This window comes from Leptosomus discolor, chromosome 2 (genome assembly GCF_034619465.1).
Source record: "Leptosomus discolor isolate bLepDis1 chromosome 2, bLepDis1.hap2, whole genome shotgun sequence".
Classification (NCBI taxonomy): domain Eukaryota; kingdom Metazoa; phylum Chordata; class Aves; order Leptosomiformes; family Leptosomidae; genus Leptosomus; species Leptosomus discolor.
In genome coordinates this window covers 72,836,439-72,958,334 of record NC_141392.1, presented here as the reverse complement: position 1 = coordinate 72,958,334, position 121,896 = coordinate 72,836,439, and the positions used below count along the sequence as shown (strand labels likewise).

The following is a 121,896-nucleotide window of genomic DNA, read 5'->3' as shown; positions in this document are numbered from 1 at the left end:
CTCCTACCTCTCTGCTCTTTCCTTTCCTGGAGCTAAAAGGTAAAAAAAGTGCAAGTGATGATCCACACTATTTAAAATAAACTCCTGCCATAGATTCTTAGCCCTCATTTCCATGCCTTCTCTTGTCTACATTTAGGCTGTACCCAGGGCTAAACTATAACAGTCGCTCTATCATCCAACAACCCCTTGCCAGCCAGGGAGGAAAATCAGAAAAAAAGGAGAGCAGACCCACAGGCAGAAGTGAAACAAATTTAATGAAACACCACCAATACCAACAGAGAGATGCAGCTATACTCAGCCAAATAAATATCCAGTCATCACAACTGACCAGAGAGCAGTCCTTGGGAAAAACCAGAAGAGGAGCAGGATGAACCTCAGCAGGAACCCCATAGGAGTTCTCTCTCTTCAGCAAACCTTCCCCCTTTACAATGGCCACGACATTATGGTACAGGCTATACCTGTAGCTAACTCAGGTCAGCTGCCCTGGCTGGCTTGAAACTGCTAATGGCCTGCCTGGCATGGCTGGCCTAGGATTCTGTGCCAGCCAAACCAGCGCACTCTTCAGAAAATATTAAACTCGAAATATTCTGAGCCCACATAGTCTCTTGAAACAAAATAAAGGCCCCTGAAGGCTATTTTAAAATCACATTATTTATTTAGGTGCAATAGTACCTCATAAACACATCTCTTAACAGCTACCTTTGGTTTCAGATTATCTAAGTCAAAGTACACGTTTAAAGGTAAAAAAGTGATAAACTCTTGGAATTCATCTGTGCAGCTGGAAAGCATTATATTTTGGTAAACTGTGATAGCGCTACGTATCAGCCACGGCCTCACCTATCATCTGACAAGCATTAAATTGCCAGCCTCCACAACAGGGCAAGAGTGACAAAGAAATTGCCAGCCTCCACAACAGGGCAAGAGTGACAAAGAACTGAATTTTCTCCCTGGTTCCTCTGTGTGCAAAGGTATCTATGTACGTAGCACATGGAATGGGTGATCGATACATACAATACCTTCTGTTTTAAAGCATTTGAAAATGCTGTTTGATTTAAAGGCGCCTAAAAATACTGTGGACTGCATGAACCAGCTGGTGTGATTATATGGTCAGAGCCCAGTGCAGCTCTTGAGACAGCCAAGGCAGATGAAGGATTGTCTCTAGAAGACACTACTCTTACTTTATGTTCCTCCCAGTGCTGACCCAAAGGTTGAGCCCTTGTAAAAGACTGAAAAATATGCTAGTTCTTTAGGCATAAGTTGAATGCAAGACTCAACAGAGGACACAATTTTTCCATAAATCCTCTGACTCCTTCCTTGCAGAAACTGATGTGCTGGTAAGAGAACACGTGAAAACAGAACAACACTATTTATAAAATCCTCCCAGAGGAAGAGAGAAAATAAAACAATCTTTGCTTTTCTTGGAAAGCTCAGCTCCCCTTTGTTGTGGCCTTGTGAGAGGAGTCCATATGCTTTGGGATGGCAGCTGCTGTTAACAACCCTCCCTGCCTCTCTCTCACCTCCTGGGAAGATGCCATCACATGCCAGAGGCCGGGCTCTTGCAACAAGTTGCTTTATAGCACTGGGATGACTCTGGAGGGCAGAGGCACAGGCACTATGAGCCTTTGCTAGCAAGACACAGTGTATATAAGTAGAGCAAATCATGACAAGCTGGGAGCAGCTTGACCCCCCTCACAGGTGCTGTCCTCCATGGTGGGAGAGATGGGACCTCGATGAACAGTCCTTCCTTCCATGAAGGGGCTGCTGCAGTGTGTCATTCAATCTACACAGTAACTCATTCTACCATCTACAGACACGTATTAGGCCTTATCAGAACAGTTACATTTGGCAAGACAATGAAATTAATGCTAGTTTCAGGTCACTTTGTCCCAGTTCCACCTCAAAGTGCTCCTATCAGCAGCGGTCTCATTTCAACAAGCTAGTAATATACTTAGAGGTCCTACGTATCAGCCAAAGATTCACCACAGCTGCAGTTATGAGCAAAACAAAAGTTGGAAAGTGTATACTGAACACAGGTAAGCGATGAAGTCATCTGTGCTTCTGGCTATGCTATTGCATAGGATTACATTGGCCTAAGCAAGCTGATGGGAAGGCCTCTGGCAGCGTTATGGCTGGTTCTGCTTTTAGCTGTGAAATGAACGTGGCAGGGACTAACAATACTTTTTCAGTGCCTCAGGGGGACCAGAGGGATTACCCTCTGTCAAGGGTATATGCTTCTTCAGGAGTGCCATGGGGGAAGGCAGATACAGTTTCTTCACCTAAGCAGTTAACCAATATTCAGAGTCTTGCAAATATAGCCAAAGAGGATCCCATTGTTTCTCCGAGGCAACTATTTGCAAAGAAGATAAATTCAGCTTCTGTGAATCCGGTAGAGACAACATCCCCGAGCAGTTAGTACAGTTAGAATTGAGCCCAAACACATTCACTCTGTCTCTCAGGGCAAACTCAGACTAAGTCCTGGGTCTCATTACGGTTATTTTAATGTTTTATTACCCCACTGCTTTCCTTCCAGTGGTGCCCAGCTAACATTTGAAAGTCACCCCACCACCCTGCCCCAGCTGCAATTCCCCAAAAAGGCTATTGTTTGTTACACCATTATTACCTTGGTTGGTCAGACTTTTACATGGCATTTCTAGGGTCAAGCTGAAACAACTGAGACAACAAGAACTTGACCTTAGTAAATCTGTGATTAGCCTTGTGTTGCTGAGGCAGTCCCAGCATGATTGTTCAAACAAACCCACAACAAACCAAACCAAACCCAAAAAAATTTATTGGGATCTTGGCATAAGGTCACGCTTACACAAGGAATCAAATACCTCAAATGGCTGGTTGCTGTCCAGGTGGTGCCAGTAACCACCATCACAAGAGCCCTACAGAAGATCCATCTTCAGCTGGATCAAGCGAGACTCCCACTCTTCTGCTCACTTATCATCTAGCTGCCCTATGGTGATTACATCAGAATCAACCAGCATGTACAAGCCAGTACTAAGAGATACTACAAATTCGGCATATTACAGCATTTCACTGAAACACCGGCGTAGTCCCAACTAATTCCTGCTCCTTAGGCTTACACATCTGGTCACAGGTCACACTGGTAAAGAACACGCTGGGTCTGGAATTAGCAGAGCCTTAGACAGGAACAGACTCAAGCCCAGTGACAGGGGAGGGAACAGTGCAGAGGAGACTGAAGTGTACCTGTGGGAGGTTAAACGATTGCATGGCTGCAAAACTTCACACGGTGCAAGAACATGTGCGACAGGCTAGGGCTAATGCGGGAGCTGGTGGTCCCCCAGTTCCCAGAAACTCTGTCCCTCCAGCATCCTAAATATTTAACTCTTTCACAAGTTATAGGCCACTTCTACATACCTACTGAAACCAATACATTTGCATAATTAAAATTTGTTACTTTCAGGCATGTTTCAGAAAAATTACTGATTTATGGGTTGTAATATCGTTACATGTTCACATGTTTCGCTACTTCAGAAAAGTATTAGTTCTTATTGCCAGAGCACATTAAACATGAAACAGGTTAACGGCAAGACTCCTACACCTACATCTCCATGTCAACATGTAAGGCAGTCTGAATGAAAGCAAAGTATCTAAACTCTACTTACAGTAAAGGGATGCTATGACGTGATCCAGTTGCTTAAGCAAAGGCATCTAGTGCTATTTGCAACAACCTGGACTATCCCTCCCAGCCTCCAGCTGCCCTGCTGGAGGGGCACGACTCTACAACAGTCAGTCAGAGCAGCATGTCTGAGACACAGCAGAGTGCCTCGAACACCCAAGGTACTTGTTTCAGCAGATAACTCGTCTCCTCAACGGCACTAGTCCTGCACAACAGCCACTAGTCAACAGTCAGTTCAAATGTCCTTTTGAGATGCCTCCAAGACCTAGGGGATATACATTATAACACATACACCAAACCAGAAATTAAAAAAAAGATGAAATAAAGATGAAATAAATACTTAAAAAAAAAAATTTATTTATTCATGATACAAAAGAAATTTTCTTCCTATACCCCAATGGATTGTCTCGTGCAGCCCCTAAAGCACACACACCCCACTTTGGACACCACTGTCTCAGACCTCACAGCCAAAGCTAATACTGATCCACCTCGTAAGCACATGTGTTCATGTTTACAAGTGACACATCTAGAGAAGCCAGCAAACTGAACAGAAGTTCAGCAGTAAACTAATCCTTGGTGGAACAGACTGTATTGTGAAATCACTGAACTGTCTCTGTACTTTACAAGTAGTTGCAGGAGAACTTGCCGAGGCATAACAGATATTTGGTGATCGTATTTGGTAAGAAACAGAGCGTTAGCCACAGAGGCAGCATAAATACATTTACAGATGTAAACCATGACCGGGCACTCTGATAAAGTAGTTCCATAGTATCTTTATCCACTGCTGATTGACAGTTAACCACCGTGCATAGCTTGCTACAGGATGGTAGGGGTTGCTTCGTAATTTAAGCAACTAAGAAAATACCAAATTTTCTAGTAAGACAAGGACTGTAATACTTCAGAGTTACAGATTCATCAAGAGGGCAGAGTTTTGTTTGGAGATCAAAAGTACAGGTTTACTCCAGTGTTGTGCTTCTCCAGAGCCCCCAAGCCTTTATGGGGACATAATTTAAGTCTAGTAATTGTTGTCAGGGCCACAGTTCAGAAGTTTAATGTTTTGCATCCAGTAAATTCCAGAAAGAGGTAATAAATGCATCCTTTAAGGAATCTTCTCTGATGTTAAGACCTGAGAAGCATGGCAGCGAGCCTAAAAAAAGGTGGGAGAGGGGAAAGACTAGTTTAATGAATGAAAATATCACTCTAAAAGAGCATTTTCCAAATTTGTAGTTTACTAAGTTTAATGAGTATAAGGGGTTATATTTAATCTGAATTAAATGGGAGCTTTCAAGACAAAATTGTAAACACCTGATCTTTTTAAACACAAATCAAATCTTGGAAAAGAGGGAAAAAAACCACCAAACAAAACCCCGCACACATCCCATACAACATTCTTTTTATCATGTCCTGAATTTAAAGCTTTCGCCAGTAGGAGGAAGCGAGGATGGCTGTGTTTCACTGTTATTTCTGGCATTTTCAGGGCCAGAAAACACTTAAGACAATACCTCATTTCAATATACAGATGTTAAATACAGTTGAGCAGGTGACTCAGTCACCAGTTATTTCATAGTTTAAATAAAAACCTTTCCTGAAGCTTGAACATGCTGAACAGTACTGATAGAAGACACCACTGAATTGGAACATGGGTCCTCAGAATCAATTTGTTAGCGTAGGAAAGAGAAAGCTTAAGAAACAAAAATTACATCTGACATTCAGCTGAAAATGGTAAAAAGGTCTTAAAAAAAGTTACAATGCCTGAAGTGTAGCACGTGGACAGGCTTTATAAAAATGCCAACAGCTCAAACAGAGCTGTGTTTTGAATATACAAAGTTCTAAGTACTTTCAGAAAGCAGAATGCACTAGTTCTGGTGTTGAAGTTGAGGAGGTTTTGGATGGTTAGTCCTCGGGATCTGTGCACCTTGTTCTTCAACTACTGAAGGCTGATAAACACCACACAGCTTTACAAAGTTGCAATAAAAACACCTCAACATAATTTTGGACTATGAATGCTTTGTAAGTATCTTATATATAAGCCCACAATAAGTTATTTAGGAGAAAATATTGTAACAAAATGAAAAAAGCGCTTAATTTACATGTGCAAACAGCTGCAAGCTTCATAAAAGATTTCAAATTTGTCAGTTACATCAAGGTGGCATGCATTTACATGCAAAACTTCATTTGGTCTTGATATCCTGTGATTACTCCATTCCAGAGAATAAGAAGAAAAGGAGTGAGGAAAGTGAACGGATGAAAAAAAATTCACCACGCAACCATACACGTATTTGAATACTAAAGGAGATGCAGATTCTCTTAAGACTTCTCAGACAGAAGCTATTTTCTGAAATACTTACAGCTTTCTCTTCCAAGGACAGTACACCATCTACAGCCACTATTTGGTATTGCTTTTCTTTTAAGCTACCCACAAATTTCCGAAGTAGTTTGAGACCAGTACCATCACTGTTTTGTTTTAGCAGTTTCTGCATTTCTTGGGAAGGACATCCCGGGTCAAACAGTAGCAAACATAAGGTTTTATTCTTCTTCTCTTCTATGCCAACAACAGTACGACTATGACCTAATTTCAAAACAGAGTTTCAGTACTTTAAAAAACCCATAAATCCCATTCCTCGTAGCACACTACTTAGTTTCAAGTAATATCTTCCTTGATCTGAAAACGAGTAAGGTAGTTGTAAGTAAAGAACAGATGTCACAAAGTTGAGATCCCAGTCACACCCAGCTCTTCCACTCAAAAATACAAACTCTAATGTTGCTCTCACTAAATAAAAAAAAGTAACAGGAAATAAAGCCATGCCTTCAATTAAATGAAGATGGAATGTAAAATGCTGCTCTGAATTGCAGCACACAAAGAAAGCCACAGAATAGAAAGAAATCAGCATATTGTGATACTGACCTTGATGTTGCAAGTAGATAGGCGGTTTGGAAGTACACACTACCTTTGCACCACCTTCATTATCTGTAGAATAGTAACGCAAAACCCACTCGAATAAACGAGGGTGCGTACCCATAGGGCCAGTTGGTTTGTGAAAGTCAATGATTTGACACCTACAGAATGAAAACAACAATAAAATTTCAAGCAGGTTGTTTGTTAAAATGACTTTTTCACCCCTTGGTCTTTTCCTCCTGCACTAAGAATGTTTTGTAAATGCAGCAATTCCAAGCATCAAGTGGTTGTTACTTTTTTTTTTTTTTTTAAATATAGGAGTAGGGGACACAATTACAAAGCAATGCTGTTCAAAACTGGACAATTTATTCTGTAACAAAGAAATACTTTACTCTGTTCAGTCTAACAAGAGCTTATAAAGCTTGCAAAAATGAAAGTGTCTGGTCTTTTATGTAAGTGATACATATATACCAGAGAATCCAATCAACAGCTAGCTTTCAGAATTATGCAAGTGAATAGCTGAAATACAGATTCTTCTTGAGAAGAAACTTCTAGAGAAATTAAGTTTTTAATCAATGTTTCACTTTATGTATATGTGGCATAATTCTTCACTGAGTCTCAATGATCTAAGTAGTTGTTCAATTTATGTGCCTGCATTAGCAGTTACCCAGCTTTATGCTGCGCTAAATCATATCTGTTTATAGGTTGGTTAAATTTAAAGCCACTAAGGTGGCTTTGTCATCACACTGTTGGCAATTCTGACTTTTAAAGGTATAGCACTTAAAATCAGTACTTAAAAACAACAACAACAAAGGACAGTATTTACTTTATCCTGAGACTGGTTAACAGTGAATAAATTTCACATGCTCCTATCCATGCTTTGGAACCTTGTAATCTGTTGTTGAAGTGAGATGCCCCATGAGGATCAAAGCCTTCTCTCCAGGCACCTTCAATCATGGACTGAATCTTTGGTATACTTGGAATTAGCGTAGTGTCTGAAACAGAAAAGCTTTTGAATTGTGGTTACAGTTACTGAAATAGTCTATTAATTAAAAATATTCAGCTTCTTTTATAGGAGGCAGTTGATGATACAAAGATGTACCAAAAAAACGCCTAAAGCTAAAACTTCAACCACATCATGCCTCGCCAGTATTCACCCCTCCGATTCTTTCCACAGTAAGCTGCAGTGGTGTAACAAGCATTTAATAGGTATCATTGGCCTAGTAAGCCTGGCTGTGTAAATGAAAAGGTAAAACATCAGTCAGTAGGTTGTCAACCAAGGAACGTGAAACAAACAGGCAGCGTTTCGTTTAATACCTCCCAAGCAGTCATCATACAAGGTGTTTTGCAACAGTGAGGAAAGGAGCATTTGGAAATTCCTGTAACCGCAACCCCAGCCTCTGTCACCCAAAGACGAGTGGAAGTGATCTACTCCTGCTGAAAGCCACACATGCCTCACATCTTTGTTTTCGTTCCGGTAATACTTGCACAATGCTTCAATGACTCCTAGAAGAAGACCAAATATAAAGTCTATCTGTAAAACGATCTACAAAGTTTGCCAGAAAAAGATTCTTTCCCCAGCTTGGAACACATACAGATTAAGACAATTTATTTTAAAACTTCTAAGAGATCCTACCTTACATCTAGAACCCAAATCACAAAGCCAGTGGACACTGCACCTATCTCATTTCAATGGTCTTTGATGAATTTATGTACTGTGAAGTTTTCATAATTCAAGCTGTTTTTTTCACTGGTGCTACACAATGAATATTTTAAACTGAATAGCTTGGACTACACTACAAACTGTGATATGAAACAGGAAAAGTAACGTCACCAATAAAGCACTCCTATGCCACTGCCACCTGCAGTACAACATTCCCTTAAAAACATGGAAATACTTGTGCATACCATGTAAACCTTTTATTCCCCACAGATTATTTTTCCTAGAGAAAATAAGACAAGAAAAGGAATGTCACAGAATTTGGTAATTACTGAAGATGTTTTTAAAAAAATCCACTTGCAGGATATTCCAAATCTTGCTTTGTTACACAAAAGAACGTACTCGGGAATGCTGACTGCTCCAATCTGTATATGTAAATTCTCGAAGGCCCTCTCTTGCCATGCTGTTGTGAATACAATCATTCCACAGCCATCACAGATTATTTTACGAATTCCTCTCTGAAGTCTAAATCATTACCAAGCATGAAAACTTTAAATGCGTTACTTCCACTCAATACATTTTACAGAAGAAATTTCATTTTACCTGTCAAGAACCAAGCAGGTATTTTGTAAGCTAGGACCACTAGCAATAAGCCAAAAGACCTTTGAATGGTGGTCTTGGCAAGTAAAGACAAGGAAGGCTTTTGAAAGGGACATAGCAATAGCACTGTATTTTCGTATCAATTATAAAACACTTCAAAGAAGATGTATCAAGTAGACGCTTACTCCTCCCAGTCCTCTCTTGGACTTTGTGATCAGATGAACACTGTGCTGGGACCTGCTTACGCGATACTACAACTAACTGAAACGCAGGATAAAAAGCTACTGTAAATTTTAACAGCTACACTAGGTTAGGAGCCAATGAGTACTAAGCAGTAAACAAGCATACACTCAAGGACAACCAACTTGTAATAAGACATTTGCATCTTTTGACATATATTGTATTTGGGCCCTTAACTAGACAAATTGGTTCCAAGGTTAGATAGGAAAAAAAAAAAAGGTCTTCAAGGTCTTCAGGTTAGAATAAAGACCAGAAACAAACGAAGCTTTCATTTCCTTATTAGTTTGGGACTAAAATGGTACAGATTCATCTAGAAAATAATGACTAGAATCAGGATGCCACAAATATTAAACATCCAACGATACACTTTGTTAAAGACAGGTTTGGTCAACCTAGGTCTAAAAAGTACAGTCTTAGTTGTATGTCATTTCAGCATTTTTACCTGAGGTCTTTGTTTTCCCATCATCTATACCAAAAGCCAAACATTCCATCATGTCAGCTTTTCTCTTGTGATATTCAAAAGGCAGCATCCTTCCTCTATCAACTTCCCTTTCCATATTCTTTAGGAACTGCTGCTTGTAGCCTCCAGAATTATCCAAGCCATACTGTCTCTGTTAGGGATGGAATGAGCATGATTGAAATCACATTTTTTTAGAACTCACATTTCGAGAAGTGGCATGTACAATCAGCAACTTAGGAAAATAGTGAACAGAGAGGAAGTTTTACGGTATTTTAGAGCTGAAGGCCAAGCTTCACTCCTCAGTAGGAATGTGGCACTAGGAAAGCCACACCTGGAAGAACAGGCACATCCCTCTGCTCCCTCTTGGGCAGACAGCTATTGGCACAGAGGCAGTCAATGGCCAGGAGGCAGTGAGAGTGGGAAATGAGCTGTCAGGGGTGTCAGCAGGGAGGGAGAGGGAAGCAAAACCCAGCCAGGGAGCAGTCACTGGAGCAGGTGATAGTATCCAGGAAGAGGACAGCCAGGATGCTCAGGGCCTCAGGCACTCTGCCAGGGGATATGCTCCAGGCTGCATGGCAGAGCACTAGAGCTGGGTGCAGCACAGCAGGAGGCAGCGCCAGGCCCCAGGTGACAGCAGTATGTCACACACAGGGAGCACCTGGCCCCAGCCTGAGCCAGCACCACTCAAAGCAGTAAAGCCAAGCAGCCCAAGGCAGGTGTGCCCAGCACCCACGCCAGGACGGGGGTTGCTGAGAGCCTGCGTTTGCCTGCAACCCACTCCTGCACCATCACCTCAGCACAGCCTGTCTGACTGCACAGGTCTGACCTGGTGTGGCCGTTCCAGGTCATTGTGGTTCCAAGATACTCTTGTGCTTCTAATGGCACAACTGTTCTAAATTTTACCATTTAGAAATATTACCGTACCTGCAACTTCTTAAATTCTTCCCTCTCTCGCTTCTTCTCTTCTGATCTCTGCCGTTCATCTTCTTCAGTTTGGAGCTGTTGAGCCAGTTCTAGATCTCCTACATTTCCACCTACCCAGAATAACGTTCCAAAGAGAGAGGACTTGATCAGGAGGTTAACAGTGCTTTGATGGATCATTTATTTAATTTGTAAAGACTCTTTTCTAAGCAGACATATATAAACACAACTGGGCACTAATTTTAGGAGATGCATCTGACATTATTTTGAGCTATTGGCAATGAACACTAAACAGGACTGACTGCATTCAGTTTACCAAGACTCAGACTCCTGACTTGGACAAAGTTTATGCAGTTACAGGAGCAATTACGTGGCAAATAACGCATGTACCTCTACTACTACGAAAACAGCTTTTGTTTACCATGTTTCACTTCATTGTTAGCGAGAAGTCCCAGTTTCTTGAATACCACACACTTACGAGCTTCTAGGATCCCTGCCAGCAGTCTCATAACAAAGTGACAAAAACAAATTCAGGATCACAGAACTGGATAGGGAATCTCCAGGATTTTATTAGCCATGCTAATAAATAAAATTAATTTTGATAGCTTTACTTTATTGCTATGACTAATGAATCAGCACAAGCACTTGCAGAAAAGAATTGAGAAAAAACCTGAAAGTTTTCATAAGCTATAGATTTTCAGCTTATCACACTGGAATGGGCCACTCCAAACTCCATGTCTGCAAGCCTCCTATAGAGCTAGAAAAAAAGTACATAATACGGCTGTCTTTAACATTTTTCACTCCAAGTTTTAGTTTTGGCCAATATACAGTGTATTTACTGAACAAGCATACATAGATAAATACTTCTTTTAGCATGTGTAATTAAGTAGAGCACTTGCACAAGTGACAGGACTTGCTGTTAACTATGTTAACTTCATTATGTCCAGTTCTCTTTTTAAATAAGCAAGTATTTAAATTTTGTTTGAGATTCTATACTGCAACATGCAAATACTCGTAAATGCTTTCAAGTATTACCCTGCCTGTATCCTTTCACATACCTTCCGAAAACCTATGTTCCTCTAAGTGTAAATCCACATGTTCTTCAAGAATCTGAATGCTTGTACAGGTGAGGCTGCACATTGGACATTCATACAGTTGTTCACCATTTCCTACGTCTGAAAAAGAAATGCAGTTTCTTCGTCAATACAATTCCTGGGGTTTGTGAGAATCACCCTCCCAATCAATATATGGTCTAAGATAAACACACAGGAATGAATTTTGTGTTGCCATTGAAACTCTGCAGTGAAAGGCAGCAAATTCTAAAGAGTTGGTACTCTCTTAACCATTGAAGAATTAGTATCTAAATAGCTGACAATTTTAAGCCCTGTTCTCCTTTCTGTTAATCAACTTTTGCCCCATTTAACTTACAGATCACAATTTGCTACAATATTTGTATTAAGAAATGTAGTCTGAAATAACAAACCATTAATGAAAAGACCTGTCCTGCTAATCAGAAAACACTTGCTTACAAAACTTGAATATTCATGTGATAACACAGCAGTTGGTAGGCAGAAAGAATAAAGTAAAACATGCTGTCATTCTTACTTTTTTGGTCTTCCTGCATCTCCTCAAATAAACATTCTTTCTGCAGTTTTAGGATTATTATTGAAGAGTACCACATAGAATAGGTAAGGTTCAAAAGGACTTCTGGAGATCATCCAAGTCCCCCAAAGTAGGGTCAAATTAATCAGGTTAAATTACACAGGACCTTTTCCAGTCAGTTTTCGAATAACTCCAAGGATGGACACTCCACAAGCTCCCCAGACAACTTATTCCAGTGTTGGACCACTCCCACAGAAAAAAAAAAAGTGTTCCTGTGTTTAAATGGCATTTCCTGTATTTCAAATTGTGCTGGCTGCCTGTTGTCCTGTCACTGGGCACCACAGAGAAGAGCCTGACTCCAACTTTACTGCCCTCCTTTTGTGTCCCTAGATTTTACTTACACCTTCCTAGGTTCACAAAACACAGGAATTCATACGCTATATTGCTGCTTCTGGAAAGCATTTTCCCAAGCTAAAACTTCTGACTACTTGGAGGGAAACCTGATGGTGTAATAATCTAAATTCACCAGCAACATTTCACATAACACTGCAAACATATGGCTTCCTGAAACACATTATGTACATAAAAACCCAAAACACCCTTAACACAACTATTTTTAAAATAGAAATTGGCATGCAGGCAAGTTATTTATTCAAGTTCTGCATTATTTGCACCCATAGAAGATATTATTAAATGCTAAAATCTGTTTTGTTGTTCTGGGTTTTTTTGTTTGTTTGTTTGTTTTAAGAAAAATGTGTTTTTAATAAGACCATGCAATGTGGTTGACTATACTGCCACATTCTGTATCCTCATCATGATTTGTTTTTCTTGTCAGTATGCATGGCTTGTTACATCAAGAATGCTGCTCTTCTAAGTGAATTACCTACAAGCCGAGATGCCATTACTAAGTTTCTGAAATAGCTACCAGCAACTTCAAACAGTTAGAATAAAATTCTGACCATGCTTAAAATAAAATACAGTATTCAAATAAATAACTACTTTCCTTACTCCAGCTTTAACACCTAAAATATCCTTGGGGTCTCCAAATCAACATTTAGTACTTCAGGATACTTCAGTGCTGGATCATTCCTCAGTCCCTACTCCGAACTGAAAGCTACCTTTCCCCAATGCGTACTGCAACTACTCTATGGGAACCTGTAGAGCACTGACAAGACTTCAAGAGGCAAACCTCAAACCTTTGCAATCAAACATGTCAAATACGTAAAAATCACATAGCAGCTTTATGGCTTGCCTTCATTAATATGGAGAGTGTATTTTGGACATTCAAAACATTGCAGGCCTGTCTGCATCAGTGGTTTTAGTTCTGCTCTGAAGCAGTTTTTTCAAGTGACACCCCTATCGTCTTCACTCACTGTCGCTTCCTAAGGGACCTCTCTCTACCGTCTTCAGTCACTACCCCTTGTTTGTACCCACAAGCGCTCCCGGAGCGCTCTAGTTGCACACGTATATGTGTTTAGCCTGTACCCAGGCCTAAACCATAACAGTCACTCCATCACCTTACAACTCCTCACAGCCAGGGAAAGGAATCAGGGAAAAAGGAGAGCAGACCCATGGGTGGAAGTTAGAATAGATTTTAATGAGGTAACACCAATGCCACAGAGATATACAGTTATACTCAGCCAAACAAATAATAGCCAGTCCTCAGGAGCAGGGAGAAGCCAGAGAAGCAGGAGGAACCCCAGCAGCAACCTCACAGGAGCTCACCTCAGCAAACCTTCCCCCTTTATAATGACCACGACATCATGGTACGGGCTACACCTGTAGCTAACTCAGGTCAGCTGCCCTGGCTGGCTTGAAGCTGCTAACGGCCTGCCCGGCATGGCTGGGCTGTGATGCTGTCCCAGCCAAACCAGGACAACCTGCCAGGAGGGAAACACAGCCAAGAGGCGCTCCGGCAGCGGCCCCAGCACGCTGCAGTCACCCCCGGGCGGTCCGTCCCCGGCACGCCAGCAAAGCGCCGCAGGGCGGTTCTCCGCTCCCCGCCCGGGGGACCACGGCCAGCCCCCCCCCACGTTCCGCGGGGCCCCGGCGAGCCGCCGCCGCTCACCTGTGCCCGGGGCGCCCAGCAGGTGCCCGTGCCGCGCCCTGACGTGCGCCTCCAGCTCCCGCCCCGCCACCTCCCCGCAGAAGGGGCACTCGGGCAGCCCTTCGGCGGGTTCGGGGCGGCGGGCGCCCGGCGGCCCCGGCTCCGGGTGGGCCGCCTCGATGTGCCGGCAGAGCTCGTCACAGGCGGGGGGGGTGGCGGCACCGCAGAGCGGGCAGCGGGGCTGGCGGCCCAGGTGGGTGGGCCGCAGGTGCCGCCGCCCCGCCGCCTCCGAAGCCAGCGCCTGCCCGCAGACGTCGCACACCAGCATCGCGCCGCCGCCCGCCTCCCCCGTCAAGCGGAACGGCCGCGCCGCCGCCCGACACCAACGGTCCCTCTTACGTCACGTCCTGCCCGCGCCCGCTGCCTGCTGGGAAGTGTCGTTTCCTTGCCCGGGGCGGGTGCCTGCGCGCGCAGGGCCTGCTGGGCCCGCCCCCCGACCAGTGCGGCGCGCGGCGGGGCGGCGTCCGCCATCTTGAATTGCGATCGGCTGCCGGCGCCGAGCTCCGGAGCGGAGCGGAGCGGGGGGTTTCTCGCGGGGAGGGCGGCGGGCGCCGGGTGTCTGCGCTTCGATGGGTAAGAGCAGAACAGCGCTGGGAGCCGGCGGGCAGCGGCAGGAGGGGCTGTGCCTCCCGCCGGGGCGGGGCGGGGTGCGGTGCGGTGCCGCTCGCTGTAAGGCTCCCCGGCGCAGGCCGGTCTCCTTCCCGCTCGGGGGCGGCTGGTAACGGCGGGGCGTTGCCGCGCACAGCAGCTCGGTCCCCGCCGGGCGGGACGGCCGGTGCTGGGACGGGGTCTTCCCGCGCTTTCTCGGTCAGAGGGCTGCCGCCTCCCTGCCCCGCTGCTGATGGAGAGGGCTTCGCCAGCCCCGCTTCAGGGGGCGTGGGTGAAGGGCTTCGCTACCTGCGCTTTGTGGCCGGGGTGGGGGTCTTCTCGGCCGAGCAGCCGGCAAGGGGACTTGCGGTCTGACCCGGCCCGGCGCCAGGGTCTCGGCCGGTGCGGAGCCTCCGGGCGGCGTCCGGCCTCCCGTGGCGCTGGCGGTCGGGGAAGGGGCGGTGGTACAGCGAGGCGCGGTGTTTAGGGAGCTTTGAGTCGGCAGTGAGCGAACAGACCTATTGGTAGGATGGGTCTTAGTCTAGGCACAACAGGTGGGCGAGACGCAGGATGCGGTGGGTGGAGGAATTTAGTGTTAAAACGTAGATTAAAACTAGTTTTGCAGAGCCGAAGCGCAGACTTCCGTGGATCTAGATGCAGAAGTCGTGAAGCCTGAGTATGGATAGATCAGGGACTGCCAGTTTTTTTTTGCCCTACCATGTTTGTACCAAAGCCCTTGTGGGGGCAGCGAAGCTATAAATTCAGAAGCTTTTCTGTTTGAAAACAGTTTTGATGAGAGCTTCCTCCCTAGTGAGCTTCGGTAACTTTTTATAGAGCTGGTGACCTAAGCTGAGTTACTCTGAATGCACGCTTTTCTTGTTTGGTTCATTGCTCGGCCTGACAGTTTTATTGGCACAGCTAAATTAGCAAGGCTGGAATGATTAAGTGATGATGTTCTAGGAGTAGTTAAGCCAGTAGTGTTGTTGGAAGAATGGTCTTAAATCGTACCTCAAAAGTTACATGTCAATTACTAGAAAGTTACTTTAGACATCGGCACACTTAGCATCGTGGTCCAGAGATGGCAGTAGTTTACTAAAGTTCTTGTGACGCAAATGTGTTTGGGTGAAACAGGCTGCCGAGCCCTTGTAGTGTCTTGTTGATGTCAGCCTAAGTCTGTGGACTGTTTTCCTCTTGTAGCTTGTGTTTATTGCTCAGCAGTCCTTGGTATTGCAAATATTAAAAAAAAAAAAGAAAAAAAAAAAAAGAAAAAAAAAAGTCCCAGTGTGGAAGTTGATAGAGAGTTGCACACAGCTCAAGAGCTATAGTTCAGATGTTTCTTGTTGTGGAAGGATACCAGACAAGGGAGAGTTCGTGTAGAGCCTTAAATCGTATTTTTGACAGTTATTTCTTAGATTAATGCTGCAGTTTTAACTTTCAAATCTAGCACTGTGCCATTAGCAACCTTTTTCAGTCAGTCAGTTTGATCATTTCAGTGACAGAATCATGTTTTATTGCTTTTATCTTTTCACAACTGATATGTCCAAAATGACAGTCTTGTTCTAATCCTCTAATCCATCGAAGAACTGTTAATTAGAATGAGTCAATCATTTTGTTAGTCTAAAATGGGAAAGAATATGCCTGTCTGGGTGCTGCTGACCCTTAATCTGTTTTTCTACGTACAGGTTAGAAGGAAATGCAGCATAACCTTTAGATCCTGTGTTACAATTGCAAGACAGGCGTTTTATGAAAAAAAATCAAGAAATAATGCAATAAGATATTAAATGAAGCAGTTATTACTGCAAGTTCTCTTCTTGCATTTGTTCTTTTTTTTTTAAATAAATTTAATGTCTCTCTTGTGAGAGAAGGAAGCAAATTGTTTTACTTGCTGACAGAACCAAAATTTAGCAACAAAATGTTTTTGCTTTTTGTTTCTCAGTTGGCTCATAAGACTCATAACTTCTTTTTGCAGTATCTTATGCCCTTTAATGAAGCTTCTGATCCCTGGGATGAACTGTAGGTTAATCCACAGTTTAGAAATGCCTATCTAGGCAAAGGTTTTTTCTCTGATTTCTACCTTAAAGATTTTTATTGATGAGCTGGGTATTACAAGCAGCTACAGGAATATTCAGCTGCTGCTGTAGATGCTTTTGTAGTACAGAAGATGGCAGGTTTGCCTTGCAAGGTTTGGCCTTTTGAAGTATTTTTTTCTTTTTTTTGATAGACAACATGGCAAGCCCGGGTAAAGATAACTTCAGAATGAAAAGCTACAAGAATAATGCACTTAATCCCCAAGAAATGCGCAGACGAAGAGAGGAGGAAGGAATCCAGCTTCGGAAACAGAAAAGGGAAGAACAGGTAAATATCTTGATGAGCCATTCGAGTGCTTGTGAAGCTAAATTCAGATATGTGAAAGGACTTGAACAGGCTCCTCCTGCGGAGCAGAATCCAGAGTGCCATCTGTTTTCTGTGCAATCTTGGGGAGCACCAGGTGCCCCTCAATAGGATCATAAAACAAAAAAGTGAACGCCAGCCCTCTTAAGTCACTGGGGCATACAGAGACCCGTGTCTTAAATTTAATCCTTAGTCTAGGTTTAAACATGTTATACTGGGCCAAAAGGATACTCTTATTTCCAGTAAGGTTTAGCGACCTTGCATTCTCTTCCAGAGCTTGGGCCAAAGTTGAGTTGTTAGAAGGGAGAGGAATATTTTCATCTTTGAAGCCATACTTGAAATAGCCCAAGAGATTTTCTACAGTAACTTAGTAAAGCGGCTACCAATTAGTGATCCCATTTGCAGTTGTCCTCACTGGATTTTTAGTGATCAGAATACATGGAGCATTGCATAGTTTAATGGTTTGTGGTAGTTACTCTTCCCAAAATGTGTATTAGTTTCTTGCCAGGGAAGTAAGGAATGTAGTTTTTTTTTCTGCTTGGTCTAAAGTGGCTGAATTTGTCTCCCATGACCTAGTGTCCCAGGCACTGATCTACAGTCCTCTCTGAGGTGGGAATGCTTACACTTCTCCTGGGAAGGTGGTGCTACTGCGTGGAAAAGGAATTTAAATTAGTGGGGTCAGAGAGGTAAGAGTAAGAAGTAGTATGATACTGATATGATACTGGAGCATTTGTCTGTGAATGGGTAACTGCACTGCAGTTCCTGCTGAAAGTTTTGTTTGTATATCCCTAGATAAATTATGAAAACAATGGTCATTTCCCCTGCCATGCTGACTGTTGTAACAATGAGAATACTGTTATGTTCTCCTTGATCTGAATTTGTTGGACTGGTGTTTTTCACCTGTTCTTGAACTGGAGAGAACAAGTTTGTGCAAGGAGATGAGACTGCTTTTGCTCCAGGGGAAATTATAACTGGTAGATAGACCATGATCCTAAACAGTAACAGTTTATACATTTCAGCCAAAAGCTTCTGTGCCCTCGCTGAGTGCTAGAAAGAATGACTCGTCTTCCAAAAGAGGAATGTTGTTTCTTCTTCTGTTGTGGGTTTAAATAGAATTAATCCTTGTTTATGTCCAGGATTCTGCAGTTGTTTTTTGTCCAGGATTGTGCCCAGTTGAGAAGCTTGTTGAACAAGGGAGAGAGTGCCTTCTTTTAGGTTCCGGTTTGAAATATGGGTAGGTGTAAACATAGAGTTGCTTCTGCGGTTTTGGGCATGTACAGTAGCAGAAATCTAGGTGTCTATAGACATTTTTAGGAAGAAGCTGTTATAGTAGATGTGGTGCAGATGGTTTTCTCAGATGATCCTGATCAACAACTCAGAAATTCAGAAAATGGCTATATAAAGGTACATAAACATTGCCTGTTTTTTTTTTTTCATTCCTTCTGTGTTGTTATTATGAATTTTTGTCAGAGAGAGTTAGTTAACCTTTAGTTTTGTTTTACTTTAAAATAGAGCTTTCTCTATAGGTTAAATATATTGAAGACCTCTGTATGTCTCCTTCCTCTAGAGGACAAAACCTTCAGGAGTTTGCGAAAGGTTTCATTACTGTGCTTACAGGTGGAATTTAGTCAGTGGACTGAGATTCTAACGTTTATTATGCTGGTACATTTAAAACTATTCTTAGAATTGTTAATTACAGTAGTTGTAAGGGTGGTACTGGATTAAAGATAAAAAGCTAGATTTGGTTTCTAGAAGAAAACAGGCTAATGAGAATGTTTTGCTTGTATGCCAGAAAGTGGAGAGGCACTCATTAAACATGGCTTGTTAAATACTACTACAGTGCAGGTATGTATTTTGAGCATGGGCAGCGCATGCAGCCAGTTGTAAAGTGATTTTTGGATACAGAGAATGTTTAATGTTACGTAATTTGAAAGTTCACTTGGAAGCTACGCTATTTTTTCTCCCAACTATATTAAAATAATATTTCTGTTTTAATCTTTCTGCGGCTGTGTATGAAATACAGGTACTGTTTAATTGTCATGCAAAAGAAAGTACATGGATCTTAGGCCTGTTGAAGGGAGGAATGCAGCGTGCTGAAACACAAACATTGGCTCTGTGTCAAGGATTTTAGCTTATAAATTAAAAAAGGAGAAAGCTTGTAGAATACTGTTTCCTGCTTAAAAGTAAATGCTAATTATGAGGGATGAAAGACTAAAAGTGAAAAGATCTGTATGTTCTTTTTCTTATGTGTGGAAAAATGTATGGATCTTTGCTAATTAAAAAGAACTTCCATTTTTAAGTGCCTCTCTGAAGTATTGCAGTGCAGTTTATCGAGATACAGATATCATAGTGTTTTTCTCCGTTATGTTCTTTGAACTTTCGTGTAGAATTCCATTTGCATGGATGAATAGGAAGGTGGGTAGTTGAAATGCCTTGACTAGTGTTGATGATAGCATTTCTTCACGTCTATGTATGTCATCAGTACCCACTCTATGATAAGTTCTAATGTCTCCCAAAAATTTCATCTTTGTTTAGCTGTTTAAACGCCGAAACGTTTCTCTCCCGGGAAATGAAGAGTCTATGGTAGAAAGTCCAATTCAGGATCCTGATGTCAGCTCTACTGTACCTATTCCAGAGGTAATTACTTTAGAGTGTGTTTAAAATGTTAACGTGCATAGTACTAGACATAAGAAATCCTCTTTTCATTTTTAGGAAGAAGTTATTACAGTAGATATGGTGCAGATGATTTTCTCGGATGATCCTGATCAGCAACTCACAGCAACTCAGAAATTCAGAAAATTGCTATCTAAAGGTACGTAAATGTTGCCTGATTTTTCTTTTTTCATTCCTTCTGTGTTGTTATGACGAATTTTTGTCAGAGAGAGTCAGTTAACCTTTAGTTTTGTTTTACTTTAAACTAGAGCTTGCTGGAACTTCTGGTTCTGTTTATAGAGAAACCGTGCCAAATCTCTTCCGACCTAATGGCTAAATACAGAAAGCTTCATTATTCTAATGCTAAGTCTTTCAGACAAAGTAACAAAAGCAAGGATGTTTTGTTGAAGTGTCCAGGGCGGTAACTAACTGCGCACTGACATTACTTACAGTACTTGTTGCGGTGATTCAGTTTCTGATTCTCATTCTGTAATTGAGGGGAAGAAAGTTGTATGGCTGCCAAAGAACAGTTGTGACTTGGTTTTGTTTAGACTGTAAGACACGCAGTCTTAAATTAATGCCAGTATTTGTATAGCATGATAGGTAAGGGTATGCTTGGTCATTCAAAATGGTATCTAATCATAACTGCTCTTCCAGTGACCTGAGCTACTGATGGAGGGAACAGTGTTTTGTAATGTGTTACTAACATGCCAGTGGCTAATAGTGTGTGTTACTGTTATTATACATAATAGGGTGTTTACTACATTGCAGCACTTTATCGAGATGATCCTACAGTCTTATGAAGTCAAAAGTTTAGCTTCTTCATTTGAGATTAAAGGGATTGAATGCTAAAAATTACGAATATGTTTCTCAGTTCTTACCATATTTTGTGTTGTACTGAAAGAGTAATTTATTTGGTCTTTGTTATTAGACTTACACAAATATGTTTGTTTTTATTCCCTAGAGCCTAATCCACCTATAGATGAAGTCATACAAAAACCAGGAGTAGTACAGAGATTTGTGAAATTTCTAGAGAGGAGTGAGAACTACACTCTGCAAGTGAGTTTCGCTGGTACTGATTGGGGGTTTGGAATGGGACTAGAAACCCCTCGAAAGAGCTTTGGAAAGCATTAACTGGATTTCATTATTTTTTTTACCACCAAAGCTGTACATTTTAGTTGTCTAGAATGTTGCTTATTGCCAGTGAAATTGTGAGTTGACTCTTGTGAATTTCATAGTAGTCTTCAGGGTTATGTGCTCAACTGGTCAAATACTTGAGTGTTGAAAGCAGAACGTGTTCAAGAGGGTTTCCTCTTGAGCAGAGTGGTATATTAAGTTCATCAGCACTGATGTGTGAGCAGAATATGTTTTGTTTGTGTTGAGTATATTATAGTACTTTTCAGCTGAAATCTTGTAAGGAGGAAAAAATACAGGAAACGGAAAGGCTTGTTTGAAACCTTCTTAGAAAATCTTTGAAAAATACGCAGTTAACGATAGGAGTAACTGGTTCTATCTGCTTGTGGTAGCCCATGGAATGGCAGTTAGGTCTTGTGTACATTCATACTAGAAGAATTAACTTAATATAAAGTTAAGTAAACGGAAGGGATTTGTACTAGTTAATAGAGATTTGGAATCTTCCTTACAGTTAGTGCTGCAAGCCAAAACCTAAAAATAATTTAGATTCTGATGGTTCTTATTAAATAGAGATTTTCTCAATGCCAATTATTTTCTTGTAGAGAAAGTACAATAATAGTAATAACTGCATTTCAGTGGAAAGGAAAAAAATGTTGGAAATCTAACCTCTGCAACGCTCATGTCAAAGTTCTTCATGAATGTAAGCTTTACTGCTGAGTGGTTTAACATAGTCTTCTTTGTGCTCCCCAACAGTTTGAAGCAGCTTGGGCTTTGACAAATATAGCATCTGGAACTTTTCTACACACCAAAGTTGTAATTGAAACTGGAGCTGTTCCAATTTTTATTAAGTTGCTTAGTTCAGAACATGAAGATGTACAGGAGCAGGTAACTGTTTTCTTGGGCTGTTTTATAACTACTTAAAATTCATATACGAATACCGTTTTTGAGGTGTGTGTGGTTAGAGAGGTTTTGAGCCTCATTTGCCCACTAGCTCATTGATCTTGCTCTAGGAAGATAAAAATTTACCTTCAGTGTATTTTCGCTTGTGGGTTTTGTTTTTTTTTCCTCTGATTCTTTCAGGTTTCTTTGGACTTGCTTTTTGTTTCACGTTACTGAGTAATTTGAAGAAAGCACCTCACTTCTGTTGTGTAATTTACAGGTGGACAGGATCTAAAACACCATAATAGAAATAAAATAGTAGAAAACAGTGTGGATTTTTTTTTTCCCTAAGTTATCTTGCAGCTTTATTTCCTATATCCTTCTGTTCTTCCATCTTACTATGTTACAGTCTTCACTAACATTTTACTGAACATTTTTTTTTGGTTGGTTGGTTTGGTTTTGGGGTTTTTCTGTTTATGTTTTAAGAGAGGCTGTAATTTACTGGCTTTTATTTGGCATGTTTGCAAGTTTGTATAGTGAAATTTCATTACTTAACTTTTTTATTCCTTGTACATTGTTTGCAACTTTGAGCCAGTTTTATTTAATCTATTACACGTAGTGAGGAAATGTAACTATTGAAGAGTGCGTGCATCCTTTTTATTGAAAAGCACATGAATCAACATATTTTCATGACAGAAGACTCTCTCCTTCAAAGGATGAGCTCAAGTGTAGGTAATTGACTTCTAGTTCACAAAAAATGCAGTATAGAAATCGGTAGTCTTCTGAAATTTTATATTGGGAATGATACTGCTTTTTTTTAATTCTGTAATATTTGCTGTAAAAATGTATAGATGATCTGTAAAAGTTGATTTGCAAGCGTGTATAAATTCACTTGGACGCTTTGCTTTTTAAGGCAGTGTGGGCTCTTGGTAACATTGCTGGTGATAATGCAGAATGCAGAGACTTTGTTCTAAACTGTGGAATACTGCCACCCCTCTTGGAGTAAGTATTGTAAATTAGTACAGTAACTATAATGCTATAGTTACTATAATGCTATAGTTACTATAATGCTATAGTTACTATAATGCTATAGTTACTATATATATATACACATATAGAGACTTACATATGTACAGTTAATGTGTATATACATACGTACACTACTATATATACTATAGTTACATGTAGTATGTAGCTATAATACTGTAACTATTTACAGGTGTAGATAACTGTAAGCTTTAACTTAAAATTTATTTGAAAATGATATCAACTTTTTGCTAAATTGAAGATTTTTTTTTTCTTTATTGCATTGCTATGAATCTAATGTTTTGGATTACCTTAGCTTCATGTATATCTTTAATTAATCCATGACGGGAAGCTTTTCAATGTTTGCAAAAGGAGAGAAGTGTTATTTCATGGGTATGAAATTTCACAGTACTGGAACTTCTATTGTGCAGAACTCTGTTCTGCCAAAGTTCTAGATATATAGGGTGGGAGAGATTATTTAATTCACACTTGCATTTGTGTGATTCCAGCTGGCTGGGCAATAGGCTGGTTTCCCCACCTTTGTCCAGTAGCTCCAAGCTCTGGTCTTGCTATCTATTCATTTGCTTGTCAAGGTGGGCTGGCAGAGTAGTTGTTACATGAGCTGCCTTCCACCAGGTGATTTCTCTTCACTAGGAATATCATTCCAGCATTTACTATACACTTACAATAGGATGTAAGATAGCTTCATCACAGGGAAAAAATTTACACACACACAAATTTTATTCAATTTATTATTGCTTAAAATGCTTTAAAACATTTGTAAAATAGCTTAAAATAATAGAGGAGTATGTGATTACCTTCCTTGAGGATTTAAAGGATTAACAGTTTCAGATATTTCGGTATGTATCAGAGAGTGAACCTGATTTTTCAGGTGTTGAATCTTTTGTGTTCTATTCAGCAAAACCAGTAAAGTGTTAAGTTTTTAAAAAGATCTTTTAAGTTCTAACTTTTCATGGAAATTTTTTCATTATTATTAATTGCATGCTTTGAATGAAAACATCAAAGTTAATTGAAGGGAGGGTTGCATCTCCTTGCCTCTTCTGAAGACCTTCTGAAAAGATTAGTTGAATGATTTTTTCATATGAGCAATGGTTTACTTTATATGCATATATTGATGCAGGAATGAGATGTCCATGCAAAACAATCTATTCAGTCAGTTGATTCTAAGAAAATATTTGCAGCATGGAAGCTATGAAGAGAAATAAATTGAAACTAGTGCCCAATAATAGGTTTTTTTTCCTGATTTGAGGTACTGTTGGTAATAATAGACACAAAAAGACTTGCGTTTTCAATAAGAAATTGTTATTTTTGTTATTGTTGTCTCTCTTTGACAGACTGTTAACAAATTCAAATCGTCTTACAACAACTAGAAATGCAGTCTGGGCTCTCTCAAATCTCTGTAGAGGGAAGAACCCACCTCCAGACTTCAGTAAGGTATAATAAAGTATTGATTCTGAGAAATTATAAAGCTGAAGACTAATGTTTGTAATCTGTTATAACACACAGAATTTTTGAACCTGGAGATTAGACTCAATTTTATCTTTTTTAGATAAAGATTGTGATCACACAGTCTTGTCCATCTGTTGGAATCCATTTTATCTGGAAAAAAAAAAATCTTTGACACCTATTAAAATGAAATTACTTAAAAACCTGAGGTTGTAGTTAGTCAGATGCAAATAGTCATCCACTGATATGAAATGATGGGCAAATAACACATTCAGTGCCAAACCCCTTGGGGCTGTATTTTCTCCAGATCTGTTTTAGGGGCTGTGAGTTATGATTGAAGCTTTTAAAAATATTTTTGCTTATTTTATGATTGCAAGTGCATGCTGCAGGAGTAAAATTTTGACTTTTCTGCTCTGTCAGATGCAGTTAAATCAGACTATGGTGACAGGTGATTTGCCTGTGTGCTCTCCCCTTTACTTCCTCCTTTCTCCAGTATGTGGTTATGAAGGCAGACTGTAGAGGCTAGTAGGAGTATTAGCTCCTTATTTTCAGTATGAATTTGATTTCTGGTGAGATTAATGACATTTAAAGATTAAAACAACTGAACATTGCTGTATTCTGGTAGAAGAAACTGAGGTTAAGTGATCACTAAAGATAACCTGGAGAGAATTTACATGTATTGAATTCACTTGTCTGCTTCATGAGGTACTTTCTGTTGTTGCCACTTAATTCTTGGAGAGATATTAACAGAAAGGGGGGACTTCTGATGTCAATTGAACACTGTTCCAGTGTTTCACTACCCTCATTGTAAAAATTTTTCTCCTTATATCTAGCCTAAATCTGCCCTCTTTTAGTTTAAAACCGTTACTCCTTGTCCCATTGCAACAGGCCCTGTTAAAAAGTCTGTCCCCACCTTTCTTATGGGCCCCCGTTAAGTACTAGAAGGCTGCAATAAGGTCTTCTGGAGGCTTCTCTTCTCCAGGCTGAACAACCCCAACTCTCTCAGCCTGTCCTCGTAGGGGAGGTGCTCCAGCCCCCTGATCATCTTTGTGGCATCCTCTGGACTTGCTCCAACAGGTCCATGTCCTTCTTATGTTGGGATGGATGCAGCACTGCAGGTGGGGTCTCACCAGAGCAGAGTAGAGGGGGAGAATCACCTCCCTTGACCTGCTGGTCACACTTCTTTTGATGCAGCCCAGGATACAGTTGGCGTTCTGGGCTGTGAGCACACGTTCATGGCTCATGTCCAGCTTTTCATCCACCGGTATCCCCAAATTGTCCTCCACAGGGCTGCTCTCAATCCCTTCATCCCACAGCCTGTACTGATATTGGGGATTGCCCTGACCCAGGTGCAGGATGTTGTTGAACCTCATGAGGTTCATACAGACCCACTTCTCAAGCTTGTCCAGGTCCCTCTGGATGGCATCGCATCCCTCAGGGTGTCAACCGCACCCCTCAGCTTGGTGTCATTGGCAAACTTGCTGAGGGTGCGCTCAATCCATTGATGAAGATGTTAAACAGCACTGGTCCCAGTATGGCCCCCTGAGGAATGCCATTTGTCACCGATCTCCATCTGGACATCGAAGCATTGACCACTACCCTCGGGATGAGACCAGCCAACCAATTCCTGACCCACCAAACAGCCCACCCATCAAATCCATGTCTCTGCAGTTTAGAGAGAAGGATGTTGTCGGGGACCACATCAAAGACCTTACAGAAGTCCAGTAGGCAACTTCTGTAGTTTTTCCCTTATCTGCTGATGTAGTCACTCCATCATAGAAGGCCACTGAGGTGGTCAGGCAGGACTTGCTCTTGGTGAAGCCCTTTGCTTTTATTTTTTTTTCCCTTTGGAATAGCACCAGTTGGACACGTAAAGGAGGTTGAATTGCATAACCAATGTAAGATAAAAGTTAAGTTCTACAAAGAATATGAAATTCCTGAGCTGTACAGCTAAAACCTGTCGGGTTCCAAGTGGTGTTAAGATGGTCTGGTTCATTTGGCTCTGTTTGTGTGGAATTTATAGGAGACTAAGTCCAGTGAGAACTGAAGTCATCCATTGCGTGTTTGATTTGGTTCAGTGAACGCTGAGCCCTCTGAATTACTCTTTGAGTTTGTGGTAAAGCAATTGTAAATTGGTTATTACAAATAGACTGCAGTACTCCTACAAAGACAGCAATACCAAAAAATGTTATTACTTGGGAATTCTGTTCCCTGAGTGATTTAGAAAAGCATCAGTAATTCCTGATCATCTGGTTACCTGTAAAAGCAGATGGTTTTTATTTAAGCTGAACAATTGTATACCTAATGTAGTATCTGTAAATAAATAGGCTGTGAATCAGAATTTATCCAATTTGCCAATTTGAATTGGTTATCTAGTTTAATCATGAGGTGCTCCACCTAGGTCCCGATTCATTAATGAGCTCATGTGCTTTGTCAGTGAATAGTTTTGCACCTTTATGCCTTTGCAGAATGTTCTCTGAAACCTGAAAAATAAGAAACACCTAATTTTATGCAATATTTTTCTTTAACCTAGGTTGCTCCTTGCTTAAATGTTTTATCGAGACTGTTGTTTAGCAGTGACCCGGATGTATTAGCAGATGCTTGCTGGGCCCTCTCTTACCTTTCAGATGGTCCCAATGATAAAATTCAAGCTGTTATTGATTCTGGAGTGTGTCGAAGATTGGTAGAGCTGCTTATGTAAGTCTTCCATTCACCAAAAAAATGTCTTACAGTACTGTTAATATTAATGGATTCAGATTGAGGGTTTTTTTTCTTACCTCAGGTCTGAATTTACTTTGTGAGAAGTGATGAACCTGAATTCAGTCTGAAACCTTTGAAGTTGCTTGCTAGGTTGCTTGGCTCCTGGGATTTTCCTAAGATTGACAGTTGAAAAAAAGTTTTCTCCAAAGTATTCCTTTATATTCTTTAAAATTTAATGTAGGATTTCATTTACATGGAGGAATAGAAAGGTAAAGACTGAAGACCAAGCTTGAATTGTAAATTAATTTCTCAGCTTTTTTTTTTTTTTTTTTTTTTTTTTTTAATGTCACTGTTGTATTTTGTTTTCTTACCTTTCTAAGAGATGTAGTTGCAGTACAGACAGCTCTTGGACTCTCCAAGTCCAGAGGCAGGCTTGTGCCACTTTTGAACTGTTGAAGTAGATTTGGTTAATGGTTCGTTATTTTCCTAGAAAGGGAGACTAAATTCCTGTGTTCACATGGGGGCTGCAGAGTAGGTCAGAGATAGTAGTTCCCAGCACTGACAGCTCAGCACGGTTCCCTGTGGAAACCTTATTTGTGTAGCTGTCAGGAGAGGGTGAGGTTGCTTTCTCTTCTGTAGATGCTTTAGGAGAACTGAGTAGATTTCCTTCCCCCACACCCCAGTTGTTGAATATGGGAATGTGGACTTCATGTACTGGCTTCTAGGGTTATTGACTTAGGAGAGGGGAAGTTCACTTGCAAAGAGGGGCTGCTAAGTTCTAGCATGCAGCTAATAACACCCCTTTTGTTCCTATGGCTATTGAATGATGCAGGTTCCAGTAGTGTATTCAATTAATACTTGAGCTGGGCAAAATGACTCTGCTGGACAGGTAGATTGCTCTAAGTTGTGGTGTTCCGTAGAGATGCCCTTTCCTTGAATCAGCAATTCAGTTGTGGGCTTGTGGTTGTCAAATTTGGCTAAATAGGGGGAAAGTCTAAGAAGTAATGCAGTGTTTTCTGTAACTAAAAATTTAGCACTTGAAGTAAACCATTGTTCACTGAAAGTGCGAAATTACACTTTGGTAATAACAAGCGATTTAATATTTGTCTCCAGGCATAATGATTACAAGGTGGTATCCCCTGCATTAAGAGCAGTTGGAAATATTGTTACTGGGGATGATATCCAAACACAGGTAAGACTAGCTGATTTAAGAAAAATGAATTGCCAGGACAGAATTTTGTAAAAATTGTGACAAAATACATGTCCAGTACAGCTATCTGCATACATCAGTGAAAGAGGCTCTGTACAAATCTATATTGTTAATTTGACAGTTTAGGCTGCTATTTTAAACATTAAATTACTGCAAGAATTAACCTTTTTTTTACAACACTATGTAGTGGATTGCTTCATTCCTGTGTGGTATTTTGACTGTTGCTTCCCTTTTTTTTTTTTTTTTTTTTTTTCTCCTTAGTGAGGATTCAGTTATTTATTGTCATTCCCTTTTTTAAGTCTTCAAATGCAGTTAAAGTTTTCACTTGTAAACAACAGTCATAGTTGATTTGTCCATTAATTTGTATGCAGAGTTCTTTCTGATGCAATTTGTTCTAAAGATTTATGTTTTAATTTTAGGCAATGGAATTGAGTTTGAAGCAATGCAGGAAATATTAATACAAGTCCTGCTTTAAAGAACATTTTGCCTAAAAGGCTGACAGACCTAACATAAAGGGAAAATAAGGAAATAAGTTAATTATATAATCTGCTGTGAGCTCTATGGGAGAGGATTTTCCTAAAGAATTAAACAGCAAACATCTGTCTCAAAAAAACCCTCCACCAAAAACGTCAACAAACCAAACAAATAACTACACAAATGAGATTTACAGTTCTCAGTTATTCTCAGTTATTCATTTTCTAGCCTTAAGCAGCCTTATGTACACTTGCTGTTGTCAGTCTTCTGGTCTGAACTTAATTGAGGGCAGATTCTTTCAAGTCGCTGGACTGTCTATTCACACACTAGAGCATTGAACACTTTAATTTTGCAAGATGTTTTCTATGATACTTTATAAACGTGCTGAAAAATCTTCTTTTGAAGTCATCTGTAAAGTGCTTATATACATGTATATTGCACAAACCTATATATATAAGTGTATATTGTACAACCCAGTTTTCAATTCTCAAACTATTTTAGGTGATTCTAAACTGCTCTGCATTACCCTGTCTCTTGCACTTGCTTAGTAGTCCCAAGGAATCTATTCGAAAAGAAGCGTGCTGGACTGTTTCTAATATTACTGCAGGAAACAGAGCTCAGATTCAGGTAAAGCTTGTATATATTTGTTACTTGGTTGGTTTTGTTTTCATTTTACTGTTCACTTGGTTTTCCTTCACAAGGAGAAATAAGTAGATACTACATTGACTTTGCGTTCCTTGTTTTAGTCCTAACTGTCTATAATTTTACCTAGCTTAAATGTTTTCCTCTAAATTTTGAAAGATTATTATAAATAACTTAATAAAATAATACTTTAAAAATAGCTAGCATGATTTGTACAGGAGAAACTCATTAATTTCTCCCAAAGGGATTTGGTTGATGCTTATAAAACAAATGAAAGGATAACTTCTCTTAGTTGGAGAGCACTTAGTTGGTTCAACAGTTGGAGCTCCTGTGGGAGTATCATCTACTGGTATATTCTCTTTACTTTTGTTCTGCGTTGTAATATACGTATGGAAGTAATAAAAAAAAATTCTTTTTTAAAAGTTGAAACAAAACATCTTGCACAAATTATTGTCCAGTAAAAAGTGGACAATTCTACCAATTTTTGCTTGGCTTTTTAAAAAGCCTGTATGATGTCATCAATGCTGAGTTGTATTCTTGTGGAAACTACTAAATGCTGACTATTGCTCCAGTGTCTGGTGTTACATGAAAAAAAGGTTCTGGTCAAGAAAAATGAGAGTTCTGAATCAGAGTACATGTGTCAACATGATTTTTTTTTTTTCCTGCTCTACTTCAATCTGAGAGAAAAATGTTACTTCTTGGTGCCATTTAAAATACCTGATACAGTCTTCAATTATAGACTAGTCCTTCTGTAGAGACCGCAAACCTCAGTAAAATGGGCAGAGTGAAGGAGATCAAGGAGGCTTGATCTCCAGTTCAAACACTGGGGTTTAGTGCTTATATCCCATGGTTTTTAAATGGGCCTGTCCAGTACGCAGTCGGAGAGATCAAAGAAGATGATAATCTGACGGCTGCTGCAGTGCAGTGCTGGAATAGTTCTGAATTTCAGTTCAGTGTTTCTAGTTTGTGTAGTGCCTTCTAACAAAACGTTTGCTTTAATACCAACAAGCATCACTGACTTTCATAATGAAGGGTATTAATATTGTTTGTGTATACTGAATCCTTATTAATTATTGTGAAATACTACAATTTCCTCTCTTAGGCTGTTATAGATGCAAATATTTTTCCAATATTGATCGAAATTCTTCAAAAAGCTGAATTTCGCACCAGAAAAGAAGCAGCATGGGCCATAACTAATGCAACATCAGGAGGAACCCCTGAACAGATTAGGTAAGTTTGTGTGTGTTACTGTTTTCTCTGCCTAAGCATCTTCTCTAAGGCATTTTTATTTCTGTATTTGAATCTTGGCAAATATAGCAACAAAATCCTAAACACCACTGTAATTCCTTGAAACTCTGTGCAGGAACTAAACATGTAGAAATTCAGAAAAATGAGTGAAATGTATGTAGAGACTTAATAGAGACTTAATAATAAATTGACCGATACTGTATTGCTTTGTTTCAGTGGTATTACACCTAAAGCTTTCACAGGGTTGTCTTCCAGAGTTGACATTACATTGTCAAACACAACTGGAACAGTTAATGAACAGTTTCAGTGTTTGAAAACAGAAAACTTTGGGAGAGTTGTTAAGAAAACTTGTGCAGTGGGATTGTACCTTTGTGGAGAGACTTCAGGAATTTTAGTGGTTTCTTCATGCATTTTCAACTCGCTGTCAGTACTATTTTAAAGCAGATACCTAAACTTTTTCAAAATTGAGTTTGATTAAAATTTTACTGTCAGCAGCTATTTATGTGCTGCAAAGATTGGACTTCCTGAATGACTATAATAAAATACTCTCTGATTTCTCTGAATACTGTCAGTGTAGCAATCAATTTGAATCGGTAGCTGATGAATGGATTTATAAATGACAGTGTATTGTTTGGGAGCCAGAACTGAAAGTGATGTCATAACTTTTCCAACACGTTTAGGAGATCTGTTGCAATAAGTTTGTTCTTATTTATTTAAAATGTAAACAGTCCTGGTTTTCTTATAACCACTAAGTGTTATCAGGGGTAAGGAATGTTTGTTGCTGGTTTTTTGCTGTTATTTTGATTGCTTGCATAATGTAACACCTTAAAATTTAGCGTATTTTGAATAACTTTTAGTTCAGGATCTTCAAATAGTACATGTGCATGTAATACCATAAAAGTAGCTTCTCATCACAAAATACGTATCTATGTCATTCTGTGTCCTGAAGTTTTAGCCCTTTTAATGTCCTCAAGGTGCTACTATCTAACTGCAGGATCACTTAAAACTACTAAATAACCTCTTGATGCAGGCAAGCATTACTGTCTTCATTTTACTTGCACACTAGAACCAAGGACACAGGTTCTGACTTCCTAAAGTTCATACACAATTTGTGCAAATTTGGAGAAAGGAATAGGATACTTGGAATCCCAGGGGGTTTTTTTACATATACAATTATGTCCTTCCCTTTATAGTAGGTAATGCAAATACCTTAATGGACTCTAGTGTGGGCTGCATTAGTACAGAGCAGTGTCCAGTGTTCTTTTCTGCCTCTAACGTGTTTACTCAGTATGTTTTGCTACTACAAAACTTCAAATGCCTGAGAAAAAAATTACTGCTAAAACTACGTTTTACTCTGACATTCAATTAAACCCCTCTGAATTTCCTAAGTGAAAAGGAGTTGAAAAGACTAGAAATTCCACACTGCAGTTAGGAATATGCACATTAAATTTTCTCATTGGGATAAATTAGACTATATTTATTGAATTTCAGACTAAGCTTGTCTTTGTGTTGCATGTTTTAGGAATTTTTTGTTTCAGCCACTACTTTAGCAAAATTAAGGACCAATAGTGATAGACTGTCACATCAGAATAAATGTGCTGGATTATCAGTCCTTCTTTCCCCCCCACCCCCTTTTTTTCTGCTATTACAAAGGTATTTGGTAGCACTAGGTTGTACAAAGCCTCTTTGTGACCTCCTGACTGTGATGGATTCAAAAATAGTACAGGTGGCTTTAAACGGACTTGAAAATATTCTGCGCCTTGGAGAACAAGAGTCCAAGCAAAATGGAATGGGTGTTAATCCTTATTGTGCCCTTATAGAGGAGGCATATGGTAAGAAATTCCTTCTTTTAAAACTACATACCTGAACTTCCTTATTTCAGGCTGTAAAAATAAAACCATTGTGAACCACTTTGAAACTTGTAGGTAAGTTTTGTATCAGAATTAATTCAAGCATAAGCGGACATTTAAGTATCATAAATTAAGTAATGTAACATGGTGGGAAAAGTGTTTAAATGCAGAAAACCTGTGGATGTTTGTCTGTGGTCAGTTTATGAAATGTCCCTCTAGAGAAACATTTTAGACATATTTTAACACACAGGTGTCCTAGTCCGTTGGAGCCATGGTTTGCGTAAGTTTATCAGCCAGTCCTAAAAACAGTTTTATTACTTTAATATATAGTCCTGTCTGTTACAGTTTCATTGCCAACATGGATGCGAGATCAGTTATTCCCAAAGTTGGATCACTTTTTAGCATAGTAAATATCAGTCATAGCAAAATCAAGTTCAGATCATAAAATTAAATGTTTGTACTTAATCTGTGAAAGTATTTTGTTCTGTTTCTTCCTTTAAGACTTGTTGAATTAAGCCACGTTTTAAAGGCAGGATATCAAAACTAAAATGACTGTAGAATTTCGTGGCTAGACGCTTTTGATTTAACGAAATTAATGTTAAAACTGGCTTATAATGAATCTGGCATCACTTCTGGAGGGCTATCTTTGTAGCTCTGACAAAACAAAACTGGCAGACATTTGTGTTTCAGAAACTGCTAATGACAATTCTAGTTGACCATATTATATCTGATTAGATAGTACTAACTTTTCTGTAAGGCAGCCTTTAAATCTGAATTCCCTGTTCCAGAGCGTCAGTTTTAAAATCAAGTGCATACTTGGAGAACTTGTTTTGCAATCTCATGTGTAAGAGGAGTCAGTACTGAATTCTTCAATGGAACATATGCTGTTCCAGATTTTGAGTCTGTTCATAATTTCAACTGTCGGAACGTCTAGGTTCTTTTTTTTTTTCCTTTTACCAGTTAAGCACAGGCTGCTGAAGCTGTGGCGTCTAAGTTGAAGTAGCAGAAACAGCTCATTATATCACCCTCGTTGCTTTGGCCTCTGTAGTCACCAGAAGGGTCTGTATGAGCTCTTCATAATCCAACTCTTAAGTGAAAGCTGAATGATCTTAAATAGGTTAAAAGGAGGTTCGAATCAACCTGACTGACTGCCAAGCACTTAATTCTGCCAGCAGAGCAGGGGTTATGTCCTCTACCTTGCAAATGATAAGCCTTTGGAAAGATAGTATCTTCAAATCTTAAGATTAAACTTGAAAAAAGATACCGGACTGTCCAGTGGCAAGTCCATAACAGGGGATACAATTTAGAGTTGGGGAAAACTGAAAGAATAAAAGAGGAAAAAAATGGAAATATTGCAAATTTTTGTAGCAAACAGTTGTATGCTATCCTAATTCTATACAGATTCAATTTCATTGTAGGCATGGCATATTTATTTGTAGATACTACAGCTGCCTCCTCCTCCTCCTTAGTTGATACTCCTTTAGCATAGTTTTACAATCAGTATGGACAGCAGAAAATGCTGCAGAAAATGAAGACTTGAAACACATGGGTTAGGAAATGGAGTCAATGATCCCGAATGAATTGAGATGATTTGGGATTGCATCTTTTTATCTAAGAAGTACCAGTATACTGTAAGCTGTACTATAAGCTGTTTCCCTTTGAATTCATCATTCATTTAAGTGACTAGATTTTGAAAATGTTTTGTTTTGGATTTAGGACTTGATAAAATTGAATTTCTTCAGAGGCATGAAAACCAAGAGATCTACCAAAAGGCTTTTGAACTCATAGAACATTACTTTGGTGTCGAAGAGGAGGACTCCAGTATTGCACCTCAGGTGGATGAAAGTCAGCAGCAGTTTGTGTTTCAACAGCAGGAGGCTCCAATGGAGGGGTTTCAGCTGTAAACTACTGCAGTGAAGACAAGCATAAAATGTAAACACTTGTAGGGTTTGGGGTTGGTTGGTTTGGGTTTTTTTTTTCCCCAGAGGTCTTTTCTTTATGGCCAAAGTTAGAGGAAAAGTTGAGTATGTTTTGCAGAAATAGATGAAGAAGCAGCTCATGCACTTTTATATATTGTTAGATACAACTGTTCTTTGTTTTGTATTTGTGTTTTTCATTATCTCTTATGTACAGAAAACAACTGTGAGTAATCATGTCTAAAGTAAAGCATTAAATGTGATTTAACAAGAACTGTTAAGCTAAGACTTGGTAGGATTTTAGGTAGTGGTTCTGAATTTTTCATGTAGTCTCAAACGGCATATCAGCAATACAGTTACTGACAGTTGCATTTTTGGCAGTAGGCTTGACTTGCCCAGTCTCTATCAAATCTACCTCTTGTACTGAAGCAAAACCACTGCTTCAGAACTAAGGCATGAAATAAAGATGAGCTTGTAAGAAGCTGAATTGGAATGTGAAAAATATTTATTTAAATTGTGAAACTTTTATGCATTACTTACAAAACACTTGGAATTTATTTATAAAATGTATTTAAAGACATAGTAGATATACATATATAATGCTAATTACCTAATATTGAATATATGGAAAAGCTTTTTCAGAATTACGTGGGGAGAGGACTATTTTGGAGGCTTTCAAATTGGAATCAGCAGAGAGCTTGCTGGTCACTTGATGTTGGCTCTGTAATTAAAGCTGCTAAATGGCATTAAAAGTCAGCCACACACACAGTACTTTGCAGCGGAAGCAGTCGCTGTAGTTACCACAAGAATGCTGCGATGATGAGTGACAGGGATACGGTGATTTGCACAGATCACCAAGCAGATGGTTTACAGCTGTCTCCTGTCAGAATGTGGTAACACCACTTTAATTTGAGAAACTCTGCGATGTTTGCCTTCCTAGTACAGTAGCTTCTTAAAAGTTTAGTCAGTAGGTGTTGGGTTTTTTTGACCAAATCCACTACCACCACTTGAATTGTTCTTTAACTTAACTAACTGGGTTTTCTTTTGGTAAGACAACAGAAATACTGCAGTGAAGGATGAATAGTGAATCGCTCCTTTCCAGTTGAAGGAAAAGTTTGTTGTACTGTAAATAGCATTAAGTATGTGGACACCAAAACTAACTAGAAGTTACTGTTATCTAAATATTTAGGCTTTACAATATACGGTGTTTGCTGTTAAACACTAAAAGAAATAGGATTCTAATATTTACATTAACAGTTTTGAATGCAGAAAAATGTATGCTCCGCTTCGACTTGCATATAAGTAGTGTTTCTGGTGTACTGGTAGTATATCTCATTTGGAGAAGTCAATACTTTGGGTTAACTCCTGAAGTATGATTATTTTTTATTACCTGTAATTAATGTATTAACATCAAACTCCTGGGTTAAGTGAAAGCCTTGACATATGAGAGCATTTCATGCTTCACAAAAAGCTGCAATTTAAACTTCAGATTACTTACCCCATGGCACTGTGCTTGTCACTAAACAATATTTTAATGCACTGAAAAATACAGGTTAAAGGCGGTATCATTTACAGTACCATTTTGTATTTAGAATTTTTTTTACATGCAAGTTAAGATTCTACGATGTTTCACTGATGTTACAGCAATATATACGATATTGTAATGGAATGCGGGATTTGAAGTGGATTTTCTAAGCTTAATGGTCAGTTTTGACTAAGATGTAACTGGGAGGGAAGAAACCTTTTTGAAGTCTTTTTAGTGGAAGATAGAAGTGCAAGATGTGTATATAGGAGTGCTGTTACTTTATGAACTCTGAATAACGAGATATTTTAGCAAATGACACTTTAAACCTAGATTTGTACAGCATACAACAGTTTTGAATAGTGTGATAATATTGAGTACAGCTGCCAAATTTTCATACAATGTTAGATGATTGTATTTGTGCCCTTTTTACTGTCATAGTTTTAGGTTTTCATATACTGACCTTCCTTCTTCCACTCTCCTGCCCCCCCACCCCATCTGTTCAAGGTACAGGGTAACACTCATGGAAATCTACCAGGATTACAAGTAAATGCTGAATTTCAATGTTCTTCTAGTGTAAGAAAATTATTCAGGTAACAGGGTATTCCATGGTTTCTAACAACCTTGTTTTGATAACATAACCAGCTGTGCCTGCTTTTTATTTGGAGAACCCTGTAAAAACTGCATTTATAAGCCTCTCTAATTTAAACCAAATCTGAACTATAAAAATCTTGATTAAAAGACTTGAAAATGAAGAGGGGACATTTAAAATATTGTATTTGTTTTGAAAGAATGTCTTCAGTTTTGTGCATATATTATTCTATATGTGTGAACGGTTAGTGACTGCACTTTACGCATTTAGATAAACTGTATTTCATGCCTCTACATTTAAATGTAACTGTTTAAAAGGGAACTAAAATTAATGGACTTTGGCTAATGAAAATCATTATTTAAACTCAACATTTGGTTTACCCTAAAATTGTTGACAAATAGTAATGAAACTTCTTTAAAGGATAACGTACAGGATGGCCTCTCCTATTTTATCACTGGGTTTACATCACACTTTGTTACAAGCACAAAAATGAACAATACAAAACCAGAGATGATGACTTAAGGTCAGCTCTGGTGTAGTCATTTGCAGGTAGGGGCGTGAATATGATGATGTTACCTAAACAGATGAAACCAGTGTGGAGGGAAAAAAAAAAAAACAAACCACAACTGTGAAAAGAAAATATCTTTAAGTTTGGTATTTTATATGGAATCTGAAGTGCCCCCTCAGTTACAAAGTCGGTTTAAAAATACAGGAGTTTCAGTTTTGGTTTTAATTAAAAGGGTACCATTTGTTCTGCTTAAATGTGAATACTAACTAGCTAATCTATGCAACTATGCAAAGCATAAGATTATTTTTTTTTTTTTTAGTTCCCTACTCTTGATACACTGAATCATATCTTACTTTTTCATTGTTGCACTTTTGTCTGAGGACTGGTTCATACAGCTTTTTAATTTTCTAGTATTTGCTTTAAACACTGTTGCTAGCAGCAATCAAAAAATAGTAATAATGTTGGCACAGAAATAAGTTAGCTGTAGAACAAGTTTGCAACTGGAAAATATTTATTGTTGGGTCTGTCTTAAAAAAAATAATAGAAAAGATGCACTATTGTCTTTCCTCCACAGTTAGTTCTCAGTTGGTTTAAATTTATTAAATTGTGCAACTGAGGATTTGTGTAACAGGTCTGCTGATTGGTATGTGATGTTTAACTGACCTCAAGAGTTCACTGACATCTGGAATGAGAAATTTCAGTTACTTATGGCACAATATCTTCATATAATGTGTGGAAACTAAAATACCTGTACTGACTTCAGATAGTAATAGTGCATCTTTAAATCCAGGCCAAAGGCCCATTACTGTAACAGAACACATATGAGTAGTATGCAATATTATGGAATGTTAAATCTCCAAATACCATACAGAAACCAATAAAACCTATTTTACAGACGTTTATTGTATTTATTTAGTGGTTCAATAAGTGTGGCTTCTTAAACTAGGAAACACAGTTGCGAATACAGCATTGAGGCAGAGGAATTCAAACTGGCTGATTTGTGTTCTGTAAAACTATGCACTGTCACCAGACAGAGAACTTTTTGGTTTAAAATAAGTTTTGTAAATACCTAACCAAACATTCCTGACATTCTTAGGGAACTCCCTCATCTCCTTTGAAATTAATCACTGCTTTTAATCATATGCAAAACATTCTAACTAATCTTAGCATTATATGCAACAAGTACATAGAGTAGCTCTCTAAGACGAGACCTTGATTTCGTTTTGTGATCCTGTAACTACCCTTATTGGCTCCAGTGTGGGCCATGCTACAGTTGTCCACTTACTGCTGAAATTCCCTAATCGCTCTGGGCAACAGTTAATTCTGCTCCTCCAAGGACATTCAGCATTTCATACGAAGTTACTTGGTCTTGGACTCCGCTGCTAGCGCTGCCTCCTTCCGCCACTTGGCCTTCTTCGCCAGGTTCCAGCTCGTCAGGGACTCGTGGCGTGCAGCAGCCTGCGGAAGTAAAACATCTACGTCAGAGCAGCGTAGTAGGGGTAACGATGCCCCTCGGGGAAAGCTACCCCATCTCAGGAACAGCCAGCAAGTACTCAAGTGTCAGGGGTGACAGGTCACCAGTTAGCTAAAACTGGGGCAGGTGTAAGCTGCTGCTGCTGCTTGTTTAGGTTTGTCTACTTTTCGCAGAATTCCATCATTTCTAAGTATGCTGTGTGGTAACGAGCTGGCGCTGTACTCACCTTTTTAGCTGAGGCAATCACTGCAAAACAGGCAACGATGGAGAGTCCAATCATGATGTAACAAGCTTTAACTCGAGCTTTGTTTCTCGCCCTGTCTAGCATCTCTGGCCTGCAATTAAAGTCATTGAATTGAACCATTACAAAACTGTGAGGTATCTCTTCTTCAAAGCATCACAAATAACATCACAACTGAAAAATAAAAAATAGAATTGGCTTCTAAAACAAGCATCCTCAGCTTGCTATGATTGGTTTTGTAGCACCCAAGAACTTTGCATTTGCTGGCCCTAATCCATTTGCAGTGGAAAAGCAACATTTAATGGATTTAAGCTGATTTTTTTTTTTTTTTTAGCTGAAAAAATAATTGCTCACGCAATAAATATTTGCATTTAAATACTTGGGTTAGATACACCAGAAATCATACCTTAAGCTCTGTTTAAACATAGTGAAAATTAAAGGGGTTTATCTGTTTCAAACAGATGGAGAAGTACATGCGGTATCAGCCAAATGTGGTCAAAGCAAGTTCCTTTTATTGAAAATTAACTTTAGAAATTAATTACTGTCATATCTAACCAGTTTAGATGGCGTCCTGTACGTGGTAGGCTAGGGACTTTATGTACTTGGGCAGGTGATTAAAACAGAGTTTGTACTGCACGAGCTACAAGTTTTTAGGTCTTTAGAAAAGCAGCAGCTTTATTTAAAGTGGGCAGCTGGTGTCAGCCTTCTCACTGTTGCAGGAGCACACCCCTACACGAGAACAGTCTACACGATTATTTTTGCTGGTCATCAAAGGCAAAAGTAATGAAAACTTCTGCCCTGTGTTTGGCAGCAGCTGCTGCAGCAGAGGCATTGTCCAGCCTTGGCAAGCTGCCTTGGTTCAGCTTCCACTCTTCTCCCGTGTGAGCAGGCGGCATACCCCTGAGAAGCAGCAGTACAGGAACCCTCTGTGTCGCTAAAATTGTCTTAAAACTTCCAGCTAAGTCTTTTTCTGAGGCAGACATTGTACCTGGGAGAACAGTTTTTAAGACGTACGCTATTTTCCTTCCATAAATTGCATAGGAATGCTTTATATATATAAAGACACATATATTAGTAAGACACAGAATATAATTATACATCATATATAGTTATGGTTTTATTCATATATATATGTAAAAAGGATAGTTGCATAAAGAATAGATTTTATGTTGTCAGTAAAGATTTTATAATGATCTCTCTCCCCCAAACACCTTCAGCTTTACTTTAAAGATGAGTGGTGGGATGGGGCAGAGGCTGGAGATTTTACAGTGGAAGTTCTGCCCAACGGGACCTGTGCCAAGGCTGAGGGCTGCCCTGCTTCTCTGAGGCTTAATGCCATGGAAGAGGGCAAGCCTGACGAGCGGCTGTGCCATGCTCCCCCCTTCCCTGCCAGCGCACACACAAGCACACGTTGTGCACGCCACCTTTCTTGCAGGCGACCGACAATGCCTGCAGTTCTAAGCGACTGCTTTTGTTTTGTACAATGGTAACCATCACCTTTAAAACAAACCACACATCAGACTAGCACATAAAATCATTAATCCACTAATCCATTTGTAGCAACAAAAGCAAAACCATAAATGTCATTAGTCTGGCTTATTAGCCTAATCTTATTTCACAATGCACTAATTGAAACTTCTGAAGCAGATTTTCACTTTCTCCCTGCTTTCTGCCTCTGCTTTAAGGAAAACAGACCTGATTATGTTCTCCCCTAATTGCACATTAGGGCCTTTGCTACTCAATCCTTCATCAAGACTCTGGGTAAAGTTCTGCTGAAGTCAGTAACAGTGTTTAAAACAAACAAACAAACCCCACAACAACCCAACAACCTTGAGTAAGGACTGCGGATTTGACCCTTAATGCACACTATCTTCAGCAGCTAGATTGTGTTCACAGGTAACAGTATCATGCAACTTTTTTTTTTTTTAATAGTTTAAGCAATGACACAGTTTAGCTTCAACGTCTCACAATTAGCTTCTTTTGGTATATTACTATTTATGATCTTACAGTTCTAAAAAGACTTTGCTCACCCAGAAGGCACAAACTGGTGACCCTCACTTGCCAGGCCAGCTACCGCACAGAAATGAGTGATTTGTGTGCGTGTGTGTGCACGGACTGGCAAACGCATGTGTCTTCATAAACACGCCCTGATGACTTGAATAGCTTTTAGAGCTTCTAAGACCTGTCTGAACCTTTCTCTAGGGGAAGATGGCAAGACTAAGACAGTACAAGAGAGGCTGGACTGTTCAGAAAGCCACTGTCCAGCTCAGCAAACACTAGTGAAACTGTTCAGGAACCAACAGGAACTGGCAGAGGATGTACCTGTTGTGTGACACAGCTCTGCACGCTGCTTATGCTCAGCGTCCTACCCAGGACAGGGACATGCTGTGATGACAAAAAGTAGTGTCCTGGAGAGAGACGTCTAACACGCTATCAAATATCCTAAGAAAAAGGCAGCAATTGGCATTAGAGGGGTTTCATGTGTTCAGTGACTGACCCCTTTGGGGGACACCAACTTTCAACAAGTCAGAGACCCACAGAATCACCATGGTTTGGGTGGGAAGGGACCTTCAACAATCATCTAGTCCAGTGGGTCAGCAAGAATGGGAGGCTAAAGCTATGTCAAGGAGTCAGTTTTCCTTGGTGGGGGATGTTTCTCTCATAACCTTCTCTATTTTTCCTCAAATTATATAACAAATCCTAGTTTGTTGGATGTAATCATTCAGTGAGAGTCAGCTCCCTTAGAACTGCTTATGGGAGCTATAAACAGAAAATACTGTTTACCAATAACATCCTTCTCTGATTGCACATTAGGAATAATCAAAATAAACAAGCCAGAACATAAATGTAACCAAGGCTATCTGCTCAGATGGATCCAGTTCTTAATCCCTGGCTCTGGGGACTCCAGTAAGGAACATTTTTTCATCTTAACCTCTAACCAGGACAGGAAATTCTTTCGCCCTCTAATTTGTTTCCAAGTTTTCAGTGTTGAAAAAATGACCAGTTAAAACTCTGTGGAAAAACTTTAGATCAGGATCACACCACTGTCTTCCCTTCAGCTCCATGTTCCCTGGTCCGCCAGTTCAAGACGGACAGGGAACTACTGGAGAGAGCCCAGTGGAGGGCTATTGAGATGATTAGGGCACTGGAGCATCTCTCTTATGAGGAAAGGCTGAGAGACCTGGGGCTCTTTAGCCTGGAGAACACTGAGAAGGGATCTTATCAACACTTAAATATAGCTAAAGGGTGAGTGTCAAGACGACAGGGCCAGGCTCTTCTCAGTGGTGCCCAGTGACAAGACAAGGGGCAACGGGCACAAACTGGAGCACAGGAAGTTCCGCCTCAACATAAGGAAAAGCTTCTATACCTTGAGGGTGGCAAAGCCCTGGAACAGGCTGCCCAGGGAGGTTGTGGAGGATATTCAAAACCTGCCTGGATGCCATCCTGTGCACCCTGCTCTAGGTGAACCTTCTGTAGCGGGGGGGGGGGTTGGACTAGATGATCTCCAGAGGTCCCTTCCAACCCCTACCAGTCTCTGATTCCGTGATTCCCCTTGGACAAGAGCAGCACACTTACGGGATCCTGAGAGGAATCTCTTCTTCTGTCTTGAAACGTCCAGTCCAGAGGAGGATTTTTTTGTCAAACTTCGAAGGTTTGTAACTTGCAACCACCTTGTGAGCCTGCTCGGCTAAAAGATTAGGAAAAAAACCCGTCAAACCATCCACTAAGAGTGAACGATGGGTGCTGGAAGGGGGAAACCCCTGCCTATCCTAGTCGCTGGAAGAGTAACTCAGGGATTAAACCTCCGTTACCTCCACGCAGCCTCTTGAACAACCCCCGCATGTGTCCCTGCTGTTCGACCTCCCCCAACCCAGCCGAACCCAAGCGCCTGCCACCCTCCGAGCTGCCGCCACCCCCCCCCCCCAGCGCCCCTTACCGCGGGTGGGGGTGGTGGTGCCCGGGCTGCGGGCGGGCCCCCCGGCTCCCCGCGGTGCGGGCAGGCGGAGCGGCGAGGCGGGAAAGAGCCGCCGCGGGCGCAGGCGCGCCGGCAGCATGGTGAGGGCGGTGAGGGCGGTGAGGAGCGGCGCGGCGGTGCCTTCTGCCTCGGCGGGAGAGATCCCGGGCCCGCCTTCCCGCCGCCTCGGCCCTGCCCGTCCTCCCCGCCCCGCCGAGCCCCTCCAGCCGCGCCCTGGGCGCGGCTGGAGGGGCTCGGCGGGGCGGGGGAGGACGGGCAGGGCCGGTCCCCCTCAGCGCCATCCTGCCCACCGAGCTGTTTTGAGGAGTAGAGCTAGAGGTGAGCCGCTTTTTTTTTCTGAAAGCAAACGAGCCTTTCTCGAAACAGAAGATCCCGGCTCCCTGAGTCGAAGCTCCACACCAGCTTTCTCATGTCCTAAAAATAACAAAAAGGAAGAGTGCGCACCCTTCCACCTCCAACCCCTCGCCCCCCCCCCCCCCCCCCCCCCCCCCCCGAGCAGCTCATGTCCTTCTAAAAATAACAAAAAGGAAGAGTGTGCACCTCTCCATCCACCCCCCCCCCCCCTCTTTGAGCAGCTCTACCATATTTCAGAACATCGTTGGAGAGATGATGACACTCAGAATCATTAAGGCTGGGAAAGACCTCTAAGATCACCAAGTCCAACCGTCAACCCAACACCACCATGCCCGGTAACCCATGTGCCAAAGTGCCACATCAACACATTTTTTGAACACCCCCAGGGATGGTGACTCCGCCACGTCCCCGGGCAGCTTGTTCCGATGCTTGACCACTCTTACAGTAAAGAAATTTTTCAATGTCCGATCTAAACATCAATAGAAATCACCTAGAGAGTGATACTGGGGTTGTGATCTGTCTGTAGCCCCTTTCCCTTTGCCTTCTCCCTGCTCAAAGAGAGCAGCGTAGTGTCAAGCAGCACTCCTTGTCTCTGGAGACACAGCTGGGAAAGGTAGGAAAAGTCAGCACATCTGAGCTGGGCTGCTCAGCACCATACATTACGAGCAGCACCCCAACAACTGCTGTTAGCTGCTAGCCATGCTGGTAACCCGCACATTTAGAATCATTGTCGTTCCAATGGCCATCGGCAGAGCTGCTGGGGGGAAGCCTGGAGCTCAAATAAATGGCTCTCAGCACTCGCCAAAGAAATGCTCTAAAGATTATGGGCAGCTGAAAGGCACTTGCGCAGCTAGAGCTACTGAAATCTTGAGGGAATTGTGACCTGGAGGGAGGACCTAAAAAAATTGGTGGCCTTCATTGACTTCATCCTCTCCAGAGATACTGCACACTGCGAGATAGTGGCTTCAGAATGCATGATTTAGCATTATTAACGATGAATGACATAACCCCCTGAAAAGTCAGATAGTGGTTACATCCAGAGCAGCCTCCCACTGACCTCAACATATGGCATTTTCATGCTTGCTTTCTCTGTGGACAGCACTATATTTGGGGACATTTGTCCTCTCTATTGCTCTCAGAGATGGAAAACATGCAGGTGGGCACATAAGGGTTGGCATTTTGAGAAGTGGTGTTGGGATCTTCCCAAAATAAGGTAGCAAAGTGTGCTCTGAGTCGGAAAGAAGAGACGACCCCTTCAGCCCCACAGGGTCTGACCTATGGGCTGTGGCTCTTGGGTGGCCATGCCAAGACTTTGCTGTGACTTGAGAAGGTAATTCCTGTTCTGTGCTCTGCGGGTGAAAATCTATTTCAGGTTCAGTTAATGTCCCCGTGCCTGGTATCAGGAATAGTTGGATTGCTGGAATACTTACCGTTCTGGACAGGGGAATGTGTGCAAATGCTTCCTTAGCATCACAAACACCTATTTTCAGCTTTTTTTACATGCTCTGCATAGGGTAGCACAATCCCTTTATGTTTTACCTACACATGATCACTTGCTTCTTGCAGACAAGGAATTTAAAGACATGTGTAACACGGCCTGGGTACAGTGTCTCTTTTTTCTGCCAAGTCTAGATAGCAAATCTGTTAACATCCTCCCAGCTCCACCATTGACAGTGCTTTAGGCAGAAGACCTGAATAGCTAGAGAGGCAGGTATAGCATGCAGGACTCCTTTGAAATTCTGCCATATGGGATGTCTTTCCTTACAGATAACTCCGTAGAAACCTTCACAGCGCTGTCACCACGGCCTGCTCCTCAAGCCAGTGATGTTGGGATCCTTCTGAAGTAAGCTAGCAGGGTGTGCTCTCAGTCATAAAGAAGAGCCGACCCCTTCAGCCCCGCATGGTCTGACCTCACTGTGCTGTAGGGGGGATGCCCTACCATACTCAGCTTCCAGCCTAAAGGACGTTTCTTAAGAAGCAGGTTTAGATCTGCTGGGTGGAAACACTGCACAGCTGCATATATTGCTGCTGTTCAGGGCCAAAACAAAGTTCTTGGGCAAAGGTAAGGAAATTAAGTAAGCAAACTCAATTTTATATAACAATATGGCTTTAATCATCCCCTTTCCTTATATCTTCAAGACGTAGCATGCTCAAACACTAAATACGCATCCAACATTAGGGCCAAATTAACTTTTCTAACCAGCTTAGTGCTGACAGTCGTTCTGCAATTTAAGCTTTGCTTCCCTCTTTTGGGGAGAGACTTTTGCTGCATTGGCAGCCAAATTGCAGGAATTTTAACATTACTGTACACAGTTTTGTATTCAGAACAGTATTTGTAACAACTGACACATGAACAACATTCATCATATAAATACATGTGCCTAAATGTTCATTCTTCCAATCAGTTACAGAACTTAAATAATTACTCAAATGTGTATGTACATTGCACTCTCGACATTCAAATTACTTTAAAAGTTTTCAGAGATACATATTACATACGTGGTCTACACATCAAAGTAATTTCATTGCCTGTGTCCATTGTTTAAATGTGATTTATAGCTATTTTTAACAAAATATGAGTAGAAAAGTCATATAGATATGAGATACAGCATATAAATAGAAATTATAGAAAAATAGATGTATTGTACATAATAATAATACAGTATGTCTGTGTAACACCAAATCTAATTAATTTTATTTTGGCCTGCCACAGCATCCAATTATTCCAGATCTAAACAGAAGCATGAACAAAACTCAAGGGACTTGGTGTTATTTGACAGTAACATAGCACAGAAGTTTCTATGCTCCAGACCACAGGCTTTATGAACGCAGAAAAACATTCTTCACAGTCCTGTTGCAAAAAGCAACAGAGCTCTGCTGTTTCAGGTTTGAAAAAGCTCTGCAGTACTGTTGTCCCAACAAAAAAATTCCTCCTCTGAATGTGCCTTTCGCCTCTCGTACAGGAGGCACAGCAGAGCTACAGAGTCAAGACTCATCCAGTGCAGCTCACATCAGATCATTCTTGTGCTATTTCTAGGTGTTGGCATTGTGCCTTGTCATTTTTTTGTTCAAAATCAGATTTTTAAAATACGTATCAAAACAAAGCTAAAATTCCCAGGATGCGCTCGTGCTGATCCTGGTCATCATATTATTTAGGCTGATGAGAAGAATCAGTTTGTAAGTTTTGATGTTACGCATTGACATTATATCTTCAATTAAGCAGATAACTGGGTACCAACACAGTAAGTCGCCTCCTCATGAGCCAGAGGAGGTGTGTGAGGTGAATCAGCATATTTCCTCTGACTACGGGGAAAAAAAAAGCAGATGAACATACGTATAACTACAGAGCTCCAGAGAAATTCTTTAATTTTTATATAGACCTGTCTTTAAATACAAGGAACTTCAAAAGTTACTGCAGCACTCACCTGGAAGAAGGTGTGCAATTTTGGGGAGTAAAATAAAAAGGATTCTCTGATACCAGATGAAAAGGGATTACTTTTGGATGTTCAGGAGAATGGAAAGCTTATCTTAAAAGTGGAGACTAAAGGACTGGGCTTGTTTAGCCTAGCAAACAAAGGCTGGGAGAGGGTTCTGTTTGATCTGTAAAACAGAGCCAGGTCAGTAGAAGAGCTCCTTAAACAGCTGGGCATCAAAGATGCAAAAGTGGGGTAAACCCGTATGTTCCTGCCTCTATGTCTGTGAGAAATAGTAATTTCCTGATGCTTCTGCCTCATTCAGGGAAGTGAGACGGCGCAAGACGTTCCCGCAGGTTTACGTGAGTGGGAAGGGAGCTGCTGAAGGGGACTGCAGCTCATGGTGCTCGCCGGAGCAGGGTCTGGACTCCGTGAGCAAGGAAAGCCTTGCAAATCTGGTAATGGATAACTGCTAAAGTTCCAGAGGAGAAGGCATTTCGTGTGGCCTGCTCTCTTTGGGAATGCCAAAAGGAAAGAGACCCGAAAGAGAAATGGCTCCCTAAGATGGCTTTTCATCTGCTAGTACTTTAACGCTGACCAGTCATATGCTGGAGAGTCTTTTCCTGGCCATGGTGCTTGCAGTATTTTTAGGAAGATCTTTCCCTTTTATTAGTCTCTGCCCAGGCGCTTGGAAATGGCAGTTCCCATTCACAGAGTTTTTCTCAGATTTACACGAGTCCAAGATAGTAGCTCGGGAGCTGGAGGACTTTGAATCCAAAGAAACCTGACTAACAGCAACGCTGCCTGCGCTCTTGGAGGAATAAGTGTAAAGCATTTTGAGAAAGGCAGATTTTGTGTTTGTTTCTTGCTTGTAAATGATGATATAGCACTTTGGAAGAAAAGTGCAGCAGAGGATTCCATAATTAGATATTAAAACAACGATGATTTCCACTGCTGGCAGGTATCTGCCAAAGGTAGTTGCATAGACAGGGATAAATACAATCCACGCTATAAAGTAAATTAGCATGCCAAAGGTGATGAATTTAGCTTCATTGTAGTTCTCCGGCAACTTCCTACCTTTAAAGGCAAATATGAAGCAAATGACGGCTAGGGCAGCGATGTAGCCCAACATAATCCCAAAAGCCACAACAGAGCCCTCATTGCACTCCAGGATTATTGCTCTTGGGATTGAGAAATTTTGCTCTACAAAAGGTGTCCTAAATATTAGCCAGAAGGTGCAAATGATAACTTGAATTCCGGTGCAGGTGACCACAGCAGGAATAGGTTTATACATGCATTTCAGGAAATTCTGCAGCTTGGGATCAAAGCTGAAGGCTAGTAAAATTTTCAGTGACTTTATTAAAATACATGATATGCAGAGTGCAAAACTTATGCCAAAGAGGGCTTGCCTAGTTTTACACTTGAATTCTGTGGGTTCATCTATGAAGAAGATGGTGCTCAAAAAAATTAACAAGTGGCTGAAGAGAATAATATAGCAGACAGTTAGACCTCCAGACGCCTTTACAACTGGCGTGTTCAAGTTTTTAGTAAATATTACACTAATTGACAGAACCAACACAACCCCAAAAGTGGAGAGGAGGAGGAGGAAAATAGCAAACCAGTCAGTCCAGGCGAGGAAATGGATTGTCTTTCTGTAGCATGTGGTACTGTTGACGGGAGCCCAGTAGGTTTTGTTGTTACATCGGTAGCAGTAATCCATATCTGAAAGGAGGGAAAAGGAAGATACAGCTTAGGAACCCGAAGTAAATAAACTGCGCCGTGGATTATCGAGGCTTGAGATACAGGAGCAGGGTGGGAAGGGATGCCAAGGGGGACGGGCGGGACCGATTGCTCCCACTATTGCTGCCGCCGTCCAGGCGGAGGAGCTGCAGGGCTGCGGCGGCAGCGGTGGCAGCGGCAGAAGCAGCAAAGGAGGAATGCCTGCCGGCTGGGAGCAGGGGCTGCCTGCAGCCAGGGCAGGGAGGGGACAGGGAGAATGAGTAGGGTCCTAAACCTGTCTTGGTGATCGCTGACCGGCGATACCTGACCTGGCCAGAGCTCTGGACAGGCAAACTTTAACTGGAACCTGAACAATGACTTGAGAGTAAATCAATTATCTTAAAGAAATTGGAACTATGTTTCTTTCGTTTACCTATTTTGACAAGAAAAAACACAGTTTTCTCTTTACAGACAGCTTTTGAATTACAACAGCAAGAATAAACTTTGCTTTATATTATGCTTTGAAAGGTTACTTTTGCTTTAAAATTCCTGTCCTCTGATATGGAGAAATTTCACAATTATTTGAACTAAAAAGATAAAATTTATTTTCCTTCTGCTCTCAGGATGTTAAAAGTACATTGTAACCCAAATGTCTTAATTCCATCTGTCTCCTCCATATTTAATTTTTCCCTTAAAAAAACTTTGCTTAAACCTATAAATGAACCAGTGGTAAAGTTCGCATAAGATTTGATATTAGAAAATATTACTGTACAGTTATATCAAGCTTCTCAGTACTCCTTGGTAAGACAAAAAACATGCTGGTAAGCAAAATACATGACCCTTGACCTTCATAGATTCACAGAATGGTTTGGGCTGGAAGGGACCTTCAAAGATCATCTAGTTAGAACCTCCCTGCCATGGGCAGGGACACCTCCCACTAGACCAGGTTGCTCCAAGCCCCATCCAGCCTGGCCTTGAACACTGCCAGGGAGGGGGCAGCCACAACTCCTCTGGGCAACCCATATCAGTGCCTCACCACCCTCACAGTGAAGAATTTCTTCTTTATTGGACTGGCTGTACTGCAGAAAGACAGGGAAGCAAGGCTCTATTTTAATGAGAGTCAGTCTCACTGATAAACCAGCCAGACTTTCCATCCTAACAAAGGATAATGCTAGTCAGCTGGAAAATCTAATTGCTTTAAATTTGGTCTTCTAAAAAGGCATTTAAACCAAGTTTTATAGGCCAAACACTAGTATTTGGGACACTGAGCATAAACAAATATTTTAATCTCATTCCAAAGTTATACCCAAGGTTGTAAAGGCACATTATACCCAAACAAAACAATTATATTGATGTCTAAATAAACCTTTATTTGGATCACAATTCCTTACCTGTTTGATTGCTGTAATGGTTTTCTGGGCAGTAAGCACACTCATAGCAGCATGTGTGTGGACTTCCTGTAACTTTTTTCATCTGCCCTGGTCTGCAGTGCTGGGAGCATGTTGACTGAACCTTCTTCAGTGTGCAGAGAAAAAAAAAACAGCTCAGGCACACCTAATTACTAATAAACATTAAAATAAACTTCCAGTAATTCTGCAATTTGCACTCTCTTTTTATTTCTAATATATTTCAAGGGAATCTGAAAATTATGCTGAAAAAAAGGCATTTTAGGCTCCATGTTTCTTGTATTTTCTCCACAAAGTCAACAAGTGACAGGATAAGCCATTATCTACCTGATAATTGTATTTTTTGGCTCTGAATGCCAATTAGTGGAATCATCTGTACCTTTAAAAGCGAGATCAAAGTGTCTCATCCATCTTTAAACCTGGAATTTAAACTGCTGAGGATCATCTCCAAAGAAAGCCCAGAAGCATCTGATAGAGGATTCGAGTGGACTGCTTCACAAGTGAGATCTTGCAAACCTGCTCAGCTGCTCTGAGCTGGGGTGAGACACTTCGTCTTAGGGGAGACACCTCTGCCAACGTTCCTGACCCTCAGCAGCTCATCCCTGACTCATGAAGCACCACTCTAGGGTGTGTGATCAGAGCCTTCTCTCAAGGTCTAAGTTCAGGTCCTCCTTCCAAAGATAATTTTTTGTAAAATGGAGAAGCAGTCCTGAGGGACGCTGATATTTCTTCTGCCTCCAAGATGGTGCTTATGAGGAGGTAGAGACATTTCCTTGCCATCCTGGTCAGTGCCACAAAGAGGGACAAGATTTGAGGTTTCCTGCTGTCCCCAGGCTTTTCTATCAGCTGAGACCACACACTGAGACTCAAATCCAGCCCACTTGGTAGGCAGCCTCTCCCCATCCCATTGGTGGTGAATGCTTTGCAGCACAGGGCTGCACAATGAACTAAGACCTCCACCCATGCACAGATGACAGATTATCCAGCTGGAACTGGCCAAGGCCACCTACTACACCAGTGCTGGGCCTCCAGATGGTACATCCTTACAACCTACCTCAGACTCCTGCAGTCGTGCTGATCCCAGCTCTAACAGGAGCAAATAGTCAACAAAACTTTTTAACTTTTTCTTTTTTTTTTTTTTTAGACAGTAAAGTCAACAGATAGGAGTCTTCATGTACAAAATAACTGGTGGTGGTATGTAAGAGAGGGGGCTTTTATACACGGTCATTTTTTATTTTAAAAACCCTTTTCAAGATTCTGGAGTAGGACAGACATAATTTCTCATCTTAGAAAATCTGGGAGCATTCTGGAGAAATAACTCAATTTCAGATCACTGAGCCTGCTACAGGCTAACATGCTTCTCAGGGTGCATGAAAGTGGTTGAACAGAGGGTTCTTTTCTCTAAAAGGAGAACATCAAACCACAAGAGATTTCTAGCTGATGTGTATTTCAGTTGCAAATATTGGAGGGAGAAGAAAACATATGAAAAAAATTTCATATGCTATGTCAACAAATTAAAAGTTACCTTTAAATCCAGAAATTCTTTTTTTTTCGCTTCATCCTCAAAGATAAAGTGACCTTTCTCTGGGTCATATTCTGCCATAGCAGTGATTTCCATGTGGCCATCAACTTCTTTCCAAAGAAGTACGTCGTAACTGGTGCTCATATCTCCGTTGGAGTCAAACTTGATTTCTTTATCATCATCAATGACTGTAACTTTCTTAAGTTCTTCAAGGAGCTGCATATAAGGAACAAGAACATACATCAGTATCGTGCCCATGTGATAAACTCAATAGTTTAACATCTGTATGATAATATCAAGTGAAGAAGAAATGTTGCTTTTTAGGAGTAAAAGAAATCTTAAAATTAAAAGTCATCTTTACAACTGTTTAATTTGATGTCTGACACAGAATTACATTATTAAGAAAAAAATCGTCATTCCTTAATTCTATGCAATGTGTACAAATACTCATGTTTCCAGCCTTGGAAATTTTGGTACAATGATGGGAAAGAAAAGATTTTTGCTTGCAAGAATTAATGGCCTTTTGGAACTCCCCTTCTTGTAAAGAACACTGTGAGTGATGCTCCTGTTGTTACTTGACTGTCACCAGAGTTGATCTGGGCAACATTTGCTTCCAGACTAACCTCCCCCAGCGTGTCTGGAAATATCTAATGTTGTTTTCAGCTGTGACTCTGACTGATACTGTGTATTGCAAGGTGAGACTCAGAACCATTAAACAAACAATACATGTCAGTTTGCTCAGACGGAGTGACCGATGGCACAGTGGCAATAAATGCCAAGGCCATATTTGTCAGGTCGTAGGGAATATCAAAACAAGCATGCTTTGACAAGGCAACTGACCAGCTTCATATTGCAATCCATTCTGTTAGACGGGGAAATTTCTGTCTCCCTCATCATGAACAGCCAGACCAAAAGTTCTGTGTGAATCTAGAAAAGGACAGGTTGAGGCATATATAGCTCACTCCCAATTCATGGGGAGACCATAGAAGGATTTTCATTAGCTACCATGGCTCTTAAGTGAAGCATAGGCTTTATCTTTTGCAGATCTAATGATTTTTGGCAACAGGGATTTATTAACAAGAAAAAACCCCTAAGATTTTGGTAAGAGGCTGAATTTAACTGTTTTTGGAAAAGCATGCTCTCACATAGGTCCATTTGTGGTATTTGCAGCATTTAATGAACATACTGACAAGGATATTACTTCAATAGGCTTTGGCAAATATATGTATATGACACATCTGGTGTATATAATGTGTCATTTTTTCATATATAACATGTAATCTTTTCTAGAGTTCATATACTCTCACTGCATCTCTACCAATTTGTGAAGAACCAAAGTGTGCTTCTAACCAACATAGCATTTGAGTTGGATTCTGCATAGTTGTGTGGGTCTGAATAGGAATTTTTTTATTGTATATACTCAGGCTAGTCATTTAATCTTTCTCTTCTCCACTTTTCCAATTTCTCTAACCATATGGGAACAACAGAGGTTTTTTAATACATCTTGAGCTTCAGACAGAAAGGGCTAATAATTAGCTACACTTTGATGTAACTGATGGTTATTTTTGCAAAGTCGGTAACACCGATGACTCTGTCGTTTCTCTGTATGTGGAGGTGTGTGATATGGATTAAATGCATCTTAAGCTTTATATATATCTCCATTTCTAGAGGGTTTAAATTCAGTGTAGAGGAAATGTATTATGAAAACAGCACGGGGAAAAACTACCTGTTTTCTTCATGAGTTCTTAACCTCTTAACAAGACTTTTAATTTGGGTGGTTTGGGATTTAATTTAGCAATGATGTAAATGCAGCTCCATAAATTTCCATCCCCTATAGAGCAGTCCTGAATTTGTCCCATTTGCATTTACAAATTCATGTACGAGTCTGATCGTTACTGGTTGGGTTTTTTTCTTCAAATCTCCTATCTTGGTTTGACCTGCCCTGACCTAGGATAAGAGGTCAGAGCAAGTCAGAGTGCTTCAGTGGTTGTTTGACTTTTAAATGAACTTTTGTTTAATCCTCTGAGTAAAAGTGTGTAAAAGTGAATACTCCTGAGCAGGTTCTTGGGTAAAAGGTCAGGTCAGGTTTACTTGTCTGATTTTTCCTCTTTTTTTCCCACCCAGTAGAGTTTGGTAACAAGTAACCTCACTCATCTTAAAGATTGTGTCTAATTTTTCTACCAGTTACTTCAGTATAAATCAAGATGAGATAGAGGAGTAAGCTATTGCATTTTCACTTTCAAGTAAAGATTCATTATAGAGGAAAATATCTGAATTCAGACGAAATGGAGACAATGGTGAGAGAGAGGAAAACCGAAAGTCTTTGGTCAATGCTCCTGTACTGCAATATCCCCATTTCTCAAGAGCACTCATTGCTGTGTATTACAGTGGTTTGCAGCGGCAGGACCAACCACTAGTAGCTGAATAGCTGATACGTCAACTGTAGATTGACTATAAGTTTTATTCTATCCCATATGAGTAGCTAGCAAGATGCTCAAGCAAGAAGCCTACAGACTGGAGCCTTCATCCGAGCTGATGCCTACTCTGTGTGCTCTTTGAAGGTAGTGGGGGAAGTATTAGGGTAGCTAATGAAGCCCAGCAGCTAAAGATCCCTTCTTGGAGTCACACTTTTACAGCTGTTGCTATTGTACCCATGAAGGAGGAGATGGCAGGTATGCAGTTACTCACCATCAGTTAGCTATCTGTATGTGAAATGCAATGATTGTTCTCTATCTATAGCAGAACACAGCCATGGCTTAGCACCAGGAGCCTCTGAATCTACATGGGCCGAAAAAAGGGAGACAAAACTGGAGTCTAGTTCTTCTTATCACTGCAGCAGTTAGATACTGCTGCTCTAGTGCATACTCTGTGATTTCAGTTGGTGAAGAAAAGCAGGAACAAGAATAAAAAGTCATTTAGTAAAAGGACCAAGCCAGTAAATCCAGAACTGTGAGAGCAAAGATGAGGTGAAAGTTATGCAGAGAGAATGACACCTGAAAGAATTAACATCATACCTCCCAGGGAGTGAAGGCAGAGGGATCCTTACAGTTTCTCTCTTTGCACTGCCCTTTAATGGCGTGAGCAATGGCATAGACTGCAAGTATAGTACTATGGATAAATCCTGGTTCAATGTTAGCATTCAAAAAATCATGTCTCCAGATCTGATGTTTATTCTCAACGTTTTGCAATAGATCATCCTGGGACTGGTTTGAAATGCACATTTGAAAATCGTGATATTCCAGGTGTGCACAGACTGACAAAAGCATAATATATTCACGTAAAAACTTGTTGTTGTCAGTGGGCCTTTCATGAAGGTTTCTCAGAAAGTCTTGGAATGTGGAGATGTCTCCGCTTTTAAATCCAAATCCCACAATGGTTCCCAGCTGTCTGATATTGGGAATTGTACTGATTTTGACTGCAGCTGACCAGTTATCACTTGCAATCCAGATTTTATTTACGTTCCTCTCAATTGCCTTCTTAAATAGTTTGAGCACATGGATCTGTCTCATAAAGACAACAATAACATTTACTCTGGTTTCCTTGACAATCTTCTCAATTGCGTGGTCAACTTTGGTGTGAAAGGTGTTGTCAGAGAGATAGGCAGGCAGCATTTCTTTAAAAGCTATGCAAACATTGTTTGCCATGGCCTGGACCCCAAAGCTCTCCAGAGCAAACCGCCCATTGTCGTCATCAGTGGCTATTACTCCAATCCAGTTCCACCCAGACTCACAGATCAAGTGGGCCATTGCTCTTGTCTGATGAAAATCACTGGGGATAGTCCTGAAGAAAGAAGGAAACCGGATTTTGTCACTGAGGATTTCAGCTGATGATGCAGGACTGACCTAGGAAGAGCGAACAATTCAATTATGGAGGTAGTCTCCTCCAAAGGACACCAAGACATCCAAAGCTGCCACCATTGCTCTTTCATCCAGCCTGACCCAGGCTCCCTCCTTGTCTGAGTGAGCATCAACAAGGTGCAGTCAAATGGGGCAGGTTTCCTTACCCTGCTCTTAGCACGTCAACTGATGCCCAGTACCAGTTCCGCTATTTTCACCCTCATGTGCATAATTACTTCAGTGAAGGCAGGGAATAAAACCTTTCAAAATGGCTCTGACAATTATGCTGCTATAAGGATTTTGGTTTACTCTGTTCAGATACCATCAACATGCTATTCAAAACCATATTTAAAACATTGGAAGCATTAACTATTTTTTGACGACTTATTCAAATTTCTAGAGCCCTTACATTTTGCAGTATTTTTCTATCACTGAGTATGTCGGTATGTTTCAACCACATATGTATTTTCTCTCCAAGATTTAATTACTATATTTTAAAATAATCATTAAGTCTGTTAGAAAAACCTTACAGAAAAAAAAACAAACAGTAACCAATACTACAGAATGCTATAATTTATTTCATAAAAAATATTTATTACCTTTTTCTTGTGAATGTAGTTAGAAAAATGTAAATGGTACATTACTATTTAAATCTCTCTAGTTTTAATCCTTTTCTATTCTGTAGGAGGTTTTTTCCCTACACTTATGTTTTCTACACTGCTTGACAGTTCTTAAAAAATAAATATAAGCTTTCCAAAATGAGAGTCACCTGTCTAGAGGGGACATCAAATATTACTGATGTCAGAAGATTGCAGATGCTATAAATGAGAAGAATCTGCTGGGTCACTTTTCCCATCTCTACGTCCCAATGCAGATTTGTTCCATCACTTGCCTTTTGATCATGTTCAAGTGCGGCATTTTAATTTTCATACGTACTTTAGCTCCTGTGGTGGAGCTGGAGGTCATAATTACTTCCTGCCGTTGCAGATGAAAAGATTCAGTTTGAAGTTCTTATATCTTTTCAACGTTTGGTTACTATGTTGCTGCTTTGCAGTGAGGTAATTTATGTCAAATTGCCAAATGCAACGTGCAGCACAGGATGGTGCGGAAAATGGATCTCCTTTTTCCGTGTTGGTCCTGGCCTTGACCCTGACTCTTACAATGCTGAAAGCAGAAATGTAAGCACCGGCCTAAGTGCAAGTGTGGGACTGTACTAGTCCTAGAGAGGTCAGTAATAGAGAAGGATGTTTTGGGAAGGACCAGTGTGGATCTTAGCCTGTGGTATTCTTTCTCTTCTACAAGTTCTTGAGGAGTAACAGGAGTAAAACTGTTTTAGAGCAGTAGTCCTCACCTCCCTGTCCATAGTTATAACAGACTCCCAACATCTAATCTCTCTTAGGCAGAAAAAAACTTCCAAATTTCTGGCCAAATTTGATTTGGTCTTTCTTTTTTTTCAGCTTGAGATTGGGTATCGTCATACTCACCACCAGCCAGACTAGACACGGCGGGTGTAACTTTGCTGCCTGAGCAAAGTCCTTGAGTGTTATCCAAGGTACACTGGAGTACCTGGCACAGCCATGCAGGAATGACTAATGACACTGCCAGGCTGACAAGAGCCCAGGATCATCCGCAAACAGCACACAAACACATGTGCCTTGGGCATATAGAATAGCTCTTACTGCCTTCAAAAAGTGAATCAAGCCCTCCATTTGAAGTTGAATCCCACCCCTACTGATGTCCTTAGGTTGAGACAAATCCCTGTAGCAAACACGTGGCTTTTGCAATCCCTACGATCAGAGCTGCACCTTTGCTCCAAGCATGGTAAATTTGACCCTCTGTCCAAAATGAAATTCCCTCAAACCTACCTGTGGGATTAGTTGCAAAGCCAACAGCCTTGAAACTGCCATCGACACCTCCGAGTAGCTGGCTCCAGTGACTGCCTTAATTCTCGGGATGTAGTCTGAGTAGTTACACTTGAGCTCTACAACATCCTCAGAAGAATTGAATTTAGCCAGGAACCTCAGAGCAGACACCATGGCTTTTGTAACATCTGCACACGTGTCATAGATTTCGTAGCCCAGAGTGACTCCAGATAACAGCGTTGAATTGTTGATCGTTTCAATAGCATGTATCATTGCAAGTGTCTGAAGAAAAACTTGAATTTCAAAGCTGTCAGGAAACACACAAGTTTTATTTTAGAAAAACATTGCTAGGAGCAAGGCTGAAGCAAAGTCCATTTTGAACATATCCTTTAGGATTTGACAACTACTGAAAAGAGATGGATGCTTTGTGTGATTTGCTTGGGGTTTAGTGTACAAAAGATTAGAAACTGTATATTTTTGTCTCACCTAAATGGGAGATGAAGCCAAATAAATACAAAACTTAAAATATACTCAAATAAAGTGTTTTTCTGAAAAAAAACCCAAAACCCAGGTACTAAAAAAATTATTTTCATTTTCATGTTACATGAAAATTTATGAGTGATATCTTCAGAAAGCATCTGTCAGTCAATGAAGCTATCCCAGTTTATTTAATCTGCTCACTAAGCTTTTTTAAAAATGTATTTCTTTCACCAAAAGCATGAAACAAAGAAAAGAAGGGACTAAATATTTCGGAATAGAAGAAAATATTTTAGAGGTTGATATCTCACGGTTGCAACAATGTTCCTAAGATCCTCTCTAAACCTGATGAAGTTAGTACGGCACATATATATATATATATATAGTACAGTTATATATATATAGTACAGTTAATATACGGATATTGTAACAGATGCTTCGTCAGAACTGTGCTAGCACGAGTTATCTGCAACACAATCAACCCTCCTCTCAAGCAAGCTTCTCTAAAGTTTACAAATCTCGCAAACTAAATCAGATTTCAAATGGACCTGAGACAGATTATGACTCTGTAGAAAAATCATGGAGGACTGACAAAATTATCAACTTCGTCATAATTTTGAAATAAATCTAGATAGATACCTGCACGTACAGCTGATTATTAGATTCAGATGTGGAATTAAGTTGCATGTGAATTTCAAACAAAATTTGAGGATTTGCACCTGTATTAAAATTAAAGAAAGTGCGTATTTGGAATCCCTCGGCTTAGGAAAGCTTTATTATGTGCTTCAAAGGAAGTTCTTCACCAGGTTTCCTCTGCATTCTTTCCAGAAAAATGTATGTTTCAAGCACAGTAGGATTTGGAGCCAACAAAATAAATCTGCTAATGAACAGTCTGAACCTGAATGCATACATGACATGGTGTTTGTATATGGACCATCCTATAAGATAATGCCACAATTATAATGCAAAGTGTAATATTTACAATGATTATAACAGTAATTACAATCTAGTCAGCAGGGTATCATAGATTACAACTGAGCTGCCCTGTGAGGTGGGGGACATACTTAATATGTGCTTGGGTGAAATGGAACAGTCTGCCTGTGTTCAAATCATGGAGGTGCAATTTCATAGCAAATAATGAACAACTGCACAGCAGGGTACTTCAGAGATATAGAACAAATTAGCATTTACATGGAAATTAACTGATTGTTCATCACAAACCTCCAGGGCTAGTTGGTTACATATAAAGATTGAAATAGGATCAAATGCTCCTTCCCTTCCTCAGGCAGCCACAGCATTTTTTACTGTAACTTTGCCATACTTTGTCATGCTGTATTAATTGATGTGCAATTTACGTGATGCCCAAGGTCTTTTTAAAGACTAAGAAATGCAAGAGAGCCAGATTTTGTTGATCTTAATGTAAGAGGTACATGCTCGGTGTTGGTGATTTCTTCTTTGCTATATATGTAATTTCCAGTGTTACTCACCCAGCACAATTCTGAATTACTGGCTTGATGGGACATTCTTCTGGACGCAGCATTTTGCTATGAACTGCAAACAAGCCTCCAATAACAATGTCCCCCGGAGAACTGGCGTCCACAAAGTCATCAGTATTCTGGCAAGAGAAAGTGGTATCAGTGCTGATCACAAGGCAGGAGATGATAACGCTAACGAATGCCATGTTTCCGTTTCACTTGCTCACTACCAGCTTTAAGTCAATTAAGCGAGCTGCAGGGCCAACAAGGACTCCTATGTCATCTATAAACAGCAGCAAAGGAAGAAGGCTGCACTCAAAAGTTAGTCACACCTCATAAGGTGCTTGTATTTGCTTCACTGGCTGAGGCTGTTTTACTGAAGCAAAACTGTCACATAAAATGTGAGGGTGCGGGGGTGTAAGAGCGAAGAGGGAGAGAGAAAGATAAATGAGTTTAAAAGGAAATGTTTGGCATAAAATCTGTTCTGCTCTGTTCAAAGTTTATTATACCTTATCTGAAACACATGGCAAGTATTTTGGTATAAATTTGGGCTTGTCTTGAACACATTCCAAGTGAGTGCAGGGTGCGAAGAAGTAATCATGTAATATGGTAGTGATTTACTGTGACCATATTTTAAGGATCTAGTCCAAAGAGTACCAAAAAAAGACCCCCTTGCACAGTGTGCTTTATATTAGACTCTGGTCCAAAAAAAGCCAACACAAAACTATCAGAAGACTGCTTTTCTCTCAATCCTTTTCTTATAAGTTTTAAAATCTTTGTATAAAAGTGGTTTGGATAAGCTAATATTCGTGGTTCTGACGCACATACAGCTCTTAGGGACTTCAGTGGTCTTTGGCTCAGGTTCTGTATTTACAAGCCAGGCCATGTCTGTTGCTGATAAACATAGAACAGTGGGAAAACCTAATATTAGTCCTATTTTTTTGACAAGAGTGAAGTATGCTCTCTTCCCTCTCTGACTGAGGACACCAGCACACAAGCAGCAGCTCTTGTGCTGTGGGAGGACTGGGAAGCAGCTGTTCTTGATGCCACCATTCCCCTCAGATTTGCAGGAATCTCATGCTGTGCCAGAAGGGAACTGGGGGAAAAAAGCAGAGGCTGGACTCTTAGCTTTTATAAACTTCAACCATAAACACCAAAGTGAACCTCTTTAGGACAGAAACATGACTGATGCAACTAAACTGTACCAATTTATGTAAGAGACACAGATTTTACAATAATCCCTTTCTGTTCTGGATGCTGGTTTATTTCTCTGTTTTCTTATAACGGCTTCTTCAGATTTTGCTTCTTTTGGTAGTATGCCAAAACACTCAAAAGAACAGGGTCAGTCATAGGGTTTATTGTCTATGATTGTATTATAAAAAAGCTGGGTTTTACACAGAAAATTTGAATCAAGGATTGTTTTCTGACAAGCAAAAAAGAGAAATGGGATGTCTGTTACATATTCTTTCTGATAAGCACAATGTGTACCATATAAATTATTTTAATGATTATATTTTGGTTTTTGTTCTCACTAGTCTCTTTGCAGTTAGAGTATCTATTTACAACAGAGATATTACTTGCAAATACAAATGTTAATCCCTAGTTAAGTTGCCATTCTGCCTCTCCTTTGTTATAATATATCAGCTTGTGTTTCTTTCATCTGCCCTTGTTTCCATGTGGCATTCTCACTCCTGGCATATAGTAAACAGCTGCCTTAATTTTCTTTAATGTATCTGATCCCATGCATTTTTGGGCAGATGGTGATACCAGTTTATTCTGCTTCTGTGCTGACTTGCAAAAATTCCAATTATTCCAAAGATTTTCCTCTTGATTTATAGCAGCATAACAGTATGAGACTGGCTCCCAGTTATGAGACATGCACTTGCAAATAGTCGTGTACTCATTCCTTACCATCCATGTAATGCACTCCAAAGCCTGGTTCCACATACTCTGGTGTTTCCTTTACCCTGACTTTGTATATATCTTCGTGTATAAAACTTGTGTATACTTAGATGTAGTTAAAGCTTAAGGCTGGAGCTAGTCATTTCCTTAAGCAAGCCACAAGGAATATTCATATTCACATGCCTTTAGTATGAAATGTAACTTTTAAGGACCTAACTCTAAGTATTTCATTAAGGACTCAATGGAAATCCAGTACTGCTAATGTGAAACTTCAAATTTGTTATAATTTATGATTAGAAGCAGAAAAGAAAATTTACTCTGGCCAGTCTCTAAAAAGCTATTAATTTCTATAGAAAACAGACAAACAAAAATCCTTACTTGGTCACTTTGGAAAGTGGAAGTTGGCAAAATAAACATCACATATAATTGGTGCATAATTTCATGTTATTTATAAGAACACCATGAAATGAGGTGTGCTTCAAATTCAACTACATTGAGTTTATGTCACAGTGTAGAGTATTTTCACAGGGAAGGGTTTTATTGTTGTTATTTGTTTTCAAGACCTATATCTCATAATTACTGCTAGTGATGAGAAGTACTTAGAAGTGTTACTGAGATAGCTCCACCTAACCTAGTACTGCAGAATTAACTGTGTCTGCAAATACCCTTTTTCACTGTCACTTAAATACCAATAGAAATAATTATATAGTACATGTTCTTTGCTTAAAATTTAGTGACGTATTATTGTAACATTGCTAGACTTTCACAGTTGTCTGCATAGGAGTGTTTCCAGGCAGGTAGAATCAAGCATAAGATTCAGGTGAATTCTTGAAGTACCATCATCTCTAGAAAGCAGCCTTTAATGGACTGTGCAAAGGCAGAAGACAGGACCTGGGAAAAACGGACCTACTGTGAGGCTTAGGCTGAACTTCTCTGTCCTAGCTGTTGTTTTTCATCGAGAAGTTAATGGGTTAGATTCCAACAGAAATACCTTTTCTCTGGAGCCCATCAGTCAGGTACTATCAAAGGAGAAAGACAGTTTTCATCACTTTCTATTTTAGACTGCTTTTAATAGTGCCATTTCCAAACCAACAAACAGCAGAGAGCTAAATCCTCTGCTAGACATATGCAAAAGTTAAGGAAAGAAAGAAGAAATTTGGATATTCTCACCATTATCCCACCGTCACAGGATAACCCCACTTCACTCAGGCAGGACCTAACCCGACACAAGGGAGATTGCCCTGTTTGGAGAACCCAGCAGCATTCAAATAAAATCTCATCATTTGCAGGGAAGTTGCTGCATGTGTAAGTTAAGAGCAACCGCCCCTTCTCGGATTGTTCCTAGGGAAGACATGAGCCAGAATTTTGAACTGAGTGTTTTGTTCCCACTTCTACCACTTCTGCCATGACATCCCAGCCCTAGTCAGGCATTCACAGCCAGGTTTCTGAAAGGCTCCATCTCTCTCTCAAATTAAGTAGTGCCAAAATGCCTTGAAACTCTACACTTAGCCGTCTTCTGATTCCTATCACATCTGTGAAACAGAGAACAATGTCGCCTTTCCATTCAGATCATGAACTCTTTAGAATGACTACTGTCCTTCACTTATGATGACCCCCCAGATTATATAGGGTATTTTGATACAAGTAAGAAATAACATAACAACCAGGCAACAGAAAACAAGCTAAGCTAAGCCAAGTCTGAATATAAAGCTGCAATAAAAGAACATGCCTTGCATGAGGTGTCTATTAAAAAAAGTATTACTATAAGTGCTGTGGTTGCAGAAGCCCTGACCCACGAGGGAGCTGTTCAGTAGAAATGCCTGTGTCTGCTGCCATCTCCCTTCTACTCAAGAGCCGATATGGTACAGCATTGCTTTGGCCAGCAAGACACCTCTTGGTTTGCCTTTGTTTTGGGGCAGTAAACATCATGCTTGGAAGGTTCCCAGGTAGCCCAGCTGCTCCCTCATGGTCTTACTGAAGTCCATGGGAACTGCTGTGCCTCACAACCAAAGCTGAAAGGCCAGTTGAAGGCTAATCTACTCAAAAGAAAAACCAGAGAGTTGAAGTGTGAAGCTCAGTATATATTGACTATAAGCAGAATTTGGGAACACTTCAAAAACCAGAAATACCAAGGAAAACATGTGTGGAACTGCTCTCTAAAATCACCACTAAAAACCCCTGTGCAATTGGAAACAACCATTGTTTCCACCAGGGAAGCCATTACAAATGAGTATGCTAACAGCTTCCAGGCCAGGAGGAAGATATTGTCCCTTGTGAAATCATTTTATTTTCCATGCAATCAGTTTATGGACCCATTTCCTTTCAATACAATAGACTAACCTATACTAATGAAGACAGTAGATAGTGCTGAGGTCAAAACATTAAGAAAAGTAAATATTGGTTAAGATTGCCAGCTTTCTAGACCAATAAAACCATTGTGTTTAATCCAATGATTTTGGATTGCTGAGTTTCTTTTAAAGAAATTTAAACAATAGAGCAAAAAAATAAGAAGCAGGCATTGCATTACTTAATTGTAATTATCTTTTAAAAAATTATTCTATTTACTAGGATCCCACATAGCTTAATATCAAAATTAAAGAATGAGAAGCAGAATACCTATTATTTTGCTTTATGGTCTGTTGTAAAAAAAAAACCTTAAAAATTAAAAACACATCAACAGTGAAATGGAATTTGGACGAAAGCCAAGCAGTCACATTAATTCCTGAGAAACAAATGAACTCAATTTTCAAGTTCATTGGGTTTGTCCTCTAGAGGGTGTCAGCTGAGCTGTATGATGAGGAGGACGAGTCCTGTTTTATTTTATCAGGTCACAATATTATAGTGTGCCTCCTGAAGTTCTCTGGAAGTTGATTTTCCCCCAAGGCAAATGGCCTTCTTGGAGTACTTCTGGTGGAAAACTGAGATGCTGGAATGTCTGCCTAGAGGAGGGCTGTGACAGTGCCTTCAGCCTCCTGCCCGGACTGTCAGGGCAGTTGTGGGAATCCCTGGGCAGCCCCACAGTCATTTCTTTTTCAGAAAGTGCTTTAGTCAATAGTCAGTGTTGTGCAGACTCAGTGCACCTCTGCTGTTTATGCTACAGTAGAGGTAAAAGAAATTAAAGCAGACTTGTGAAGGGGGGAACACAACTAATTTCTACATTTTTTTTGAGTTTAGAGCAGAGATGTTTGTTTCGTTTAGCTTCTTTCTCTGATATTTTAATATACCCAGATTAAATTTCAAGTAAAATACAATTTTGACATGAAAAATCAAATGGATTTGACTTTTCTGATGTGGAGGACAAATATTTTTAGCCATTCCAAAATTGAATTTTTCTGTAAATGAACTATTTTTTTCAAAATAATCTAGCAAGGCTGCTCATATCGCACCCGGCCAAGTAGATAGTCAGCTGCATAGGATGGATGCAGGACAATTTTTCATAAAAGCCACCATGGTAAGCATGACTCAGTTGATCGAGATGCCACTTTCAGAATTCTTCATCATGTTTTATTTCTCTCCTTTGTTCCATTTCCTTCTCTTTTAATTGGAAAACTTGAGAGCAAAAATGTCAGTCATCTACTGACAATAAAAATATTTAGGCCCAACCTGTAGTGAAAAGGCCACCTAGAGGGAAAGAAAACCTTTAGCTTAGATATTTGGGCTTTCTCTTGAGAGGCTCGAGGCTGGGCATCCACCCCTTCTGCCAATGACTGCTCAGGATCCTATAGTGAGACCTTTGCTACACAAAGGAGGGGACTCAAGTCTTTCTGCTCCCAGTGTCCTCTACTCACTGGAATGGCATTGACGATTTCTTTGAGAAAGCCCTTCTAGCCTGAGTGTTAGGAACCCTCCTCAGAGAGCTGGTATATTCAGAAATTCCCAGGTGTATATTGCCTAGTATATTTGGCACATTTTGGAAATGCCTATCTGCAAGGAAGTCGGGCTAAAGGTCATCTCACATGAAAATGCTGATGGCAAGCAGGTACAAAGTTGATGCCAAACATCTCAGTGTCATTAATACTGAACACACATTAAAATAGAATTAGGTTTATAGGGATTTAAAAATATAAGTGGTTACAGTTTTTAGACATCTACAAAGGAACTGACTGTGGGGGATCTGAGGGTGTTAGTTTTGGATGTAGGCTGTTAAAGGGACACATAGCTACCTAAATCCAAATAGCCATCTTGGTGACACTTCTGCAAACAGTACTTAGTGATTTTTTAACTCTTGCAGTACTTGTCCCACATAAATTCTTTTAAAAATACGAGCACTTTTCTTCAGTCAGTTTGGAGCTGAAATAAAACTGGTAATATTAAGCAGTAATTCAAAGAAGAGAAATGAAAAAAGGTTCAGTTGTGGCCACAGGGACTGAAAGTCAGGTGCATTCTGCTTTTAAAGTGCCTTCATCACTAAAAGGTATCATGGAAATACTCATTTTCTCTCTGGCTCAAGTCTTCAATTACTCTGTGCAAATATCAGCATAGGAAGGAATGAGAATTCATTTCCTTCCCTCTCGCAGCATACTTTATCAAGAACGCTTTTGGAAAACAGGTTTAAACATCTTCAGACAAAAGAAGAAATCAAGTCCAAGTCTCCCAAACATGCTGGCTCACAGGCTCTAGAATGGCACACCAGGGAAAGGGCTGGTTTTCACTTGCCCTGATTTCATATAAGTCCCTCTCTTGTCACTGTCTTGAAACCACATATCTAAGCAAGTACATATCTGTTTACCTTCTCCCTGAACACTGAGTTATTTAACAGAGAGAAAGATAATTTGGGATCGGAATAGATGATTTCCAAAAGTCCCTTCCAATCTCAACTATTGTATGATTCTGTGATCATGTTACTTCCAGTGGTGTTCTGGGGGTAAGGGCTGGTGTCCATAGGTGCCAAACTGTAGAAGAGTCAAGTGGGATTTGAGGCTTCTCTCAGTGCAGTCTACTGTAGACAGTCCTGAGCTTAGCCAGCTGGGCTTGGAGGACTCTGTTTTGAGAACCTAAATCTCCTCATGTTTGTACAAGGAGGTAAGCTGTTAGGAGCTCCTTACTCAGCTGTAAGGAGTTCTGTAGGCAAGAGCCAAGATTCCTGAAGGCAGATAGGTTTTATGCCTTAGGTAACACAGGTTCAATGCTTAAATACCTTTAAAATTGACTCTAAAACTTTTTGGACTCTAGGACTTCAGCTCTCAATTGATTTTGTCTTTTATATTTTTTTTTTTTTGAGAATTGATTCAAGGTTGTCATTGTCACCCTTATTTTGGACTTTTTTATTTATTTTGGTTTTCTTTTGAGATCTTAAAAGATTTCAGCTCACCTTACAAGGTTTAACTGATTGTGTTATAAAAGTAAACATACATCTGCAAGGAAAGTACAGGCAGAACAGGTGACACTCATAAAAATTCCTTTCAGATAAGGAAAAGAACCCCAAACAGCAAATCTGCAGGAGTCACTCTGGAGACCGACTTCAATCTTCAGAGTTAAAGACTGAGAAGAAAAAAAGTTTCACAAATTAAAACCATTCGGAATATTTCCTGCTAAAAAATTCACTCCTAAAATCTTGTAGAATAACATATCACTGTAAACACTTCCTACAGAATACTGCTCGGTGTTGGTTAAGGAGGGCTCACGTACACAAAAATATTGCGTTACTAACTTTGGTTAATGAGAAAATAGGAGACAAGACTTTGCTTTAAATAATTTCTGCTCCCTGACAAGAAGTCTTTGACAACATACTGCAAGAATGGATAAAATCATTAATCTGCTTTTACTTGCCCAAGCATTGTGCTTATCTGCATCTTTTAGAAATACAATACAAAGTAGTTAACAGTACATAAAACCGTGACTGATCTTAAGTTTGGTATTAAATCCCTTTGCAATCACCCAGCCTTTAAAGCTGAGAGTGGTAGAACAACTATCATTACCTTCATTAATTGGAAGAAGAAACAAGTTATCTCAGCAGCTATCCAAAAGACAGGAAGAATTGACCACAGTCAACCAAGGACAGAAAGAAAAAGGCATTAGCTATGTGAATTTTTCAGCTTTTTATTTCACATCTCTCCAGAGTAGATTTTCAGGCATTCAATTTCCTGCAATTTCCAGGTACTCCCATTGTGACCTATGTTGATGAAATGGTTATTGCCACACCGCAAGACAGAAGTTGTGTGATTTCATAGAAAAGCAAGGAAGTTTTATTTGAAAAGAGAAAAAGCAAGTTAACATTTTCCTAGAGGTATATTTAAATACCTGTATTTTTAAAAGGTTACTTCCTTTGCCAATGTTTTCTGTTAGATGGACCCACTTTAAAATCTGAAAGGATAAGCATAAAGCCTTGTACTACAAGTTGCTCTTAAAGATTTTCCTTCCTTCAACAGCAAAAGGGTTTTATATCAGCTTTATAATCCAGAGGGGCAGAAAAAAAAACGAACCTCGGGAGTTTGAGGTCAGTGCATGCAATGTTTTCCCATGTGTTTTGGTTGGTTTTTTTAAATCAGTATGGTTTCCTTCTTTTCACTCCCTGGGGAAGTTATGTTTTCACTTTATTCCTACTAATAAGAAAAATCATATTTGTGAGGCACCTCAGAAAACCAAAACATAAACTTAATGAAAGTCTTGATTTTAAGGAAACTACAGGTGTGATTTTGTAACCAATGGCTGCCAAAGTTGTCCTACAAAGTAATAATAACTTTAATATCCGAACTTGTTAAAATCCTTCATCTACCTCAAATACATTGAAATGCAGATACTACTTCCTCTGAAACTATAGAATAAATGTTCTTTTTTACACAGATGCAGAATTCTCCATCATACATTTGTCTGTCTAAGAAGTTGTATGAAGGAAGAAGATTCTTAGACTCATAAAATGGTTTGGGCTGGAAGGGACCTTCAAAGACCATCAAGTTCCAACCCCCCTGCCATGGGCAGGGACACCTTCCACCAGACCAGGTTGCTCCAAGCCCCATCCAACCTGGCCTTGAACACTGCCAGGGAGGGGGCAGCCACAGCTTCTCTGGGCAACCTGTGCCAGTGTCTCACCGCCCTCACAGTGAAGAACTTCTTCCTTATGTATAATCTAAAACCACCCTCTTTCCACTTAAAACCATTGCGCTTGTCCTGTCACTAAAGGCCTTGGTAAAATGTCTTTTCTCCATCTTTCTTGTAAGCCCTCTTTATATACCGAAAGGCCACAAATATGTTCTCATTGTTCTTAAGACAATGTTTTGTTTTCAAAAGGCAATGTCATTATTTCCACATAGAACCATTCATAAATCATCTACCAGGCACAATAAAAACATCATGATGATGATGATAATGATGATGATGATGGTAGGTGGCATTTCCATTAGTTCCCGTTAGAGTCTGTGAATGTATCTGTAGGTTAATGAAAGGTGACTCATAATTACATGATTCCAAGAAGTGAGGCAGTAAAAAAGGTCTCTGCACAGGTACCACATCTAGTCCTATGTCATTAGTGAGAAATTAGCAAACAGAAAACTAAATTGTTTTCTGAATTACACCAGAGTAATTCACAGCTTAATTCTGCAGAGGTGTTTTGGCTATACTAGCCTGATCTGTACCCTCCAGCACTGAACCATGACAGATCTCCAGATTAAATGTGAGGCTATCGTGTTTAGGAATGCACCAACATACCTTCAAATTCAAAATAGAATGCAATCTGTTAACTATCAAGGTCTTTGAAGACAGCATATTGTAACACATGCATTGCATTATTAAGATATAAATGTTAATGAAAGAAAAGAAATGGAAATAGCTCATCTGCAAGTAACACTAGCTTTGTGTATGTATCCAAGCAGCAAGCAAATGCAAGCAGCTAGAACAAGGTAAACAATTACAGAATTATTTTCTCATGAGTATGACTGTCTATTATGCTGTAGTATTGCTGACACATAATTCAGTATATGTACATCAAACAGTTCGTTACCCCTCCCATCCTCTGTCCTTGCACAGATCCTGCATTTTGATCACAGACTGATGTTCAATGCTTGCTGGTGGACTGATTTAAAACATAAAGAGCAGCAGACAATGAGATGTCAAGTTTGATTGCTAGTGAATACCTTGTTGTATTTAAATATTCCAAGACTATGATGGCACCATTATTTTTCTCATGCACAAAAAAATGAAACCCAAAACAACAAGAAAAAAATTCAACTGTAATCGTATGTGAATATTCTTAGTAGTAATTATTATACAGACTTTATTTTGACACATAAATGACTAGTCCGCTGTCAAACACAGTCAAAACAAATCCCCTGTCCTATCAGTACTGAAAAGAAGTGCTTTAAGAATTAAAAGTACTTGTTAATGACAGAACTCTTTTAAACAGTACAGTGTCTGAAGGGAGACAGAATGAAGAGATGGATGAACGTGTGAACATGGTCTAGTTTTTACCTAGTTGACACTAGGTATCACTGAGCCAGACAGTGACTGTTGTATCACCTACCCTGCTACTTATCATCAACAGAAAAACTCCTTTATAATAGGATATTACATTCTATAAGGAAAAGCAGTGCTCATCCTGGGCCTGTTTGCCTCTGGACAGTGATCTACGCTAAGAGTGAAATTCTCTATAGCAGTTTTGCACAGAAAATCCCAAACTCTGGCCCCCGACAATTGCCCATATTTTTGCTTCTCTAGGCTCAGAGTCATCCTGCATTTTCTGGCATAGTAACGACAGAGTAATCAGAAAATACGAATTGAAGAGACATTCAAAATTTAAGTAGAGAGGATCTATTAAAACTAATATTCACTTCGAAAATAATTTTATTCGGTGAGATAAATAAAGAGGATAAAAGGAAAATATCTCTGGTTCATGTTCGCTAATCGGAAAATTATGTTTCAGAGGATTTAACACAGACGGACCGTCACTGGCAATGTCCCTCCTAACCCCTTTTGCATATAAGTACACAGCTTCCTCTATGCTCACATTACAGATAATATCCTTGTTTGAAAACTAACTTAGACACAGAAATTTTAAAAGTATTTCTTCAAACTGCCTTTCCTGGACTATATTAATAGAGGATTTGAGAAAGTTGCTGCTGTTTCAGTAGCCACTAATGTGCCTGTTGTGAGCTATATAAAATATCAGAGAAAAAAAAATCCTAAATGCATATGTAGGTAATCAACAAAAGTTTCATATGTGAGTTTTTAGAGTCAGAATTGTTTAATCCCGTCGATCCAACACAAAATGTTTTGAAGAAACATAATCTCCAGAGTTTCTCATAATGAATTTAAGTCCCATGAGAGCTTTCCTGTTCTCACCAGGTCCAGCCCTTATTCAGTCTGGTTTATTTACGTTATTTCCCATTTGTAAACAGTGCATGTCCAAGTGCCTTGTTTTTAATGAAGTGTAGCAGTAGCATTTGATTGGAATTTAGATAAACTAGCAGATAAATCCATGTCTTTTTCTGCAAGTTTATATGCATATATATGAAACATTAAAAATGTAGCTAGATAAAGACGAAAGGCTGGTCTTCGTTACCATGTCTTATCATTTTTCACCCCAAAATAGAAAGTATTATGGGATCAACAAAGTTCTTTGTGGCATTCCCCTTACTGTTGAAGTAAAATTATTATGAGAGACTCTTTTGTGGAGTCTTTATAAAGAATAGTAGGAGGATTGCACAGAAAAGTCAGAAAAAGCTATGCCTATAAAAAATTAAGAACTTCTTTGTCCTGTGCAGTGGCCCATTTCATAAATATCAGCACACACTATTACTTGGAATAATTCTGTAGTTTGAGACTATAAGCATCTATAGCATACTAGGCACTATGCACAATAAGAAACGGTTCTTCCCCCAAAAGATTTATGGGCTAACTGAACCTAAGGAACCATTTAACTTTATTTTACAGACAGAGCAAGTGACTTTTCCAAGGGCAAATCAGACATGCTAAAAGCAAGCAATGAGACCTGTCTCTTATAGCACCCTTTACCATTGTAATAACCCGCCCATCACTTCAGTACACCATTAACTTGAGCACACATTAGTTCAGATTGCAGTGGGATGTACTGCTAAATCCTGCACAAATGTTCTGTTCGCTTAATCTGTTGATAAGAGACACAGCAAAGACCTTTCTGATGTTTTCAAAACATGTAGGAGGTTGAACAGGTGGTGTTGAAGGTGTTCTGGGTGAAGGAGAGGACTAGCTGAGGCTGGCTGGGGCTGAGAAGATACTCAGCCTCCTGTAGCTCAGTATGTTAAACAGAGTAGGAAAAAAGCAAGCTTGCTTATTTAACATCAGTGGTTTGGAAAGCACCCTGCCCACCCGGAATTTCTTACTGAGTATATCTAGTATCCCTTTACTAAGCAACCCATATCAATGCAGATTGTCTGCAGCATGTGCAGCTTCACACTGTGCCCTCCCCAGGGCATGGATGGGTTTCCGTCCACCATCCCAGCTATCCCAAGGACCTCGTCTTTGGCCACTATTTACACTCAGAAGCTCTGAAAACAGTGTGATCACTTTCTGGTCGAAGAGAAGAGATCACAGAATCATAGACTTCTTTAGGTTGGAAAAGACCTTTAAGACCGCTGAGTCTGACTGTGAACCCAGCACTGCCAAGTCCACCACTAAACCATGTCCCTATGCGCCACATCTACACATCTTTTAAATACCTCCAGGGATGGTGACTCAACCACTTCCCCAGGCAGCCTGTTCCAGTGCTTGACAACCCTTTCAGTAAAGAAAGTTCTTCCTAATGTCCAATCTAAACTTCCCCTGGTGCAACTTGAGGCCATTTCCTCTTGTCCCATCACTTGTTACCTGGCAGAAGAGACCGACCCCCACCTCACTACAACCTCCTTTCAGGTAGCTGTAGAGAGCGATAAGGTCTCCCCTCAGCCTCCTCTTCTCTAGACTAAACAACCCCAGTTCCCTCAGCATCTCCTCGTAAGACCTGTTCTCCAGACCCTTCACCAGCTTTGTTGCCCTTCTCTGGACACGCTCCAGCACCTCAATGTCCTTCTTGCAGTGAGGGGCCCAAAACCACACACAGGATTTGAGGTGCAGCCTCACCAGTGCTGAGTACAGGGGCACGATCACCTCCCTTCTCCTGCTGGCCACACTATTTCTGATACAAGCCAGGATGCTGATGGCCTTCTTGGCCACCTGGGCACACTGCTGGCTCATGTTCAGCCAGCTGTCGACCAGCACCCTCAGGTCCTTTTCTGCCAGGCAGCTCTCCAGTCACTCATTCCCAAGCCTGTAGCGCTGCATGGGGTTGTTGTGACCCAAGTGCAGGACCCAGCACTTGGCCTTGTTGAACATCATACAAGACCTTTGACAGTAAGCAACATCACTTCTCTGACACAGATATCAGAGTTCATTTTCCTCCTGAGCAGATTCTCGAATCTGTTACCAGCAAGAACTTGTGATTTTACTTAAAGCATAATACTTCTGTGATGGTGTTCATGTGGCAAGCTGAACATTCATCTATTGTTTACTTAGCAAATAAGGACCTAATCAAGACCCCATTGAAAGCGGTGGGAAAAACACTATTGCCTCTGGATCAGGCATTGAATTGTTCTGGCATTGTCTGTCATTAAGTATAATTTTTATACAAAAAATGTTTTTAAAATATTGTTCAAATATATAGTACAGAAAAATGTCATATTTTTTTCTTCTGTCACAGAATTTAAAAATAATTTCCTATAATATATCCATTCCTGCCAAGCATCATTTTGACAGTGACAGTCACTGGAGAGAGTCCAGTGGAGGGCTACGAAGGTGATTAGGGAACTGGAGCATCTCTCTTATGAGGAAAGGCTGAGAGACCTGGGGCTCTTTACCACAGAGAAGAGAAGACTGAGAGGGGGCCTTATCAACCCTTATAAATATCTAAAGGGTGAGTGTCAAGAGGGTGGGGCCAGGCTCTTCTCAGTGGTGCCCAGTGACAGGACAAGGGGCAATGGGCACAAACTGGAGCACAGGAAGTTCCGCCTGAATGTGAGGAAAAACTTGTTTACTCTGAGGTTGGCAGAGCACTGGAACATGCTGCCCGGGGGGGTTGTGGAGTGTCCTTCTCCAAAGATACTCAAAGCCCACCTGGACGTGATCCTGTGTAACCTGCTCTGGGTGAACCTGCTTTAGCAAGGGTGTTGGACTAGATGATCTCCAGAGGTGCCTTCCAACCTCTGCCATTCTGTGATTCTGTGACTCTGTAATCAGGGACAGGTGACTGCAAACACTTGGTTCCTAACCTTAGCAAACACTTGCTGAAATTATTATGACTTGGAGACTAGCGACTGCATGAATCTCTCTCCATCCAGGAAACTGAGATTTAAAGCCTCACCTCTATATCTTAACACAGAGCAGATGGTACAAATAGAAATATGCAAGAGGACAAGCAGTGGTCTTGTTTCTAGGTTAATCGAAGGCCTGAGCAACTTCCAAGTGAAGGCACTGTCTGTCCCTGAGGTTTTCTGTAACCGTGGCTAATCAATCTCAAGAAAAAAAGATTTTCTGGAGTGAAAACCAGAATTATCCAAAGAAACAGAGCACCAGACTCAGATACATGCAGTCATAGCACTTAGTAGATTTCTAGTGCAGCATTCTTCTGTTCATGTCTAGCAGGAAGAACATTGGGAACATTCCATAAAAGATGGAAAGTCAAGCCTGGGATTAAAAAAAAAAAAAAAAAGAGGGAAAAAAAAAGAAAAAAGGAAGAGGTTAGTTATACATCACAGAACTGTAAAGTTGCACAGTAACTGTGTGAGATCATTTGTTCAAAGAAGGCTGCATAAACCTAAAAAGCACCTTTTGCTAGTTGCACATCACCCAAGACAACTATGGATCCAAAGTCTGTGGTTCCACACGCAGTTCAGCAGACCTTATCGCTGCAGAAGTGAGGAAATCTTGCTCCCCAACTTTCTCACATACCCTCTCCCTTCTTTATCCTACCCCATCCTCTTTCTCTTTCCCTCAGTCCCAGCTGTACCGTCCCACCCATATTCTGGCTTGCATTGCCGTCCCTGGCTGATTTAACTCAGAAAGCTCTTCATCGGGTTTTTCCTGGTCTTGCTTTATGGGTTTTTTCAGTGAATTAAACTGACACAAAAGTGTCTGATGAGTTCTGAAGCTGGCACAAGCTTAGCAGCGGGACTGTGTGGCCAGTAATAGGGTGGATAGAGAGACACAGAAGGGGAAAACAACCTGTTTTCAGCAGTGGTGAGCTGTCTGTGAATGCAGCACTTTAGTGAGCTGTACCCAGCTGGTGGTAGAGCCTTTAGGACTCAGCTTTACATAAAGAGAATAGTCCCTCGACTTTAGTGGTTTGCTTCTGTTAACACCTATTTAGCAGTTATTTGCAGATAAGCTAGGTATACAAGAACCAGTGTTGCAAATAGCACTGCTTGGAGTATCTGCAGAAACTCTCAAAACCACTTCTTCAAGGGTGAACACATTCTCTAACCTCAGCTCTATTCTTGGATCATTCACAGGGAAATTGGAGATGTTTGTATAGCTGCCCAGTGAAAAACTCAGCTGGCCTCCTTACTTTTCTTTTCCTGGATGCTGCCCACCAAAGCACAGTGCAAATACATGAATAGTGAAGTGGCTGTTCAGTCTGGAAGCTTGTAGGAGCATGTACTTATATGAATACAAGCATTTTCTCCCAGTTTGGCAAAGGAAAAAAAGAATATATACTGAAAAATGGTGGTTTAAAATGAAGATAAGCAACATGAGATAACTGTCTAACATCAACTTGAGAGAGAGATAAGCATGGGAAAGTTTTACTTCCATGTAGCTACATAAGGTCAGACTATGAAGTCCCCACCTGCAGTTTGCCTCAACCTCATACAGACTGCAGCATCTCCCTGTGTTAGCAGAGGATGGAGACACGTGAACTGTGAAGGAGTTAGTGTAATATAAATAGATAATGTTAGTTCATTGATTTTAAAGTTTGTTCTTTGGGGAGAAAAATCGAAGCGTCCACTTCTATACAAAACAGAATGGGTTTTCATTTAAAGATGGTAAGAACAGGAAATAAGTAAAATACCCAAATGTAAAGAGACAGACAGACATGTCTGGCTTTATCAGCTGGAGACAGAGTAGGAAGTACATTATTAAACATCACCATCTACTGGATGCCAGCATTTGTTCCTTACAAAGGGAACTCTAAGCTTCTATGCTGAATTAACTTGTCAGACAAGCCTCTGCTTTTACAGATCTGTCACTGCTCCTATAGTTATTGGCAGGCCAAGCTTTGTGGACCTTTTCAGCACCGGTTTGGCAAAAGATTTTCAGCATTATGAAAACAAACTCAGAAAGTTCAGGGTGATATAATACAGGCTGTGAAACTGTTAAGAAGCCACAATGGGAACTTAAAAAAAGAAGCTGGGGGTAGTGAGGCATGTGGATAATAGCACCCTTTGGGTAATTAGTTTGTTTTCTTGTGGTATGCTTGTGTAGACACACACACACACACACATGTGTACAGCACAGAGCTACATGGCTGTCCCCTATGGTAGCTCATGCTGACTGCGGTTCCATAGTCTTGAACATTGTCTGCTCACCTTTTTGGATGTGCAGAAAATATTCAACCGTATTTGTGTGATTTTACATCATCGGGACTAACAGTGGGGCTCACAGGGCTTGCTGAGGGCAAAAGGCACCGGTGCAGGTTGCACTCCCCTGCTGCAGCTTCTGGGCAGTGAAGGATGCTCTTTCCCTTCTCCACTGAGGACAGAATTCTCTGGACCCACAGTTAAGGATGGTCATTTCTTTGCCTGATGCCCCCCCTTTGCATCTCTCCCCACCCCCTTTTTTCTTCAGTCTTCAGAGGAGTCACAGCGCTGTGTGGCAGCAAGGGATGACACGCGTATCCTCCTTCACCACCAGAACTAAATAAAGTCTTTAGAGAAATTATTTTGAAAACATAATCACCTTGTGAAGGGCTCAGAAAAAAAGCTGCAATAAATGTGTAAAGGCAAAGAAAGTTTTCTTATAGTGAGTGATGATCTAACACCATCATTAGTTTTATTAGTTTATCAAAAGGAACGATTGGATAACTGTTGGAAACAATAAGCCTAAGATTATGGAGGATGCTTCAATGCTTTGACCCTTTAATACATAGATAGATATCTCCCTAAAGAAATCTGTGTGATTAAAAAACTTCTCCCTGGATATATCGTTTCAAAAGGCGTTGTCATTGACAGCGCTAAATGCACAGGGCCTTTTAGCATTCTGCACTTTTTTTTCCTCAAGAGCAAAATACTCACAAAAAGGTAGCACTGAAATGTGGCAGGGAACAAAAAAAATGGGAAAGCTGTCTTGTTCGAAGTGTTGGCAGCTAAAACTGTTCCATGTAATGAGTCACAGAAAATGAGAGATGGAGCTTCAGAAAGAGCTAGATTCATGCTACATCAAGGCAGAGAGAATGACAAAGACTGATGATAATGAGAAATTACTTTATTATTTCCTTGTGGAATACTGATATGTACTGTACTGTACTGTTATTGTACTGTCAGCATATTTGGAAAGAAATAGGTGTTAGAGTCTAACAAATAGTCCTGACATCAACACTGTATCAGAGCTTCTACGTAGTTCATTTGTCTGGGGGGGATATGAAATGAAACAGTTTCCAACACTTATGTAAACATCATGAAGTTACACAGGAACAGATCAATATCAAATTGTATTTCTATTGCTGCATTTATCTTCCAAACCTTTTTCAGTTCAACACACAGAATCCCTCAAGTAAATTGTTGTTACTGGCAAGTCACACTGACATAAGTAAAGTTGAAAACATTTCGTTTCAATGTGCTGTGCTGGCAACAAGAAAAAGGAACGCTGCAGCAAGATGACATGGTGCAATACTTGAGTGCTGATATAAAAGATATTTCACATGTAAATTATGAACAATACTTCTACTGTGCTGCAGAGAACAGTATCTGAACATTTACTCCAGTCTGTATAACAGAATTTGTTGAATTTTGGTGGGACTACACCATTACAAAATTCACCTAAAAATAAGCAAGACTTCCTAGGCCCTCAGTACAGACAAGGAAGAGAAACAGATTTGTGAGAGCATGATTCGTTTCAGTGGGTAACATGCCTGCTATGAATTATCCCTAGGAGACACCTTTTCTTTTCCACTGATTATACAGGGAGACTGCGGTGACCAGATTAGGCTCAAGAAACTAACTCTGAGATAAAGTTAGACAAGAGGTATCTCATGCTTCAGAGACAAATCACAGAATCATAGAATAGTTTGGGTTGGAAGGGACCTTAAAAGTTATCCAGTCCAACCTCCCTGAAACAAGCAGGGACACCTTGGTCAGGTTGCTCAGAGCCCCGTCCAACCTGACCCTGAATGTTTCCACGGATAGGGCATCTACCACTTCTCTGGGCAACGATTACAATTTTGTATATATATATATATATATATATATATATACACAAAGACACACACAGAGATACATATACAAGTGCAGTTTTTGAATAGGAAAATAATAAAGAAACAGATATATGTGGATATAAGGTTTAACAGTTCTACTTCATAATTTAGACTTCACTCAGTAATGACCAATACTGATAGGACCACAGTTCTCAATGGCCACACCACAAAATGATAATACAAATTCCTAGGCACCAGCAATGCTGTAATGTCCGCAGTACTTCTGGCTACAGCTAGCTCAGCTCTGCATCTGCCCCCTCCCTTCTGTCTCCCAAAGGCTGAGAGGGACTGTCCACTCCAGCAGCAGGTTGCTTAAACGTGGATTGTCCTCCACCTGCTGCAGCTTTTTGTGTCCCTCCTTTGCTCCAGCAAAGAGCTGGAGCACACAGAGTCGCTGCTCAGAGCGGGTCTGTAGATATCCCAAGAGGACTGAGCTGGGATAGTCAGTCTCTTAATCCCAGGGATGGGAGAAGAGGACCCAGGACGTCCCAGTGCCCTCTGTCTCACTTTATTCCGCAGCGTGTACCAAATAATAAAGTCACCGAGAGCTCAAATGTGGAGCTAATGATGAGAAAAAGAAAATGCTACCCCAGGCTGACACAAACCACCCTGAGCCTCCCTGGCCTCATGTCCAAACAGTTCAGCAGTGCACAGTACTGTTTGATTTTAGTGTTAGGAAAACAGCATTTCCCACCCCCGTGTCTAAGGCACTGCTCAGCAGAAGCCAACCTCCTGACTAACACAGGATGGGAGCCGTGTTCCCAGCTTCCTAGGAACCTTGAAACCCATCTCTTCTCAGCTGTGGCACAAGTGTTCGAAACACTGGTGAGAATCAGATTTAGCCTTTGGGAAAGGCGTTTCTTTCTTATGGCATTACTAGCTTAAATATCTATATTTTAGGGAAAATATGAACTATCTTGCTCTAAAATTACAGCTTCTTTCACTCCTAAGACTCCTACAGAACATCTACCTGTAATCAACTAAAATACAGGGATATTCTGCCCATCTGCTGCATTACTCGTTAGATGCTGCTGTGCTGATCTGTGCACAGTGCAGAGAGAAAAGCAGTCCCTGCTGCAGGAGGGTTAGTCCGAGAGTCCATTCTTCTAAGTACATTGAGGCTATAGATGGAAAATAGCTTAAAACTTGAGTTAGATCCAGAAGATTTGTGTCTAGCATGGAATCCGTTTTGAAAATGTTGGTTTTACGCTCAGAGATGTTTGCTAAAAAGGACTCAGAGCACTTTTCTAGCCATGATACTGGCCTTGGAAGAGAGCACAAGGATAAGAATGCTAAGCAATAATGAAAGAGTATGTTTTGTTTATATGAAATACGACCTTTCCATCGGGATGAATGCTTCAGAGATTACATCAAACAACAGAAAACAAAGAATTAACTCCTTGAGGTAAAAAGAATAGTAGACACTGTGACAGTTATTTTGTAAGAGATCTTTTCAGTTGCCTCAAATCAACTCCTTCAACAGGCAGGTGTGACAACTTCTCACATTTAAGATCCAGTAAATAGAAGACAGAGTCGTGACAATTTGCTTATGCTAGAATAGGTACTTCAGAATGCATTCGTGAGGCAAAGGCTCTAGGGAAGCCAGGCAAACAAACAAAAGTAATAGCAAAGGTGTCACTGAAGGCACACTTGAAGTCTGGCTCAACAGACTGGTAAATTGACGTGAAAATGGAAACAACATGGTACAAAGAGAATGCTCGGAACTGGATGGAAGCAGGAATAGTCTGAAAGAAGTTAATGAGGGAAGAAATAAGTAAGAAAGAAGATGAAGACCAAACCTAGGGCAATAGTTTTAGTTCCAAGAGTGTAAAGGTATCATGATTTTTAAGGAAGTTACAAAGAAAATTGCAAAGTGGCGAAGAAAATTACTTGAGACTGCAAACCTGTGGACAAATCCCTGGGCATTTTGGCTGGGTTTGGCAGTCCGTGTTAGGAGTTCCATGGCGCCAGTAATGTACCACAAATGTACCATGCAGGTACCAGAATGGTGACAATTAAAACTACTCAGAACTCCCTGACAGTAAAGCACGACATGGTGACTGCTGAGTAGGTATACTCTAAGGAATGGAAAAGAACTTTTCCACGGTGATACAAAAAGGCAAAGTAAGTTCAAGCAAGGACAAAAAAATAAGTTGAAAAGAGATGGGAGGCAGGGGCAACACTGGAAGACACAAGGAGATACCAGAAACTGACACAGTCAATTAAATTGTACTGGTTTGGTTTTAGTAATGAAATGACAGAGAATCAGAGAAGAGACACGGTAACAGTCCTCAGATACTGAAAAAGTGATGAAAATAGATAAAGAGTAATTGTGTTCTTGGATAGAAAAAAGAAGCAATGCATCCAAGCTGAAGGGAGATTTTTTGACACTAATAAATATTTTTCATTGACAAATGATCTGGGTATGATGTGACCCGTCATCACTGGAGATCTTTAAGAACAAGCAAGACAGTTTTGGGGAATCCTACACGTCTAATGATACCTGTCTGTAATCCTGCCCTGATTCCACCGGAAGCGATGGGATAGGCAAGATGATCTCTGTCACTTCATTAAGTCTTTCAGCGCTATAGTCCACGACTGTGAAAATGAGACTGAATGAGAGAATAAGCAAAAATTTCAAGACCATCAGCAGGAATGAGTGGCAGAGGATGAGACGCTGAAGTTGAAGACTGTATGCTCACATTGCCAAGCACACCTATGGCACTAGTATCAATAGGAGAGACAGGCCCATAGTGACAAGAGTCATAGGCTGGCTCAGCTGAGCAGCAGTCCCCGTGACTTTATAAACAGACACAGCACCAACCTCCAACTACAGAAAAAGATTTTCTATAAAGCAAAATGATTTGGCTATTTTATTCCTGCATGAGTGAACAGTTCACACACCACAATTTCCCTTCACTTGCCAGGATTAATCTTTCCATCCTATAAATTACTTTAATTGCCAGTGATTTCATATAGAACCTTTTTAAAACAATTTGAGTTTATTAAAGGGCACTGTCTGCCCTCTGTCAGAGGAAAGTATTTTATATTTAATTTATTGTATGTTACTTATTTTAAAAATCCGTTATTTCTATTAATTATAGAGTAGATAAGTTTGCTCACATATTGGCACTGGGTGATGTACCAATTCTCGTACATGCTGTAAACATCATGTGTTTACTTATGAGCACTGGCCTATCCACTTTTCTTTCTTCCCTGCTGCAAACATAAGCCTAGTTTTATACAAAGCTGTTAACACCACACAACAATCTTTCACTGACTTTGAAAGGACAACTAGGACACAGTTTGTATGAGCCAGAAAAGGTTACTAGGTCCAAGGAGAACTTCTGTTTACAGAAAAGGTCTTAAAATCATCATCATCAGTTTTAGGTAGAGCTAATTAAATCAGTGCCTGGCCCCCAGAAGGGGTTGTTGCCACTACAAATGGTTGTTGCCCCAGGGTGGAAACTAGCTGGTCCCTGGACCGGACCCCTCACTCAGTTGATCTCTGTGTTGATGATGGCTAGAATTCGTTAGTGTCACTGATTCTGACATCATAGCAAAGGAGAATCCTGCTCTCATGCAACAAATAACTACATTTAGCTCCATATTACCAAAAAGCCAATGGCACGTTGGATTTTGCTCACAAAAGATTGAACACAACAATTAGGAGCTGGGAGGTTTTATTATACTGTAGAATTACCGATCCTTGTGGGCCAAATTCTGAAGTACTCGTGTCACTCAAAAGTCACAGAGGAGTCAGAGGGTCAAATGTGACTTTACCATAACCTCGAAACAAGGCCATTGAAACCAGAAGCTGAACTGTCTCAGTGAGTTATGCTAAGAACTGATGCACTAACAAAGTCATGTATGGACACAGATGTATGGACAAAGTTGTGTATAGCATCGCCTATGAAGTAAGAAGGGGTCACGGGAACAGTAAAGAAAGGTTTGAATAGAGCAACCAGTAAGGAAGGAAATATATTTTACATAGTTAAGGGAAGAGCTGTAAGTAGAAGCAGCAGAAAGTTCAGGCTAAAAGCCATTTTTGACTTGGAGGCTCTCTCACATGTCTTCCTCATTTCTGAAGTCCATCGTTCATACTTTTGATGCGGTCTTGGGCCTTTTGGCAGATAGGGGCACCTAGGGTTTTGTTAAATGTGGATGCGGCAGCTGACAGCTGATAGCTTGTCTGCTAACACATCTGTGCGGGTGTGGAAGTGGTAATATAGTGGAGTTTCGTACTACTGGTGGGATCAATGACTTGAGGTGCAACATAAGATTGGAAAGGAGCAGAAGGAAGCACAGCTCTTCACAAGCTTTGTGTCTGTGACAGCCCAACACGACTTGATGGCTAAAAGAATGCTTCTAACATTCATCTGATACAGCATCTCAGGGCTACTTGCCACCACAAGCCATACTACAATTTCCCAGCCCATATCTGGCAGGAGCACAATGCCCAAGATTTTGTTTTAATGAGGATATAAAACAGTGGATGTCGCAGCGATCAGGCTAATTTTCCATCCTAATGACAACTTTGATCTACTGAACAAGCAGGGACCATCTTTCTGTGATTGTTCCCCGCTATCTCTCTCAGTCAGCATGCTGAAATGGAGCAAAGCAAAGACAATGTGATTTATTTGTACAAAATCAAGATGTTTTGTTCCAACACCCACAAAATTACACTAGGAAATAACGAAACACTGACAGTAGCAGCAGGGCGCAGGAGGGTCCCGCAGCCTGCCAGCCACGGCCGGCTGCCTCTCTTGGCCTGTGGCTGTCAGGAGGCTGCTGCGAGGAGCAGAGTGCCCGTCGGCCACCCCTCGCCCTCACCCGGGGGGATGCGGGGAGCCCCCGCGGCCGCCCCCTTGCCTGCGCGGCGGCGGGGCGGGAGCTGCTCCCTCGCACAGGCGAGAGCCACCGCCGGCGGGAGTTAATCATTAAGTGCCCGGCAGATCCGCTCCGGGCCGACTCCCCTGAACCTCCCGGGCCTGCAGCCGTGACCCGTCCCCTCCCGGCCGGGCGCGAACATCCTGACGGAGCACCGCGGCGGGCGGGGAAGCGGGAGGCAGGGCCGGGGAGACGTCCCCGCTGCCGCCCGACAGCGACCTCCGGCACCCCACCCGAGGCGGGGGAGCTGCCGTGGGGAGGGAGTGGCGCCCGTGGGCCCGGCCGCCCCTGCCCGCACGGGAGCCATGCAGCCTCCCTGGCAGGCGCCGTAGGGCACACCTGTCCCCCGCCGCCGCCCCCGCGTCGCCTCCCCTCCCCTTCACGCTCCCGGCGTCGGCGCTCGGCTGACACCGACCGACTCCCACCGAGGTGCCAGAGCCCCGCGCAAACCGCCGGCGCTGCCCATGCCCCAGCCGGCGCTCCCCGCGCCCTAAGGCCGCCGCCACCGCCGCGTCCGCCCCGTCCCGTCCGCTCCCGACGCCCATGGGCGCCGCCCGCCCCGCGGCCGGGCAGAGCAGGCGCCGGTGAAGAGCATGGCGAAGGGACCCGAGCAAGAGGACGCCTTCCTGCACCTCCCGGCCGCGCAGGCAGTGTCCGCCGCCGCCGCGCAGGAGGATTGCTACGCCGACCTGGTGGGGCGAGGCTTGCTGCCCTACGCCGAGGAGGGGCTGTACGCCGCGGCGAGCGCCGAGAGGGGGCTCCCGGAGCCGGCGCTGCCCGCCGGCATCAAGTCAGGTAAGCGGTGGGAGGGCCGGCAGCGTTCCCTTGCCGGCCCGCGGTCGGGGCGAGGCGAGGCGCGGCAGGCGCCCGGCCCGGGGGTCGCGGGGTGAGGCGGGCGGGCGGGCGCGGCTGCCGGGCCGCGGGGCGGGAGGGCCCGTCCCCTCAGGCAGCGGCGGGGCCGCAGCGGCGTCGGGGGGAGGCGGCGCGCTGCCGGACCGTAACGATGCCCCTGGGTCTCTCTTCTTGTCCCCTCGCCGGCGCTCAGAAACGCGTTTTGACAGCGGAGCCCTCTCCTCGGGAGAAGAGGATGCAGAGACTCGCGACGGCGCGCTAAAAGCCGCGGACCAGAGCCCGTCTGCGAAGAAGAGCATCACGCAGATCATGAAGGACAAGAAGAAGCAGACGCAGCTCACCCTGCAATGGTAGGGCTCCGGCGGCGGCGGCGGCACCGGCGAGCCCCCGCTGCCCGCCCCCGCCGCGGGCGGCCGCCCTGCGGGGCCGGCGGTGGCGGAGCCCCCGCGCCCGGAGCCGCCCCGGGGTCGCGGGCCTGGCTCGGCGGGGACACCCCGCGTCTTCCCCGGGCCGCAGGACCGAGCCGGTGGCTCCGTCAGGCCCCGGGGGACGTTTCTTTAAAAGCGGAGCCGGCAAGGAGGGTTGCATCTCGCAGCTCTTTGAGAAACGGTTGTCATTTGTTGTGGGGTGGTGGTTAATTGGTTTTTGGGTTTTTTTTGGGTTTGTTTGGGGTTTTTTTCTTTTTTTTTTTTTTTCGGAAAAGCCTTGTCTGCAAATGAGGACATTCACCCCCAAACTTCTGTGTGTTTTTTTTTTTTTTAAATTAGCAGAGGTTTGTCTGTTAACAGAAATCTCTGTCCGATTCTCACAGTGCATAGCTATCATTGAAATGTACTGAAAAAATGTAGACATGAAACATTACTTAAGAATTACATTTGTGAATGGATGTTTTAATTATCCTTTAAGGCTATGACTGTTAGATTTTCACTGTCTTATAATGTATTTTGTTACATTATAGTCTCCTATCCATAGAAGCCCTAACTTTGTTTCATTTTATCTGGGCAAAAATTAACCAAGAGGTCAAATTCTGCAGACATTAACTGATTGATAAATGTTTCTATTAAAGCAACACTTGTAATTAGGGAGGAGTGCTGTTGAATTAAATACGAACTTAGTTACCAAATGCAGACTGTAAATCTAGATTTTTTTTTCCTTCTAACTGAAAAATCAGAGTACTCCAAACTACCTGGTTTCTTAGTCTAGTTTACATCTGACTTCTGAGAGTAAATTATAAGGGTTTGAGTCTGGTGAGTCAGTGCGAAATTATTCAGTATGCAATATTTACTACACCATATTTTCTTACAGATTAGTGTAATTTGAGAAATAAATTTATTGCACATCATCCCAGGAGCAGCAAATAATGTAAACTGATAAAGAAAAGAAACAGGACAACAGTGAAATACGCAGCTGTTACCAAGAGTTCAGCTGAAGTGGAAACAACTGTTCTTTTACTCCCGTTTTTAAAATTTTATTTTAATGACCATCACTAGACACTTGTATTCTGTAAGCTGTTTAGGAAGCTATATAAAAGAGCACCGCCTTCAGAAAAAGCCAGTTCTTTGCTTCTCAGTATGGTTTGGTCAAGAAACAGTTTCCGGTCCAGTGTGGAAATGAAAAAGCAGAAGTAGGACAAAAAGAGGCATTAGCCCAGGTATTAAAGATACAGTGGGACAGAAGATGCAAGTTCAAACCCTTGCTTTATTCAAAGGACAAACTTAAGCCCAAGTCTTTCATAGTCTAGTTAGTGCTCTTATTTTCAGAGCAAGGCTGGCTTTTAGGTGATGGTAATTCAATTATTTGTATAAAGCAAAAAAGTCCAGACATTGAAAAAGACTTACTAAGAAAAGGGACCTGGCCCCAGGTTTTCCATATTCTGCAGCTAACCTAAACACCAAGTGTGGAGTCAGTCTGTAGTGCCTGTCTTGTTCAGGAGAAACTCATCTGTGTGCTCTTGTGGTATTCTTCAGTAAAATAAAATAATAATAATAATAAAAAAGATGACAGTACTAGAAAGGTACTGGAGGAAGGAAGGAAAATAAAATCAGGAGACATGGCATGTTGCTTCTTACTCTGGCAGTTTCTTTCTCTATATAGGCTGGAAGAAAACTACATTGTCTGTGAAGGAGTTTGTTTACCAAGATGCATCCTTTATGCACATTATTTAGACTTCTGCAGGAAAGAGAAGCTGGAACCTGCCTGTGCTGCAACTTTTGGGAAGGTAAAGAGTAAATGCCTTTATAATTTGTTAGATTAATTCTTGGATAGAATCATAATTTAGTACACGTTTGTCAAAATTCCTCTCAAATTCATGTTTACTACTGCTAATGTACATGGAATCAGACTAACTACAACGTTCCGTATAAAGGGATTTCATGACATCAGCTTTAGGAGAATGAAACTGAAATTCCCTTTGATTTATTGTTATTTCATACAAAAAAAGGCATTCTCTCTGAGAGCTTTTTTTTTCCTTTTTCATGATGACGTCGATAGGGTTCTTTCCACAAAACCAGATCTGACATGGAAGACACTTTTAATTATACTAAAGGCAGTGTAAAGTGAGATGTGACACAAGAAGAAATACGAGTTGGGAAATAAAAATTAATAACACAAAGAGCTCCTGAATGAAAAATTGTTGATTCATCCTCTTTTCAATGTTTCCCTTCAATTAATCCTGAAGTCATTTAATGAAAGGGAGATTTGAACTCTCCAGATTAAATCCTGAGTAAGTTAGTGAAACAGGAAACCAAAAATGCTTCAGGGATCATTTTTTAATAAACAGTACTGATCTAGTCATTGTTCATACATAGCAAAATGCATTAATTTAATTAAATAATAAGAATGGATTTAAAATCCAGTTCATAAAACGTTCACTTACTACTTTTTTTAACTTGAATTGGATATACTGAGAAAAAATATGTCTAATTTTCATTAGATAGTTTCAGTATAAATGAAGAAGACAATAGCTTTCAATTTAAACATTGTTTTGACAGTGGTCTATCTATTAGATTTACCTCTCTTACTGAATTACTTTTTTCCTCAGTAAACCTTTTGCCTTAAGCATTGTTCATTACAGGAGAAGTAGGATGTTTTTAGGACACTCATCTCAATCTCAGGAGTTCGGTGACAATGTGTTTCTTGACTTGGATTAAATCACATAACATGAATTCTTCCTGTGTAGCATAGAGCTAACAGAAACTTTCGTAGGGTTCCAGTGAACAAAAATAAGTTTAAAATTGTCCAGTAGTTTGATAGTGGAGGACACAGAAGTATCTGTGAGACAATTACTTGCTTGCTTTAACCCTCAGATCACACTTTTCAAATGAAAAATAGACTTATTTTTAGTTGTTTGACTTTGAAAACAGAATAGCTAGAGGGCACATCTTTCCCTGATTCTGTTTAGATTTCTGAAGCAAAAGATACAGTTGTACTTTAGGCACCTGAATGAAACAAGATCCTGGTGAAGAAACCCGATTTTAAATTATAGAAGTGAAGACGGAACAGGTGGGAAGAGTGGGAAGGAGTTTATGGGTGGGAAGACTGGAGATGCACAGCAAGATGGATGAGGGTGGAAGGACCCCTGCAGTGTAAAACGTGCTTAGTTGATTATGTTGTGATGTAAGCGTCACAAATATTTATTCATGGACTACATTAGACCATATATTTATGCTACGATTTTTCTGTGAACAGATGGCTGAGAAAGTATACCAGTGTTAGAAATTAATACAGCTATTTTCTCTTTAGACCATTCGCCAGAAATTCCCACTCCTTACCACAAGGCGGCTTGGAACGCGGGGCCACTCAAAGTAAGGCACAATTGTGTATTCACTTACAGAGTACATTCTAGGAATGACATGTATTTCCACGTCTCCGTGTTACACACCGATTGGCAGCGGGGGTTATTCAGATGACAAGCTGCAAGCGATAGCGTTCATGTACATGATGAAACTGATAGACAGTTTGAGTTTGAAAGCATTACGGCAGGCATGATTTCTAAAATTAAACTGATTGAGCTTCTAAAACTTGTCATTATATTTATACATCCATGCATTTGTGGCAAATTACGTCAAAATGTTATATATAAAAAACATTATATAACACATATATCTTTGTTACAGCTGCAAATCTTTCTATAAATAATGTGCAATTTAACTATGATTTTATTTGCCTTTTGCAAACCAAACAGCTTCCACTGTGTTCTCTGCGTAACATAGGGATTAGTTTAACGACGCTAGGAAAAAGCATTGTCTTAAATTGAGAAGAAGGTATATGTCTGCTTTTTGTTGTGGGTAATTTATAAAACCTCTGGAAAGTACACAACCTATAGTGCAGTCATTTCATAAATAATGCATCCGATTAATTTGTGTATTTGATCTGTGGAATATTAGGCTGTAGGAATCGATCACAGATAATGATGTATCACCTGTGGTGAAATTTTTGTCAGTTCTGGTTCTGGCATTATGCTTTTGGCCATGATAAACTTAGTGTAAAAGTTTGTGAACAGTGTGGTAACAAAATACTGCCTTACATCCACCCTCCCTCCTATGTCCTGATATCAAGACTGCCGAGGAAGGACTGCTGAGCTGTCCCCACTATGATTTTGTTTTTTAGTAGGGGAATGCTACTTCTTAAGGAAATGAAAAAACTGTGTGGTGTGTTGATGTAAGGAACGTAGAAAAGTCAAAATAATGCTCTAGGGTATTGCTAGCGTCAAGCTATGAGTCAGGTAATTCTAGGAAATTTCTGTCCCGGCTAGGGGAGTCACAAATACAACAGTTCTGTTGCCTGAAACCAAGACTGGCTTGGAGCTTTTCTGAGTGTTGTGCTTTAATGTGTTATGTCAGTTTATCAATATCCAGTTTAAAAAAATATTTAAACCTAAATAGTATGCCCATACCTTTCAACATAAAATAGGACTAGCCAAACAAATTTGTTCTTTTGAAGTGAGTTTCCAAAAACTTAATGGTTTTCAATCCCAAATCAAATTTAGACCAGATCCTTATCTGTATATTTCTATTAATTTCAAAATAGGTTTTCCTCAAAATAAGATTTCGTTATGAGGGGCAAATTAGGGTAGATATGTGTCCAGCTTTCTGTGTATACACAGAAATTAAACTTTTATTATTAATGCCTATATTTTAGGAGATGGATGCCTTATGTGTGAGGAGCCCTAGGATTTTTCTCCTGCTTGAAGTTACAAATGCGTTTATGTACTTACTGAATAAGATTCATGAAACTGTCCTTAACTTATAGATGAAAGCACAACGAGTTGCTGGAATACCGAAACAGAACTAAAACCTAGAAAATTAGCAAAGAAATATTTTATTAGTGAATACAATAGAAAACCAGGATACTGGTAGTAATACAAGAAACTTAAACATTCTGTTTGTTTGGGAAAAGTCTTTATTTTGAATGACTTAGCCTTGAAAGACAGGTACTCTTGTCTTTCAGTAGTTTATGAGCAAAATTCAAAACGAAAGGAGACTGAAAAGGAAAAAAACCTACAAGACTGTGGTTTTCCTAAGTGCTTTGCAATATACTAGGAATGTCTGAAAGATGCATTGCTTGCTTTTGTAATTTTGGGGAGTTGTTTCATGTTATTATGATTGGTTTTCTTCCTGCCTTAGAAATGTACGAAATTGCCAGTTGATTCCACCTTAGTTTTGCTGAAGAATGACTAGGAGATGTAATTTGGTTTGTTGCAGTATAAATGAAGATGGGGAAGAATTTAAATTCCAAATTTTTACAAAGATACTCTATTTCTTGAGTACATTTCAAATATTTGTTTTAAAAAATCATTAATAAAAATAAAATACAAAGGAAATAAATCCTGCATAGAATATTTTTTCCTTTTTAACAGAGGATAGTTTTTGCATAGTTTCTGTCACAGTCTTACAAATTTGTAATCCATTGATTTTTTTCAGGAGAGAGTACACAATCTGCATTGTATAGTGGAAAACTGGAACTGAAGTTAATTTCTCTTTTTGTAGATGACCTGTAGATGCTGAATAGAGGGGGTTTGATGACAGTTACTGTTAGAAAGGTTATTTATAGGGGAAAAGAGGGATTTCATGTATTGTCTGCTGTGGTGAAGTTCAGCTATGGTTACAGGCATAAGCTGATGTAGACTTAGCTCTGCAGATGGACATTTGCTGCGGGTGTTGTATTTAAGATTTTAGGAGATCTGGCATTCACAATCTGTGCAGGAATATTTGACAACCTACTGATTCATCAATGATTAAGTCCTCGTCAGGTTCATAACACAACATGTTTGGAGAGCCACTTTCAAGTTATAATGAATGAGCTAATACAAGGGGAATAGTCTCTCAGATGCTCATTATATTTTTGTTCTGACATATCTAATGAATTGATAAACAGGATCCAAACTTCCAAAACGTATCATGTGCCCGCATAATTTAAAGCACAGTAAGTCAACCTCTATTAAGTAAAGGAGTATGTTTCAAATCTAGTTTTTGACATGGGAATATAGCTATAAAATTAATTGTGTTGGGACACCTGTCACTGTATTCCCCTTGTCTCTAAGGCATTTAACAGTATTAGTTAGCACAGAAACACCTCATGCCCAACATTTCTTCGGCAGATCCCGTATCCTTACTGACCTTAGTGGTACTATGTGCCATATTTTCATATGGATTAACTGTTCTTGAACAATTTCCTCAAAGGGATGAGGCATCAGCAGGTTTTGTTTGAACATCTGGCATTTGTTTCCCCTTACTTTTTTTCATCAGAGTTTTCAGAGACTTTTTTTCTGCAATTCTCATTTCCACTAAGATACATTTACATTGTTCCTGCTGTGCCAAAAAGGACCTCACAAAAGGCACAAGTGACAATATCTCCAGTTCAGAGACTGAATACAGCAGCAAGTAGTCACAGAGAAGCGGCAGTATAAATAATGATCTCTGATAATCTTTCTCTCTCTGATGTGGTGGACCATATTCCCCACAGAACCACAGTACTGCTGAGGAGCAAATTCGTTTCTGCTTTCACCAGGTAGCAGTTAAGTCACAGAAATATAATTTATAGAAGTATTTCCATTAAATTAATAAGCCAATCAAGGGACTGTTCATCAGTTTCAGTAAATGACTAGTTACCCTCTGCTTTTATGTCAGCATGAACTCTAAATGTTGTAAGCTGTTTCTGTGTGAAACAAAGCTGAGTCACTGCGACTGCTAAGAGACACGTCTTACTAGCAAATAAATCCTATTTTTTTAATCATGGTAGTGTCGTGATATTGTTTTATTTCTGTTATTGCTGTCATTATTTCAATATAATGTTAGTAGAAGCAGTAATAGTACTGACTGTTCCTGACAGTGATGTTTCATATGGCAGTATTGCCTGGGAGCTGTGATCATTGTCCAGGGCTCTATTGAGCAAAATGGTGCAAAAGCATGAAAGGAAAAAGACAATTCCTCTCCAATGGGTTCATTGTTCTTAGATTGCAAAAAAAAATCTAACTCCCCAGGAATAAAGTGCCTTAGTGGACACTGCATACATACGCTGTAACATATTGATAGAGCCTGGCTGTGGACAGAACAAAGCAAAGAAAATCTGTTCCCTTTTCCATCATCTTCAAGGTGACAGAAATTGTTTTTCTCCTACACCAAAACAAGGCCAAGCTCTTTCTGACATTCTCATGAGCATGAATTGGATTTGAGAAAGAGCTCCTGCATCAAGGTGTGATATGGGTGCTGTTCTAAGGTGTGAGATACACAAATGTTAGTTCCTTTTCTGATTCCAAGCAGCATTTGTCATCTCAAATTCCAGGCAAAGGAGGGACTTAAAAATAACTCTAATAAATCCTAGAACTTCAAGTCAGAGTCTCTCTCTCTGTGTTTACCTCCAACAACCCATTTGTACAAAAGTGTCAATACTAAAACGGTCATTTAAACATTTGGCCCAGAAGGTACAACACCGCACGCAATTTTGTAAACGAAGTTCATCATTCTTCTCTCATGCCAGTGCTAATCGCTCCAGATTGGTGAATGTAAGGGCAGTTTTCTATATTCCTGCTGAGTGGAAGAAGACCCAGCACAAGAAATACCGCAAGCTGCTGTCTTAGATTAGTATTTCATAAGCAACAATTGTCTGTGCATGACGTTCCGAATCTGCCTTTTTGTATAGGTAACGTTGAACAGGCTGTGGTCACTGCTAGAAGTCAGTTATAACCTTCACGGTACATGAATTGCCTGGAGCAGCTATTCGGGAAAATGTACATACTGCTTAGTCCATACGCACAGAGGACTGTTTGAGCTCCAGTTACAATTTAATTTCTTTGTAGACTTTGATCGATGATGAATCTTAGCTTTTATCCATCATGTCTGAAAACTATTATCTTACTTATTAGGAGTGATTTAGTGGGTTAATAAAACTGATATGGCAGCTGGCCCTATGATAACAAGTTATTGCAAGTCCCTGAACAGCTTAAGCCTATCATTTCCTTATCAGCTATCATTTGTGTCAGTGTATGCTAAAATCAGGGCTACTAGTTAGTTGCATAAGAACATATGTTACAACAAACCACTGAAATTAAAAGAGGAAAGCAGTTCAGCATGTTTTTTAAAAGATTTGTTATAAAATCTCAGAATAAATTTCTTATGATGGCTGGTTTCATTTTATTAATTCTACAATAGAAATACAAATAGTAAAATACATATATGCTATACATACACATAAAAATATTCATATAAAGAGACAGAAAGAAGGTACCTTGCAGTTGTAGGTTAAAGATGTTATCAGTGTGTCTGGGGTGGCTATATTCCTCTAACAGGGAGCCCAGAATAAGCTGTTCAGCTAATGACTTTGGCTTGTAAGAGAATGAAAATCATCATACATTATTACTCTATGAAGTATGCCAGACAGAGCTTGAAAACTACAGATTATAGTTTTTTTAATTGCCTCTGTGTCGTGACTGGAAGGCTGTATTTTTTAGTACTAAAAATTCAACTACACAAATCGCTGAAGGCAAGCAGAATGATAACTACTGTGCCTTTAATGCACACAGAATAGATACTGAAAATATCTGTTCTCTATGTAACAAAATGTCACAATAGTACATTCTGATATTTTGGGGCATTCCAGAGCAGGAACAAGTATATTGCCTACCACTGGAAATCTGAGAATCCAAATCATACAACAGTTCGTGTTTCTAGCCCTGATGTGTTAATAGTGAACTAGATGTTGAATAATCTAGGTATTGAATCCTAACTTTGTAAAGAAGTAATGCTTTTCCTTGCCTCTGGCCCACTCCAACTTTAGCTGGAGGTAATTACAGCTTTGTGGTGCAAGTATAAGGTTTTATTTTTAGAATTTAAAAAAAGGCATGTGGTTGAAACTGAGAGATTTAGGGTGTTGGGATGAGATGTAGGCAACTGCTTGCTTACATGGCCAATGAGAAATGTGCAGATAACATTGTTAAAGAAGTAGTCACTGCTCTATTTTGTTTTTTATGCTGTTCAATGCACAACCTTTGCAACAACAAGACTAAGTAAATACTGTCATTTCAAAGAATCCATACATGTATATTTTCAATACCTCTTGTGTCACATCTAAAGTTACTTAATTTTCACAAAAGAAGAAAAAATGTTCATGCCTTTAGCATTTGTGTCAGAACTCTGTTAAATATTATGAATTTCCAGATCCAGGTCTTTGGCTCAAGTCTATCTCTTTAAACCAAAAGCAGTGGTTGAAAACCTTCAGGACTTTAACTCACAACATAGGTGACACAGTACTGTATGTGAACCAGAGGATGACAGTCTAGCATTATGACATTTAATGAAAGGTCCCATTGGCATCCTAAACCAGCTTGAGGTGTCACTTTGCTTTGATCAGCCAATTCTGACTTCAATGCATAAAAAGGGAACTGTTACAAGCAGATAGTCTGATGTCTGAACTTCTGAGTATTAACAGGTATTTAAAAATGATCTGTTCACCACATCACCATCCCTCAGAAAAATACACTTACAAGGCAAGAAAACTAACAGTAAAAGAAACAGGGGAGAAACTTTTGACCTTCCTAGGGGTCACCAGGTACCACTGCGAACTAGTGGTGTTATGTAGCCATCAGTTTTAGGCAAACAGTAAAAGCTATGATGTTTAACAGCACCCACTTTCTGTCACATTTCTTGGCTGTAAAAGCCTGAATGTGCACCACACTGTCCAGAAACAGAATGGCTATTTCAGCTGAGATTTTCAAAGGTATGTAGGCTAAGCAAATATATCACCCTAATGAACATTTTAGTGAAATTAGTGCAATGTATTGCAAAGAGTGTTACCTCTGTGTTAGTCTTGGTTTACATGCAAGGTACTTGAGCTACAAGTGTTACTTTGAGGCAGTTCAGTTAAACCAGCTGCTCTTGTGTTTTCAAGCTAATTTTAGTAAGAAACAAAGGAACCTGAGTATACTGTCTTTCTTAGACGTTCTTAGACAAATTTGGTTTAACGCAATCGTTTTTCAAATCTACTGAGTGAAATTTATAAGACTGGGCCTATCACCTTTGATAGATGAACTCAAGCAAACTTTGCTATGACTAGTAAAGAAAGAGCTGCCCCCAGCTTGCTCTCCTGCCCTTCTCCTGAAGGTCACTTCTTTTGTAGCAGAATCAGAGGAAAACAGTAAGTACTGCATAGCCAGTTTTTTCTAGCACCAGCCCACCCTCTTTAGTGTCTTTGGTTAAGGTGCTGGGTGCAGCGCTGCACAGCCTGAGCAGTACATGTTTCCTTCTTCCAGCTCCATTTGGGAGCAGTAGTCTCCGGGAGAGCAGCACATGTAGATGAGAACTGCTTAAGTGGCTAAATAATTCAGAGTCGGTCAGCTTACAACCTGGAGAAGAATGAATGAATGACACATCGGCATTTTGAGTCATAGGAGGCTGAACACTAATTTGTAGGGTACACTGGCAGGTTATTTTCAACTGAGAAGTGCTCTGTGGGACTGTCTAAATATAGCAGTGATAAGCCTGATAAAATAAACCTGGTAGATCAAACCCAGCACCCTTTCAACAAATGAAGTAAAATGAAAGAGCACGTTAGGGAAAAGAGATGTAACATTTTTCTAGGAGATTTGCTGTTCCAGCTACATTATTGTAAGAGAGAAAGTGTTTTAAATTTAAAGAAGTTCCTATCCTTAAATTTTGGATTAAATCATGACAATACTGTTTTCTGTGAGACCAGAATTTGTTCCATGTCAGTGAAAGAAATTGGAGACACTGTTAAGAAAAATTTTCAGAAAACACTGAAAATCTATTTGACAGTTTGCTTTTCTTGACACGTCACTCATAAACGCTCCTCTGTTTTTTCCCACAGGTATCACTATTATGGAATTGGCATTAAAGAAAGCAGTGCATACTATCACTCTGTGTATTCTGGAAAAGGCTTAACCAGGTACAATAACATAACTTCTGAGACTTAATCAGTGAGGGTCTAACTTTAACCTTCCCTTAGGAAGGTATTTGTAGGACACTAATTTTTGTTGATACCAGAACTAGTATTGCTGCGTATCTCAGTGTCTGTTATTTGTAGATTTAAATAGCAGTATGCTCCCTGAAGACATTGATTTTGTTTTAAGAGGTTGATTTAAATGTTTTGTTAGTGTCTTCCAGTATGGCCCCCCCACAGTCAGTATAGAGCTGCATCAACTCATAACAACAGAGGATTTGTTCAAGTTCGTGTGAGGCAGCAGAACACCATTTCCAGAACACTTGTCTCATTTTGTTTGCTTGAGTGTCACCCTCTGAGTTCTTTCCCCAGGACAGCTTCCCATTGTGAAACGTCTGGAGAATGGTGTGAAGCTGGCATCTGTGGGCAGGAGGGAGGGGTCAGCGTAGATTAATATTTACAGGTCCTTTGACTGGCTAATATCAGTTTAAACCTAACCCAGGAAGCTCTAATTATATTTATTTAAGGGACAGCTAGCAGGATCAATACGTTACGATAGCTGCCTGTTGGTTTGCTGAAGATTAATAGTTCGTAAAACAAATGTCTCTGTTCACATATGGCTTGAATGACGGCTTTCATTGTCTACGGTGGTATACCTGTATAAGTGGGGACTCTGAGAAAGGGAAGGAATAAATGAGTTTATAATCACACATAGAAAATTCAGCTGCTGGCAGATTTAGGTTATATCCAAAGAGACTTTTCCAAACAATAGGACAGGTGTAAAAATTGAGGGTAATGTTGCCGATGGTCCTTAAAAGGAGGGATCTCTGAACTGCAGGAGTTAAGGTATAATAGACTGGAATATGCCATTTCCTTTCCCTGTATTTATTCAAAGCTGTGGAGGTGTTGCTGGTACATAGCAAGAGGTTCTTTTATAATACAGAATTATCTTGAACAAAATGCTCATTTAATTGACTAAAAGACAGTTATTTTGCAGATGACACCAAACTGGATGGGCGTGTTGATCTGCTTGAGGGCAGGGAGGCTCTGCAGCAGGATCTGGACAGGCTGGACCAATGGGCTGAGGCCAATGCTATGAGGTTTAACAAGGCCAAGTGCCGGGTCCTGCACTTGGGTCACAACAACCCCATGCAGCGCTACAGGCTTGGGGATGAGTGGCTGGAGAGCTGCCTGGCAGAAAAGGACCTGGGTCGACAGCCGGCTGAACATGAGCCAGCAGTGTGCCCAGGTGGCCAAGAAGGCCAACAGCATCCTGGCCCGTGTCAGAAATAGTGTGGCCAGCAGGAGGAGGCAGGTGATTGTGCCCCTGTACTCGGCACTGGTGAGGCTGCACCGCGAATACCGTGTGCAGTTTTGGGCCCCTCAGTACAAGAAGGACATTGAGGTGCTGGAGCGTGTCCAGAGAAGGGCAACAAAGCTGGTTAAGGGTCTGGAGAACAGGTCTTACCAGGAGCAGCTGAGGGAACTGGAGATTGTTTAGTCTGAAGAAGAGGAGGCTGAGGGGAGACCTTATCGCTCTCTACAGCTACCTGAAAGGAGGTTGTAGTGAGATGGGGGTTGGTCTCTTCTGCCAAGTAACAAGTGATGGGACGAGAGGAAATGGCCTCAAGTTGCACCAGGGGAGGTTTAGATTGGACATTAGGAAGAACTTTCTTTACCAAAAGTGTTGTCAAGCACTGGAACAGGCTGCCTGGGGAAGTGGTGGAGTCACCATCCCTGGAGGTGTTAAAACAGCATGTAGATGTGGCACTTGGGGACATGGTTTAGTGGGCATTGTGGTATTAGGTCAACAGTTGGACTTGATGATCTCAGAGGTCTATTCCAACCTAAGGATTCTATGATTCTACAATTTTCATTTAAGGGAATTTAATCACTCATAGTCCTCAGCTTTATGTCAGCCAGTGCCCTTTTCATGGAAACTCTGTCCTTGCGCAATCTAGCAGCGATGAATGCAAAGAAAGTGAAAGTGGAGGTTCTTCAGAATTCCCCACGGCTGGATTTCCAACTGTATATGTTCACATAAAATGGCATAGATACTCTAAGGTTTTCAGGAGTACTCACTGGATTCACCAGTAGCGAACCTTTTCTTTCTGTTAGGACTTGTGCTCTCATGTGTGAGTTGTTGAATTTTCAGGGTCCAGCAGTTAAATTGCCTCCCTGGCTGATTTAGAACAGAAGCTCAAATGCTCATTTTGCACAGTCTGGGCCATTTCTGTGGTTGGATTTGTCTGTGTGAAGAGAATGACACAGTAGCCTGGGGTTAAGAGCAAGCTTCTGGGTAAGGAGTCAGGCAGTGTAAGGATTCAAACCTGAGAGTGAATTTCCCACTTGCTAGCTGCCATATATAATAAATAATCCATCATAAAACCTTTTCTTTGTCTGATGTCTGTTCTGGTAAGTGAGCTACAAAAATGGTTCCTGGATCAAGCTTGGGGCAGGAATAGGTGGGGAAAGTATATGGGTTGATGGTGGTATCAGATCCCACCATGTCCATGCATAAATACAGGCAAGTAGAGGCCTTTACGACAAGGCTTGCACGTTAGATGGCAGCCTAAGATTAGAAGGGGCAACGGGCCTCAGTTTAGTTGCGTAAATATAGGCCTCTACTGCCATTTCAAACTTAATTGGTTAATTTAGGTAATTGAGCTGAGTAGTCCTTAAATGCAGGGATGCAGATACGTAAATCCTTAAATTCCACTGTAAATTTGGCCTCCTGGTTCTTTCGAATATCAAGCCTTGCACTGTGAAGGGAGCATACCTAACACCAAAAATCATTAGTATCCACAGCACTGTGTGAAGGGTAGCTTTAGCTAGCGATTAAGGCTCTGGAGGAGCAATGCTAGCAGCTGCTACCTTGTGTTTTTGCTGTACATTCTATGTACATTTTGCTGCACGTGTGGAAGTCCACAGTCCATAACAAATACATCCAGCTGTGAAGCTAATTAGATCCACGTTGTAATCAACTGAGTGATGCCTTCTTACATACTTATCTATCAACAACCACGGGAAGTCTACAGGTTACATATGCTGGATCATCACATGACTGGAACTGTCAGGCACCTGTGCCTGGCCTGGACAGGAGGAATTCCACAGCTGCTCAGCCTCTGGTTTGCTGTCTGGCCAGCAGAGCGTCTCAACAGCATGAAATCACAACATTGCCGCTAATAATTATGAGACGTCATGTTGCCCACCGTATCTTATCAGTTGGCAGCTAGCAGAGCAGGAAATAACAATATCAAACAACATTTATCATTATACTGGTCCATTAGAATCTCTATCATTACACGTTCTCTAGTAGTTATAATTTAAAATGCATGCTTTCCAATTTCTGCACTGAAGAGTTGCTTGATAGTCCAGTGACTTCACTGGGAATCTCTCAGTTGGATTCTTAATAGGGCATTCACTATACTGCAACATATTTTTGCCAGTTTATAGATCTTTGATCTCAGAAATGCGTTTCACCTGCATCAAAATAATACTGTGGTGAAAAAGAATGGAAAATCACTACGATTTCTTAATTTTCTGAGAAGTGTAAATTCTAGATATATTTTTTCTACTCTGAATTTACTCAGCTGTATCAAAAATGTTACATATTTCATGGTAAAGTCCTTATGGTGTTGCACCTATGCTGCCCTTTTGCTCTTTGTGAAGTTGCAAAGATCCAAAGAAAAAACTGAAACTGTGTTTTATACTTTACTGTTTGGTCAATGATCTGAATCTTCATGGTTTAGAAGACATTGGTAGGTTTCTTGATATCCTCAGGCACTTGCAAACCAATGGAAGAAAAGAAAAAAGCATGATTTTTGTTATAATTACATTTGCAGAAAAGTGATAATTTTTCTATTTGATCTGTTTTATGTATCTGTTTTATATGTGTATATGTATAACTAAAAATGTTCAGCTTATGAAAAAATAATCAAATGTGTTTATTTTCAAAGGTTCTCTGGCAGCAAGTTAAAGAATGAGGTAAGTGCTGTAGTCTGTTTCACTTCTGTTGTAGTCCAAATATCATGTGACTTGTGGTTTTCTTCACACTCATTTATTTGAAAATTACAATATGTTTCATTAAAGATTAGACTGCATAACCTTGCTCCTCTAAATTTTCGAAGAAGATTAAGATTGGAAGGCACCTTCTGGGATTCCTGATCCAATCCAGTTCCCCATAACCACAGAGGTTCATAAAAGACCCTCTTAAGCAAAGGATAGCTTTAGCAAAAAAAATTTTTTGTAATACACTGAATTTTGTGCCTCCTGGTCAGGATTGTCTTTCTCTGTTTTTTTGCTCTTCATGACATTTTCCTGTGATACATCTTTTCGCTGGTTTTGCTGGCTAGATGGAACAAGCAGCAGCTTTTAGTCACTTCTGATTAGCCTTATAGCCTTTCACTGTACTTACTCCAATTTACAGAAAAAAATCATAAAGTCTTGTAAATGGCATATCTCTAACTTCTGTTGGAAATATCCCTTCTAACAAACCCTAGAACTGTGTTTGGGTTTTGTTTTATTTTTTTTTACAAGTAGCCTACATTTTCACTACTGTATACTACTGTGTTTCTAGTCGTTTTTATACTAGAAAATTACGGATTATTGTGCGTTAAGGATTAAGAATTGCTCCCATGATTGTTCTTTGACACTGAGTTCAATGGACATGGAATAGCCTGCATCCATCTTATTAATCTCCTGAGCCTACAAAACAAACCTAGTCGCATCTCAGCCACATTGTCACAGAGAAAAGTCCGTAGCATGCAGTAAGTGTTGAAGCATGACTAGGAATTGTTTGGGAGACTGCTAGTTGGCATGGATCAAAAGAATGCCAGGGGCCATTCTGAATAATACAGTTCCAGTATTGCCTGGGAATGTTTCTGAAACACCATTTGATTTACTAGACTAAATATACCCTCTGTGGTCAACTGATACACGGTAAGTCTATCTCCTTTTTCATTTCCAGATAAGCAACTCCTAGCTGATAGCAGAAATTCTTATTGGTCCCTGAGAGTGTAGCTTTGCTCTATTGATTTTCATCCCCTTTATTGCCATTATCTCGAAGCCATCCAGATCTTTCTACATGACCTCTTGATATTCCTCTTTATTGATGATTTCATTAGCTCATGTCAGCCAGTTTAATCTATGAAATGTTAAATGAGATCAGCCCCAAGTCTGAGAATCTTCACTTCAGTCCCTTTTCAACCCAGTAGTTTCCCTGTCAACACAACTTGTTAGCATTTCAGCTGGAGTCAGTTTCTTAAACATTTTACATTCTTGTACTAATCCCCATTCTCACCAGCATAACTAATAATTTCCCATGGTGAAACCATGTCAGGTATTTTAGTGAGGCTCAGATAGATTAGATCTGCTACATTTTCCCTGTTCAGATAATCGGCTATCTTATCAAAAAAAGATAGTGCTATGCCATGGGATATCCCTGACATATTCAAAGATTCATGAGCCCTGCTACAGCATTCATTCTTTCAGAGTTTTGGGATGGAAAAATATCTGGTTCCCTTGACATAAATGAATGCACATTTACTTCCATCTCTGATGTGGCGTTCCCAGGCTGTTTGGGAATTGACAGTCCCGTAAACCTCTCTTGTTTCTGCCCCAAAGTCCAATACCTTCATCCTCCCAGAAAAAGAATCACAGAGGCGTTGGTGGAAATAAGTGAGAAAGGGCACATCAGTATGAGTTTTTGATTGCCTAGCTCTGTGTTGTCTGAAATCATTCAGGCGGGTCTTAAAAGAAAAAAACATTTTTCGTGGTCAATGCTGGATTTTAACAATCTCAGTGTACTGAAAATTTGGCATCACACTTTCCACTAAAGTGAACATATAAGTGATACATCCTTATTCATTTGCTTGAAAGTACATGCAATTAGGTATTCCAGAAAGATTTACAATGATTGTATAAGGTGTAATTCTCAGTAGGGACATAAAGACATTGAAAAGATGTTAAAGTGCTGATTGTCTAAATATACTGAGTAAATGGCATTTGAATGAACACTTATTGAGTGCCAGGGACACTGTTTACTTCTAGTATGTTTTATCACATTTTCTAGTATTCTCTCTGTAGGGGGAGATATCAGCAAATTCTTTTATCTAAACCAGTTAGTGCACCATTAGAGTCTGCATGGTTAATTAGGCAGATAATATTACTGTCATTATCTTAATGTTAAATGGCCATTAGAAACAGATGGCATTAAATTGAAAGGGCAAGTGGCAGTGGGTTAAAATATTAAGCCTAGAACTGAGGCACAGTCATATAAGTCCATTAGCAAGGTAAAAAACATTGCAGATTATCTTCTCTTAAACCTCCCACCACCATCACTGCCTTCTTTTAAATGAACTAATCCCTTTTAATCAGAGCTTTTAATATATTTCATGGGTAAATGCATAATAAAATCATTAAGATTATTCCTGTTAATAAAAAAAAAACAAACCACCTGATACCGATAGGCAGTTATAACATTGCAAGAGTATTGATGCGAAGAAGTGCTAATGTTTCTAAATTTCTACAATTTCTTTTACTTAGAGCTTTATATGTATTTGAATAGTAGATGGCACAGGCAAAGTATGTTTACATAATGTATGCTTTTGTTCCTTGCTGTCTGTTTTGGCAGACATATTACCGTATAAAAATAGGGATATATACATGGTGAATAAGTCAGTTAACAGTTATAGTTTTCTGAATTCAGCATTTGAGAGAATTTCACTTGAAACTGGCCTCCAGTTCATGAGGCAACATTTATAGGAAAATACTCCCCTTTGCACACTTTTACACTATATGTTACTGTATATTTACTATTCCCACTTCAGTGAAATCTGACTGTTCAAAGGGGTAGGAAAAGGCCACTTCAAGTACCGTTTAAATGCCTCGTGCATGCCCATAAATTCCATCCCTTAGTGCAAAGGGAATCTGCACAAAAGTAATGGATTTACTGCAGCAATATGGAGAAGGCCTGCTCAAGGCTCTGTACACTGCCTTGACATAAGGACTGGGTGGACCGAAATGGAACAAAGGGTTTCAGCCAAATAGTCTTCTCTAGGCTTGAATGCAATCCTAGTAAGGACAGAATCATAATACAGATTTTATTGCTTCTTTTGAGGATGAAGGTTTCATCTTAATTATACCATACGAGAGCTTAATAAGCATCATGTGGTATGCGTTATAAATATAAGCATAGTACCACTGTATCTCTACAGAATGTTACTTCTCAGCTTTACCACGCAGTAGACTAAATCAGATTTTGTGAGAGTATTAGGTTAGGAGTCTAAACAAGGGTTGATTTACCATATATTGCTTCACAGTCAGTATCCTCACGTACAAGGCTGCTTGTTCGTTCATCCTTCAATCCCATTTCTCCGAAGGCTAGCATCTAACAATTATTCAAGATCTTTTCTCAGTCCATAACTAGTACAAGATGTGTCTATAATAGATGTCACAAGCTAAAGAGGCTTAAGAAGTGAACTCCAAGAACTGAAAGAAACTCTCAGATCAACAGAATTTAGCATAATTCAGGAGGAATTTATCTTGTCTCCGGGTCAACATTGACAGTGCCTCAGGAAAGTAACTGGAAAACACTAAATGGCTGGGAATATCTTTCTTACTGAGATGTGAAACTGGGGCTTCATGTTAAGTCTGCCACAATCACAGAGAACTATATAATAAATACTTAGTTCAGAAGTGTGCATAGACCCTACATGTCATCACATCCGTAACACCATAAAATATTATCAGAATTTATGATGAACTAAAATAATGGTTACCATAGTAAAACAGCAGAAATCACTATTGCCATGCTTTCAGAGTGGGAAGACAGAAGGAGAGAACAGTACCCCAGATCCTTGCACCGGAAAGATAGATATTAAATAAAACTTAGGGTCTCCCTGAGAGTATCACAGTCCATACTGTAGAGGAGAGTAGTATTCCACTTCAGTTTTCAAACATAGATTAAATCCAAAGCTTGTAGAATTCCATGGAGTAATGTGGCTCAAAGGCTGCATCACTCTGAAAACTGTATTTGATGGAGTTTAGATCTAGGCACATATTTAATTACTTTCCCGAGTTGGAATCCAGGTCTGGATAGGCATCAGTGTTTTGGAAGGATTATCTTAATGTAAATATTCTGGAATGTTGAGAGGCTCATGAGATAATAGAGAAGTTTAGCATGAATTGTTGGTTTCAGTTGAATCTGTATTAGCTATTTCAATGTTCCTCTTTTTTCCCTTCTGTTTCAGGGTGGTTTCACTCGTAAATACTCTCTGAGTTCCAAAACTGGAACTCTGCTCCCAGAGTTTCCAAGTGCTCAACATCTTTTGCTTCAAGGGTGCATTTCTAAAGACAAGGTAAAATGTGAGCTACTTCTCTTCTGACTTACAGATCAAAAATTGCCACAGAATGTTTCTTCGTATCTTAGCCTTTGAGGTATTGACATGAAAGAGCCAGAAATGTCCATAATCAAACAGAGGTGACTGATTTATAGAGGGGGCAAACCTTTACTAACACCGATTAACTGGCTTTCCACTGGAAAGGTGGTTGAATTATTTACCTATTAACTGACCTAGTATTTTACAAACTGATGGTATGTAAGACGGGGAGAGCAAAACAAATAACCGAGAGTTGTATTCATTCAAAATGCCTTTGGATTTAAGGTAAATTTTCTTCTGGTTAGAACAGAACAAATAATTCGATGAGCTTTACTCTCTCATTAACTGCTTGAAAAGACACTGTGAAAATCTGAGCATTTTTTTTTTTAAATGAGTAAAATCGTATTCTTCAAATCAATATGCAGTATTGCTCATCCTAAGGGTAGTTGTTCAGTTAGAAGTACTGCTGGCATATGTTTTGTGTCTTTGACTTCTTGCCTGTGTGTTGTATCTGTGTTCTTTCTGGTCACATTACAGGCTGCTACAGCCCTGAACTGTGCTAGTAACCTTTTGATACACATTGTGGACTCTCCAATTTAGCCTCCAGTACAGGTCATGATGGTGGCTGTCTTGAGATACAGTCCTTTAAAGCTTTTTGGTTTATGAGCCATTCCTCTTAAGTTTGTTCTGTGAAAGTAGGAAGCCTACAATTCCTGTTGTGGGGAGCTAAAACAAAAGAGGCCATCTGTAGTACAGAGATCTTAGCTGGAAATCTTACAGTTCCTTAAGAAAGCCCAAGAACTGGTATACTCAGCAGTGTGCATCACCTGCTCATGTAGTCTCCATCAGTGATTTGGCATCTCTCATATGTACAGCATTCTCATAACATTTCAATCTAAAGACGTTCCTTGCAGACCCAACACAGCAGTGTAGGCAAAACTGAATTTTACACTGAATGAAGAAAAAGTTGCAACTCATTTTCTCTTCATTTTTGGGTCAGTAGCATTTAATTGCTCTTATGGTGGAACGAGATGATGGGAGGGACAGACTCATGGAGTTATGAGGAGACTGTGTGAAGAGAGATGAATTTCTGTATGTCTCCTACTTTCTCTTTCCTTGCTGTTCTTTCCTCATTCCTTGATCTCTTATTTCCTGTTCAGTTTCCTTACTGTCTTTCCCCTCCTTCAGCTTATCTGACCAAGGGTTATTGAACCTAAGGTATTTCATGATACTCTGTTGAAAAAAGCCTGTATGTGAAGTTTGACTGCTGCATTAAATTCCTAAGAAGTTGCATGCAACTGAAATCTCTGGAGAGTCCATAAATGTAGCAGTCTGCACTAAAATAGATTAATAATTTCTGCATTTTATGCTTCTGAAGTAAACTTACCCAAACTTTAAATTTCCATCAACCTCTTAAAAAAAATTCTTTAAAATGTTCTTGAGTCTCACACTTTGCTATTGTTTTTCAAAGATATGTAGTTACAGAAGCAGCTCTGAAAGTCAGCAAGGTCCATTTTCAAAGAAATCTGTATGCTAAACCTACTATTGAAATAAGGTAGTACTAGATTCATTAGAAACCTGATATTGGTTTGCTGGAGAAGTTCACAAGCTGTGACAAACTTTCTGTGATTCTGGATGGTAAGATTGATTTTGCTGTCATCTCTCTTTCCTTAAGGTACAGATTTCTTGTTTTATAATTTGCTACAAATTTAAAAATTTACTGCTCTTTTTTAAAAGTCTTGTAATACCTTTGCACAGTTATTAAAATAAGGGAACACTACACTTAGATGAATTAGCCTTAGGAGATGAAAGGGAGTTCTGCTTTTTAAAGTTCAGTTCGTGTGAGGCAGTGATTAAACTTTGACCAAATGACTGGCAGCTATTTTCTCATTTGTCCAACGAGATGATGTTTCAGAACACTCATAGACGCCTATAGTAGCCTAATGATTAACTTGCACTACTCTTTGGGATTAATCTTAGCTTCAGAAAGGTGAATTTACTTTACCATCTGTCTGGCTAATCTAGGTATTGCCTTACTTTGATATCCACATTTTCACAGTGTATACCGATTCAGATGCTACATTTCTGACAACAGTGTTGAGACTTAAAGATGTCGATGAAAACTAGAGATGAGTGACCACCTCATCACTTCTGGATATAGGCTGCCTGTTTGTAAATACAATGTAATACAGTTTATATTTTATATTTAAATACTAGCTACAGAAAGCAGAAGCCTAGATCACTATAGCAATAAAGGAGAGTACTAACAAACTGTTTAATCTTTCTTTCTTCCAAAATAGGTAGATACTCTTATCATGATGTACAAAACACACTGTCAATGTGTCCTTGACAATGCAATTAATGGGAACTTTGAAGAGGTAAGGTTGTTTGAATACACATTCTTGGTATATATGCACAGGGAGCCAAGAAAGCGTTATTTATGTCCATGAATCTGGTTCCTGCTCCTTTAGATTCAGCATTTCTTACTACATTTTTGGCAAGGAATGCCTGACCATCTTCTTCCTCTGCTTGAAAATCCCATCATCGTTGACATCTTCTGTGTTTGTGACTCAATACTGTATAAGGTAAGTTAAGCATTTAGCTACATGGATTATGTCAACCACATTACAGCTTTTGCTTGTGTAAAAACAGCATTGAAGTTAGAATAACAGGATGCCATGACTGCTTTCTGCCTCTTACCTGTGTAAATCAGCAAGGATTCCATTATGTCAAGTACATAAAACTGGCACATATAAGAGCTGAGCTCCAGTCTCAGCTCTGCTGTACACTTGATGTGTGACTACAGGCAGCACACTAGTGGTGCAATCCTGACCCACTTGCTTGACTGTGGCTAAAAGGAATGCTTGCGTGCTTCACTGACAAGGCTGAGTAAATTAAGCCTGGATGAAAACTGAAGCCTTCTTTTTCCTTAAAAGATTATTTCATTTTTTACCAGCAAAGAGAGTCTGTGGCAGATCAGCAAGGTGATTCCATATGTGAGTCTGCTACTCACAGGTTGTATCAGGCCATAGTTACATGTTACAAAGCTGTACAGACAGTACTGGGCTAAGATACTCCTGCCTCTCCTGACTGCTACACATCATTTCTGTTCCTATGCTGCTAGATGTATCGGCAAAACTGCCACACTCTGAACGGGTTTGTGTGTTTAAAAAAAATCTAAGGAACATTCGTTTTGCAGAGTTTTTGTGCCATATAAAGTCTTTGATCTAGTTCACAGCATGATCACACAAATATTTGAAACTAAGTGAAACTAAGGAGTATTGCGAGGTCATGATTAAGTGGTAGAGCACTGGGGAAAAAAATAAAGTAAGTAATGCCACCAAGGTTTCCTGAGTTTTTAACTTGGAAAACCAAATCAGATCATTCATTAATAGCTGCAAAATAGTTTAAATTCCTATGATAGGACATGCCATGTAAATAGAAAAGGATTGTCATCCTCTCTGTAACACATTTCACAGCCACATATTGATGGAAAGAAATAACAAATGGCATGACAGTAAACACCAAACAGTCAAAGCAAGAGGCTTGGGCCTGTTTAGCACTGAATGCCTTATTGTCATCTATTTGTCATTCTTTACTGTACAAAAATATGGGGAAAAAAATTCGGAAAAGATTAAATATTTCTTAGAAGCATATCAAGCTGTAAAGTAAGAAGAGGTGTTTTGGTTGGCAGAGTGAAGTAAAGGTGATTAGCATCAAAGATCATAATTACTACCCTGTAGGTGAGCCATTAGCCTCATTTACTTGTAAAGGCTATGTTGTACCTTGAGTTTATAAGTTTTTTCCTGCTGTAAATGTGCTATCCCAATAGATCCAATGTTAACTTTATTTGTAATAAATATTCAATGTGACAGAAGAAGAAATGCTACAGGAGCACTAAATCAGAAATTGAATAAGACAGAATTTTTCAAAAGTTCATAAATTTACTATTGTGCCTCTTCTTTGTCTCTCAGTATTTCTCACTTATAATCGTGTTAGATATTCTTGACAGCATAGCTGCCAGAAAGGGGGAGTTTTATTGTGTTGTTAGCGAACCACTTACATTAGTAGTGGAAACAGATTTTTGGGATATAGGCTAACATCTTTCCTCTCTGCAATAATGTTCCCCAGAAAGCATGCCAGATGGCACATTTTTTTGCCAAAAGAGTTCCACAACACACTTAGCTATAGGGGATTTGCCCTAGACTCTGTGAACACCTTCAGTGCCACATCCAGTATGGCAGAAAGAAGAGTCATGTGGCTAATAGCACTGAAGGACTTGGGAGATGCTTGACTATCTGCTTTACTGAGACTCACAGTGATGATAGAAAAGGCCAAGTATTTATACATCTCTGATTTCCCTACTGCAAGACACGAGTGATAGCACTTTCTTGTTTTACTGGCATGCTGGCATACATTAAGAATGGGAGCTATCTAGATATATAAATATCTTGCATGTTCCTATCTAATAGTGATGGGAGAAATCTAGGTATACAAATATCTGGAAAACAGATTGCATGGCTTTGTTCTGTATAAATTCCCTGACCTTGTCGCTTTGCAATCTAAATAGACAAGACAGACATGAATGAATAAATGGCCAGTGGAAACTCGATAATGATTTTCTGTTACCTTTTTGAAGGTCCTTACAGATGTACTCATCCCTGCAACGATGCAAGAAATGCCAGAAAGGTAGGTATTTGACAATAATAATGCTACATTCTCTGTGTTAGACATATTCCAGTTAAACAGCAGAAATACTATACCTAGAGACATTTTATCACAATATTTATGCTCATTTTTAGAACAGTAGAGTATGTACAGCAAAATACTGTCAGCTCTGAGGACAGCTATAGAACAGCCTTAAAATATTACACAGTATTTTCATGTGTAATTTTGCTGACTTGTTGGATATTTTGCAATGGGTTTCTTCTACACTAAAGCCCTAGAAGATTGAAAAAGGAAACAAATGTACTCATGTTGTTTAAGGAAAAATGATTGTTACCTTTTTTTCAGAATACTTTTCAGGTTTGTACGCTATGCATCACCGTAGTATCTAAGCGTTTTCTCAACAGGACATTAATAAGAGGATTACTATAAGTTACCTCTGAATCGTGTCCCCTTTCCTTTCCCTTGAAGGGCATCTTGTTTGGGGTTTTGTCTCTGACTAAGACCTTTAGCTTCAGATATCTCTAATGGTTCTTGGATTTCTTATGGTTTATTCTTAAAGCTAGTGTTTTTCAACCTATTTCAATTGGCAGATGGCTTACAATTTTTCTCAGAGGAGGTACAGATCAATATATTGTCAATTTTAACCTTTCGATGGTTGGTGATTTCCTGTTTACTTTTGGCGACCCCTGAGGAGTAGTTCACAGATATGTCCAGGATTCTGTTAATCGTAGATTGAAATCCAATTATTTAAACTAATGCAAGACAATTTTTATTGATGGCTCTCTAAAACATTTTTTTCCTATAGTTTACTGGCAGATATAAGAAATTTTGCAAAAAACTGGGAACAGTGGGTTGTTTCCTCTTTGGAAAATCTACCAGAAAACCTGACAGATAAGAAACTGCCTATTGCACGCAGATTTGTTTCCTCCCTGAAACGACAGACGTCATTCCTACACCTAGCACAGGTAAACGGAATAAGACTATACATTCAAAAAATTGTCAGTTGCATTCAGTGCACCTTGCTGGCTATGAGATATAATGCTTTATTTTTTCAAGGTTCAGCTTCAGCCATGGAAGACACATGTCTTGTAGTTTTAATCATGCAAGAAGGAAGCGGCCATAAATAGATTTGACCAAAACTTCAAAATTTTGTAGTAGAAAAGAGAGAAAAGACCATGGTTATAATGAACGACTATGTTGGGAACTTTCGCCAGTCAAATGATGAAGTGGAATGTATGTGTATTTGTTTTAGTTCCAAATTGGAAAATACTGGATGATCCTTCTTGCTTAGCAAAGGTTTCCTGTCTTGTCCATGATGTTCTTTAGTGAGCTTATTTCTTTTTGAGTTTTGACTAAAGAAGAACATGTGAGTGACAGGTAGCTGAGGGCTTCAGGGCTGTGTTGGCAGGATACAGGTATCTGCAATTAGGAGGCACCTCCATGTGATGGTTTGGTAGATTATGCGAAAGGATACAATGGCTTTTGGGGAACTTAAGTGCTAACAACTTGGGCTTTGAGGTGGTAGTCCTCTTGAATAACTGTAGATGCACCATATATTCATCTTGACTTAAGTTTTCTCTTTCATAAATATTAAGACAGAAGTAGCATGTGGTTGACATCGTGAAGATGATCTGATAGGAAGACACATTAGAGGAGCATTAGAAGTCTAATGGAAGGGAAACGTTATCTCATCTGATCTACGAAAAAACCAGCTGTAATAAGAAAATTAAACAGAATATTAATCTTGTTTGAGGAGATATTCAGGTGATCCCCAGGTGTGGGTCTGTGCTGGTTTTGGCTGGGATAGGGTTAATTTTCTTCATTTGTTTGTGGATTTGTGATGGAAACAGTGTTGATAACACAGGGATGTTTTAGTTACTGCTGAGCAGGGCTCACACAGAGTCAAGGCTTTTCTGCTTCTCACACCGCCCCACCAGCAAGTAGGCTGGGGGTGCACAAGGAGTTGGTGGGGGACACAGCTGGGACAGCGGACCCCGACTGACCAAAGGGATATTCTATACCATATGACATCATGTTCAGCAATAAACAAGGGGGAAGGTTGGCTGGGGGCGCTGCTGCTCGGGGACTGGCTGGGGATCGGTTGGGTGGTGGTGAGAAGTTGCTTTCATTTGCATCACTTGTCTTTCTTGGGTTTTATTTCTCTCTCTGTTATTTTTTTCCCTTTTCCTTACAATTATTATAATTATTGTTACTATTGTTATTCCTTTTAAAAAAATTATTAAACTGGTTTTATCTCAACCCACTAGTTTTCTTTTACACTTCCAATTCTCTTCCCCATCCCATGGAGGGGTGGGGAGCGAGTGAATATCTGTGTGGTGTTTAGTTGCCAGCTGGGGTTAAGTCACGGCAGGGTGTCAGCATTTTACCTTGCCTTCTCTTACAGATTGCTCGGCCAGCCCTTTTTGATCAGCATGTGGTGAATTCCATGGTGTCGGATATAGAAAAAGTTGATTTGAATAGTATTGGCTCTCAGGCACTCCTGGCAGTCTCAGGGAGTACAGACTCTGATGGGGAGGTCTACAGTGAATGTAAGTCCGTGATGATATATTTGTATCGTTAAAAGTAATTCTCTCTTTCATTCTGTGCCACACTAGTCTACTTGGAGATGGACTGAGAAAAGGCAGACATAGACACTGCATTCTCTAATCTAGCTTGTTGTTAACTTCATTACCTTCAAGAAAACTAATTGGTTGCCCTAGCATGTCCTGCAAGAACACTGGGAAGTCATCTCAGCTAGGTGACTTTAGATAGTTGCTGAAAAAATCATTTACATGTCAGTTGCTAAGTGTAATAAAATCTCTTTTGAAGTTTTGTCCTACTCATGTGGGGATAGTATCACAGATCAATTCTTGAAAGATGTCTCAAAATTTCCCTGTCATTATGATGACTTAAGTAATGGATGTTTGAGCTAGTTTACTTTTTTTTTAGTACAAATAGATTTTTTTTTTCTGAAAGATGATCCTTAAAAAAAGACATACTTTTCTATAAACTGTAACAGCTATTTTCATACACAGAATAGAGTGGAGTAAAGTACAAATTTTGAGGGTGTTAATTTTCATATACATACATGTTGTTGAAAAAAGATACAGCCATTTTCTCTATTAAAAAGATAACTTTTGTCATAGGAATCATGTTGACCAGAGTTTGGAGAGCTGAAAGGAATAACAATGTGTTGTCCCCTAAATATTGTTACTTCAATGATGAAAGTTCTCTTTAATTGTTCACGATCCATTCACATTTTCATTTGAGTTGCCCATTTCCTGCTTTTTGTATAATTGTTTTCTATTTTGTTCTTTGTCTTCTTTCACACTGGTTAAAAAAAGAAAAGGAGAAGAGAAATAACTGGTCATTCAGGCACTGTTTTGAAAATGGGAACTGAGGAAGTTAGCTTTACATTATATTGTGAGAAACTTGTAAAATATAAGGGAAACCTTAGACAGTACAGAAATCTGCCACAATATAGATAAAGCTTTACTACTAAACTTAGTAATAGAATATTTTCAAGACTGAATCTTAAAAGGAATGGAAAATATCAGAATTTTTTAATTTTATTTTCTTGTAAAACTTCATTGTCTTAATACCTGTATCATTGTAATGCTTAAGTAATTAAAATATGTGTGTTCTATGTGTGTCTGCATGCTTTGCTGGGGAATTGCTTATTTCTTCACTGCTCTAATTCTTTTCTTTTCCTTTCCATGCTACAATATTGTCATGTGGCTGGTGAGTGGCTTTTTCTCACATTCAGAATAGCGTGCAATGATATGTTTTCCTTTTTACATGGTAGATGACTCTATTACAGTGTTCCAAGAACTGAAGGACCTTCTAAAGAAGAATGCCACTGTGGAATCATTTATTGAATGGTTGGATACTGTGGTTGAGCAAAGGGTTATCAAGGTACCTTTCAAATGTTCTGCCTGACTCAAGACCAAATCCTACTACCTTACTCCTTACACAATCCCTTACTTATGGAGTCCCGTTGGTTTCCCACGTGGGATTCTCATCTCTGCTCCCATCTCCTTATTGTAACAGGAGAGTTCTTCATTTGGTGTGAAAGGTTCTAGTGCCGTTAGTTATAATTAATCATGTTGAGTGCTGTTGAACAGTCTTATGTGTGTGACGAACTAAAAAGTATCTTAATGAAAAAATGAAAATCAGCACTGTCATAAACTGTACATGAAAGAAACCCATCCACCATCTCTGTGCATGCAGAATCACATTGCTCAGTGAGTAAGGTAAGCAAAAGTGATTCCTTAGAGAAGCAGTTCTTCCATGGTATTTGGATGGTACTGTATGTGGTATAAGTTAATGTAGCAGATAGATTCAGAAGTAGCTAACCTGTAGAATGATTTCTACAGGCCAGGATGGAAGATACGGTTTTGTAGCTTTGTAAGGTGCTTAATGAAGTAATTGATGGTTTTGATGTGGGGTTTTTTTCCACCTTGATTTAGGCGATGCTTTATAATCACAAGTATTTTATATGCACATAGTTAAACGGGAGTGATCATGCTGTATAGCTCAGAACAAAATAATTGAGTTCTGAGTTATAGCTCAAGGAAAAGATATTTACACAATTTGTAAATTGCCTCTAGTGAATGTAAACTAGCAGAATAAAATGCTGTACGTTGCTTGCTAGTAGCTGAACACTGGTCTTCTCATCAGGTCTTGTTCTATCTGGAAATGCAATATCTAATCCATCATTTTAGGGAGCATCTTGATATGAACGGATGCAAGAGGAGGAGACAATGAGGTTAGCTTTGACTGGCTTGCAGAGGAGTGACTCTGCCACTTAGAGAATAACCATGGGCATGTTGTTTTCCCTTTTTTCACCTGATTTCCCAAATTTCAGTGGAGACAGCGATCATGTCTTTCTTTTTAAAGCACTGAGTTTCCTAACATTTGCTGTCATATGTGAGTAACACAGTGAGGAACTGTGGATGATTCAGGGCAGCAGAGCCAAAGCAAGTCCTCATGCACACTTACCTAGGCAGAAAACTCCCACTGAAACTGAGCAATCACAACTTATTTTAGAATGGGATGATTATGGTCTAAAATTGATTCCACAATTGCAGAAGACAATTCCTGATGAACAAGCCAGGCAGAAAAGGTGAAACACTTTCCCTTTCAGCATCTACTGTGTAATACTGTATTATTAAAGTTAACAGGTATGGTTCCTACAGTTGTTTTCCTGTAGTTAAGAGTAAGAAATACCAACAAGTCCTGATACGAGGCAGGGTCAAGTAAGCAGAAGCTAATAATTTACAGAACATGTAATCCTTCAATTGCTGTCTGCCTTCTGTTCATGCTAAAGCGTGGTTACTGTCAGACTCGCACAACAGCTTCTTTCTGCTGGCTGTTTGAGAAAGCAAGAGGCCATACATTACCACAGGAACAAATCACGCCAGAGCAAAGTGACAGTATGAAATGAGCAACATTAAAAGTGTCAGTGTTACGATAGTAAACAACAATTTTGTAAGAGAAAGTCTGGCCAGCGTTATACAGTTTACATTAAAGGTCAAAGACTAATTTCTGTTCCCTGTTTATGTGGAATAACATAGGGGGGAATAACATAGCCAGAGAGGGGAGTGGTTCTTTCTGCCTTGTACACCTGTATATTTACAGAATAACTTGGCACCTTTAATGCTAGAATGTGAGGTAATTTATGTACCTTCAGGGCGCAGCAGAGCCCAAGCAGTAAGCAGTTTGCTTCACCTAACAGAGCTCTACTCTGGCTGCACTGAAAAGAGCAAATGCTGCTCTTTATTGCTTTAGGACACACATTATGAAGATAGTTTGAATCAGGCAGCTTGATCCACCCTGCCACATCAGCCTGAGTCAAGGACTCCTTGAACTCTCAAGCGTATTCAGTTTCCTTTCTTCTCTGTGCAGAAAGCAAGTTAGCGTACTTAACAGTATTTTACTATTCTCTTTCAGGCAAGCAAGCAAAATGGGAGATCATTAAAGAAGAGAGCTCAAGACTTCCTTCTCAAATGGAGTTTTTTTGGTGCTCGAGTGATGCATAACCTAACTCTAAACAACGCGTCAAGTTTTGGTACCTGGACTTTGTAAAAACACTCATATTTTGTACATATGTGCTAGCACTTACCAGCTTTCCACCGTTTCCTGAGCAGAGGAACCTGTCCTAGTCTAAAGATTCTTTGATCAAAGCCGCAAATGCGGTGTAATATGTTTTGCAAACTAACATTTCACAGTATCACGCAATCACAGACTGGTAGGGGTCAGAAGGCACCTCTGGAGATCATCTAGTCCAACCCCCCCTGCCAAATCAGGTTCACCCAGAGCAGGTCACACAGGACTGCATCCGGGCAGGTTTTGGATATCTCCAGAGAAGGAGACTCCGCAACCTCCCTGGGCAGCCTGTTCCAGTGCTCTGTCATCCTTAATGTAAAGAAGTTTTTCCTCATGTTCAGAGGGAACTTCCTGTGCTCCAGTTTGTGCCTGTGCCAAACTGTGTTCCAGTTTGTGCCAGTAAATGCTAGTGGTATTCTCTTGGTGACCTGTGTCACACATTCATTTTTAAAAGGTATTTTTCTTTTGAATTGCTGTTTGATACTGCTTTGCCATTTAAGAGCTAGAAGCTGTATTTGTTTTGATAGGGCGATGGAAGTGTAACCCCATATCTCAGTATAGGAGACAGAAGATTTAAATTACTAGTTTTAGATGTGGATCAGTTTGGTAAAAGGTTACTGCTGAATAGAAGTTCTTGTGCATGGTATGTTTTCATAAAAGCAAAAAGGATTTGTCAGATCACCAGTCATTTAATTCTGGGATCAGCAGATAGTCAATTGATCAGTGTTTTTGGCTTTTAAAAATTAAGGTTCACATGTCCATCTTTAGAAATGTTTACCTTTTCAGGGACTCTCAGAAAGAACTTCTTATAAAATAGAAGATGGTAAAGCAAGTGAAACTCACTTTAAATCTAGTGCATAATTTCCTAAGTTTAGTCGTAGATCCATTGTTATCTAAAATTCAGAGGGTGTTTGAATTAGCTGTAAGGAGAGACATATTTTTAATGTGATATATCCTTGAAATAAGGTCAAAGACTTCACCAGTTATTGTCTGGTTATTTAGCACAAGGCAAACAGAAATAGAGCAGAGGCATTCTAGCAGACTTCAGCCTTATCTAGCTCCACTGTGTGCCCTCTTCAAGTATAAAGCATGTCTCACTTTCATCAGTATTTTTCTTTGATGTAATTAGTGGTCAAATAGCCTACAGGACAGTAAACAATTGAGCTAGGTGGGCCAGTGCAAAGAGAGATTAGAGCTAGAAGTTAGGCACTATTCCTTGTTGGTCTTGCCAGGTCATTTAAAGTCCACAATTATTTGTTTGTTTCACTTGCTTCTTGTAGGGTGGTGAGAGATGGTCACAAAGATAACTCAGCTACTCTCTCTGTTTTTCCTCCAAAAGGTTCTTTTCATTTGATCCGCATGCTACTAGATGAGTACATCCTGCTCGCTATGGAGACACAGTTCAACAATGACAAAGAACAAGAACTCCAGAATCTACTGGACAAATACATGAAAAATTTAGGTAACTAGAGCTTGGTGCTTTTGAATGTACTCCTGTATTTTTAGAAATTGACATATTTGTTTAACTCTGAACAGAAGGAGGTTTACTATCTTCTCCTGAAGGTGTAGTCACATGCAACTTGGTCAAATTCAGGTGAAAAGCTCGTGACCGTTCACTCAGCAATTCATTCCCACCTTCCTACCATAGTTCACTTAATAACATTTTGTGGGAATGTAGAAACACTGGATCGCTGAAATGATCTTGGGTGCCACAAACCCTTGTAGATGCATCTGAAGGGCCACAAGCCGAAGTGGAAACGGAGGTATAAGTGGCAGAAAGGGCAGGAATTCCTAATCCAGTTGTCCTGCCAAAGCTTAAATATGTAATTACAGCTTGAGCTAGGAATGTATTGAATGTTACCAAAATGCAAATATCCCTGCAAGGTTGGAACACAAGTTTGGAGCCCTATTTAGCATCTGGCTGAAGTATTACTATGTGGAAGGGAAACAAAATTAATTTAAAACAGTATCCTTAACATTTCTACTAGGCTTCTTCAAGGTTAGCCAGTTTGAAGTCATATGCTCCAGGTCCTTTGCTATAAAATGAATGAAGATTGATTTGGATCAAATTCTGGTCCAAGTTAATCTCTAAAAATCCAGTGAAACTCAAGTGGGTTCTGTTGTATCATTTTTAATTAACATTAGCACCAGCAATCTTTTTGGTTGTTGTTACTCTACATCTACACTTTGCTGCAAGAAACTTGCATAGAATTTGTCTGACAGTAGGTGCTGCTCTTTTTGTTTTAATTCAGCTTTCAGGAAAAAATCTTGTCCTGTGTAGCCATTGCCTTATCCTTGGATACTTAGGTGAAGTACTTGAAACCACAGGTAAAGTCATGATTTCCATTGAAGAATAGCAGAAACTCCACTGACTTTGTCAACAGTCTGCAGACAACTGAAGAACTACTGAGTATAGTAAATACTTTTCTCTAGATATTGGTATGAAAATAGATTTCAAGCGTTCTAAAGTTCCCATTGTTAATTCTTTAGGATGAACTGATTTCATGAGCCTGATTCACTCTTAGTGCAATTTACTCGACTTCATTGCTGACATTTACTTCAAGGGAGTAAATCTGATTCATACCTTCACTATTATGGCTTCAGTAAGGGGCTGATATTCCATGATGTAGATCTGTGGTCAGGGAATATGACACAATCAGTCCCACTGGGAAGATCAAGACCAGAGCAATATTTGTATTAATTGGCTACATGCGAATATGGAGGCTTCACTGAGTTTTAAAAAAAGTGTCCAAAGATATGAACAAATTGGGCCATTCATGTGCTGTCTGTATACTTGTGGTGAACTTATGTGCAGTGGGCATACGTAACAGCCACTAAGAGTTTTCACTTACTCTTCCAGATGCAAGCAAAGCCACCTTTACCGCGTCACCAAGCTCTTGCTTCCTAGCAAATCGTAACAAAGCTGCTCCTTTGCCCAGTGACACTTCAGTCAAAAATGAGTGTCTAGCAGAGCAAACCTATGTGTCCTTGTCAGCTAGCCAACCCAGCAGTGTACCTTCTGGTCTAAACCCCTTTGTGACAGGAGACAGTGAGAATATGGAGCTGACAGGTATGTATCAGTTCTTCTAGTTTCTCCTTCTGTTATTTGCTTGTTAGTCTTTCAGTCCACAGTAACACATTGCTGTAGGAGGAGCAATGACCATATGCATTTATAAAGACCTCTAGTAAATTACGTTTCATGAGCTCACCCTCTATGCTGCTTTACAGAAGGCAGCAACTGTAGACCCCTGCCAGGAATAGATCCTCTTGGAACAGTGGTAAAACTATGCTATACCTCTTGGCTTGGTGAGGTTCTCGTGAGGAGAGAATGAACAGTAACACCTGGAGCACATGAGGCTTCTAACTGCTGGAATTTCCCGCTGAATGTGGCAGCCTCCAAACTGGAGAATGAAAGTGGGAAGCTTTATAGCCTGGATCCGTCAATTAAAATGTGTTGTATGGGTGGGGGCCAATGCATATACTTTGCAAAAGTTTCACTTTTTGAAGTGATCATGTACGCTTCACTAGAGGGTTAGTGATCCATCCTATTCAGCAGTACTGCAGTATGAGTGCTGATCATGGCTAATGCTTATTTCTTCCAGGTCAGATGGAGCTGTCTCAAAGCACTGGTCACCTGATGACTCCACCCATTTCACCAGCCATGGTCAACCGAGGAAGTGTTATCAACCAGGGGCCAATGGCTGTGAGACCTCCCAGTGTAGGTCCAGTGTTATCCACACCTTCACAGTGCTCTTCCTATTCAGAACCCCTTTATCAGACTTTGTCACAAACTAATCAGAGTTACTATGGAAACAGTTCCAATTACCAGGCTATGTTCAGAACTCAGGCCCATTCCACTTCAGGAGTTTACCAGCACAGAGCAGAGCACAGCCGATTCAATGCCTTGAGTGAACAGCAGTTCTCCAGAGACTACTTCAGCAACAGTTGTGCTGTGTCTCCATACAATGCCAGATCCCCTTCCAGCTATGGTCCTTCATCCATGTCTCAGGACACACACAATATGCAACTTCTGAATACTGGGAGTTTCAATTTCTTGAGCAACTCAGTGTCTACGTGCCCTGGAGCAGCATATCCCGCTAATGCTTCCAATGGTATTAATATATATATTCTTTTTCCCTTCTGTTTGTCTTTCCTTGCTGCAGTAAGACACTTTTTCTCTGCTTTTTTCTATGGAAGGTGTTTTTCAGCTCTTATTTATACCTTCTAGTTTTCCACTTCTCTGATGACACGCAGAAATTGTAAAGCAGCTTAACAAGCTACTTAAGGATTGATTCTCCTCTGGTGAATCCCTAGTTGACCTCAAAAGCATCTGCTGCACCTATGCTAATCTTCCTTTGGCACCATTGCCATGCCTTGTACAAAGGAAGCAAAACCAGGATGACCTTGTGATTTAACAGTCTCTTGAAAAGCCTGCAAAACACCTACCATGAAAAAGAGCCGGCATAAGGTAGCTTGCCTCTGGGATCAATGTAATGGACCATTCTAGTCACAGGGTCAGGAAGGTGAAACGAAGTATGAAAATGCGCATTAGCATTAGTTTGGGACTTTAGCCCTCATATTTCTCATACTTCAAATGTAAAGTTATTGCCATAATCTGCTTCAGAGATACAGTCAGCAAAAACACCTCCCTCTTCTGGAGGAAAAATGCGGTGGAAATGTTGCTTTTATATGGATTTATAGATGAAGTATGTATTACCATGCAGATTTTCTTTCCACATATATTTTCCTTGATTATGAGCTTCAGAAGGGAGCACTGAAGTGTGAATAGGATTCCCTATGATGTCTCTCACGGCCACTGATTGCAGGCTACTGTTTGATCCTGAATTTGGAATGGAAGGGCAATTCTGTACCGAAGGCATGACTGAACTCAGGATGTTTTTGCTCCCTTGTTACCACCCCTCTTTTGGGTCAGTCACTGCATATTTTACTAATGTAGGCTGTATGTATACATAAATAATCTTATTCTCAAGGCACTCAGCCATTAACAATTACCTTTTGTCCCAGGTTATCAAAGGTTCCTACCCTACCCTTCAACAGTAGTTTCACTCTGCTTTTTTCTGATCTCCTGTCAATAGGATATTATGGAAACAATATAAATTATCCAGAATCTCACAGACTTGGAACAATGGTGGATCAACATGTTTCTGTAATCAGCAGTGTAAGCAGCGTTCGATCATACAGTGATATTCATGATCCACTGAATATCCTGGATGACAGCGGAAGAAAACAAACAGGCTCATACTACACAGAGTCCTCATCTTCTATTGTCTGTCGGACTCCTATGCGTAAGTATAGCCGATGACTGAGGAAGAGCTATGAACATTTTAGCATCCTAACAAGTGCTGAGTATTAAACTGTAGCTCACATATAGAGAATATGAGATGCAATATAGAGATCAAATAGCTCAGTACCTAGGATGTATCGTAAGATGTGTTTTCCTTAAAATTGCAGGACAGTGGGTTTAATAACTCTTCACTCCCAAAAGGCGAACTGTAATCCATGAGGAGTGGAACAACTGGCCTGAATTTTAGAAAGATCTGCATTAGGGAACACTTTCTGACTATTAAGATTGCTAATAACAGAGTGGGCTCTTCTAAGGGCTCTTAAGGATACTCACTGTCAAACAGATCAAATGAGCCCTGGGTCAGGGATGTCTGGGTACATACTTCCTGTGGTATAGGCCCTTCCCTGCTCTGGGTGAACCTGCTTTAGCAGGGGGGTTGGACTACATGATCTCCAGAGGTCCCTTCTAACCCCTACTGTTCTGTGGTTCTGTGATTCTGTGATCCCTGTCCTGTGCTTCAACAACTGTGTGTGATAGGCAAAGCTTGCGCTGACAGTGAATTTTAAGTGAAATTACCTAACCACAAAGGGTTTATTTTGGTATATGCATTAAACAAACAGCAGCTGAGTCTTGCATTCTAAAAACGGTTGCATGGAGGATATAAACTAGGGCACTGTATGTTTCTCCACAAGATTACCTCTTTGTACTACTTACCTGTTAACCTTGCACGGAAGATCAGACATTCCTTGCCTCATTAAGGCTCTGCAAAAATTCAGTGCTCAGTTCTTTAAAGGATGCTAAAGACGGGGAGAAGAACCCCAGCATCACCACACAGGGAAGGGACGGTGCCTATCAAGTGTCTTCTATGTTCCATGTTGATACGTGCCAGGTGGTGGCAGTGGTACCACCAGTGAATCTGGACCCGAATGGTGCAAGGTATGGAAAGATGAGTATAGTGCACGTAAATAGCTTTGCACAATTTCCATAGAAGATGGCTGATATGCAACCTGCAAACTTCAGGCCCATAGCTGGCTCTTTAGCAGAGTTCACTTATACATGGGGTTTGACCTATTCCTTGATGGCATGCGGAGCCACTGAAGAAAAGCTATAAAAGTATAGGTAAATTGAGTTGAAGCATAGAAGTGTTGACTGGTAGGTAAGGGTTTCCGTCAGATAAAATTGGATTGTGTTTTTTGTTAAATTTGACAGAAAACTTGCGATGATGGTAACCGTTTTTTTTTTCCCCACAGCTTCAAACATGCAAACCACATCTTCTTCCCAGTGTATGTATGGAACGTCTGGTCAGTTCCCTTCTCAGGAAAATCTGGAGTCCCATGGCCCACCAGGCAGAGAGATGGTGTCATCCTTACCACCAATCAACACTGTCTTCATGGGAGCAGCTGCTGGAGGAACCTAACTGGGAGAGATGTCAGTGCCTTAAGCTTACTTCCCAAATCCAGGCATTAAGGCTATGATGACAATCCCCTTTCAAGTTGGTGGAATAGAAAAGTATTACATATAGGTGTTAAAGGAGCCATTTTAGAGATATTATCAGCCCTCCACACACACAAAAAAAGTAGGTATATTCACATTGGGTCCTGCTTGGGCATCACTCAAGATTGTTCTCACCATTACAGCTTTTCAGTCAGAAATTCAGGGTGAACAGAAAGAGCCAGTGATTCTTGCAAGCAAGACTAAGTTGTAAAGAAATGATTACTTCTATTCCTAATTTATTAAAAATGCTATTTTAGTCTTTCACATCTTTTTGTGTAAAAATGTTTATTTAATGCCTGTGTTGCTCATTATTTATTAGGACCACAGAGTAACTGTTTACCTTCTCTTATTTGACAGATTGTCAAATGTTTGTATCCTACCTCCTATGGAAATGTTTACAAGGTCAATTTTTACTGTTTTAAATGAAACTAAACCAAATTCTTAAGTTTTTTACTGTTGTGCTCTGGAAAGTCAATTTCAAATGTTTAGTGCCTCCTTATGTAAGTGAAAGTCCTCAGGAAATAAATAAAACATATCATGGGGATTTTTTTTTTCTTTTAAAATAAACCACTGTCTCTTAAAAAAAAAAAAAAAACCCACAACAAAACATGCAAGTATCATAAGTAACTAATTGCAGTAGCCTGCTGCTGTAGCTGGATGACTGAAACAAGTGAAACTATGCCACAAAATGTCATGGGATTTCAAAATTACTTGTGGTATGAGCCCAAGATTTCTGCTGGTGGAAATACACAAAAATACATCCATCAGCTTTCATGGGTTTTTAGGGCAACTGTGTATACTGAGACCAGGAATAGTAAAGATTATTAAAAAATATTGCAACCCTCCAAATCAGCTACTTTAATAAATATTTTTCAAATGCCATGATATTGTGCATGCAAACATGCATTTATGTGTGTTTCTGGAGAAGCCAGGTGAAGAATATTCACTGATATTAATGAAGACAGAGAAAAGAACACACTTACAAAACAAGGTTCTTGCTACACGTTCATGAAATAACAGGTGTTATAAGTGGATCGTCACAACATCAGATTCAGATTTGGATTTAAATCCAGTCTTCTGAGGTTATTTGCTGTCAGATTCCCATTCAGTCAATTGAATATATGCTGGATATTGTGGAATTAGATAGTAGGGTGGAAGAAAATGGATGATACCATGATGAAGTTTTTATTTCTAATCCCGTTAGTGTTTTCTATCATGAGAAGTCTGACAACAGCAGAAGAGTAGTAAAGAGCATTGACTGGGCTAGCTCATGAATTTAATTTCTGATATGAAATACTTTATGCAGAAATGAGACACCATAGGTCAGTAATTGAGTTGTAGAAGACTTCAGCTCAATTGCTTCCTAAATCAGGGTGAAGTCTCATGCTGTGACCAAAAGTGCCATAATGATGCAAGAAAGTTTTGGTTTCAATAAAAATTCCTTATGACATGTAGTGTCAGACAAGCTGTTCAAACAAATGTTTATTGGTCAAGGCTTTACAGCAAGTGAAGTAAGTACTGCAAAACAGTTCTTTCTTCATTCAGAAGAGAATACATTTTCCTCTAAAATCAGTCCTATAGAAGTCAGGTTCCCTGTCTAAGTGGGGCACCTCTATAGCCAGGGAAGAGAGAGAGATCTCCTCCCTTTCCAACTGAGGTAAGATGGGGAAGGGGAGAGTATGAAGGTAAGGGATATATCACTGTGGGGAGGGGTATGTCACTATCCTGAAATACTTGGCTCCCTCTGCTGACGAATGGCACGGCATAAGTAATTGCTTTAAGCTGGAAACTTCCAGGGTGTGGAACTTACC

General features: G+C 40.3%; 5 protein-coding genes across 8 annotated transcripts; 2 read left to right on the top strand and 3 right to left on the bottom strand.

Annotated features, from left to right (window-relative positions):
• Positions 1-3,992: 3,992 nt before the first annotated feature.
• Positions 3,993-14,400, bottom strand: ZUP1 (zinc finger containing ubiquitin peptidase 1). Its single transcript, XM_086461278.1, has 9 exons — positions 14,094-14,400; positions 11,482-11,598; positions 10,427-10,536; positions 9,485-9,653; positions 7,860-8,048; positions 7,369-7,537; positions 6,552-6,703; positions 5,995-6,215; positions 3,993-4,793 (listed from the first exon to the last, which is right to left on the bottom strand). Exons 1-9 carry the CDS (start codon positions 14,398-14,400, stop codon positions 4,746-4,748), a joined length of 1,482 nt encoding a protein of 493 aa, XP_086317404.1. The 3' UTR covers positions 3,993-4,745.
• Positions 14,401-14,688: 288 nt separating this feature from the next.
• KPNA5 (karyopherin subunit alpha 5) lies at positions 14,689-37,828 on the top strand. 3 transcript variants are annotated; one of them, XR_015184269.1, is made up of 15 exons: positions 14,689-14,705; positions 16,942-17,075; positions 19,647-19,748; positions 19,824-19,923; positions 20,728-20,822; positions 21,651-21,782; positions 22,690-22,778; positions 24,158-24,257; positions 26,803-26,966; positions 28,083-28,161; positions 29,155-29,280; positions 30,398-30,525; positions 32,197-32,375; positions 33,354-33,452; positions 34,110-34,138. XR_015184269.1 is itself a non-coding variant. In XM_086482428.1 (15 exons), exons 1-14 carry the CDS (start codon positions 14,702-14,704, stop codon positions 34,295-34,297), a joined length of 1,620 nt encoding a protein of 539 aa, XP_086338554.1. In that variant the 5' UTR covers positions 14,689-14,701; the 3' UTR covers positions 34,298-34,325; positions 36,339-37,828. The 3 variants fall into 3 exon arrangements, 2 of the variants coding, with proteins under 2 accessions (XP_086338554.1, XP_086338553.1); XM_086482428.1 differs by lacking the exon at positions 33,354-33,452 and adding an exon at positions 36,339-37,828 and having other exon boundaries at positions 34,110-34,325; XM_086482427.1 differs by lacking the exon at positions 33,354-33,452 and having other exon boundaries at positions 34,110-34,796.
• A 43-nt stretch (positions 37,829-37,871) lies between these two features.
• FAM162B (family with sequence similarity 162 member B) lies at positions 37,872-42,701 on the bottom strand. The gene is made up of 4 exons (XM_086482429.1): positions 42,584-42,701; positions 42,223-42,334; positions 38,632-38,740; positions 37,872-38,389 (listed from the first exon to the last, which is right to left on the bottom strand). Exons 1-4 carry the CDS (start codon positions 42,699-42,701, stop codon positions 38,291-38,293), a joined length of 438 nt encoding a protein of 145 aa, XP_086338555.1. The 3' UTR covers positions 37,872-38,290.
• Positions 42,702-46,990: 4,289 nt separating this feature from the next.
• Positions 46,991-58,892, bottom strand: GPRC6A (G protein-coupled receptor class C group 6 member A). 2 transcript variants are annotated; one of them, XM_086461275.1, is made up of 7 exons: positions 58,699-58,892; positions 56,738-57,041; positions 55,809-55,847; positions 54,051-54,878; positions 51,040-51,252; positions 49,500-49,623; positions 46,991-48,111 (listed from the first exon to the last, which is right to left on the bottom strand). In XM_086461275.1, exons 1-7 carry the CDS (start codon positions 58,890-58,892, stop codon positions 46,991-46,993), a joined length of 2,823 nt encoding a protein of 940 aa, XP_086317401.1. The 2 variants fall into 2 exon arrangements, with proteins under 2 accessions (XP_086317401.1, XP_086317402.1); XM_086461276.1 differs by lacking the exon at positions 55,809-55,847.
• Positions 58,893-82,479: 23,587 nt separating this feature from the next.
• RFX6 (regulatory factor X6) lies at positions 82,480-120,008 on the top strand. The gene is made up of 20 exons (XM_086460452.1): positions 82,480-82,681; positions 82,932-83,088; positions 84,833-84,956; positions 86,480-86,541; positions 94,058-94,135; positions 98,089-98,116; positions 102,382-102,489; positions 104,811-104,888; positions 104,982-105,095; positions 107,150-107,199; positions 107,984-108,143; positions 109,583-109,727; positions 110,984-111,093; positions 113,131-113,248; positions 114,626-114,748; positions 116,147-116,356; positions 116,889-117,398; positions 118,383-118,592; positions 118,764-118,766; positions 119,842-120,008. The coding sequence occupies exons 1-20, from the start codon at positions 82,480-82,482 to the stop codon at positions 120,006-120,008; spliced, it is 2,757 nt and encodes a 918-aa protein (XP_086316578.1).
• The last annotated feature ends 1,888 nt before the right edge of the window (positions 120,009-121,896 follow it).

Excerpts from the sequence above, each read along its gene's own strand:
- ZUP1 (XM_086461278.1), bottom strand. The coding sequence starts at position 14,400 with ATGCTGGTGTGCGACGTCTGCGGGCAGGCGCTGGCTTCGGAGGCGGCG. Across the intron at positions 9,654-10,426 it reads AAGAATTTAAGAAGTTGCAG|AGACAGTATGGCTTGGATAA; the intron begins GTACGGTAATAT and ends CATCCCTAACAG. Across the intron at positions 8,049-9,484 it reads TGGGAAAACAAAGACCTCAG|GAGTCATTGAAGCATTGTGC; the intron begins GTAAAAATGCTG and ends GTCTTCTTCTAG.
- KPNA5 (XM_086482428.1), top strand. Across the intron at positions 19,924-20,727 it reads CAGAAAATTGCTATCTAAAG|AGCCTAATCCACCTATAGAT; the intron begins GTACGTAAATGT and ends TTTATTCCCTAG. Across the intron at positions 29,281-30,397 it reads GAAACAGAGCTCAGATTCAG|GCTGTTATAGATGCAAATAT; the intron begins GTAAAGCTTGTA and ends TTCCTCTCTTAG.
- FAM162B (XM_086482429.1), bottom strand. The coding sequence starts at position 42,701 with ATGCTGCCGGCGCGCCTGCGCCCGCGGCGGCTCTTTCCCGCCTCGCCG. Across the intron at positions 42,335-42,583 it reads CACCACCACCCCCACCCGCG|CCGAGCAGGCTCACAAGGTG; the intron begins GTAAGGGGCGCT and ends CTAATCTTTTAG. Across the intron at positions 38,741-42,222 it reads GAGATTCCTCTCAGGATCCC|GCCAGAGATGCTAGACAGGG; the intron begins GTAAGTGTGCTG and ends CTTTAATTGCAG.
- GPRC6A (XM_086461275.1), bottom strand. The coding sequence starts at position 58,892 with ATGGCATTCGTTAGCGTTATCATCTCCTGCCTTGTGATCAGCACTGAT. Across the intron at positions 55,848-56,737 it reads CTTTGCAACTAATCCCACAG|GAAGTAATTATGACCTCCAG; the intron begins GTAGGTTTGAGG and ends CTGCAACGGCAG. Across the intron at positions 49,624-51,039 it reads AAGAATTTCTGGATTTAAAG|AAGGTTCAGTCAACATGCTC; the intron begins GTAACTTTTAAT and ends TGCACACTGAAG.
- RFX6 (XM_086460452.1), top strand. The coding sequence starts at position 82,480 with ATGGCGAAGGGACCCGAGCAAGAGGACGCCTTCCTGCACCTCCCGGCC. Across the intron at positions 114,749-116,146 it reads CAAATACATGAAAAATTTAG|ATGCAAGCAAAGCCACCTTT; the intron begins GTAACTAGAGCT and ends TTACTCTTCCAG. Across the intron at positions 116,357-116,888 it reads TGAGAATATGGAGCTGACAG|GTCAGATGGAGCTGTCTCAA; the intron begins GTATGTATCAGT and ends TATTTCTTCCAG.